The sequence below is a fragment of the Mesocricetus auratus genome, unplaced genomic scaffold (assembly GCF_017639785.1).
Source record: "Mesocricetus auratus isolate SY011 unplaced genomic scaffold, BCM_Maur_2.0 Super-Scaffold_100022, whole genome shotgun sequence".
Classification (NCBI taxonomy): domain Eukaryota; kingdom Metazoa; phylum Chordata; class Mammalia; order Rodentia; family Cricetidae; genus Mesocricetus; species Mesocricetus auratus.
The window spans coordinates 23520331-23644998 of NW_024429203.1; the positions used below are offsets into that span (position 1 = coordinate 23520331).

At 44.0% G+C, this 124668-nt stretch overlaps 6 protein-coding genes and 1 long non-coding RNA gene across 12 annotated transcripts; 2 read left to right on the top strand and 5 right to left on the bottom strand.

The window, feature by feature from the left end:
- Positions 1–612: 612 nt before the first annotated feature.
- On the bottom strand, positions 613–6007 carry Atp5mg (ATP synthase membrane subunit g). Its single transcript, XM_005069451.4, has 3 exons — positions 5852–6007; positions 2149–2309; positions 613–813 (listed from the first exon to the last, which is right to left on the bottom strand). Exons 1-3 carry the CDS (start codon positions 5901–5903, stop codon positions 715–717), a joined length of 312 nt encoding a protein of 103 aa, XP_005069508.2. The 5' UTR covers positions 5904–6007; the 3' UTR covers positions 613–714.
- LOC121133563 lies at positions 2385–5223 on the bottom strand. The gene is made up of 2 exons (XR_005870448.1): positions 5010–5223; positions 2385–2505 (listed from the first exon to the last, which is right to left on the bottom strand). It is a non-coding gene; the product is annotated as an uncharacterized LOC121133563 (long non-coding RNA).
- Positions 5913–41783, top strand: LOC101835839 (phosphatidylinositol N-acetylglucosaminyltransferase subunit A-like). Its single transcript, XM_040730267.1, has 2 exons — positions 5913–5993; positions 39159–41783. Exon 2 carries the CDS (start codon positions 39369–39371, stop codon positions 40812–40814), a length of 1446 nt encoding a protein of 481 aa, XP_040586201.1. The 5' UTR covers positions 5913–5993; positions 39159–39368; the 3' UTR covers positions 40815–41783.
- Positions 8435–49985, bottom strand: Ube4a (ubiquitination factor E4A). Of its 3 annotated transcripts, XM_021226748.2 has the most exons (22): positions 49858–49985; positions 47617–47708; positions 46927–47074; positions 43602–43763; positions 35767–35940; positions 34883–34995; positions 33238–33390; positions 32162–32321; positions 31376–31578; positions 30215–30406; positions 28300–28633; positions 27104–27224; positions 24606–24910; positions 23147–23279; positions 21871–22058; positions 20206–20306; positions 19999–20112; positions 17551–17725; positions 15237–15417; positions 14144–14291; positions 12491–12648; positions 8435–11295 (listed from the first exon to the last, which is right to left on the bottom strand). In XM_021226748.2, exons 4-22 carry the CDS (start codon positions 43720–43722, stop codon positions 11169–11171), a joined length of 3201 nt encoding a protein of 1066 aa, XP_021082407.1. In that variant the 5' UTR covers positions 43723–43763; positions 46927–47074; positions 47617–47708; positions 49858–49985; the 3' UTR covers positions 8435–11168. The 3 variants fall into 3 exon arrangements, with proteins under 3 accessions (XP_021082407.1, XP_012968383.1, XP_005069510.1); XM_013112929.3 differs by lacking the exon at positions 46927–47074; XM_005069453.4 differs by lacking the exons at positions 46927–47074; positions 47617–47708 and having other exon boundaries at positions 49858–49969.
- Positions 49986–58511: 8526 nt separating this feature from the next.
- On the bottom strand, positions 58512–68764 carry Cd3g (CD3g molecule). 2 transcript variants are annotated; one of them, XM_021226750.2, is made up of 6 exons: positions 68616–68764; positions 63089–63316; positions 62255–62386; positions 60122–60165; positions 59651–59733; positions 58512–58817 (listed from the first exon to the last, which is right to left on the bottom strand). In XM_021226750.2, exons 1-5 carry the CDS (start codon positions 68668–68670, stop codon positions 59668–59670), a joined length of 525 nt encoding a protein of 174 aa, XP_021082409.1. In that variant the 5' UTR covers positions 68671–68764; the 3' UTR covers positions 58512–58817; positions 59651–59667. The 2 variants fall into 2 exon arrangements, with proteins under 2 accessions (XP_021082409.1, XP_005069330.1); XM_005069273.4 differs by having other exon boundaries at positions 59647–59733.
- Positions 68765–70025: 1261 nt separating this feature from the next.
- Positions 70026–74859, top strand: Cd3d (CD3d molecule). Its single transcript, NM_001281420.1, is given in 5 exon segments — positions 70026–70095; positions 73480–73698; positions 74090–74221; positions 74512–74555; positions 74742–74859. Coding segments are annotated over 5 exon segments (516 nt in total). The 5' UTR covers positions 70026–70040; the 3' UTR covers positions 74808–74859.
- Positions 74860–84317: 9458 nt separating this feature from the next.
- Positions 84318–94645, bottom strand: Cd3e (CD3e molecule). 3 transcript variants are annotated; one of them, XM_021226752.2, is made up of 9 exons: positions 94485–94645; positions 94046–94148; positions 91968–91985; positions 90545–90559; positions 88483–88500; positions 87834–88049; positions 86686–86853; positions 85949–85995; positions 84318–84943 (listed from the first exon to the last, which is right to left on the bottom strand). In XM_021226752.2, the coding sequence occupies exons 2-9, from the start codon at positions 94092–94094 to the stop codon at positions 84887–84889; spliced, it is 588 nt and encodes a 195-aa protein (XP_021082411.1). In that variant the 5' UTR covers positions 94095–94148; positions 94485–94645; the 3' UTR covers positions 84318–84886. The 3 variants fall into 3 exon arrangements, with proteins under 3 accessions (XP_021082411.1, XP_021082413.1, XP_021082410.1); XM_021226754.2 differs by lacking the exon at positions 94485–94645 and adding an exon at positions 94261–94426 and having other exon boundaries at positions 94046–94145; XM_021226751.2 differs by lacking the exon at positions 94485–94645 and adding an exon at positions 94261–94424.
- Between the last annotated feature and the right edge of the window lie 30023 nt (positions 94646–124668).

The window sequence follows — 124668 nt, forward strand, 5'->3', positions numbered from 1 at the left end:
TTCCCCTACTACTCTTTCTTGAGGCAAATATTCACATTGAAAAGTACCCCAACATTTTTACAGAGTTGTTGAGAAAAATAATCCAATTTTCTTTTTTGTTATTACTGTTAGATGAGGTGTCATATGCCCAAGATGACCTTAAACTCTTGCCCCTCCTCTACATCTCCTTTTGAGACAAAGTCTCATTATATGTTCAGGCTGGCTTTAAACTCCTTAAGTGATTTTACAATAGCTTTTTCAGTTGCTGGGTGTATGCCACTATATCTGCTTAAATTTTTGGTGTCTCTCTTTTTAAAGAGAGTTTCATTGTATAATCATGGCTGTCTGGAACTATGCAGACAAACTTGTCTTCAAATCTGTTGTGATCTCCCAAATCTACCTCCCAACTGCTTGGCTTTAAAATGTGGGCTACTATGAGTGGCTAATAATGTTTTAAACCTTTGAATTAAATTTTTATCATCGTGTATTATATACCATGTGAATATATTCACACCCATTTTTTCTAATTTCAGGTTAAAACTGTACCAACGTAACAAAGGCCAAAGAAAACTCAGCTTACCATCAGGAAAAACTATGGCCATCCACCCAGTATTTGACAGAGAAAAACACTGCTACTCGACAGCTAGTATTTTATTCAGATAGCAGTCTCATTACATGTGGTTCAAGAACATTCAAATAAAAACTCAAATAAAATCAGACGTTAAAGATCAGCCTTCAAACATCATAGCCTATGATGCCACGTTTGCCTATGATCTCTCCGATATAAAACCACATCCACACCTCAGTGGCGACCAAACCATTCAGCATAGCTTCCTGGAAAACAAAGAGCACAAATGTTAAGGTTCTTCAAAAAACAAACAAAAGACCCACCACATATTTGAAACTATTCTCTCTCAGGATTGATAGAGAATATAAGGATGCTATTCCAAATTACGTAACAGTTTTAGCCAAAGTCAGGAATTACTGATGTTCAACTTCTAAGAACTTTCAATTTTGTAAGGTAAATGGGCCTGAGCTTATAAATTCTTTCAAAGGAATTTTTAAAGACCTGAACAGGCTTAACCCTTTCATTATTAGTTTATGAGACACTTTATGGGCCCTAAAACAACCCACATCCTGGAAGTGGCCCACACATTAGACAGGGCATTCATAGGAAGATTTGTCCATCAACAATGAAGAACTCTGGCTTCTTCCCATTTATATCCCATTTATTTCATTTTTATTTACTATGATTTGGTTAAATTCTTTCCAAGTATTCAATATTTATTTTATTTCTGACCCCCCCCAACCCCAAAGGGGGAAAAACCCAACCACACATGGTTCTAGAAAGCATGGTTTCATTCAAGCAAACTTGGATCTAGAAACTCTAGTTGGAAAAAACACCTTCCCACAAATGAACTGGTTGACTTAACTACTACTATTTTTTTTTTTTTTGGTTTTTACGAGACAGGGTTTCTCTGTATTGTTTTCGAGGCTGTCAGTCCAGCCCAGCCTCGAACTCACAGAGATCTGCCTGCCTCTGCCTCCCGAGTGCTGGGATTAAAGGCGGGCGCCACCACCGGGGGCGATTTTACTATTATTAACAAGAGGTCATTTCCTATTCAGCAACACCAGAGGTCACTATAAGTCTCCTGTCACCCACTCTCCAGGTGAGGGCTCTAGCCCCAGTAGTTACTAGAACTAGAACTTAAAAGTCAAGTTCCAATTCTTGTGGCCTTTAATCTACATGCAATTTGAAAACCCAGATTTTGGATTCTTTGTTCTGCCTAATAATTACAAAGGTCTTTGGCCAAAATGAGGATAATTCTAGAACGAAAACAAAATAAACAAACCAAAAAGGCAGCCATTAGATTATAATATATCAGCTAATATTAGGAAGGAAATCAAGGCTGCCAGTTATTCAAGATGATCACCCTTTTGCTCTAAGACCACAACTAGACCAAGACAAAGAATAGCTGAATTATTTCTATATAGACTACAAAATGAGAAAAGAAAATGTCTTTTCTTGGCAGCCAAAAAACAGATTATCTCTCATTATGTTGGATTCCGCCTCATTTGAAAATACATATATTAATCAAAAGAACTGAAAGAATCCCCAGGGAAGACATTTTTCTATCACAAACATACTTTTTCATAGCCCATAGTTACCTTAACTGTAAGCTGTTTGAAGCTACCAGTTTTAGCACTTTGAATTATTTTTTTTGCACTCTGAATAGCTGCAGGGAGTTCAGCAGGGGTTGGGGGAACCAGTTCAACCTTGGCGTAGTACCAAAATGTGGCCAAACGAGGCTTCGAGTAAGTCACGGCAGCTGGAAAATAAAACATAACAAAACAAAAAACCCAGGATGAACTCACTAGAGATAGAAAGAAGCAGATGTGTGGGCTGGACACAAATATTTATTCATGTATCACATACACTCACTGCTTGGACCGAATGCACAGCCAGTGTTGAGAAGTCAGAGCTGCTGCTCCTGGGTAACAAGAGGGTTTTAAAGATGCAGACACCTGTGTCACACAGAGACACTCAACTGAGCAGTCAATTACGCCAGGACTCACTAGTGGCCAGCTAGAGTACTTAGTCACCTCTGAATGGCAACTCTAACTGTAAAGTTACTAGTCCCTAATCTGAAAACAAAGATAAAGCAATTTATTCATTTTTCTTTATAGAAACACCAGATTTTGAAGAGGAGTCTAGAAAGGGAAGAAGCTATGTAGAATAGCATCCTTTTAACAATGAGATTGAGGCTCATCACAATATTGGTCACAAGTCCAGATGAAATTATACCAATTAGTATCCATTTTTGGTATCTTTAGCAATATATGCTGGATTAAATCTCTCACTAGCACACAGTTGCACCCCCTTTCAAACACTGTACTCATAATACAAATAAAACTTAGATGTATTGGTAAGAGCAATCGAAACTAGACCGCACTGGGTGGTGGTGGTGGTGTGTACCTTTGATCCTAGCACTTGGGGGTAGAGGCAGGCAGAGCTTTGAGTTCAAGGTCAGCCTGGTCTACAGAGCGAGTTCCTGGACAGCCAGGGCTACAACAGGAAAACCTTGCCTCGAAAAAACCACAACCATCCAACCAACCAAACCCCTAGAATCTGCTACTAATTTGAAATTTCTTGACATATTCACTATTTCAAATCAATGAATTCAGCAGGAGAAATAACGACAAAATCAGCACAGAGTCTGGAGATGTAGCTCAGTGGTAGAGCACATGCAAAGTCCAGGACTGAAGTTGTGGGACAGAGACAGAGAGACACAAACTGAGAGAAACACATATAGAAACCGTAAAAGTAGTCGTGTATGTTTGTGTGTGTGTGTGTGTTCATGCATGTGTACATGCTTTTAATCACAATACTTGGGAGTCAGAGACAGGTGGATCTCTGAGTTTGAGGCCAGCCTAGTCCACAGAGTGTGTTCCAGGACAGCCAGAGCTACACAGAGAAACCCATCTGGAAAAATACAAAAGACAAACAAACAAAAGAAACCGTAAGAGCAACAAGTGCTCTTAACTACTGAGCCATCTCTCCAGTCCCAGACCCAATTATTTACCTACACAGACTAACATGCAAATACGTAAGTATGTGTCTGAATATCTGTTGCGTTGGCTAGCTTTGTGTCAACTTGACACACCTAGAGTTGTTTCGTAAGAAAGAACCTTAATTGAGAAGATGCCCCTACTAGTTTGGCCTGTGGTGCATTTTCTTGATTGGTGATTGATCTGAGAGGGCTCAGCTCACCTAGTATGGTACCACCCCTGGGCTGGTGGTTCTGGGTGCTATAAAAGGAGACTGAATAAGCCATGGGGAGCAAGCCAATAAAACAGCATCCTTCCATAATCTCCACTTCAGTTCCTGGCTCCAGGTTCCTGCCCTGATTTCCCTAGATCAAGGATTTCACACTAAACATGAAATACTCACCCCCCCTTTGGTGTTTTATTACAGTAAATGAAATTGCTTACTGAGAGAACTTTAAAATGGACTCCAGCAGCAAAGAAAAAACCCAGTACCACGATGGCGATGTGTAAATTCCCATTATTTAATAAAAGGAACTAGGGTTTTTTTTTGAGAAATGGCCAATTCTAAGGCTGGGCGGAGAAAATGAAAAGATGATTCATCATGTAGAACTAAAAAGATAAGGAGACACGTTAAAGGGGGCAGTGGTACCACTTGAGAGATCTACAGATGGCCAAGGATGGTACAATCTCAGCAATAAATGACACAGAATTAGATATGAGATGCACGAAACAAATTTAAATGAGCCAGTACAATGTACAACTGAAAAAAAAAAGGGGGAACAAAATGAAAAAAAGAAATGGAGATGAGACAGATCTCCCCTCCAGACAGAGTTTCTCTGTGGCTTTGGAGGCTGTCCTGGAACTAGCCCTTGTAGACCAGGCTGGTCTCGAACTCACAGCAATTCACCTGCCTCTGCCTCTTAAGTGCTGGGATTAAAGGTGTGGGCCACCAACACCCAGTTGACAAGACAGATCTTTCTAACAGAATTCCACTTGGTCTATGTAGAAGATGGACCCACTCACCACTCTAACAGAAAACCCCCCTGCTCTGGTTACTTGTTTCTAAAGAATGGATGCAGACACAAAAGACGACATCAGGCTGGTCACCACCATTATGTCATTGTAAAATAACATTCTTGGGGGGTGGGGTGAAGGTAGGAGGTGGACTTGCTGACAAGAGGTCCAGGAAAGGAAGGGGAATGATATGCATGTGTGAAAAGACTAAAATTCATTATATAAATGTACGAAACTGTTAAAAAATAAAAACCCCAGCACTTGGGAGGAAGAGGCAGGCAGATCTGGGTTCGAGGCCAGCATGGTCTACAGAGACAGTTCCAGGACACTCAGGGCTATGCAGAGAAACCCTGTCTTGAAAAACAGAAACAAACAAAATTTTAGCAGTCTGCAACGGATAGTCTGATCTTAGTAAAGTTAAAGATGAGAACAAGAAATTCTTTGGGAAAATGTGGAAAACTGCTTACTAGCAGTTCTGTAGGAGGAACTCCAATATAGAGTCTGGCATTCTACGATCTTCAATAGCTCATTATTGTTCGGCTGGTGATGAAGGGGAGGAGAAAACGAATTACTAACCATCCAAACACAGCAAGACAAGCTCAAAAGCACTACATGATTTTTAAAGATCGCTATTTTCACCTCCCGCTTCAGAAACACAATGAATAATCCGTTACTCAGAAAAGAACTGCACCGACAGGATATACTATGCAGGTTTGTGACTATTCAGTGTTCATCTGAGATACAGCGGTCTACCAGTCTTTTCAAACAGCCTCACGAATGCCAAGCCACCACGATAAAGACGACTGTTAACAGGCTTCGCTTTCTCCGCGGACCGGGTTGGGAAGAGTCATCCCTACGTTCCAATTTCCCTTCGCCGGACGCAGACTTCTCTAGGATCTGACCGAGGCACGGTAAGCAATCACAACTTTCAAAGGTTATCCGTCTTCAAAATTTCCTGATGACTTCCAAATATTTTGCTGAGATCCAGACCACCTAGCGAGGCCGGACGCGCGACCTTTTCCTTGTTTCCGCCCTCCCCTTCCCAGTTCTCCAAGCACGGTAAGGGGAAGGGGGGCCTCATGGCGAACTCATGGCGTTCGCGGCGGAGTGAAGCGGGGCTTCTCCACCCGACCCTCCCTCCCTGTCGCGGTCAGGGCCCAACAGCTTGTGCGCCCTAAGAAGCCGGGTGCAGCTGGGCGAGGCTGAAGCCTTCCGGCGACCTCCCGGCGGCCCTCCCGACGCCCGCGGGCCCCTTGGTGCCCACAGCACACTCCTTCCCCTCGCGCGCCTGCCCAGGGCCGCCGCTCACCGCTTACTAGCGCCGGGGCCTTCTCCGCGAAGTTACGGACGAACTTGGCCATGGCCTAGGGTGGAAGGTCCGTCTCCTCGCACCGCCGGCTGAATGTCACCCTCGAAAGGACCCGTGGCAGGCCCCCTGCCCCACTTCCAAGGTCAGGCTGCCCCTCTCTATGCCTGTTCAAAATATATAGGTATCCCTTCCGTGTTTGTGGAACATAATTGGTCCGTTTATTTTGTGCATTACTAATTAAATGTAGATATGAAAAGATGAAGTAAGAGAGCATGTGGAGAATAGTACAATTCTTCGGGAAACAGGCATTGCTTGGGGCAGCCATTCATGGCGGCCCGGAAGATTGTTGAGGTAAGGAAATGCGCATGCGTCATTAATTTTCTTAGCTTCATCTCCACTTTGGCTTGCGGCAGTTTCGTAGATTTTCAGTGACCATGGAAAGCGAGGTCGCAGGGCGTCGTGAGATGCTCGTGGGCTGATATGTTTGTTTTAGAGGCATGGCAGGGCCAAGGCCAAATAAGAGCTTTAAGGGACCATGTAGGCGTCACATAATCCAAGTCAACAGACTGACTCACCGAATCAACTACTTCTTATAACTGACCTTTTATAATCTCATTTTATGCCGCAGCCAATATTAGAATTGGAATCCAATCCCGGTTTTCCAAACAAGCCACATGGAGTTATGCGGACAGGAGGAAGAAAGTCACATGTATTGAGGGTATACACTATGTCAGGCATTTTGGAATTCGGTGAACGCTTTGGGTATTGTCCCCTTAGAGACCCGAGATTCCTAAATGGTCATATAAGGAGTATCGGAGTTGTAAGATAAACACAGAGAGGAACATAAGATCAGGCAAAGTGCTGATCTGGGTAGACCTAGAGATTTTTTTTTTTTTTTTTTTTTTTTTTACGAGACAGGGTTTCTCTGTTTTGTTTTGGAGGCTGTCAGACCAGCCCGGCCTCGAACTCCGCCTGCCTCTGCCTCCCGAGTGTTGGGATTAAAGGCGTGCGCCACCACTGGCTGGCGACCTAGAGATCCTTGATGTGTAAAAAAACTCCAAAAATTCCAAAGGGTTGGAACTTGGACATGATAGGGAAAAAAACCAAAACCAAACCAAACAAACAAAAAAAAAACCAATGTAGCAAAGTGACATTTTATGAGAACAGAAGTTCTGGAGAGGCCTTCGTATTAGAAGTAAAACTAATGGGATGGTTAGGTAGAAAGAAAAATTAGAAGTGGGATTAAGGAGTCAAGAGCATTTCAATGAAGAAGAGACAAACTGCCTTAGATATTGATTTCAAATTAAGGCAGGAAAGATTATTTGTGTGGTGAAACCCATGAGATCCCAGCATACAAGAGCCTGAGGATTGGGAGTTTCAGGCCAGTCTGGACTACAGGGTAAGACTATATATTCTGGGGAAAAGATAGGCAAGCTAATTATCAATATGAACATCTGTGATATTAACTAGAAATAGTTCCAAAATCTTAGAAGCCAGATTGCATCGGTGAAGAAATATGGAAGTGAATGCAAGTCAGACAGCCCATGGGGAATGTGGAACTTAAGAGAAACTGAAGTTAGAGAAGGGGAATTGCCAGGAACTGCAAGACAGCAACAAAGATGGGAATGTTTGGGAATGGTGGGACCCTTTCCTTGAGTGGGGTGATGGGAGAAAAGTTTCAAAGTCAGGAAGCTGATGGATGCCACCTGAATGTGAAAGGTAAATGGAAGAAGAAAGAATTTCGGTGAGAGGCTAAATTTCAGAATATCTTATGGACACAGAGCAGAGTTGCTGGGCAGGTAGAACCAACCAGTGTGTGGTCCCAGTACTCTAAAGACTTGTTATTTTCATCCAGCAGTTGCCTGTAGTTTAGATATCAGAGCAGAGAGTAATTTTCAAATAACCTAGGCTGAGATTCTGCATCTTGGGCAGGCATATAAACGGGATGAGGACATGGCAGCAAATTATTAAAGGGCCTTGTGTTTAGGCTGGATAAAGTGAAGCCATAAGGGAGCAAATTAGAAAAAAACTATCCTTGAGACTCTTCTTCTTAGGATAGCCCCCGGGGCCCTGTAGAGAGGTCTGTGGTGAGGCAGATTAGGCCAGTCAGGTTACACACATTTGCTAGTACCTTGTTTAAAGAGTGGCAAAACCCTGTAGCTTTTCAGAGGGACTTTTGAAATGTCACTAGCTTTTCCCCCCTTTCTTTCCATGGTGATGGTACTGCGATTGAATTTAGCAATGTGTATTATGCTAGGCAAGCTCTCTACCATTGAGCTATATCCCCTTTAAATTTTAGTTTAAACCAGGCAGTAGTGGAGCACTGCAGGCAGATCTCTGTGAGTTTGAAGCCAGCCTGGACAACAGAGCAAGTTCCAGGACACCCAAGGTTACACAGAGAAACCCTGCCTTGAAAAAGAAAAAGAAAAAGAATTAAGTTGGGTGGCCTTGAATTCACTAGGTAGCCCCGGCAGGCCTTGCTCTCCATTCCTCCTACCAATCAGCAGCTGGGATTACAGGCATACACCACCACACCAGGCTGCCGCTGGCTTTTAATACTGTAATAAAGGGATAACAAAGGTGGTAAGTCAGGTGCTCATTTATTAAATACAGGTTTTGAACAAACACCCCCAGGCAAGTTTGACAAGAAGTAACCTTCCTGGAATGTTTCAAATATAGTTGATCGAGTTTGATATCTGTCAACCTTTTTGTTGTTTTGTTCTTTATTTTCTGTCACTAGGTTCCTTACCAGTTTAGCAGTTAGAACATGTACACTATTTCCTCACATGACAATGGTGCAGCATCAGCCTGGCTTGTAAAGGTACCCAGTAGTCTTAGGCTTTGCCCAATGGCTGCTCAGCAACCAGAATAAAAAAATGTAATGGAACTTTTGTAGAGTGTGGTACTGAACAGCACCTGGCACCTTCACCCACACCATTAGACTACTTCTTAAGTTTCCTCCAATTTTCACATACCCATGGATAGCCATATTCAACAAACAAACGCTGCTTGAACCCTAAATAATCTTCCAAGTTTAGTATTAGCCTCTTGGTCAGTTATGAGCAATACCAGAACTGGCCGAAGTCTTCACTTTCCTTTCATACTCCAGCAAAGTCATCACGTAGAACTACTTATGTCAGGGAGTCTTAACAGATCTACAGCTGCTGCTGAGTTCCAGACAAGACACCCCTTTACCTGTGCAAATGCATATATGTGGCATCTTGTTAGACAGGATGGGAGTCTCCAGAGGTTCCTTTTTCTGGACGTCTTTAAGTTAGCTCACAGAAAGAAAGAAGGCACAGAGGACATTTGGCTTCCTCACTAATAGTGGCCTGAAGCTACCCTACACACTTGCTTTGTGATAAAGGGACTCAGCAGCGTCAGTGCTGCAGTCATCCATAGAAAAGTACTGGGAGAGCTTAAAAACAAAACGGAACACAAACGCGCCAAAAAAAGCTTACAATCGGAAGGTTCAGTTCAGAAATACAATACAGATGGACACTAGAGGCAGCATATAGGTCATTCATTAGCTAGAAAGCTGCTGGAAACAGCTGTCTTTGGAGGTTTTGTACCCATTTTCCTTCAGTTTTCACCTGCAAAACTCTGGTTTTTCCTCTTTTTCAAATTAAAACACTCTACCACACTAGCTTTGGGAAAACAAATGCAGTAGGTACAAGCTTATTTCAAATGCAGTTCATCCCCAGAGAGGGAAAGGAGAATAATACATATAGAAATGAAGTTCATTTAAAGAAAAGCAATCCTGTCAACCAGGTGCATGGAGTCTATCTTAACAATTTGGCCTTTCCAAGTGTGTCCTAGGCTTCCCTGTTCACAGACAAGCACAGCAACAGCTAACGTTTATTTAACAGCAGAGTGGGAGGCCCTCTCTGATCAGAGGTTTTCCAGTTGACACCACCAGAAAATACATAAGGACTGCATATTGCAACCTGTGTTGGAATACTGAAACCTTGCTTCTGTGTATGACAGGCTGTGGCTAACATTAAACTTCTGTAAAGGAAGCCACAATCTCCTTTTCTTGTCCTTTACACCTCTGAGCTGAGACCGATACTGATATAAAAACATCCTGTAGAGGACTGAGCCTCTCATAGCATGTTAAGCAAAATGGTTGTAGAAATAGGGTTAAACCACTTATGAACTACCCCGAGCTAAAGGGATATTTAAAATGGCTTGTGGACAAGATTTTGCTTCAGTCTCTACTTTGGTAATTGATACACTAAGGCTGGATTAGAAGCAGCTAGCTCTTAGGAGCCATGTCACAGCCAAAATATTAGCTATATACATTTTAGTTTTACAATTTTACCCAATTAGAATGAATATGTGAGAAGACATTGCCACATACCACATACATTTTATCACAGAGGACACAATATAATGTGGTACTCAGTTCATGAGACCAATAAACGAAGGGTACAGTATCTGTGTGTATGACACATACACACTGAGATATATTGCATTAGTGGGGCCTAAATTAACACAGTCATAGATATACTATTTATTGCCTATTTTACCCAGGCCTAGTCCTTGGGGCACATAAGAGAAAAGGGCACCAAGAGCTCCTCACTTATTCTCTTACTGGAAGTTTCACCCTTTACTGTCCCTCACTAAAAGGCTGTGCAGCTAAGTTTTGGTGGTGACAACCTCATGGGAGTGTTTGTGATGGTATCTTTAAGTCACAAGATAATACAAAATTAAGAGATACCAACAGAAGTCGTGTAATGTTCCTCCCATCTTATCCATCAGCCCACACTAAGGTATTTGCATTTATCTGGAAAGTTGCTCTGTAACATTACAGAGCTATAGTAAGGACAGATGGGCCAGCAGATACACAGGATGACAGGGTTTTGGATACTATCAGCTATGACAGAAGTAGCTGACATAGACTTAAAAGCAGTGCTCACTAAAAAATATCTGAACAGTACTTGGGAAGGGAAAGAATAAAGTGGCATGACATTTTTGTAGTTGAACTTATTATAATTTAGGGTAGGAAAGGAAACAAGAGGAATAGGAAAACCAAGGCTGAAAATTAGTGATGATTTATGAAGATGTTGTGAAAAGAATTTCCTAGGAGACAAGGTCTTAACAATCTTAAGTACCATAATTTGCACAAGAACAGTTTTCTAATTTATAAAGGAAAAACAACAAAGAATAAAATAACCAAAACCAAAAACCAAAACAAAAGAAAGGAAGAAAGGAAGGAAGGAAGAAAGAAAGAAGAAAGGATCAGCGTCAGAAAGAGAGAACCCACAAACAACTGTTTCCACCCTGGGGCTGGTTTGCGTTGTTTAGTTCACAGTATTTATTCAAGTTGCTCCTTTTGTTGCTTCCTCTCTGCAAGCCACCGCTGAATTTTTTCTTTGAGTTCTGTGTTTGGCCGAATCTGGTCCATGGTAAGGGGACTACGGTTAAAAGGATCTGTTTGGTCACTAGAACAAGAGAAGAGTGGAAAGTGAGTTACTCTGGAAAGTTCTAATATAGAATACCTAAGCATCTCCTTGCCCTGAGTCTCGTGCCATGGTGCACTGTGACTTGGGAGTCAGATGCTAACGGGGTTAGAATGAAGGAAATGAGAAAGGTGTGATTCTCAAATCTTCAACTCCCCTGTCTCTCTGCCTAGTAATAAACTATATCTAACACTGCCACTCAGATATTGATTCTAGTGGGGGCCAGAGATGGCCTACTGGTAAGAGCATTGACTTCCAGAGGACCTGGATTCATTTACCAGTATCTATATGGAGTTTCACAACTATCTGTAATGCCAGTTTCAAGGGAGTCAATGTCTTTTTCTGACCTGGGCACCAGTCACACCCATGATACACCTACAAACATGCAAGCAAAATACTCATATACATAAGTAAAATATATAAATTTAAAAAATTTTAAAATGGGCCGGGCGTTGGTGGCGCATGCCTTTAATCCCAGCACTCGGGAGGCAGAGGCAGGCGGATCTCTGTGAGTTCGAGGCCAGCCTGGTCTACAAAGTGAGTTCCAGGACAGCCTCCAAAGCCACAGAGAAACCCTGTCTCGAAAAACCAAAAAAAAAAAAAAAAAAAAAAAATTTAAAATGGTATCTTTGTCATCAGCCTTTAGATTTCAAGTCAGAGATTCTAGTAACTGCGATATCCTAAGTCACCATTTGTAGTTTTGTTTGTTTTTTGCATTTGTTGTTGTTGTTCTTATTTTCCCTTTTTGGACATCTTTATAATTTAAAATCAGAATAATTTCAGGCCAGGATATACTTCATGTTCATATAGTTCATAAAATGGATTAAATTTATTTTTGTGTGTTTGTAGCTCTGGCTAGCCTATATGACTTGCTATGTAGACCATACTGGCTCCAAAGTTATGGCAATCCTCCTGCTTCTATCTCCCAAGTGCTGGAATTCCAGGCTCCTGCCACCATAGCTGGCTAAGATTACTTACGGAGAAAAGAGGTAAGGTAAGGTTCAGTACCTCTCAACAGAGTTATCTTGTAAATCTTCCAAGCCTTACAACAGATGATATCAAAGTGCTACACCAATGAATCTATACTAGGCACTGTACAAAATACGGTGTTAAGTGGCTGGGGGAGTACAAAGGAAGCTAATCCAGTTTCCCGAGGCAGTTCTGTGGATGGGCATACCTGAGTAAATGCCTGGCAATGGTGGACCTGTCCACAGTGACTCTGGAAGATGGAAGCACCACGGGGTCAGACATCAGTGTGCTCATGATGGGATCCAGGAACTCATCACAGGCATCTGCATATGTCTCCTCTTCCTGTTGCTGGAGGTCTGCAAGAGACTAAGGCGACAACAGCTGGTTTCTAAAGCTCAACTCACAGTGCAGCTCCCCGACTGCTCAGTAACTCCACCTTAATTTTGGTCATCAATAACCATCCACAGAGATGACAGATCTCCACTTTGTTGTTTTCAACATCAAGCCCAAAACACACATTTTGGAAGCAGAGATAGTTCTGCTGTAGGTTGGCTCAGCTGCTGGGAGTCATGGCTGGAAGTGGGTGCAAGTGTCAGCAGGAGAAAGAACTCATCTTTCTGTCAGCACTCTGCTGTGAATGCTGGGATTTGAAAGAGGAAGGGGCAGAGGCTGTTAGCTGCATAATTAATGAGCCACTCACACAGCCTGTGTCTGAAGAGCAGTTTCTGATAGAAATTTAAGAGTGCCTCCAGCATTTAATCCTGTAACTCACTTTCTTAGGGCTGTGTCTGGCTAAGCCCTAGGCCAACATCAAGCCCAGCTCAAAGAAAAAGAAAAAAAAAAAAAAGAAAGAAAGAAAGAAAAGAAAACTCACTAAGGAAAGGCACACATCAATAATGAAGGTTTTCTTTTTTGGTTTTTGGAGAATTCTACCTGCCTCTGCCTCCCAAGTGCTGGGTTAGTTAAAGATGTGAGCCACCATTGCATGTCCTGGAAGGTTTTCTATTAGATTTCTGTGCTATGTACTTTCCTTTCCCCCCCATTTCTAATGGAGCTCTACCACCGTCCAACTAGAAGAATTAGCTGAGCACAATGGAGTATTTTAATTTCTAAAATGCATTCAGTTTATACCAACAACCAGCAGAGATGTAGAGAACAGAGAAAAGCAATATAAACCAGTGTCTGTGAACTACTTATCTTCACTCAGTTTTTATTTTAAGTTAGGATCTCATTATGTTGCCCAAACTAGCCTTGAATTTGCAATATTCCTACTTCAGCTGGGTGAGTGCTGGGTTATAGCCATGTCTCAGCAAGTCTTGTCCTTCTTCCTCAATTTTATTCCAAAAAGTTATTTTGCATTAACATTGGGTTTTCAAAATTTTCCTAACACTGGGACATAAAAGTCTAAAGAAAGACTTCACAAAAACACTTTCTTGGCCGGGTGGTGGTGGCGCACGCCTTTAGCCCCAGCACTCGGGAGGCAGAGGCAGGTGGATCTCGGTGAGTTCAAGGCCGGGCTGGACCGACAGCCTCCAAAACAATACAGAGAAACCCTGTCTGGTAAAACCAAAAAAAAAAAAAAAAAAAAAAAAAAAAAAACCAAAAAAAAGAAACCACTTTCTTTTCATCTGGTAGTCACATCTTCAATTCCTTCAATTCTGTTCTTATTCCCCCTTGGAAGGGTACTATTTAGTAAGATGGCTGTTCCCAATTATTAACTGACTAGGAGGAAGTGCCTGTTTCCAATGCCTCTAGGCAGTACCTCTTTTCTCCTGGAAATAGGGCAAAAGCAGCAGAGCTGAGGTGACAGTATGGCATTTCTTACTGAACATATGAGAAAACAAACTGTCCTCATCCTTACCTTGATTCTCTCTGCCAAGTTACTGAAAGCCACGATCATATTCCCAGGCTTATTGATTTTCTTCAGGACTCGGACTGTCTGTGCAAAGAGAGTAGGAGAATAGGAACGTCCATCCTTGGGCACAGTGGCACAGAAATTCTCCTCATCCCTAGATGGTCAGCATTAGAAAGAGATGGCGCATCAGTGCATAGGCAGTGTGGAGGCAGCAGACGGGCTATAGAACAACCATTCCATCCCTTGTAAGTCATAAGTGCTTGTTCGGACTAGAAAGGCATTTTATTTATGTTGTGTATCTCTGTATGTGGTGTATGTATATGTATGTGCATGTATAAGTGTGTTTGTGTATGTATGGAGACCAGAGGTCAATGCTGGGTGTCTTAATTACTTTCCAGACTATTTTCTGAGACATGGTCTCTCACTGATCAGCTTGCCCAGGCTAGATAGATGGTCAGTGAGCTTCAGGGATTCTCCTGTTTTCGCTTCCCCAATATTGGGATTACAGAGATCTGCCCTGCCTCTCACATGTAGCTTTTTAAGTAGGTGCTGGGGATCTGAACTCAGATGATCATGTTTGTTTGGCAAGCATTTTACTGTCTAAGCTATCTCCCTGGCTTGACATCTAATTTTCTTTCTTTATTCTGCCTCTTCTTTTTCACTTTTTTTGAGACAGAGTTTCTCTGTGTAGGGCTGGCTGTCCTGGAACTTGTTCTGTAGATCTAGCTAGCATCAAACTCAGAGATCCACCTGCCTCTGGCTCCTGAGTGCTGGGAGTAAAGGTGTGTGTGCCACCACATCTAATTTTCTACAAGGATGTCTCTATGAAGTGCTCTATGGCCCTAAAAAAATGCTTTAACGAACAGTAGTATAACCAGGAAAGTTTATCTTTGCACAGATCAAGGTAGAACGTTGGAGATCCTGAACAATGTCCCATGGATCAAGTAAAATCTTCTCTCTACAACTTTGGAAGATTCCTTTATTAGCTAGGAGTGAGCCATCCTTCTCCCACTATTTTTACACAATAGCTAGCCAGCCATTCTGCTATCATAACATTAGCACCTCCCCCCATGGCTTCCTAAATGCCAATCTCAGATACCCAAGATTTAAGTAGATAGTGCAGATGTCTGATACAAGCTGCTGAGGTTTGAAGTCAAACTCGCTGAAGTCCTTGACTTTGAGAGCGCCCATCTTGGGGCCAACCAGGTGCTGCAGGAAGTAGTTCAGCATGGAGATAATGCGCTCAGCCAGGAAGGGGTGCACGAACAGTGACTTGATCTCTGGAAAAAAGCCAAAGTCACAAAACTCAACCCATCAGTAATTTTTTTCCCTTATATCTAATTTTACTGGAGACCTCTGAGGATTTAAAATTACATAATACATTTCTAGTGAAGAAAATATAGGCAAACAAAACCAAAATCAAGCAAACAGAAAGGAAACAAAAGCTACTACCCACACATAAACACTGTTAAAACATTAAAAATTTTTTTTGGTGTGCCTGTGTTACAGTGAGTGTGTGGAAGCCAGAGGACAGCTGTGAGAGTCAGTACTCTCCTGCCACAATGTGGGTCCCAGGGGTCCAACTCAGGTTGTCAGCCTTCGTAGCAGATGCCTTTATCCAGGAGCCCCACATTTTACATAATAAGTCCACCATTCTTTTTCTCATCCTTTCTCTCCTTATCTCTATCTCATTTTCTTATTTGCTCCATTTTAATGGGAGAGTTTTACCCTTTAATGGGTATTAGTTTTAGCCTTTTGCTGAATACTTAAAATTTATTTATTTATTTGGGTTTTTTGAGACAGGGTTTCTCTGTGTAACAGTCCTAGCTGTCCTGGAACTCGCTTTGTAGACCAGGCTGGTCTCGAACTCACATAGATCTGCCCTGCCTCTGCCTCCTGAGTGTACTACCACCATCTCGCTTGCTCTAGCATTGGCATTTTGCCTACATGTATATCTGTATGAGAGTGTCAGATCCCCTGGAATTGGAGTTACAGACAGTTGTGAGCTGTTATATGGGTGTTGGGAATTGAACTCAGGACCTCTGAAAGAGCAACCAGTGCTCTTAACTGCTGAGCCATCTCTCCAGCCCCTGTTTAAAGTGGCCACCTTATCTTCTCTTATTTCCCTGACCTGATAAAGCTTTAAAAAGAAGCTTTAAAAAATTTTTAAATTGCAATTGGGTGTGGTGGCGCACGCCTTTTATCCCAGTACTTGGGAGGCAGAGGCAGGTGGACCTGTGAGTTCAAGACCAGTCCATTCTACAGAGTGAGTTCCAGGACAGCCAGAGTTATACAGAGAAACCCTGTCTTGAAAAACGAACAAACAAAGACCAAACAACAACAACAAAGTTTTAAAAATCTATTTCTGTGTTTTTCATAGAGAGTTTCCTTTCACTACTTTCTGGCTGTCATATCACACTAAATTTAATCACTGAATGAAAATTATTTATCCTTCTCCCTCTCTCATTGTTATTTGCTATAGGCTGCCATTATGTAGCTTAGGCTGGCCTGGGACTCAGAGTCCTTGTGTCTCCATTTCCCAGGAGGATGCTACACCATGTATATTTTCATCTCTCTCTCTCTCTCTCTCTCTCTCTCTCTCTCTCTCTCTCTCTCTCTCTCTCTCTCTCTCTCTCTCTCTCTCTCTCTCTCACACACACACACACACACACACTCTTACAGTATGGATTTTACAAATATAGCATACTTTTAATTCTGACTACCCATATTGTAAATGTTTGATAGCTACATTTGGAAAGTGGTTACTGAACAGGGCAGTGTTGCTATAATGAGAGTGGAAATAAGTATCTTTTTGAAACCTACTTTAACCAGGATGGAGATATTTTCCAGAATATATATGAATAATATAATGTACAGTGTATATGACACACACGTTAATGGCTATCTCATCCTCACAAAGCTTTTTTTGGTAGTAGGGATTCAATTTAGTGTTTTTACACTCACTAAGCATGCATTCTACCACTAAGCTACACTCCCAGCTCCTTCAAGAAACCAACTGTGTTATCAACTTATATTTTCTGGCATGTCAGTAATGGGCACCATCATTCTTTTTGAAGTTTTTCCAATTTGTTTTACTCTCAGATGTGGAAGTTACTGTCACCAGAGTCCAGTTTTCCTCTGGACAGGGTCTTGTGTATCCCATAGTGTCCTGGAACTTATGTAGATGAGGGTGACCTGGAACTTCTGATCCTCCTGCCTCAACATCCAAAGTGCTGGGATTACAGGTGTGTGCCACCATGCAGGATTTCATGCAGGCCAGGCAAGCCCTCTTCTATCTGAGCTGCATTCCCAGTCCCAGATTCTAACTCTTTAATTTTTAGCTGGGCTGATCCCCTAAGTGAAATAGAGCTTGATTCCTACATTTCTTGGGGAAAGCAGACGTCAGTTCTCACCTGATGTCAGGAAGGAAAGGGTACCAATTGTTTCATTGGACATGATGTTATGGAAACGTGCCAGCTGTCCAAACATCTGCAGGCCAGCCTCTTTCTCTCGGCGGGCTTCTGGTGTCAGGCTCTCCCATTCTCCTCGGTCTTTCTCTATCTGCTGAATTTTTATCTTGCTCAAATACTATGGAAACCAGAAACATGATACATCAGATAAGAGAAATGTAATTGAAGGACCATGGTATTTAAGAGGGCTTAATTAAAATCCAGTCATCTGGGTTTAAAAAGGTGGCTCAATGGTTACAAATTCTTGCTGCTCTTGGAGAGAATCAGGGTTTGATTCCCAGCACTAACACTATGGCTTATAACCACCTGTAACTCCAGTTCCAGGGGATCTGTTGCCCACTTCTGGCCTTCATGGGCATTGTATGCATTTGCATACATTCAAGCAATACACTTTAAAATAAAAGTTGCAGAGCTGGAGAAGTGGCTCAGAGGTTAAGAGCACTTGTTCTTACACATGGCAGCTCACGTCCACCTGAAACTTCGCTCCAGGAGATGCAATGGCTTCTTCTAGCCTCCCCGGACACCTGCTGCATATAGTGCACTTACATACATGCAAACAAAACACACATACACAAAATCCTAAAACAAAACAAAGAGCAGTCAACTAAGCTGGGACAACCAGAGACTATGTAAAGGTCTTGAGCCTTTGTCAAGGTAGGCTAGAGCTTTTGTAGGGCCAGTGAGATGGGTTAGTGGGTTAAGGCACTTGTTACCAAGGCTGAATGATGACATGAGTTTGATCCCCAGAACTCTCTTGGTGAAAGGAGAAAAGAGCCTCCCACAAGTTGTCCTCTGACCTCCACGTGTATACTACAGCAAGTGTATACATATGTACACACATACACACATATGTATACACATATGTATACTACAGCAAGTGTATACATATGTACACACATACACACAAATGAAAAATTAAATTTTAAAAGAACTTTTGGAAAGAAAAAAATAGTAACTGCTTGGAACTAGGATAGCATCAGGAGGGAAAGGAGGACCAGTGGAGCATCACACAGAACCCAGGCTAAAACACCAGGCTCCTAAGAAAAAGGGATCCTTCCTAAAACAAAATGCCAACAACACCAAATGTTCAAAACTTGCTCACCAAAACCCAAATTTCTATAACTATGCCTGGTGTCTAGAATTACTTAAAAATGTCATAATTATTAAAGCCCTTGTCTCTCATCATCCTACTATTGCAGCAAACAATGAGTTATCCAATTTCAAGAATGCTGGGTGCTTCACTCCCTGAATCATACTGTCCCCACACAATATATTTGTTTATCATAGGAACTGCTCTCATCTCCTCAGAGTGCAGGATTATGAAAAGAGCAGGAGGCCAAATCTGTCTCACAAGCCAAACCCAAGTTCCTTAGTGGGTTATCAGTGAGAGCTCCCAGCTGTCCAGTAGGCTACCCTCAAACTATGCTGTATCCTCCTCCTGGAGGTTGCTGCCTAGTCATACTGACACTCCGGCCTCAACCAGGAGATCCTGTTTAACTGCATAGAGCACACAGCTAAGCTGAGACTAACACCTATGGGCAAAAGTAAATCCTTCTTTCTTTAGGTTGTTCTTCTTAGGTACTTTGTCATAGCAACGAAAATCTGACAGTCACTGACAAAAATTAAGATCCTGTGGTTTTTTTTTTTTTTTTTACATTGTTGGTCTGTTGGTACCTTAGTTTGGCTTTACCACACTTAAAAAAAACAACGATTTATGTATATGTATGTGTACCACATGTGTGCAGGAGCCTGTGGAGTTAGAAAATGGTGTTGGATCCCCTGGAATTGGAGTTACACGTAGTTGTGAACTGCCATGTGGGTGCTGGGAACTGAACTCAGGTTCTCTGCAAAAGTAGTAAGTGCTCTTAACCACTAAGCCATTCTCCAGCCCCAATACCTTCTTTAAACTCTCAACCAAAGAACCACCATGAAGCTTCAATAATGACCCTTGATTATGTCTCTAATGAAACTGGTAAACGTATAAAGCTGTGCAATGGCAAGTGTGGAGCATATTATTACACCTACACTCTTGGTGTGCAAGAATGTTCTACAGTAAGCCTGGCAGTGGTAGCACATACCTGTAATCCCAGCACTCAGGAGGCAGAGGCAGGTGGATCTCTGAGTTCAAGACCAGTCTGGTCTACAGAGTGAGTGCCAGGACTGGTTCCAAAGCTACACAGAGAAACCCTGCCTCAAAATGAGAGAGAGAGAGAGAGAGAGAGAGAGAGAGAGAGAGAGAGAGAGAGAGAGAGAGAGAGAGAGAGAGAGACACCAAACCAAACCAAACACTACCACCAGCACCCCACTAGCACCGATGTTGATGATCTGAAGGCTTTGTCATTGACACCACCACAGATGGTATAGGAATAAGTACAATTCTTTCTTTTTTACCTGTATGGCTTCATCCAAAAGGAAGATAGCATCATTCATTAACAGGTTAAGAAATCGGAGAAACAGTGGGGGATTCATAGCTTCTAAATTCTTAGAGGCGTAGTCAGCCAAATCCTGTAAGTCCAGCCCAAGAAGATATTTTAGTATCAAATCACAACTTTACTGAGGCTGACCTGAAGCAACTGGTTTCATGAAAACCTCTCTTACCTTAATGCTCTCTCGGTAGCTATCTGTCCCCCACATGTATCTTAGGATGGGATACATAGGGCGGCGGTAATTAAACTTCTGTTCGAATTGATGGGGGTCCCCTAGAGTAAGGCAAGAAGAAGAAATCAGCAAGGGTAGTCTAATAGAGAACCATCAGGAGCTTATGCATATGTGGTTTCTTTACTCTGAATACCAAGGCTGCTGCCAAAATCTTCCCCCAGGAGTTCCCCCAGCCCATAGCCCTTGTGGTACGGGTATAAAACCTAGGTTGTAGCTATAATTACCTGCACAAGATCACATCAACAACACTAGTCAGCATTCCAAAAGGCAGAACTAGCTGAATTCAGTGGGTTGTGGATAAAAAAGGTGCAGACATAAAAGGGGAAAGAAACAAGTAGGGAGTACCTGGAGGAAGTGGGAGGAGGGAACTGGGGGTGGGTATAACCAAGCATTCTTCACATGTATGAAACTGCTAAAGGATAAGATATTCTATTAAAACATACATACACAACACACAAACACAGGCCTTGCACACATTAGGCAAGTGCGCTATCCCTGAACTACATCCCCAGCCCTCTCTAGAACCCCCTCCCCAACCCATCCCCACACTGAGACAGAGTCTCTCTGTGTAGTCCTGGCTCCCTGGAACTCACTCTGTAGATCAGGCTGGCCTTGAATTTACAGAGGTCTGCCTGTCTCTGCCTCTTGAGTGCTGGGATTAAAGGTGTGCTCAATTTTGACTCATTTTACAGGTGAGGAAATCAAGACCCAGAGTAAATAAAGAGACAAAGGCAGAAAAAAATATGGAAAGTTAGCTAATAAAATGTTAAATGCCTATTTAAATGTTAACTGTATATGTCACCAGATAGCAGAGATCCCCTTTAAAAAGACTCTTATGCAACTGCTTAACCTATCTTGCCTACTAGTTCAGACGAAGTTCTTCTTAATCAAGCCAGGGGCTCAGGACTGAAGAGAAAGACAATGTTATCTACTGGCACTGTTTTCTTTATTTTAACTATTTTTTTTATGTGTACATACATGTCGTGGGTATGTGTTCATACATGTTTGTGCGTGTGTCCATACATGTGTGTGTGTGCATTTGCACATGCACATATGGAGGCTAAAGGTTGACACCAAGTGTCTTGTTCAATTGCTGTCCACCTTGTTTTTTGATATAGTCTCTCATTAAAATCTGAGCTCACTAGATCTGGCCCGGTTAGATGGTCAGCGAGCCCCAGGCATCCCCGTCTCTGCCCCCCTAGAACTAGCACTATGGGTACATGTTGCTACATCTGGCTGTTTTAAACCTGGGTCCTAAAGCTCAATCTCAGGTCTTCATGATCGCTGTGCTTGCCAACACTATGTAGGAGGGATTTTTTTTATTTTTCTGTTCTTGTTTGTTTTTTGTGAGACAGAGTTGGTTCTACCTCTTTTAGTTGTATGACTTTTTGAGCATCTATATTCTCACATATAAAATGAGAATAATACAGAAAAACTTTCAGATAGACACGTTAATGATGCAGGAAAAAAATAGAGCCCTCTGCATCAGACCTGGCACACAGTAAGTATTCAAGAGATGCTAGTTAACATTTCTGTGACAATCGAAAATGATCAAGCTGTGAAACTTAGTTCTCAGCTCTAGAGCTGGTCACATGACTCCTTTACCTGTAAATTCAATGTCCACAAAAACCTTGATTAGGGCTTCTGAAAGTTGGGCAGCATATGGAAAGTTGCAGAACACACGTTTCCGGTGAAACACACTGGACACCAACGGATTTGGGGTCTGATCCAAGTGAGGCATCACTGCTTCTAACACCTCTGCTAGTTTAGCTCTCAGGTGGGGATTCTTCATTCTGCAGAGGGCAGAAAGCAAGATGAGCAAGAAGAGTACTTAATTTCTTCAATATGATTCTATTCTACCCAAGGAGCCAGTACATCCTATACCACTAATAAATATATAAAAAATCCACACCTGTTTCAAGTTTGTCAATACTTGGTTGATGCCCGATATGCCATTTAACATGTTGTTTTGAGATGGCTCTACTATGTATGTAGTCCTAGCTGTGCTAGAACTCCCTATGCAGACCAGACTGGTCTTGAACTTGTGGCAATCCTCCTGTCTCTGCCTCCTGAGTGCTGGGATTATAAAAGTGCACTATTATGCCTGCCCATTTAGCTCTTGAGGTGGCAGCTTACCCTGTGTGAGGAAACACTTAAGTATGTATGAGGGAGCACTTCAGTTTCTATGTAAAGCTTTGACATTGTTTTCTTCTCTACAAATATACTATTCTTTGCCAGGTTCATTGTGAATACATTTGGCTTCCCAAGTTTTCTGAGGGCAAAGGTTAGGTACAAGTACCTGATAGCATCCATATTCCCTACCTGTGTGTCTAATCAATGATTGTTGGCTTCTGACTTCCCTTAGGGTCTGCTCAGCTCAGGGAAGGTTAGTGTCTATATATTTTTCACTGATGTGCCTTAGAGAATTGTGGACTCTTTTTATTTTGCAGCAAATGTGCACTTTTGTGCATAGAAATTGTTTCCATTGGCCTACATACATACCCCACTCGCCACCAAAAAAAAAAAAAAAGAAAAAGAAAAAGAAATCAGGGAAGCAATTCTAAAACCCATAGTACCCGTTTCAGAGAAGGCTAGAAGTAACATGAACCTAGGTTTACCACTTATACAACTCAAGGTGCAGGAGCAAGCTTTGATTCACATAATTAGTAGAAGAATTTAACTGCACTTGGATGCCACTGGTGTGGCCTCTGGTATTCTGGTTAACTATTTTAACCAGGGACCAGCAGTGGAATTCCCAGCAGACCCTTTATATTCAGATTCATATTCTCTGTGGGCAGAGTCCTCTGCTTGCGAAGTCTCAGCACAGCAGGAGGGATGTTTTGTAGCTCTAACAGTGATGGGCAAGCTTCCAGCACCTCACCTTTCTATGCTTCCAGTGAAAATGGTGATAAAGTGAAGGACATGTTCCAGGGAATCTGCTGACGTCTCCAAGATGTCCTCAGCAAATCGCCGGAGAAAAATGAGGAAATCACCCAGGTTATCTGCAAAAAATTCTGAAAAAGATTCGCTGGAATTAGCCAAATATCTGTTCATTGATCCCAAACAACATTCCAGTCTGTCTCTTCACATTAACTAATGAAGGTTAAAAAAGTTGAAGTTTTTTTTTTTAAGATTTATTTATTATGTATACAGTGTTCTGTCTACATGTTTGCCTACAGGTCAGAAGATGGTACCAGATCTCATTACAGATGGTTGTGAGCCACCCCTCAGCCCTCAAAAAGTCTTTTGTACCAAATTTTTATCACCACCTAAGTATCAGAGATGGTGTAGGTTACTAACTGATCTCTTACATGTGTATCAAGCTTTATTTTTACCTGAATATGTGCATGAATAGTAGTAACACAAAATATTGCTAACACAAGCATGCTGTGCCCTCAAAGGTCAGTCACAATTTAAGCCATGCGTTAGGTGTGGCTAGTTACACCAGGTGACTGCAGCAAGGAGTTCCAGCATGGTCCTTCAAGCATCCTTCCCTTCTGGCACTCATACCTTGGCAAAGTCCCTTTCTGCGTTATCCTAGGTTAGGAGATTTCAAGGTTAGCTATCAAAGTTTGCAGCTTTTATTTGGTCCCTTGTGCTGCCACATCACGAGTGGTACTAAGAGGTATGTGGGGTGATTGGCAAGCAGCTGAGGCCTGTTGACAACCACATGACTGGGCTTGTAAGTGGATCTTCCAGCTCTCGTTGAGTCCTTAGGGTACTATGGCTTTGACTGACAGCTGGCCATGATCTCATTAGTGCTCTAAGCTAGGATCACACAGTCAAGTGCTCTGGGATTTCTGACCCAGAGAGCTATGTGTGATAATGCTTGTTGGTTTAAACCGCTTATGTTTTTTTTTTGGGGGGGGTAACTTGTTATATAGCCATAGGAGACCATGTTCAAGAACATGTAATCTGATTAGTGAACAACATCTACTGGTCCTTCACTGACATACATACACACAATTTCCCTTCTGAGTTAACTAACAAGAGATGCTTCTCTTTTTTTTCTAAAAAATCCCAGAGAGAGTTAGACAGACAAATCATAGGTTGAAAGACAAACAATATTAATGACAGAAACTAAGAGTGTGAAAACCCTGATTACAGTTCATCTTTTGAAGGCTGTTTTCTGACTATCACAGCACTGGAGACACAGAGCTGGAGAAGCAACCATTAGTGCCTCCATGCTTTGGCCAGTAGACATTATTTGCAAGTTTGAGTACTTTTTCTAAAAACAATGGAATGATAACTAAGAGTCTTTTGAGGATTAAGCTTCCAAGGTGACCCAGTTAAACTTAGGTGGCTATTAATAGGATGTTCCCAAGGGACAGGCTGCTTACCTGGCACATAAGCCAAAGAGCTGTAGCCATCTGGCAAAGGAAAACTTAGCTCTAGTGGCTGTGAGCCCTCATTGCCTATGGCCAGTTGAACCAGCAGAACAGCCATGGACACCTGCAAATTTAGACAGTTTTGCAGCATCTGAGGCTCAGTCATAGCAGTCTTGGTAGAAAGATAGATGGTCATCAGACGTTCGAACTGCTCACGGAGATTGTCAGCAGCAGGGCTAGAACTCTGCTGAGCATCCCGCCAGGCAACCTGCAGCCGATGCAGATTTTGGTTGATTTTTACCATCTGATCATGCAACCTGCCCCCAAAAAAGAAGAAGAGACCAGGTCAGGGGGGCTCATGTGGGGCAGTGTAGTGTAGACTACACTGGAAAGGAAATCCTTGTTTGGTTATTCTAGTGTTCTAAGGTTGTAGAAAGTTATAGGTACAATGACACAGAAGGCACTCACAAAAGTCACTGATGGGACAGAAGCAAGGTGAACTGCTCTGGGAAAATGTTACCATGCACTCAACAAATATGAAGATAATTATGAAGAGTTAGCAGCTTCAGAATGAGCATGGTGCATAGTGAGAGGTTATTACTGAAGACAGTCATTTTAACGAGGCAGAGTATGAGCAGCCCAGCACAAACTTTAGAGAAAACCTGATTTCTGCACAGTTAGAAAATTTTTTGAGAAGACAAAAAAAAAAAAAAAAAAAAAAAAGGGCTTGATCATAACGACCACACATAAAGCAGCCATCACTTGGCACACAACCTTGGAGCAGCTTCCAGCCCTCTGTTGTTTAGCATAAAGTAATTATTCTTCACAGAAGTTCACCTGAACATTGAAAGGAAGACCTAGAACTAAAGCTACTGATAACTGCATCTCCAACTACAATCAGAAATCACTCTCTTTGTTTTTTTTTTCTTTTTTTGATGCTGTTCATTAGTTTTATCAAGACAAGGTTTCTCTGTGTATCCCTGGACATTCTGGAACTCACTCTGCAGACCAGGTGAGATCTGCCTGCTTCTGCCTCCCAAGTGCTGGGATTAAAGGTGTGCACCACTACCACCCCCCCTTTGTTCTTGTGGACAGTGACTAGGGTTACTAACTGGGAAACTAGATACCAGGCATCTAGTCTGAATTTAGACTGGCGAGCAGATCAAGCACATGCTGAACTTCTGTCACCACATTTAAAATGTCATCAACAGGTTAAAAAAACTTTATAGCTGGGCAGTGGTGGCACATGCCTTTAATCATAGCACTTGGGAGGCAGAGGCAGATGGGTTTCTGTGAGTTCGAGGTCAGTCTGGTCTACAGAGCTACACAGAGAAATCCTGTCTTGAAAAGTAAAAAACAAAACAAAACAAAAAAAACAACCAAACAAACAAACAAAACTGTCTAATAAAGACAAATTTTCATTTTTTCAGTAATTTGCTACTGGAGTTTTGAAAAAAATGCCTTTCATTAATTTAAATATACTGAGAAGGCATTTAAAAAATCAGTATTTCAGGCCAGACATGTGATGCATGCCTTTAGTCCCAGCACTCAGGAGGCAGAGGCAGGTGGATCTGATTTTGAGGTCAGCCTAGTCTACAGGGCAAGTTCCACGACACACCAAGAAACTCTGTCTTAAAACAAGCAAGCAAGCAAACAAACAAACAGCAATTAGTATTCCTGGATCTGAGGAGATGCTCAGTTGGTAAACTAGTGCAAGCATGGGGACCTGGGTTCAGATCCCCAGCACCCATGTAAAAGCTGAGTCTTGGTGGTGTGCTCCTGTCGTGCTTATGCTGGGGACACAGAGACAGGAGGATCCCCAGAATTTTGCTGAATCAGTGAGCTCCAAGTTCAGTCAAAGACAGTTCCTCAAAACAGGCGATGAGGACCGATTGAGAAAGCACCTAACACCAACTTCAGGCTTCTACATCACACAGGAGCATGTGTATCCTGTCCTCAAGTGAAAACAAAATCAGTATTCATAACACTCTTTCTAGATCAAAATTAGGAGTGACTTGTTATTCCTCCCCCTTAAACTGGCAAGCATTCTCAGCTAAATAGGAGGAGAAATTGTAGTGACATGTAGCTGGCTTGCTAGAAACGGACCCTTTTGGAACCTCTACACATAAGCTCTCAACCTTTCCATTTCTAGAACCCTTTCTCTTTTGTGGTCATATTGGTCTTACTGGAATCCCTTATCATCATTCTCTCATCTTTTTTTTTCAGTTTTGTCTCTTGGTTCTTTGGCATTAGAATAAGAACTCAAGAGTAGTGAGTGAAATGTAAAATGAAAATAATTCAATCTTCCTAGATAACAACACACTGTTAATTTTAAAAAATAGATAAAAACTGTAAGTAATCTGTACAAAGTGGCCTCACATAAATTTAAACAAATGCACACCCGTTCTTTCCTTACGACATCCTAACATGAGTCTTTAGACTCACTTTCAACCTCTGAGCTAACCAGCTCTTCACAAACAGTTCTTTTCCAATGACATCAAAAGAGTTACCTGTGAAATCCCAAGTACAGGGTATACTCTGTCAGGGCCAGGTTCTCCGTCACAAGGTTGTAGCTCGGGGGGAATATTGGTTCCTGCACAGCTGGGATCAAACAGGTCTCTTTGTCCAAACCTTGAAAGTGAAAGGGGCGGTCAAGGCTCAGCACAGACTGGCTGGGACTTCAGTCTCCCTTTACTTTGCTCTGCCCCCATTGCTACAATGGTGTCTTCCTCACAACACATCTCCAACTACTTCTGTGTCTAAAAACACTTTCTGGCTTCTTGCTGTCCACAGATATAGTTCAATCTCTTGCTGAACCAGTGAAATCAGCAAAAACTAAAATGAGTGATAATACTGTATTTTTCCTAAGTGATAGGAGTGGACCATTTCCATTTCTTCTAGGTTGTCCTGTGTTCCAGCTGAGTGACTTTTGTGAAGATATAAGTTTTATAGTTAGAAGAGGATTAAAAAAACCTAGAAGGAAACCCATCAAAACTGAGGAGAGACTAACCCTGAGTGACAGAATCAGGCCTGACTCATTTCTTCTTTTTCACTTCTCTGTGCTCTTCAAGTGTCTCCTCTCTTCCTTCCCACTTCTTACTCTTCAAACCCACTTTCTCTAACCACATGGAACTTCTTACAATTCCTCAATAAAGACCTTCCACAGATTTTTTTTCCTAGACAACCTCAAACTCAGAGATCTGCCTGCCTCTGCCTCTCAACTGCTGGGACCAAAGATGTGTGCCATCACTCCCCACTGTTCCTTCCACAGACTTTTACAAACTGTTCTTGTCTTGTCAGACACTCCTGCTCCTTTGTTTGCCTTTCAAGACTCAGCCATGAAGACCCCAGCTTCTACAGAGCTGGTCCCTCACTTCTTCCTGCACTGTTGTCACTTTGTCAACCTATCTGTCCTCTTCTGCCTTCTGAGTTCAAAAAACAATGGCAGCTGTGCCCTACTGAATTTCTATAAACGATGAGGGAATGAACGTCCAAGGTTGTCAAACCAGACAGAGGGTCTCACCGAGGCCTACTATTTAAGGGATAACAGTTGTTTTCAAGAATTCATGTCTAAAATCACTGAAATAGTTCTTCACTGTGCCTCATCTGTTTTGAACAAGAGGCACTTTCTTAAAGGCTAAGGGAGCAAATGCTTTAGAGGTGGCATACACATTCACTATTATGAAAAGCCCAGTTCCCAGCCTACCTCTCATGTGTACATTTTTAATTTTTCGTTCTTCATCATTCAAATCCTTCAGGACACAGTATGAGGGATTAAAAGTGAGGAGCCGGGAGGATCTGGGCTTGCAGAATGGCTGGCACAGTTTCAGGAGAGCGGCACCCAGATTCAGAAAGAAGGCATCTGAGGCATACATTTGGAAGAAGATTTCAGGCATCTGATTGGCCCAGATCTTGGTCCGTCCTGCATTTGCATGCAAGCAGTTTCCAAGCCAGAACAAGGTACAGTGCTTGGTTTCTGGAGAAAGCTGGAGCAAGTTCTTCAGCATCTGGTAGATCTTCTCATGGAACTGAGCCATGAGCTGTTTAATCAGAGAACATAACCACAGAACATTCCAATTTCACAATCCTGGCATTTTCTTTTTTTACTCCTAAACACGAGCAAATATGAGTTTCTAAAAACATGCTAATCTTAATCTTTCCCTTCACTCTTTTTGTACCTTATTTCCTGATTCTGATATTTAAAAATATATGTATTTCTGGGTACTTAATGGGACATTTTCTGGTCAGCTGCCAAGCTGCAGAGAGTTTAATAGGTTTTATGGTTGGGAATTTTCTGTAAAGTATTAATGATAATTTTTCTGGCTCTCTTTGTCATGGCTCTCATAGCAACTACTCAACTCTACCACTGCAGAATGAAACTGAGCCATAAACAATACAAATAGACATGGTTACAGTCAATAAACATTTTTAATATTATATTACAATTATTTAGTGTTAATGTATTTAGTATGGGGGAGCATGCTATCGAGCATTATGTGTGAGGATGTTTGGGGACAGGTTCTCTTTCTACTATGTTCCTGGGGACCGTACTCAAATCATCAGACTGAATGACATTACCAACTGAGCCATCTCACTGGCCCCAGTAAATCTTTCTTTACAAAAAACAAAATAAAGAAACATGGGCAATTGGATTTGGCTACTGCTGTAGTCTGCTAAACACCTACTTGACAGCATCGTGATGATTAAATAGTAATGGAACCCTTAAACTGTGCCCCAGTTAGCCATCTAATACCCCACAGTCAGACTTCTGCTAAGTTTTATGTTAAGAGGCCTGCACATAGAGAGAAGGACAAGGGACAAAGATTTATAAGATGGCATTTAGTCAGGAGGTTTAATGAGATAAGTGACAATAAGTATTCTGGAAAGAAGGAAAAGGACTGAAGGGGGTGTGACAGTGTCATCATACAGGCAGGTTCTATATAATCTAGAAGTTTATTCTCACCCAGCATCAAAGTCCATCCTCTCCTCATAGTGAAGGATATGAAGAGTGTGATTTCTTTTTCTTTTTTGAGACAGGGTTTCTCTGGGTAGCCCTGGCTGTCCTGGAACTATCTTTGTAGAACAAGCTGTTTCCAAACTCACAGAGACCTGTATGCCTCTATGCTAGGGTTAAAGGCATATGCCAAGGGTGATTTCTTTGCTTCCTTCATTTTGTTTTTGTTTTTAGAGACAGGGTTTCTCTGTATTGTTTTGGAGCCTGTCCTGGAACTCGCTCAGTAGACCAGGCTGGTCTCGAACTCACAGAGATCTGCTTGCCTCTGCCTCCCAAGTTCTGGGATTAAAGGTGTGTGCCACCAACGCCCGGCTGTTCCTTCATTTTTGAGATAGACTCTCCTATAGTGCAGGTTTGTGTAGTACTTACTATGTAGCTCAGGATGGTCCTGGGCTCCTGATCCCCCTACTCCATTTCCTATGTACTAGGGTTACAAGCTACTCCACCATTCCCAATAAGAGGGCAATTTCATTGTGTTATTATGACAAAAGCCAATTAGACCGATTTGCTTTCCCAAAGAGGTTAACACAGCCTTATCCCTACATGGTTCCTGAGGAAATGCTCGTCTCAAATCAGGGGGCTGTGACACCGTGGGAAACAGTTCCACCTGATGGATGTTGGCCTCCTGCACTTTGATCTCCTGAGGACTGGAACGAGATGGATTCAGAAAGTAGCCATGATTTTCTACCACACCCGGAGTCTTTAACAAGCATGAGATATTCAGAATTACTCCCAGCAAGGTCTTCTGATACATCTGCCCATTGCTAGGGTCCTTGGGCTGAATGTATTCTAAAAAAACCTGTAGGAAAGGACAAAACCTACTTATTCATCTGTACGGTGAGATAAAGGGGATGAGATGCCAGGGTCTCAATACAACCAACACACCCACCCACCCCCACGTTTTTCCTTAAAGATTTATTTATTTACGTATACGGCTGCTCTATTTGCATGTATGCCAGCATGACAGAAGAGGGCATTATAAAGAAGAGGCCATCAGATCTCATTATAGAAGGTCATGAGCTTCCATGTAGTTGCTGGGAATTGAACTCAGGACCGCTGGAAGAGCAGACAGTGGGTTTAACCACTGAGCCACCTCTCTAGCTCATTTTTTTTTCCCCAAGAAAGGGTTTCTCTATGTAGCCCTGGCTATCCTAGAACTTGCCTTGTAGACCAGGCTGGCCTCAAACTTGAGATCCACCTGTCTCTGTCTCCTGAGTGCTGGGATTAAAGGTGTGTGCTACCATCACCTGGCTCCTTTTTTTTCCTTTCCTTTTATTGTTCTTATCTTTTTTTCTTTTTAAAGGCCAGGTTTTATAAAATCCAGGCCAGCTTCAAATTACAAGAAAAAAATTTAAACATCTATTTAATTTTGTGTCTGTGTGTGTGTGTGTGTGTGTATATGTGTGTGTGTGTGCGCGCACATGCGTGCGTGTGTGCGTACCATGGGCACAGTGTGGAGGTCAGAGGACAACTTGTGTGTTGGAGGGGTTGGTTCTCGCCTTGTCTTCTTCACCCATGTGGGTCTTCAGCTTTGCAGCAAGAGACTTTACCCATTAAGCCATCTCACCAGCTCTGTCCTCAGGGCCTTAAGTTCACAGTGTAGCTGAGGATAAAGTTGATTCTCCTACTTCCACTCCTAAGTGCTAGGGTTCCAGACACATGACACCATACCTGGCTCTCTATAGGCAATGTAATAGTGCCATCAGGACAGGAAGCATCAAGTACTAAGTTATTAGCACCATGAGCATATGGTGCCTTTCAGACGTACCTTGGCCATATCCTTTTGCCTAGTGAAGTAGAGAAGAATATCCAGATATGCATACAGTAGGATCTGGCAGAGCTCCAGATCTTTTATTCGGCCTAGTAAAATATCAAACACTGGAATCATGACTTCAGGAAACGTTCGAACTTCCTCATCCAACAGCAAGGCTTCAATGACTTCTTCTAGAAACTCAGTTACATCTTCAAAATCTAATAGACAAATTAGAAAGGAAGGAGGTCATGTCAATTTTTGTCTTTATATACTGTTTCATGTTCTGTCTCTCTATCTCTGTTGTGGTATAGGAATTGAACCAAAGACCTGGTGAATGCTAGTCAACTGTTCACTAGTGCTTGACCAATGAGCTGTATACCCACTTGCAAACATTGGCTCCTTATGATTTATCTACTTTTATTTATTTGTGTGGGTGTTTGCCTGCATGTATGCCTGTGTATCAAGTGCATGCAGTGCCTCTGGAGGCCAGAAGAGGGCAGTGGATTTGCCTGGAACTGGAGCTACATAATAGTTGTAAGCTACCATTCAGGTGCTGAGAATTGAGCCACGGTCCCCTGGAAAAGCAGCTAGAAGTGCTCTTAACTTTTGAGCCATCGCTCTCACCCCTCTATGATATTTTTGAGAAGTCTGCTGGTATTGAGGCCTAAAGATCAAGGTGTAAGCTGTCTTCCTTAATTTCTATCAGAATCATAACGGCTCTAAGACTCTCTAAAACCATTAGTGGAGTTTTAAATTGGTATTCTAAATGTAGATGTTTAAAGACCTTGTTTCTATACTCACGGGCTCCCTGAATGGCTTCTAACATCAAATCTACCAGTTGCTCATGGATGTTTTGGTCAACATAGATCTCTGGGGTAAGGAGAACTGTTCGAGTGTTGGACACAGTGAGGTTCCTGCACTGCACTGCAAAGGGGAGCAGGTTTTCTGGAACTTTGGTAATCTACAACAAAGAGAGAAAAGCATAAAGTTTTCTATAACATGGAGCAAGGATGGGTACAGTAAATAGGATGAAAACATATCACTTCCTCAAACAGTATTGGATTTTTTTCTTTCTTCTTTCTCTTCTTCTTTTTTTTTAAGACAGGGTTTCTTTGTGTAGCTTTTGGAGCCTGTCCTGGCACTCACTCTGTAGACCAGGCTGGTCTCGAACTCAGATCTGCCTGCTTCTGCCTCCAGAGTGCTGGGATTAAAGGCGTGCACCACCACCTGGCTGTTTTTGAGATGGGGCTTCTCTGTATACTCCTGGCTGTCCTGGAACTCACTCTGTATACCAGGCTGGCCTCAAACTCAGAGAGACCCACTTTTCTCTGCCTGGGATCAAAGGTGTACACCACCACTGCTTGGCAATATTGATTTCTTGGGGACTAAAAATTCATGACAGTATTACTGGAAATATTGTTAGCAGATTTGGGTTTTGCTTGGTTTATGTTGTTTTACTTTGATCTCACTACCTGGTGTAGGCTGGCTGGAAGTCACTGTGTAGACATGGAGACCAGGCTGGCTCTGAACTTGTAGCAATCTTTGTGTCTGTGCCTCATGAGTGCTGGAATTACAGGCATGTACTACCACACCTGACTGATCTGGTGTTTAGTCTTTTTTTTTTAAAGGGTATGATTTTTAGAGAGGTATATACACAGAACAGGAGGCATTGGCTAACTAGCAAGAGAGATGAACCCCAAGCCACAGAAAGGAGACTAAAGCTTTATGGCAATGTTATAGTCCTACAAATACTCAGTTGCAGATATACCATGATATACATATTTATCATGACATGAAAGACACTGACCCAACTCTCACTCACATGCGAAAGTTACTCAAGAGGACAATCTAAGATTCCATGGAGTTTATTCCTTTACCTCTTCCTTGGCTCTTTGGAAGCAGGAGTAAAGGTAACAAAAGATGTGCCTCTCCCCGGCATCTCGATCAGCAGAGAGATTTAACGTTGTAGAAGAAGTCATGCTGATCAAATGGTTTCCTGGATCTTGAAGCAATAATCGAGCAAAGATGGCCTATTAACAAAAAGAAACAAACATAATAATCTATTGCAAAGTAAATCCTAGAACACTAAGATCTAAAAAGTTTGATACATGCTTTTCACAAATCAGATGTAGTTCAGAATAAATTTAGAAATGTAGGAACTAATTATATACTTAGTTATTGTAAAGTAAGTCTTAAATGTCTGTGACAGTCACAGTAAAAAGTCACTTGTTGAATGACGTTAAGAATCAGTGATGAAACATGTGAAATCTACTTTTCTGTATGATTACTGGGCTTAGAGATACTTTAAATGTGAAAGTTAAATGCCAAGTTATCAGCCTCTCTTCTCAATTTTTTTTTCTGAGACAGGATTTCTCTGTGTAGCCTCTCTGCAGACAGAATTGCTTTGCAGACCACTCACTTTTTAAAACACTATTATTTTTAGTTATGTATTGTGTGTCTGTGTAGGTATGTGCACATGACTGAAGGTGCTCATGGTAGTTAGAGGCATTGGTTCCCCTTGGAACTGGAGTTACAGGCAGCTGTGAGCCATATAGGTGCTAGGAATTGAACTTGGATCCTCTCTAAGAGCAGGATATGCTGTTAACAACTGAGCCATCTCTCTTGGTTCCTTTTTCCGTTTTTGTTTTTCTTGAAAGGGTTTCTCTGTGTAGCTCTGGAGCCTGTCCTGGATTGTTTTTTGAAACAGGATTTCTCCTGTAACCCTGGCTGTCTTGGAACTCATTATATAGATCAGTCTGGCCTTGAATTCACAGAGCTCTGCCTACCCCTGACTCCCAATGTTGGGATTAAAAAGTATCTGCCACCATGCCCAGCTGTAAATCAGTTTTAAAGGCATAGTACACTTACTGTGGGTTCTGACACCCTGGGAAACAGTTCTAGCTAATGGATTTCCCTACTCAATCTCCTGAGGTCTGCAATGAGGTCAGAGGACAGTGGTTGTCCTGCTGTCACTCTCCACCTCATTCCTCTGAGCTCTGATTAAACCTGGAGCTCGCCATTTTTCAGCTAGGCTGGATAGTTAACAAGTCCCCAGAAATCCTCTTCTCTCTACTCCCTCTCATTTGTGACACTGAAGGGATAGTCCCACCTACCCACAGTTAGCTTCATGTGGGTGTTGGGGAGTCAAAAAGTTGTGAACTATCTCCTCAGCCTGATTTTGATTTTTTGAAAGTATGTAAGGAAGAGATGGGCCTTGTCCTAGGAACTTAAAGAGTCTAATAAGAGTGATAAAGACAGGTTGAATAAAAAGCCACAAGAGACAGTGATAGTTCCCATAAGAAATGGATAGGATAAAGAACTCAGAGGAGGAATGTCAACTCTTTTCTGGCAACTTCGATGGCATTTTAACTGGTTCTTAAACAATGGGTGGATTTGGATGTATGGCCAGGGAGGAACACCATATACAATGGAAGAGGTGGACACAATAGTGGTGTCTGGAGAATGAACAGGACTCAGCTGCATGGCTGCAGGTTGCTGAGAGCACATAATCAGGAACGGTACCTGCTCGACATTGCTCATATCAAGCCAGTCTTGATCTTCCAGCTCTACTGCCATTTCTTCCAAGTACACACAGCGGCTGGGAATGCCATTCCCGCTTTTTAAGTTTGGATCACCTGTGAAACAGTTTTAATTTGATAGGTTAAGGATAATGTTCCTGTCCTCATGACACTGTTTTTGTTTTGTTTTGTTTTGTTTTGCTTTTTTGAGACAGAGTCTTGCTATATTGCCTATATTGGTCCTTAACACCTTGGCTCAAGTGGTCCCTACTGCCTCAGCCTCCCCAATATTGGAGACTAAAAGCATGTACTACTGTGCTCAGCTTCCAACAACTGATCTTGATAGCAAATCTCTTGAATTCAGGAATACTAATGATCTTGATACACAGAGTAGTTACAGAGCATGAACTGTTATGGAACCTCAGATACCAGCATTAACCTTAGGGTTGAAGATAGGGCATAGAGGTAAAATACCTCTGAACTGCTCAGCATCCATAGAAGAAGGAAATGGGTTAGCTACTCTTTCTACTTCCTTTTAAAGGTAGTACAGAAAAGTAGTCATACAGCCCAGTCTGCACTAAAATGGCGACAGAAAATTAGATCTGTAGAAGTAGTTTGTTTTTTGAGACAGGGTTTTCCCGAACCCTGGTTGTCCTGGAATTCACTCTGTGGACCAAGCTGGCCTTGAACTCAGAGATCCTCCTGTGTGCCACCACCTCCTGGCTAAAATACTGTTTTTAGGTAATTAAAAAGCTTACTAAGATAGACCTGCACTCCAGGGAGTAGTTTTAAGCCTTAGACATAGCAGTTTTTTAAGAGTCAAAGTAGCCCCCAGCCCAAGCCAAGAGGGAAGAGCAATCAACTGGTGGGTGCAAGTCTGAAACTCACTGTTGTCCAGAGTGATGAGGAAGATCCTTTGGATCATGTGATTGATGTTGAGTTGCTCACATATTTCTTGCTGTGACCGGAAGGAGCGACTAATCTCAGACACGGAGTAGTCAAATTCATCCAGGCTCTCTGACACACTATTATCTGAGTCATCTGGACTTGCTGGGAGCTCATCTGCAGGAACATGTAAGCCATTACACAGTATGCTCCTCCCTTAGAACAAAACACACTACCTAGAATGTATGAATGCAACCACTAGGAGGACAATCGCAGGTATGAAACAAATAATTCATCTCATTAGTGAGCAGCTCAAGCCAGGCAAGTGAAGTGTAGGACTCTGAAATCCCGGCTATAAACCTTGCCTTCTATACAGCAAGCTTTATTACTTCTACCCATAACTACCCACCCTACCAAAATTAGCAACATTAGCTAACTTGCTTAGAGAAAAAAAAATAATTAGCAAATAGATCAAATGACAGTATGGCCTTTCCCTGGTGAATGCATTTGTTTTAGTAATTTAACACTCAGGAATATGTCCTGTAGAAGGGCTCCTAAAGCTAGTTCTTTATAGATAGCTGTTTAATTCTGCAGTGCTCCAGACTCCTGTGCTAATGTTCACTATCATTGTTTTTATTTTAAAATTGGTGTGCTTCCCTTGTTTCTTGGACATTTACTTTTGTCTGTGGGGAATGTACGTCAGTGTGCACCTGGAGGTCAGAGGATAACCTGTGGCAACCCATTTTCTCCTCCTCCTATATGGGTCTTGGGGACTGAACTTGGGTCATCAGACTAGGTGGCAGGCACCTTTACCTGCTGAGTCATCTCACCAGGATTATTTTCTAAAAAGATGCATTTAAAAATTTTGAAGCTGGGCGTTGGTGGCGCATGCCTGTAAATGAAGCACTCGGGAGGCAGAGACAGGCAGATCTCTGTGAGTTCAAGGCCAGCCTGGTCTACAGAGCAAGTTCCAGGACAGCCTCCAAAACAATACAGAGAAACCCTGTCTCTAAAAACAAAACAAAACAAAAAAAACAAAAAAATTTTTTTTTTATTTGCATGTATGTCTGTGTGAGAGTTGGAGTTACAGTTGTTAGCTGTCATGTAGGTGCTAGGAATTGAACCCAGGTCCTCTGGAAGAGCAGTCAGTGCTCTTGACCACTGAGCCATCTCTCCAGCCCTTAAGATGCATTTTTAATGATGTGTACATATGCATTCTGTGTGGGAATGTGCATGCTGGGCCATCTAACTTTTTTGTTGTTGTTTAATTACAGATCTGTACCATACTTTAAAACATTTTTTTACCATTTACTTATTTTTGTATGTGCATGTTTATGTTTCATGACACAAATTTGGAGATCACAAAGCAACTTGCAGGAGTCCTTTTTCTCCTTCCACCATGTGGGTTCCAAGGATCGAATTTAGGTCATCAGAACTGGAAGCAAGTGTCTTTACCCTATCTTACCAGCCTTAAGCCTGAAGAGGTCAGAAGAGGGCTTTGAAGCTCTTGGAGTGGAGTTACTGATGGTTATAAGCCACCATGTGGATACTGCAATCCAAACCCAGGTCCTTTCACATGCTCTTTAACTGCTAGGCCACCTCTCCAGCCCTTCAATAGGCCTTTTGGCTTATCAACACCAGCATTCTTTCCTATAAGTCATTCAGAGACCTTCTTCATTCCACTTACTCTTTGTGTTTTTTGAAACAGGGCCTCCTGTTGTCCTCCCACTCCCTATAAGGGTGATCTTGAACTTCTAACCCTCTTGTCTCCACTGCCAGATTACTAGCATCAAAGGGATGCACACCACACCTGCTTTTATGGGGTACGAGGCATTAAACCTAGTGTTTTGTGCTTTCTAGGCAAGCACTCTACCATCTGAACTATCCCCAGCTCCAGCTCCATTTTTTTGTTTTTGGAGGTTTTTTTGTTTTTGACAGTGTCTTATGTTGCCCGGGCCAGCCTTAAACTGGGTAGGGAGGATGGCCTAAACTCCTGATCCTCCTGCCTTAGCCTCCTGAGTAGCTGGGATTATAAACCTGCACTAACAGGCCCAGCCCATCTCATTCCTTTTAACAGCTGCATTGTAATGTGTTTTTTGCCTTTACTACAACTTATGTAGTCACTTAAACTCCATGTCTATTTATCAGATAAACTGTTCCAGGGTTTCATGATCTTAAGTAATGCAGCACTGAACGTAATGATTGTTTTTGTTCATGTGGGTTTTTTTTTTGTCGTTGTTTTGTTTTGTTCTCCTGAGACATGGTTTCTCTGTCTAGTTTTGGAGCCTATCCTGGCACTCGCTCTGTACACAAGGCTGGCCTCGAACTCACAGAGATCTGTCTGCCTCTGCCTCCCAAGTGCTGAGATTAAAGGCATGCACCACCAACGCCCAGGCATGTGCGTATTTTTTTTTTTTTTTGGTTTTTTTCGAGACAGGGTTTCTCTGTGGCTTTGGAGGCTGTCCTGGAACTATGTGCGTATTTTTATAAGACAAAAATCTCAGAAGTAGCCGGGCGTTGGTGGCGCACGCCTTTAATCCCAGCACTCGGGAGGCAGAGGCAGGCGGATCTCTATGAGTTCGAGACCAGCCTGGTCTACAAAGTGAGTTCCAGGACAGCCTCCAAAGCCACAGAGAAACCCTGTCTCGAAAAACCAAAAAAAAAAAAAAAAAAAAAAATCTCAGAAGTGAACTGGGAGGTGGTGGCACACACCTTTAATTCCAGAACTCGGGAGTCAGAGGCAGGCAGATCTCTGTGAGTTCAAGGCCAGCCTGGTCTACAAAGCTACACAGAGAAATCCTGTCTCAAAAAACAAAAACCAGGCCGGTCGGTGGAGGTGCACGCCTTTAATCCCAGCACTCGGGATTAAACCAAACCAAACCAATCCAAACCAAAAAAAACAAAAACAAAAACAAAACCCGAGAAGTAGAATTGCTGACTCAAAGAGCATTAGGGTGGGTGAGGTTGCTCAGCAGATAAAGGCACTTGCTGCCAAGCCTAGTACTGAGTTCAGTCCTTGGAAGCCACATGGTAGAAGTAGAGGACTGAACATAGCAAGTCATCCTCTGACAAACACATACACACACATTAAATGACTGTAATACAGGATTTTTTAAAAAGAGCTTAAGTATTTTAAAAGTTAACAGAAGTTATTTTCAAAGAGGCTGCTTTTATCTGTACAACTAGCTAGGAATAAGAGAAAATGTCTCTTAATTTTATTTATTTATTTATTTTTGTTTTTACGAGACCTGTATTGTTTTGGAGGCTGTCGGTCCAGCCCAGCCTCCAACTCACAGAGATCCGCCTGCCTCTGCCTCCCGAGTGCTGGGATTAAAGGCGTGCGCCACCACCGCCCGGCTGTTTCTTAATTTTAATCAAATTTGATTTAATTACAGAGGCAGCATGGAAATAGAGGAATCTACATCAAAAAGAAGGCACTCATGGAGGAAAGACCTACATAACAGCAAGAAAAAAAGTGAAGGGAACTGTTTGAGCATTACTACCCTTCAATAATGAGAACAATGATTGCAGCACAAACTTCAGGGGACAGAAGACACACTTCTTAACTGGCATGCACTGAGAATTGATTCCTGAACCATCTCAGCATGGCCTACAGAGGAGGAAGTGGGCAAGGCCAGACCTGCTCAGTGATGCCTTCCCGGTTCAGCCCTCCAAGTCTTTCCACCAACAGCACCCTCACACATAAAATATGTATGGTGTCTGACTTTTTCTACCCAAACACCGGAGGTGTGGAAAGCCACATTTACCAGCTTTCTCAGTGCCTCATTGAGAGGGGGCACAAGGTCATAGTTGTCACCCATGCTTATGGAAATCGAAAGGGCATCCGTTACCTCACCAATGGCCTCAAAGTTTATTATTTGCCTCTCAGAGTCATGTACAACCAATCTACAGCCACAACTCTCTTTCACAGTCTGCCACTGTTCAGGTACATATTTGTTCGGGAGAGAGTTACCATAATTCATTCCCACAGTTCTTTCTCTGCCATGGCCCACGATGCTCTCTTCCATGCCAAGACAATGGGGCTTCAGACAGTTTTCACGGACCATTCCCTTTTTGGATTTGCTGATGTCAGCTCTGTGCTTACAAACAAGCTTCTAACTGTGTCTCTCTGTGACACAAACCACGTAATTTGTGTCTCTCATACAAGTAAGGAAAACACTGTACTACGAGCAGCACTGAATCCTGAAAGAGTATCAGTCATTCCTAATGCTGTAGACCCTTCTGACTTCACCCCAGGATCATTGAGGAGGCATGACAGTGTAATAACTATTGTTGTTGTGAGCAGACTTGTTTACAGAAAAGGGATCGATTTGCTCAGTGGTATAATACCTGAACTCTGTCAGAAATATCCCGAGTTGAACTTCCTAATTGGAGGAGAGGGACCAAAGAGTATTGTTTTGGAAGAAGTACGGGAAAAATACCAACTACATGACAGGGTGCATCTTTTGGGAGCTTTAGAACACAAGGATGTCAGAAATGTCTTAATTCAAGGACATGTTTTTCTTAATACCTCCCTGACTGAAGCCTTCTGCATGGCAATCCTGGAAGCTGCCAGCTGTGGTCTGCAGGTCGTCAGCACCAGGGTTGGTGGGATTCCCGAAGTCCTCCCAGAGAATCTTATTATTTTATGTGAACCTTCAGTAAAATCTCTGTGTGAAGGGCTGGAAAAAGCTATTTTCCAAGTGAAGTCAGGGATGTTACCGGATGCAGAAAAGATCCACAATGCAGTGAAGGCTTTCTATACCTGGCGGAATGTGGCCGAGAGAACTGAGATGGTGTATGAGAGGGTGGCGAAGGAGACGGTGCTGCCGATGCGTGAGAGGCTGAACAGGCTCACCTCTCACTGTGGACCACTCACAGGCCACAGTTTTGCTTTGCTGGCTGTGTTCAGCTACCTCTTTCTCACGCTCCTGAGATGGATGACTCCTGATTCTGTCATTGATGTGGCAATAGATGCCACTGGGCCACGAAGAGCATGGACTCACGATATAAAAGGAGATGCGATTGACGAGGTATCCAAGAGCAGGTAGAAGCAAGTGTCAACTGTAAACCTTAGACAGCTCTATTAACAGTTGAAAGGAACCTTGTTCTTTTGCTTCTGGGCTTTGAAGTTAATGTCATAGATCATGCTACCTCTGTAGCATTCACTGTTTCATTTGAGGAAAGCTAAATGCTCACACAATTCCTGAGCTTGGAAGCTCCTTGTATTTCTTTAACTTTAGAGAGACCAGTTTGACCACTCAGGAAATCCCTCAAGTGGAGACGTTTTAACATTGCATTTTGGGAAGCCTTGGGTGCTGGGTCTTTTTTGGGACAATTTTTAACATTATGCCATCATTCAACATCTACCAGAAACAGACAAGCTTCCTTTAGGGAGACGGTTATGTGAACTATTTCAAGTCAAACTGATGTTTCTTTACTGGACCCTGAGAACACATGGGTCCACTCAGCAAGTGTACCATACCATCTGAGCAACTTGCCAACACGTTTTGAGCACCTGCTGCCTGCTCTGTAGAAAATGTTCTGCCATGGAGGACTAGCTAATGTGGGGTGGTAAATCAGTTACAGGCCCCAAATGCTCAAGTTACTAACTTTGAGGGAAATGCTACCATCACATACTCTAAGCACTTCTCTAACCCTGCTGTATGCATTCTCCTACTTCATTGCATATGTAAGAAGAGATTTTGTTTTTCAAGTCCTAGGTGCTGGTACCACTGTTGTAGGCTTTAACAAAATTACTTATTATTGTCGTGTGTGTATGGCATGTTTGTAGGGTAGAACAATGCGTTTCTGTATACACACCTTGATTATAACTGTCAGTGCATGTGGAAACACACTGTTCCAATCAGCTACTTACAATTATTTAACGTGAAATGAACACTGAGGAATTTTCTATAAAGATTGTATTTTTTTTATTGTATTGCTTTTGATGTTACAGTTCCTCACATAAACCAAGGCTGTTAAAATATGTTCATGACCAAAAATAAAGATGAAAATGAATTTTAGACAAACAAACAAAATATAACTTTAATTTTTTATTACATTTCTTTAGTGTGTGTGTGTGTGTGTGTGTGTGTGTGTGTGTGTGTGTGTGTGTGTGTATGGCTGTATGGCTGGCTGGCTGGCTACCTGCTTGCTACAGAGCACATGCAAAGTCAGAGGACAACTTGTTGGAGTCTTCTTTTTTCCCAGTGACTGAACTCAGGACACCAGGCTTAGAAACAGGTGCCTTTAGTCACTGAATCATCTCAACAGCCCCTAATTGTAGTTTTAATGGGCATTTTCCTATAGATTAGTGAGGCTGGAATTTTCATCATGTGATATTTAAATTGCTGTCACATCTTGTCTTCTAGCTTTTCCTACCTTTCCCACCTTAATCAACTAAAGGGGGGAACTCAAAGATTGCCTCTCAGAAGGGCACTCACAGGAAGCCCTTATAAAAGTGGTGCTAGGCACTAGAAACCAGAAGGGCAAACTTCTTTTCTTTTTGTGGTTTTTTTCTAAGACAGGGTTTCTCTGTGTAGCCCTGGCTGTCCTGGAACTTGCTCTGTAGATCAGGCTGGCTTCGAACTTACAGAGATCTGTCTGCCTCTGCCTCCCGAGTGCTTGGATCAAAGGTGTGCACCCATAGGACTTCTTTTCTTTCTTGACAAAGTGGTATTCTGAAAACCAGGACCAAACTCTCAGAAGTAAGAGATGTTTCTATGTATGAGTTCAGCAGACCTAAAGCTCAGCATAGGAGGTCAAAGATTCTGGCAGAATACTAATTGCTGGTAACAAACAGGTTGGACCTGGTGGCATGAGGGACTCAGTGTAGACAACTAAGGTGATGAGGTACCACGATAGTAACAGTAGGGCATGTTCTTGCTCATTCCCAGAGCTGGCTGCTTACAAGCTCTCAGCTCCAGCCTGGAGTCTATTTACAGCCAGTTAAAAAGCCTTGCACTTACTCCTCTTCATCTACAACCTCTTCCCTTGTCTGTTGCTTTTCCCTCCAGTCTATTCAACCCTAACAGTAAAGCAAGGTCAAACTCAGCAGTTCACCAGTACTATATACATTTTAAATCGACAAGGGAAAATGTAAACCATTTCTCTTTTTATCAAAAGAAAAAAACCCACTATTTTTGGGAAGGGGGATGTCATTTCTAGTTTGAAAGATTGTGACTCCCCCAGGGGACAATGTGTTTTAGAAATATATTCTAATCCCTCTGGACTGTCTCTAGATAGAAAGAAGCTGTCCTCAATCTTAAATTCAGTTCCAAATGAGGAAAGCCATTTTCTGGCTATCAAGAGATTATACTGAGCTCTGTTTTTCTTTTTTCGTATTAAAGCTAGGAATTAAGATTCTTAGCAGTCTGAGAGCTAACAGCAGTGAGTTACAGAGGGGGCCACTCAGCAAAAATACACTTCACCTGAGAGGTCCTACAACTCTTTTTTTTTTTTGGTCAAAAGATCAGAAAGCTTTTGTGATTCTCCTGTATCTGATTTGTACAACTGCTTGCAGCTTGCTAGCCACCACACCCCAGTTTCCTATATTAAAAAGATGGGGTTGCAGCTGTCATCTGTGCCTGTGGATCCACCTGTTAGTCAATCTCTTTTCACATGAGTGAGAGGACAGCATAGCGGAAGGCCCCTCAAACAAAACAAGTCAAATTTGTCTTCAAACCAACAGACAGACAGACAGACAGTCAGTAAAAGCAAAACAACTTCTGCCCCAAACTTAAGTTCTAATTGCAGTTAATTTCCTAAAGAATCCTTCCTCTGGGAAGACCCGGTTCTAGGTCGTGGCATCTGCTGCTATTGGCTCCTTTACTTACCAGATTGCTGCTTCAGCTGCTCTTTTTGGATTGCTGCAAACTGCTTGGCATCAGCCAGGGAACCAAAAAGAGCAGCAAAGGGGTTACTTGAGATGTTGTTGTTATTCTCCTGGTCTGTCATTTCACTTTAAGGTATCCTCCATCCAGCCCTAGGGGGAGGGGCTATGCAAAGGACAGGAATTAGATTTAGAAGGGCAGATAAACAGTATACCCACCACTGTTTCATTTCCCATTTTTTGAACACTATGCATTTGAAAATGCTTTGGAGTAAGACATACAAATTCCTGTTCCCAACCTCAAGATGTATTTGGCAAGATAGTTACAAACCTACCAACTGGACACAGCTAAAACTCAAAAGGTTTGACAGTCAGTGACTGCAATTCCCCATTAACTGTAACCATAGACACACCACAAGAGTTATGGATTCCTCATACATTTTTAAGTTTTCATTCACATGCAGAGGACAAGGTGGTACCTGCCCAGACCGCTACAACTCAGGACTGAAGTTGGCAATTCCTTAGCTACACAGGAACTCAGATTTCTTCGTCTTTTTACTAAAAGGCAAGTTTTTCATATCACACGTGGTATGTGTCTGTGTGTGAGCATATGCCTGTGCGCGAGCGTGGCGTGTGTGTGTGTGTGTGTGTGTGTGTGTGTGTGTGTGTGTGTGTGTGTGTGTGTGTGAAATTCACTGTGCAGCTGGGGAGGACCTTGAACTCCTAATCCTTCTGTATATATCTAAGTGCTCGGATTACAAGCACACACCACCATGCCTGACTTGACATTCAGATTTGGAATGCTGAATCAAGGCTAGAATCAGGTTAGTTGTATGTTTGTAGGTCTCTCATGTATATTAAGTAACCTAATTCTTCTCACAGATCTGGAGCTGGAGAGATGGCTCATCAATTAAGAGCACCAGCAGCTCTTCTAGAAGATTTAGGTTCAATTCCAGACACCTGGCAGCTCACCACTGTCTGTAACTCTAACCCCAGGGCATCTGAAAGCCTCTTCTGGCCTCCAGAGTCACCAGGCATGCATATAGTACACAGACATATGTGCAGGCAAAATATCACCCACACATTAAATAAATAACAAAACTACAGATCCTTTTCAACTATAATCTTAACATTCCTGACTGATGCCTTTCTTCTTTTCTGTTAAAATGAGATAGGACCTCATATATAGCCTAGGTTGGTCTTGAACACATGATCCTCCTGCCTCAGGCTTCACAGTGCTAGGGTTACTGGCATCATGCCTGGCTAGTCTTTTTTGATTCTATACTAATTTTTACTGCTTATCTACTTTTTTAATTTCCAAAATACTAATTCAACTGTCAGGTAGACTGTCTAACATAAAACAGAAATAACACTTCTAAGATGAGAGGACAGGATAGGGAGGAGGAAGAACACTGATCTACCTTTAATTAATTAGTCTTTTTTGAGACAGGGCCTCATTATGAAGGCGAAGCTTCCCTGGAACTTGATGGATAGCTTCAAACTTATGCCTCTCCTGCCTCTGCCTGCTGAGTGCTAGAGTTACAGGATGCATCACCACAGATGGTCTTGCCAAGGCTGGCCTCAACTTCTGTCCTCTGGTTTCAGTAGTGTGTCGTCGCCACCCCCACCCCCCAGTGTTGTGATTACAGGAACAAATCACCATGCTTAGCTTAACCTTCATTTCACCGAAGTAAGGCTCCTTACAAAATCATATTAACAAAAGCTAATACAAACTGGGGAAGTTAGCCTTAAATGCTAGAGGAAGAGTTTATATCACTTCTTGGCACTTCTGAGATATTTCATGGTGTTTGCTATTTTCCTGCATCAGAGCTGAAAGCTAATTAGACATAAAAACACCCAGCAAGTCTCCACCTCTTCTCAGGGTGGTGTAGAGCTTTTCTACTCCAAGAAAATGACCTCTTAGATGCTGCTTTACCCCGGCCCCCCTGTGTGTGTGTGTGTGTGTGTGTGTGTATTTTTAGTTGAACTTACTAAAAATATCATATTTTATGTTGTAATTAACAGGCCTTGAGAGGACTTTCTCCTCTGTAACCACTGGATGAGCTTAGTTCATCTCTAATTCACATGATGCCATTCTGAACTGTCTTACTGTTGGCTCACTACCACTGTCCCCCTACCCCAAGGTATCCTGAACTCTAAAAGATGGCAAAAAGCATAGTGAACTCTTGTTACTTTGTCTCCAGAATATTACCATCTTTTTTCTCAACATGACAGTTTTGGATTTTCCCTTGAATACCAATTCCATTCAAGACATATGTCCAGATGCACTGATCTCATCTACCAGCTCGAAGAAGGGGCACAGAGGACAAAGTGACTGATCCAAGAATGGGCAAAAGACCTGTCAAGGCTTATAAAAATCAGTGAACATTGTCTTTGGACTTTTGGCTGAACTCATTGAGAAGGGAGCTCCTTCTTCTTGGATTACTAGGCTAGTAAAACACAAACCTATAGTTGCCATCTTTTAACCATCTAAAAAATGCCTACCCCCAAATTAAGCTACCATACAGGAAAACAGAACTTTCCAGACTTTTCAGTTATAGAAGCCAACCAATTGCATAAGCCAGTTTGAAGCGTGTGTGTGTGTGTGTGTGTGTGTGTGTGTGTGTGTGTGTGTGTGTGTGTGTAGGAGATAACAACCTGTATCACATGTGTAAAAAGGAAGTTGAAAGCCAACAATACAGAACATAGGACACAGGTTCAAGACTATCAAGAAAGGGAGTTTAGCACCACAAATCCACATACTTCTTTCTTAATTCTATACTCTTCCCTTATACAAAGAAGCTAACTTTCTATCCTATCCTATCCCTGTTTATATTGGGATTTAAAAGCTTCTACATTGCACTCTTATGCAGATCTGATTTACTAGGCTCTAAGACCTTTTTGTTGTTGTTTTGCTTTTTGTTTTGGTTTTTCGAGGTTTTGTATTGTTTTGGAGGCTGTCCTAAAACTCGCTCTTTTAGACAGGCTGGCCTCAAACTCACAGAGATCCACCTGCCTCTGACTCCTAAGTGCTGGGATTAAAAGCCTGGACCACCAACACCCGGCCAAGGCTCTAAGACCTTTGGGTACAAGTTGATATCAGATTATTCTTTTTTTTTTTTTTTTTTTGGTTTTTACGAGACAGGGTTTCTCTGTATTGTTTTGGAGGCTGTCGGTCCAGCCCAGCCTCCAACTCACAGAGATCCGCCTGCCTCTGCCTCCCGAGTGCTGGGATTAAAGGCATGCACCACCACCGCCTGGCCCAGATTATTCTTTCTTCTGTGGCTGACATTATCCTTTAAAACCACAAAGTCTAAGCAAATATTCACCAGATGGCCCAATCTTCCAAGTAGCTACTCCTGAGTCCTGAAATCACAGCATTACTCAAAATCTACTTCAAGGTAGAGACTTTCCTACTTGTCTTGAGGTGCAGCAGGAGGTCAAGCTGCCAGTCCAGATGCTGTGGCTCTTTAGTACCTAAGCATGTGTAGAATAGAGAATGAAAACAAGTCTGTTGTCACCTCAAATGTTGTCCTAGTTAGTTTTAACTGTCGACTTGACACAGTCTAGAGTCATCTGATAGGAAAGCCTTGACTGAGGGACTGCCCAGATCAGATAGGCCTGTGAACATTTCTTTGGGGGATTGCTTGACTGTTAATTGATACAGGAGGGCATCATTTCCTGGGCAGGCAGTCGTGGGATGTATCTGAAAGCTAGCTAAGCATCAGCTGGCAAGCAGCATTCCTCCATGGTTTCTGTATCAAGGCCTTACCTGAGTTCTCACCCTGACTTCCCTCAATGGACTGTGACTACAAGGGTACAAATAATCCTTTTTCTCCTTTCAGCTGCTTTTGGTCAGAGTGTTTTATAATAACAACAGAAAGAAGATTAGAACAAATGTTAAAACAACAACAAAAGGTTTTGCCTACCCTACTAAACTCATTTTTTTCATATTTACTTAAAATTGGTGCAGCAAATTTCTTTCTCTAGAAACAAGGCTAAATGGTGTAACGACTTACAGGAAAAAGGAGGACTGAGTGCTTGGTGAGAACCTCTGTGGAGATTCCAGTGTAGATTTAGTCACTGAGCTTACACATGTAAATAAAAGTACCTAGAAAGAAAAGAAAGGTCTCATAAAATGGAGCCTTGACATTTTGTTTGCTTTAATACTCACTTTATTTTAAATGTCTTAGTTTGAGTATAGTGGTGCACACCTGTAACCCTTGCACTGGGGAAGTAGAAGCAAGAAGATCTTGACATCAAGGCCAGTCTAGGCTACACAGTGAGACCTTGACTCAGAAATAAATAAGGGGATGAAGGGATGACTCACTCAGGAGAGTTTCCTGCTCTATCAGAGGACCAGGGTCTGGGCCTTAGTACCTCTAAACAGGGCAGCTCATAGACGCCTGTAACTCCAACTCCAAGGGATCTAACAACCCCTTCTACTCTCTGTAGATATCCACACACTTTTTTTTTTTTTTTTTTGGTTTTTCGAGACAGGGTTTCTCTATGGCTTTGGAGGCTGTCCTGGAACTCACTTTGTAGACCAGGCTGGCCTCGAACTCACAGAGATCCGCCTGCCTCTGCCTCCCGAGTGCTGGGATTAAAGGCGTGTGCCACCAACGCCCGACTGATATCCACACACTCTTACAGATACACATCCATTACAAAAACAAAACAAAACAAGAAAACAAAACAACAACAAAACCCAAACCAAATCAAACCAAAAAAACCACACAAAAATCTTTCCAAGGAAGAAAGAAACAAAAGTCCAGAGAAATGGCTCAGCAGTTAGGAGCACTTGCTGCTCTTCTACAGGACCAGAGTTCAGTTTTCAGAACCATTTTGGGCAGCTCACAACGTCCTGTAATCCCAGTTCTTTGGGATCCAATACACTCTACTTCTGGGGGCATCTGCACACATGTGCCATACACATATACAGAAACACACATGTATACATCAGTGAAATATTATTTTTAAAAAGAATAACAATAATAAGAATAGAAGTCTCTTGTTTTCACCTCCATACAGAAACACACATGCACTCTGTTGTTAGCTTTTGGGATGGTACAGCTACCACCAGTCCTTCAGAGCCTTTGGATTATTTGTTTTTAATGTCTTCCTTGATAACAAATTTCACTCTGTATACCTACTGCGAAAGTTCCATAAAATTCTCCCATCCTCTCCTGATTTAAACTTTTACTTATGTAGAGTACTGTTAATCCTTTAAGGCCACTATTGGCTCCTGTAAGCATACAGACATCATGTCTGATGCAGTTTTAAAGTAGGACTACTACCCACAGCACTGAAAAGAACGGAGACTGTTTAAACAAAGCCCTATGGGTAGGGTTGGGTGGGGTACAGTTCAGTGCTAGAGCATTTAGTATGTACACCCTTTCCCCAGCCCAAATTAAGCTGTATTAAATTGTACTCCATAAAGTGTCTATTTTGGAATAAAAAAATGTTTCCAGGTTAATACCTTCAGTGTTACATGCGGTATCACAATAAAAATCTGCAACATTTATCTGCAAGTTAGAAGGACTGCATCAAGTGAAACACATACAAGCCCCAAACAAAACAAAAAGGTCAGACACACAAAGCTCCACCAATCCCTAGCATTCTGTCTTGGGTCCCATTTTATCGTCTTCTTTCTGGGACCAAAAATCAATGACAGCGAGACAAAACCCTTTCTTTCTCTAGGGACAAAAGCGGATCCTGAAGGGAACACCACTAATACAAAGCTTTTGAGTTGTGGTCACTCAATCTGAGAAATGTTTTCTCAACCCAAGAAAAACTCGGGCAGAATCCCAGAAGAGTTATAGTGACGAGCCCATTACTCGTCTTAAACATCAACATCTTGCTACATGCACTCAACTGGCTTGACTGCCAAGACTCGAGCTTCATCTCGTCCTTACGCATTTGGCTTTCTGTCGTCCACTCTTTACGTTTCATCGGGGTTTGGCAGGAGATTCGTGAGGAGGGAGACCCACCCACCCTGCGCAGGTCCTGGGTAAAAGAAGTCAAAAGACAGTCACAGCCAACACTCGGGCCTTTTCTAGCACAGGCTTGGCAAAGAAGGAAGACATGTGCAGAGACACCTGACGTAAGGCTTTCCAGATTAGACAGGGTCGAAGTTCAAGAAGAGGGAGCCGGGTCAGGCAAGCACTGGAGAACAGCAAGTGTACAGAGGCCTGCACTGGCAATTGCTTGGTTGAAAACCTCGCTCGCAGTCTCAACACTCTCCTCCCCTTCTGTCTTACCAGAGCCTAAAAGGGCAGCAACCACGACAGCTCACAGGCACAGCGACCAAAAGCTTCCCACTTCCGACTCAGCAATACAACCGGAGCTGACATCATCGCTGAGCGCCACGCCTGTCTGCTCTCTACCCCGCGCCGGAAGTAGGGCGTTGTCGGTCCTCGCCCACTAATGGCAGGCAAAACACCGGCAAGGCGCACGCGCACGCTAGCTGGCGGCTAGCAGGGGGCGGGCCGGAAGTGTCTTTGGGATTGGTCTAGGCTGCGGGGCGGGGCGGGGCGGGGCGGGACGGGGCTGACGATGCCGTGTGGTTTGGAGTCTAGTGGAATATATCTCTTGAGGGCATATACACTATTGTGATCTCTGGTTCTGCTCACAGACTGGATTTCTGTTTTTCTTTTTTTACGCTCCCACTTTTCCTGGAGCCGTTTCACTTGCTCGCTCTTCGTAGCTTAGAAGTAGTAACAATACCAACAAAGACAATGTCTAAGAAAGTTTGAACAGGTATTAGGTGCCAAGCAGTGTGCTATTTTGGGTAGGACTTAGTTTTATATATACAGTGGTAACAGTGCACATCCTACTAGTCCGTTTTGAGGTACACAAAAATAGTGAAAGCCCCAAGAGCTAAAAAGCACTGTTGAGAAAATGAGAAAAAATTTTCATGCCATAGCAATCAAGGATTAATATTAAGAATATGTAAATATAAGCCGGGCGTTGGTGACACACGCCTTTAATCCCAGCACTAGGGAGGCAGAGGCAGGTGGATCTTTGTGAGTTCGAGGCCAGCCTGATCTACAGAGTGAGTGACAGGACATGTTTCAAAGCAATACAGAGAAACCCTGACTCGAAAAACCAAAAAACAAACAAAGAAATAAGAAACATACTAATATAATATCTAATAGCATAATATGGTAACATTAATATATTATATGTTTATATACTATGCAATGTGTTCTATATATAACATAACATATTAATATATAATAATACATTAGTATATAATATGCTAATATTAAGAATACATATAAAGTTACAACTCACTGAGTGTGGTAGCCCATATCTGAAATCCAAGCCCTGGGGAGGGAGGTTAGGGAGGAAGATGAGAAGTTCAGGTGAGCATGGGCTTTTTAAATGCTTCTCAACCTTTCTAACACTGTGACTCTTTAAGACAGTTCCTCATGTTGTGTGATCCCCCAACCATACAACTATTTTTGTTGCTACTTTGTAGCTCTAATTTTGCTACTGTTATGAAATGTAAATGTCTGATATACACCAATCCCCCTCCATGAAAGAGTTGTTTGACCACCAAAGGGGTCACAACCCACAGGTTGAGAACTTCTGGGCTACATAGATTCCAGACTTTCCTAGGTTATATGGAAAAGCTATTTTTCAAGAAGAAGAGAGGGGGGAGCTAGGCAGTGGTGGCATATTCCTTTAGTACCAGTGCTCGGGAGGCAGAAACAGTTGTCTCTATCACTGTGAGTTCCAGGCCAGCCTGGTCTACAGAGCAAGTTTCAGGACAGCCTCCAAAGCCACAGAGAAACCCTGTCTTGAAAAACCAAAAGAAGAAGAAGAAAAAGAAGAAGAAGAAGAAGAAGAAGAAGAAGAAGAAGAAGAAGAAGAAGAGGGATGAATAGGAAGAAGGGAGAGAAAGATTTCACGATGGGAATTTAAAATAGTGCAGCCTCTTTAGAAACAGTTTGGTGATTTCTGAAAATGTTAAACACAGCATTATTATATGAATCACATTATCCAGTAACCTAAATTTGATGATTTCCTTTATGAACTGAAAGCAGGGTTTAAATAGGTACTTGTCCACCAGTCCAGCAGTATTCATAGTAGTCAAAAGGCAGAAACAACCCCAAATGTCCATTAACAGAAGAATAGATATTAAAATAGGTTGCATAAGTCTAACAGTGTTAAAAAGCAATAGAGCTCTAATGCATGCTAAAACTGGATAGACTTTGGAAACATGCTACATGAAATAGACCAGACACAAAGGACACTTGTTGTGTGACTCCACTTATATGTAGTACCTAGATTAGGCAAATTTATAGCAATGAATAGGAAAATGTTGCTTAGGGATGGGGTTCAGAGTCTCTGTTCACGGTGATGAAGAAGTTCTGGGAATAAATAGTGGCAACTGCACAGCTGTTGGAAGGCACTTAATGCCACGGAATGGCACACTTAAGTGTAAGTGTAGTTTCATTGTTGTGATAAAAAATATCTGAGGAAACAATGCCAAGAGGCAAGGGTTCACTTTGGCTCCCAGTTTCAGACCTTTCCATTTAAGGTCAGCCAAGGCAAAGAAAAATATCATTCAGCAAAAGCTCATGGCAGAGGCTGCTTTCCCATGATAGCTAAGAGGCAGAGAAAGCCTCTAACAGTGGGCTTCTTCCTCCCTGCTTTGTTACATTTGAGCTCTGGGGCTAATGACAGTACACCCAGAGTAAGCCACACAATCAGAAGCATGTTTTAATAATCACCAGGATTGTGCAGATGGTAACTTTAGCCAGGCATGTGTGCTGTGCCTACAATCCTAGCACTTGGGAGATTGAACCAGGAGGATTCTGAACGAGTTCAAGACCTGCCCGAGCTACACAGCAAGACCTTACCCCTAAAACACTAACACAAACCAAAACAAAGTAACAAAAGACTGTAAAATAACACATTTTGTATCATGTGTATTTTATCACGTGCATAAAAATACTGTGCAATGGTTGAGTATTTACTGGTGTTCTATCTCCTAAAGACATCTTGCAGGGAAAATTTCAGGTATGTGTATGCATGTGTATTTGTGTTGTGTGCATGTGAGTGCAGGTGTGCAAATGTGTGGAGATCAAAGACAATCATTGTGGGTTGAAATTTAGTTTTAAAAATTCAGTGTTTCAGGGCAAGAGAAATGGATGGTCAGCAGTTAAAGGTACTTGCTGAACAAAGCTGGTGCCTTGAGTTCAATCCCTGGAACCCAAGTAAAGGCAGCAGGAGAACATCTACTCCACAAAGTTATCTTCTGACCTCCACATGTGTGCCATGTCACACGAGTGCACACACCTACGTCATGCACACATAAATTAAAAGTTGGTGTTAGAAGCCTGGCATGGTAGTGCACACCTTTAATCCTAGTACTTCAGAAAGCAGAGACAGGTGGATCTCTTGAGTTCAAGGCTATCCTGGTCTACAGAGTGAGTTCCAGGACAACCCGGCCTACACAGAGAAATCCTGTATCAAAAAACCTAAGAAAACTATGAATTGGAGGCTAGGTGAACAACACAGGAAAATTCAAGGGTGGTTTGAATTGTCTCAACAAAAATTTCAATTGTTAGAAATTTTAAATACAAATCTTGCTGTGTGTGGTGGCACATGCCATTAGTGTCAGCACTGAGAAGGCAGAGACAGGTCTATCTCTGTGAGTTCAAGGTCAGCCTGGTCTATAAATAGAGTTTCAGGTCAGTGAAATACACACACACACACACACACACACACACCTTAATATTTACAAAAAATAGAATCTAAAAGTCACAAGAGGCAATGAAATCTATTACATGTGGATATTTGAAAATGAATATAAAACTTAATGAAAATAAAAAATATTTATAAATTTCACAAAAGATAGTTTTTCCAGGTTTGTATAAGGCTGATAAAAGTCAATAAGGAAAAAAATCCTCTAAAATATGTGATCCTGTATTTTATATAAAAGAAAAACAAATGTTGATTCTTAGTCTTAGTAAGTAAAATGAAAATTAAAACTATACTGAGTGGAGCATGCTGTAATTCCAGCGCTTGGGACATGGAGGCAGGAAGACTGAACATTCAAGGTCATCCTCTGCTATACAGTGAGTTTGAGGCTAACCTAGGCTGCCTGAACTCAACCAAACAAACAGCCATATACCAAGATACCCCCTTAAAATTATACTGGCTGTTGTGTAATATTAGTTTAAAATATGTTATATTTGTTTACACTGTGGAATATTTGTTTAATGATGTAAAGATGTGTTGCATTTTTTACGGTGTGTTTGTTTACTCTGTAAAGCTGTGTTACTTTGCTCGTCTAAAACACCCAATTGGCCTAATAAAGAGTAGGATGATCAATAGCTAGATAGGAGAAAGGATAGGTGGGGCTGCCAGGCAGAGAGAACAAATGGGAGGAGAAATCTAGGTTCAAAATAAGAGTGAGGCACAAGAGCAGGAGAAGGAGAGGAGGACACCAGGGGCCAGCCTCCCAGCCAGCCACGGAGCAAGGAGGCAAAGGAGATACACAGAATAAAGAAAGGTAAAAAACTCAGAGGCAAATTTTAGAAAAGAAACAGGGTAATTTAAATTAGTAAGGCTGGCTAGAAACAAGCCAAGCTAAGACTGGGCATTCATAAGTAAGGATATGTCTCCATGTATTTATTTGGGAGCTGGGTAGCAGGCCCCCAATGATTTAAAAAAAAACCAAGCAACTGCAACTGGCACATCTCAAGCCTCAACAAAACACTGATAACACAGAAGCATAGGAGGAACAGGCACGTGCTTGCTGTCATTGGTAGTGTGCATTGATACAGTGACTGTGCTGTGAATTTTACTTTAATAAAAGTACAGGTACTGATATTTTCCAACTATACCCTTTATTCCTATGTATTACTAATATTTTACACATGTTCAAAATGACATTTTCTGTTAAGGCTAAAACAGCAAAGCCCTAAAAACTGAAAAAAAAAGGACATAGGCAACGATCTCATGATTGGATTGCGTTGTACTCCAGTGGCTCTCCCTTATGCCTTTTTGATCCTTTTAAATAACTTTTCTGCATTTTTGTGCTATTCCTGACTGATTAATATTAAAAACGAAACTTCTCATCTAAAACCAAGTAAATATCTTAATTTTTAAGTGGCAATCAAGTCTAATATTCTAGGATTTTGGAGAACTGTTGCTGTCCATGAATCTATTTAATTGTGATGAGTGATTATATTTTTCTGAACAATAAATAGGTAAGTGTTTCTTGGTCTGAGTAGAGAGTTGGCTATGTTGAACTTGTTGGCTACCTATTGTAGTGGCAGTCGTGGGCATGGACCCAGTCAGGACCATTTCTAGCAGGACTAGTAAAAGTACAGGAATTCTCTTATATCTTGAGTCTAAGGTGTGTAAGCATTGCTGGACCTTGCTTCCTGGGAGCATATCTAAGGACAGTCTGCAACTGTCTTCTGGCAACAGGAGTAAATACCATTGGGGCAGGTGAGTCTTTGCTGTTAGGACTACTATTTTTTTTTTTGAGGCAGGGTTTGTCTGTGTAGCTCTGGCTGCCCTGGAACTCACTTTGTAGACTGGGTTGGCCTCAAACTCACAGAGATCCACCTGCCTCTTCGTGTGCCTCCCAAAAGCTGGGATGCCTCACCGTTGGGCAAAACTACTGTTCTTTTAACTGGTCTGGTACAGCCCTTTTCATTTCCCACACACTGAGCTTTTCTTATGGCCTGATCAAGTGGCCCAGTTAAACACATTCCTTTTGTGTTGTTAGTTGGGCTTTGGTTAATCATTCCTACGCCAGTCTAAGTGACCTGGCTTGCATGTAAACATATCCAGCAGTCATGACTTAGGCAAAGGAGCTCATGGCTGGCATTTACTAAAGGCAGCATTTAAGACATGTCTTCCCCAGATGAAGGGTTTTTCTATGATCAGTTTCCACATATTCTTCTCTGGTTCCCTCCAAACAAAGACCTGTTGACTCCTTGTCCTCTGTGGGAGCTGTCTTGCAGAGAGAGAAAAGATTCATGGCAAAGATTATGCATGATTGTTATGACCAGTATTTAAGATAAGACCAATAGGTCCCCCTCCACAACAATCCACAAGTGTTCCTTTGGCCTCTGGTCACTCATCCATAGGCTGTCACAAGGAATCACAGTCTGTGTTACTGGTGTGGGCAGTTCTGTCACAGCATGATGAGGTTAGAGAGATAATACCTGGCTTGTCTATTCCTAGTAGGGGCATACCCTAAGGCACTAATGGTTGCTCTCCAGACTAATCTATGTGACAAGGTTAGCTGAATTGGGGCTGGTTCGGATGTGTGTCCATGTGAATAGGCAGAGTAGGAGCTGAGTTGTTGTCTCCATTCTGAGATTCTTTGAGCTAGCTGATCAACTTCAGAGGGCAGTCTGGGTCAGCTAGTCTGAGTAAACTTTCACAGCACATTCTGGCTTGATGTATCCACAGCTTGACACCTGCAACTTCAAGAGCTGTAGCATGGACAATTTTTGTGCAGTGTCAGCCAAATCTTTTAAGAGACGCTGGAGGCAGGTGTGTGTGTTCATACTCTTTTAAAAAGATTTATTATTTATTATGTATACAGTGTTCTGCCTGCATGTCTGCCTGCAGGCCAGAAGAGGGCACCAGACCTCATTATAGAGGGTTGTGAGTCAGTGTAGTTGCTGGGAATTAAACTTAGGACCTTTGGAAGAGCAGCCGATGCTCTTAACCGCTGAGCCATCTCTCCAGCCCGGATCCATACTCTTGGAGGTTCTTTGAGTCCTTTGGAAGCAGTAGAGGAAGGTAGCCAAACATAATTTCTGCTCTTAATTTATATATATATATATATATGTATATATATATATATATATATATATTCTATGTGTAGTCCTAGCTATCCTGGAACTTGCTCTGTAGACCAGGCTGGCCTGGAATTCAGAGATCTTCTTTCCTCTGTCTCTTGAACACAGAGGTCCAGAGTCTGAGAGAGCTGCCACCAGATGAGGTTGGTGAGCATTGCATCGGGGAAGATGCCACTGCAGGAGCAGGAACAGATGGTCGTGCTTCAATGCTGGTAGGTAGGCAGCAACATGGGCAAAATTTCATTTTGCTAATGGGGGTGCTTCCTTTGTTCTTCATGCTTAACTGTTTTCTCAAGACTGTGGGGTCTCACAGAGGGACTGTGCAAACCTCATGGTGAGAAGAGTTCCCTACCCATGGGCTGGAGGAGTTTATATGCATCTAGTCCTCTGCCGGTCTTGTGACAACTTAAGGTTTTACCTAGGGGCTACACGTATATCCCTGTCACCTCTTATTATTGGAGATGAGTGCCTGTTCAGGTGAAACCTTAAGTTGGGGCTCAATCAGACCCTGTAGCCACAGAGCTGTAGGACCATTACAAGCATTCACCATTCGTTCAGAGATTATACATTCTCATTCTAGATTCTCAGTCTGTCTGTTTCCCTGGAGACCTATCTAACTTTTTTTATCGACCAGTGCCACCTCAGTATCCCATCAAGGCTATGAATGCAAAACCTGTGGGGGATTAACCCCATGCCGGCTTTCCTGCCCATTTCCCCCGGGTCTGGCCATCCTGCCTAATCCCACCTTCTTCCACTCGGAGACTCCAGCTCTGGGTCTCACAGTCCTCTTGGCCACTAGAAAGGGCTCCTGGAATCTTGCATGCTTCCCAGTCCCAGAGACCTTTGGCAGCCTGAGAGATCCAAGAGCGACAGCTTTCAGGACCAACTGGGGACAAGGTGAAGGAGATCTCACTGGGTGGGGGCAATCCAGAAATGCTGATATCTTTGTGGGATAAGCACCACAACAGCAATGAGAGCAGAGTGGAAGAGAGGACGTCTCTTCAAAGGCCTTGATCCTGGGTCCCCGCTTGTATTCTCATTTTATATTTAAGACTACAAAGTGGGATGAGCACGCAAGCATCCTTTTACAGAAGCGTACGTGGCAGCCAGCAGGTTCAGGGCAACCACTCATTATTTGGTTATTTCTCCATGCCGTTCTATCCCATGCTTGGCAAATAGGCAGTGCAAGTAGCACTGTAAGCAAGTCACTAAACAAATCAATAGTCAATAATTGTCTGTTTCTGCCTTATTCTGCTTCATAATCTTTAGGTTGGATTGGGAGAAAATGTAAGATATATAGTAGTTGTCACTGTTGTGAAGAACAGGGAAGGGAGAATGAAGTGTACCTAAGAACTGTTCTTACATGCTTAGAGTATACCTGAGAACATGTGCAAAACCTCACTTGCTGCCGGGCGGTGGTGGCGCACACCTTTAATCCCAGCACTCGGGAGGCAGAGGCAGGCGGGTCTCTGTGAGTTCGAGGCCGGGCTGGACCGACAGCCTTCAAAACAACACAGAGAAACCCTGTCTCGTAAAACAAAACAAAAAACAAAATAAACAAACAAAAACTCACTTGCCTGTGGCTGGGGATCCAGGTGGGAGGAGACCTTCCACTTCATACTACATGTGTAATTCAGAGTTAGGATGATTATTATGTTTTTGTTTATTGTTAATATAGAGTGTGTGATATGTATGGATAGGGATGTGTATGGTCCGCATGAGAACAACATGGTGGAGTAGGCTCTCTTTTTTGACTTTTTTTTTTCTTTTCTTTTTTTTTTATGAGACAGGGTTTCTCTGCATTGTTTTGGAGGCTGTCGGTCCAGCCTGGCTTCAAACTCACAGAGATCATCCTGCCTCTGCCTCCCGAGTGCTGGGATTAAAGGCGTGTGCCACCACCGCCCGGCTTCTTTTTTGACTTTTTGGAAGGTCCAGTTCAGGTCTACAGGCTTGTGTGGCAAACACTTTTACCTGATGAGCCACTCCACTGCCATATTGATCTACTGAATTATGAACAGTATAAGAACCTGATGAATGTTGAAAAGAAGAAAACGTCTGTTTGGACAGAGAGGTGGGTTATACTTGCTCTTTTAATTTTGTCTTTTACAATTTTCCCCAATAGATGGCGCTCTGCAAACACTACACTGTGCTTGTACTTCCTTCACTGTTTTTTGGGGGTCTGGGGAGAGGGTGCTGGGAATCTAACACAGAGACTTAAGCAAACTCGACAAGTGCTCTATTACTGAGTTACGCTGCCAGCTTCCCCAAGCTTGGACTTTTATTTTATTTTGAGAAAACCCCACGCTTTCTCTGACGGTTCTCCCTCCCTGCCACAACACATTGCTCTGATCCTGGATACTGGATGCAAGGGACAACACCTGGAATGAGAAAGAAAATTTGCACTTGGTCAGAAAACCAGTTGGTGTTTTCCTGATTGACACTTGTGAAGGGTTGATTGAATCAGAACTTCTGATTGGCTGTGAGGTTGATTAAAAAAGTTAATAAAAGTTTTCAGGTGTTTCTTTTTTCCTCTCCCTCCATCCCCTTCTCCTGATTTTTTATTTTTCTCCTCTCTCTCTCTCTCTCTCTCTCTCTCTCTCTCTCTCTCTCTCTCTCTCTCTCTCTCTCTCTCTCTCTCTCTCTGTCTCTCTCCTCCCCCACTCCCCCAAGCAAGATAGCCAGGAACTCACAGAACCGCCTCTGGACTGGGGATTAAAGGCATGCTCCGTTATGCTCAGTTTGGTCTTTAGGTCTTGATGGTAGTTTTGACTTAGAGGGGTCACTGGTTAGTGTCTAACACATTTTTGCTCATCACATGGAGGGTGTGTGTGTGTGTGTGTGTGTGTGTGTGTGTGTGTGTGTGTTGTGAGTGAGTGCCACCAGGCACATAGAGACCAAGGATGTTGCTGTAATGGCCAGGAAGTCCCTTATCACAAAGAACAACTGTGGATGTTCAAAGAACTTAATGAGGTTAAGATTAATGTTCAGCATCTCTGTGGCTTGAGGTTCTGTTCTCAGGATTTACAGATGCTCATAGCATCCATGTATTCAATCGGTCCTGGTACCAGTGACTTTAGAAAAGAGACTCCGCAGTCAACTCTCTGCACCCCACTTCTCATCCTTATTGGAAAAAGAGATTGGGCAGCAGCTAGGAAGCATGCAGATCATGCAGAGGCACAGCCCCGGGATGAATGGTGAAGAACTCACCTACTTTGAGTCGTGTTGAGCTCACTTCCTCCTCAGTGGAATTCCTTGGAGATGGCTATATTGGTCGTCATCCCGATCCTTGAGGGGCTGAATAGGACAGCAGCAGCATCAACTCATGTTTCTATACTTTGTTAACTAATGTGAAGCGCATTCATCACATATTTTTGTGAACAAAACTTTGGTTGCTTCACAGCCCTGGGAGCCAAAAGAGAAGGAGGAGAGGGAGGGTCCCTCTGGAGTTTCTGTGTGTCTTTCTCAGTCAGTGTGTTCAGCTTTTTCTCACCAGATCCTACCTCGGTCTCTCTTAGTCTTTTCCTTTATGTTTACTGTGCTATCCAATGCAGCAACCATTCCATTATGGGGCATGCCATAAGTGACTCTTTATCCCTACAGTAACTTCCAGAGAACTTGCCAGAGCACTGAAGGTCCACCCCAACCAACTGTAGCACTGTTTTTCTCATCCCTGGTTCTTTACCTGGTAGAGCTGTTCATTAGGCAACAGAGTCTGCTTGTCTGAGGCTGCACAAAAAATAGACAAAATACACATTCAAAGACAGAATGATAATATATTGAATTATGCACACAGTGGAATTCTAAGTAGTGTAAGAATTGTCTGCACGTAAGAATAGGAATCGTTCTCAAAAGCACATAGTTGAGCAAAAGAGGCTACACACAGGGGTGTGTACCGCACAGGTTCATTTCCACAAAAAACTAGAGAAAAGCAAAACATCTCTGTGGTTGGAGGTCAGAGGTCAGGATAGTGTTCATGCTTAGGGACAGGTAGTGGCTGGAAGTGACCTTCAGTGGGTTTTTATGGAGGTAATACTGTTTCTCAAACTGGGTGCCAGATGCACCCATATGTTTGTTTTGTTAGTTTTATTTTAGCAGTATTCTTGTGATTCATTTTTTGTGTATATCCAGTTTTACTTCAATAAAACTCTTCTTGGGGGCTTGGGAATGCAGATCAGTTGGTTGAGTGCTTAGCATGTATGAGGTCATGAGTTTGTTTCCAACACTGCATGTACAGGGTGTTGCAGCATTTACTTGTGATCCCAACACTTGGAAGGCAGAAGCAGGTGAATCAGAAGCACAAGGTACAGTTACATAAGATTTTTTTAAAAGAATGTTTTCTTTCCTTTCTTCTTTCTTTCTTCAGAGCAGGATCTCACAATGTAACTCTGACTGGCCTGGGACTCTCTATGTAGACCAGGATAGCCTCAAGCTTGAGGTGATACTCCTGTCTCAGCTTCCTCAGTGCTAGGATTACAGATGTGAGACACTACACTTGGCTTCAAAAAATAATTTTGTTTTTTGAGACAGGGACTCACTATGTAACCCTTAGCTGGCCTGGAACTTGATATATAGACGCTGGCCTTAAATCCACAGAGATCCACATGCCTCTGCCTCTGGAGTGCTGGGGTTAAAGGCATATATGCCATTATGCCTGTCTTCGGTAAAGTATTAAAACACAGAGAGAGATCAAGCATGGCAACTTGTGCCTGTAATCTCACTCCTTGGGAAAAACAGCAGGGATTTGAGTTACATAATGAGTTCCAGTTAGGGCTACCTTATAAAACCCTGTCTCAATAAAACAACAACAACAATAGGAGGAGGAGAAGGAGGAGGAGGAGGAGGAAAGGGAGGAGGAAGATATTTAAGAAAGGAAGAAAGGAAGGAAGGAAGAGAGAAAGGAAGGAAAGAAAGAAGGAAGGAAGGAAAGAAAGAAGGAAGGAAGGAAAAGAAAAAGAGGTCAGATTAGGCTAGTCAAATATTCAGATATGCTGGGATAATAAGAAATGTCTTTTTTTCCTGCCTCACAGAAACATAGGGTCATCAATTATGAACATTAGTAATATACATCAACTCAGTCTCCCTGATGGGTCTGTTTTGATAAGAAGGAAGCCAAGGTTCTTTAGTTGGTCCCGTTTTTCAACTCAAGACAGTCTTTTACTTCTTTCTAGGAATGATCTCAGGCATCACACAAGCCACATAAGTGTTTTACACAAAGCTACAGCCCCCCATTATTTATTTATGTGGATTTTTTTTAGATAGGGTCTCAGGTAGCCTAGACTGTCCTATGTAGCTTTGAATGACCTTGACCTTCGGATTCTCTTATCTGTACCTTCTAAATACTGGTATTACGGGCTTGGGTCACCATACTCAGTTTTATTCCATGCTAGGGACTGAATCAATTCAGAGCTTGAAGCAAGCTAAGCAGGTGCTCTAGTAGCTGAGCCACATCTCCAGTTGCCTCTTCATTTTGAGACAGGGTCTTATGTAGACAAGGTTGGTTTCACACTCTCTATGTAGCTGAAAATGACCTTGAACTTCTGATTTTCTAGCCTCCATCTCCTGAGTGGTGGGATTATAGGCATATGCTACCACATCTGGTTTGTGTGTTCTGGGGATTGAACCTTAGGCATTGTGCAAACCAGGTAAGCAGTCTACTAACTGAAGTATATCTCCAGCCCTTTACAAATTTTATTTTAAGACAAGGCATTTCTCTGTTGCCTTGGCAGGCCTTGAACTCAGGGCCCTCCAGCCTCAGCTTCTGAAGTATCTAGGATTACAAGCATGTACCTCCACATCTAGCTTTTTTTTTATTTACCTCTTGACTGTCGAACTCCATCCTGCCCAGCAATTAAGTATACACCAACAGCAAGGAAGAAAATGCTGATGATTTCCGCGAAGATAAAACCGCATATGGTGCCTATATTTATCTCAATGCAGTTCTCACACACTGTGGGGAACAAGATACAGGAAGTGATAGACAGCTTTAGGATGTAAGGCATTCTTGCATTTTCCCTTCCTTTCTCCCACTCATCAGCACCACTGCCGTTGCCCTGGGCAGCAGGCTTCTCCCTCTATGTGTGGTATGGCAACAGAGGATCCTTGCCCCAAGAACTGTTGCTTCCCAATGTTCCTCTGTGAGAAGTCCCAGGGAAGCCTAAACAGTCCTATAATCAAGAACTAGGTGGGCCGGGCGGTGGTGGCGCACACCTTTAATCCCAGCACTCGGGAGGCAGAGGCAGGCGGGTCTCTGTGAGTTCGAGGCCGGGCTGGACCGACAGCCTCCAAAACAATACAGAGAAACCCTGTCTCGTAAAAACCAAAAAAAAAAAAACTAGGTGAAGAAGAGGAAAGATCTAGTCTCGAGTCTCAACAACCCTGCTCTCCAATCCCGGATCCCCTCCTAACTGATTTATTTGATGAACTGCTCAGTCCACGATGAGCACCCAAAGGTTGAGCAGTTTGTACAGGGCTATACTTTCTCAGGAAGTGTTGCTATAAAGAGTAGTAACCCCACGCAAAGAGAACTAGCTATGATTATTACCATAAATCACTGTTTAGCAACTGTTAACCACCACATCCTAGATGGTAAGCCCACTAGAACAGTAAGCACTGCTGAATTCCCAACAACCATTGTGAAAGTGTTACATACTTCTGTAATACAGTTGGAGTGTCTTTGATTTGTCCTTTGCTCCTTGACACCAATAAGTGCCTCGAGGGTCTTTGGCAATACTTCCGAGATTCCACGTGTTTTTAGTTGTGTTGTAGGGACTGATTGTGCTCCCGTCTTTAGACCACATGATAGCCATGTCTTTCAAGTCACATGTCAGAAGTACGGGACCATCTCCTCGATTGTCATCCAATTTTATCAAGTGGCTTTCTGGGAAGGCAAAAGTGGTGGCTCTGTTAAGGGTCTTTATGATTGCACCAGAAGACATTAGAGCACTCTCCATGGTTATGGTGCATGCAAATCACATACAGATCATGTTAGAATTCAGGTCTCATTTAGAAGTTATGGGGAGGTGAGATCCATTACTAACATGCTCCTAGATGATGCTAATGCTGCTGGTTCAGTCATATTTTAAGGCATTCGTCGTTACTAGGATCCTGTTTCTACTGCAAGAACAAGACAATTCATTACTTAGGTCTAAGAAAGTTGCCCAGGATGGGTCCTGGTGGGACATTGATTGATAATGAAAATGCCAGCTCTCTGACTCTTACCACCTCATCTTTTCAAAATAGTTCCCTTTCTTTCTCTCTCTCTCTCTCTTTTTTCGAGACAGGGTTTCTCTGTATTGTTTTGGAGGCTGTCCTGGAACTTGCTTGGTAGACCAGGCTGGTCTCAAATTCACAGAGATCTGCCTGCCTCTGCCTCCCTAGTGCTGGGATTAAAGGCATGAGCCACCAATGCCCGGTTCAAAATAGTTCCCTTTCTAAATTATGATACTATTTGTTTTAAAAAAATGTGTGTGTGTGTGTGTGTGTGTGTGTGTGTGTGTGTGTGTGTGTACTCACAGAGGCCAGGAGAGGGTGTTGTGTATCTTGAAGTTACAGACAGTTATGAGACATCCCATGTGAGTACTAGAAACTGAATTTAGGTTCCCTGGAAGAGTAGGACGTGCTTTTGAATGCTGAGCTATTTCCTTAGCCATTGAGACTACTGTTGTAGGAAGCCATATTTCTATGCAGTTCCTCAGGATTTGAGAATAGAGAGAAGCCATTTCTCTTACCTTTTTTTGACTGGGCCACAGTACCCAGAAAGATAAAAGGAAGATAAAGAATCAGTTGGGCATGGGCTTGTTATGATGGGCCAAAATATTTGCATGATCATTTGAGGGTAAGATCAAAAGAGATACTAGTCCATAGCAATGGATGTATCTGTGTTTTCTTTCCTGGATATAGCCTAAATCACCAAACTGAATTAAACATTACTGTGTTTTGTCTTGACCCTACCTTTCTGGGTAGAACTTGCTTTCTTCCTCTAATATTTTACCTTATTTTTAGTTATGTGTATCTGTGTATGGACATCAGAACAAATTCATGTGTCCATAAGAGCTCAGCTGTTTGCAGAGGCCACAGGCATCAGATCCCTGGAGCTGGAGTTATAGCTGTGAGCTGCCTGGTGTAGATACTGTGAACCAAACTCTGGTCCTCTGCAAGAGTAACATGCTCTTAACTGCTTAGCCATCTCTCCAGCCCCTCTTGGTGGGAGTTTCTAAATCTTTGGGATTTCTTGAGTGATGAGTGTGCCTTTGTTGTTCATGGTAGACTCATGGTAGACTTTATGCTAAGGAGATGATTTGAGATGGGGCTGATTATATTTTACCATCTAGAAAATGAGGGTTTTGAAGCTGCAACTAACCCCAGTGCTTATACAAATGTATATGAAAGATAATAGGAGATTCCACAATGCAGTTTCTATGAGTTTGGTGTCTGCAATGGGGCTGAACTTTACAGTGATGCAGCTGTTTTGAGGCTACCCATAATCCTTCAATGAATCCCCAGCCCTTCCTCTGTAAATAAGCCGATTAAACTTATTTACTAAGTGGGACATCAGTGGAATTATTATTTTGTTCTGCATCAGTGTCCTACCTGAAGTGAATAGATTATTCATGTCTCTCCAGGAAAAAGTTAGCACAACAAATTGGTGCTCAAACATGGGCATGGTAGAACTAAAGGGCTTGAGAGGAATAATTTCCTGGTTCTTGCTATGAGTAGTAAGGTATGCAATGGAGCCGTCTGAAGCGGAACATCATGGGAGCAGTTCCAACATGGCTATCCCTTCCCCATGTAGAATGTAGTGATGTGCCTTTTTGCTATGGCGGCAGTCACGTGGGCCTTACTACAGGTAATAAGACATAATAACTAAGGCTGGACCATCAGAAAGTAGCCTGTCCATTGGGGATATCCTAGGGTGGCTGTCTCAAGAATTTAATAAAACTCAGCCAGGTGGCGGTGGTGGCTCACACCTGTAATCCTGACACTCTGTAGAGGCAGGTGGATCTCTGTGAGTTTGAAACCATCCAGGTCTACAGAGCAAGTTCCAAAACAATCAAGGCTACACAAAGAAATCCTGTCTCAAAAAACCCAAAAGAGTATCATAAAAATATGAGAAAGGTGTGGTGGTGCACACCTTTAATCTCAGTCTTTGGGAGGCAAGGTGAACAGATCTTTGAAGTCTACACATTAGTTAGTTCCAGGGTAGCCAGGATACATAGTGATACCCTGTCTCAAAATAGTGAGGGGGAAGGAGGCAAAAGGAGAGCAGAGAAGTGGAGAGGAGAGGAGAAGAAAAGAGAAATAATTGATTCTGCTAAAAAAAAGCTTAGTAGAGGAAATGACATTTGGCTTACACTGAAGAACAAGTAAAAGATCACCAGATAGGGAAGGGCATTTTAGGTAGGAAAACAGTCAATTAAAGATACAGATAGGGAAGAGGATAGGGAAGTGATGGGGGAGCCAGTCATTAGTCCAAGCATACCAGAAGCTGTTGGAAGTATCAGTCGCCTTATAACTTCTGCAGACTGACGCTGTGTATGAATGACACCAGCACACCGCCTTCATGGGAGGAGCTTAATTTGCCAGATCCATGGTTATGGGGGTGAGTGGGATAAATGGACACAACAGTTAAATATATGATTATTATAAAGGTGTATTTTATATGCATGAGTGGTTTTCTTGATGTGTATATGTGTGCTGTGTGCATGACTGGCGCTGGTGGAAGCCAGAAGAGAACATCCCAATCTGGAGTTGCAGACAGTTGTGAGTCATCTTGTGGGTGCTGGAAATTGAACCCCAGTCCTCTGCAAGAGTAGTAAGTGTGCTCTTAAGCACTGAGCCATCTCTATGGCACCTAAAAAATATTTTCACTAGCCTAATCACCTGGCTATCGTAGGAGAGCAAGGAGACTCTTCCTTCTACTCAGAGTCAACAGGAAAGGAGATGGCAGTGACTGCTGACATTGTTGACATCTGCCTATCTGAGTGTGGTCTCTTGAGACTCAAGAGCCCACGTAGCCAAATATCCAGTTGGCTGGTGTGAGACTTGAGTTCAGAAGACTTACTGGCGGCTGAGCTGGACTCGGGGCTTAGCTTTTCTGTTGCTCAATCTGGTATTCTTTCCAGAAGCCTCCCCATGCCTTACAGGATCGCCCTTTAGCCTGTGTGGTCTGCGGCTTACTCCATCTTCTCCCAGAAAGGCTCCCCAACTCTCACCATCTTCTCCAAGTCTCCCACTCTGCTGTCATCTGCATAGTGTCACCACAGTGACACTGCCTCCCCTCCCTGTTTGAAAGCAGCGGGGCTGGTGTGGCCTTGTCTGGCTTCCTGTCTGGCCAAGGCAAGCCTTCTGCACCTGCTTTCTGTTACTCTCGCTCAAACTGTTGCCTCTTCTGTGTGCCCTTGACTCTGCCCTCCAGTCCATCTCTCTGACATCTATTCTAGATACGCATCACCATCTCCTTTAACTAAAAAAATGTGTTCACCCATTTAATTCCTTTTTTTTTTCTGGAGACAGGATTTCTCTGTGTAGCCTGGCTGCCCTGGAACTCACTCTGTAGATCAGGCTGGCCTCGAACTCACAGAGATCTACCTGCCTCTGCCTCCGGAGTGTTGGGATTAAAGGTGTGCGCCACCAACGCCTGGCTACCTTGCCACTTTTTATCACCCACCCTCCACATTTTTTCCTAACCAGTCTGGCATCCACTAACACCACTCTGCTGAACCGGTTCTAATCAGCCATGATCTTCATTTCACCAAATTCCACAAGTTTACAATTTAAATAAATTCTTATATTAGTGGATTATGTTCAACATTTTATGCTGTTTGTTGTTTTGATGCAGGGCTCATACAGTCTAGGCTGACCTAGAGTTTGCTATGTAGCCCAGGTTGTCCTGGAACTTCTGACTTTCCTACCTCTACCTCCAGAGCATTGAGTTTAGATGCTGCTACATCCAACAAATATTTTATACTCTTGGCTCCTCATAGCTCCATCCTCCATTCTGTGTTCTTGGCACACTACAAAAAAGTGTTATAGTTTTAACAATTATCAGGCCTTTAGCCGGATACGGTAGCTTATGCCTATAACACCAGCACTCAGGAGGCTGAGGTAAAAGGATTGCATATGAGTGGCAGGCTAACCTGAGCTACATAGTAAGACCCTGTTAAAAAGGAAGGGAGGGAGGAACACTGTGACGGATCAGTAGGTAAAAGTGCTCACTGCTGAGCCTGGTGACCTGAGTTTGATTCTCGCTCCACGTACTGAAAAGAGAGAGCCATTTCCTTCAGGGTGTCTTCTGACCTCCATATATGTACCATGGCATGCGTACAGCCTCACACACAAACACATAACAAACAACCACATGGACAAATCGGATAATTTTCATGACTTTAGCTTCCCCTAGGGTATGAAGGTATCAGCCTAATTCATCTACTTCCTGTTGGATATTTCACACAGGTAATCCCATGCTGCCCCTTGTACTCAGTGTGTCAGCAGTGAAAGCCCCCTCCATCGACACTCTTAACTCTTGAGAACAGAAGGTTTTTGTTCATCTTTTTATTCTCTGGCGTCTCACATGTCTGGATCTCGCCGTGCTTGCTGATCAGTTAAATAGCTTTGTGGACAAATGTTCCATAGGTCACTGAACATACCTTTTTTCTCCCAGTTTCCTTGTCTGGGCTGTGGTGTGTGTGTGTGTGTGTGTGTGTGTGTGTGTGTGTGTGTGTGTGTGTGTAATTTAATTGAGGCTGGCTGACCTGCTAGGAAGTCTTGGGATCCATCAGTCTCTGCCTTCCCAGCACTATGATGACAAGAGTGTGCTACCACCCCCTCATTGTTAGTGGGTCCTGGGGACTGAATTCACATTCCCATGCTTGCATGGTAAGCAAGCACCTTACTGGTCGAGTCATTACCCCAGCTGCACGGCCATTCTGAACTACATTCAAGCCTAAGATGGCGGCAGTGCAATCCTCTCTCTAACCAGTTTTAGCCCTCTGGTTCCCATGCATCTCTCCAGCAGAGAACAGCTGAAGGCTTCGGTTTTGCCTCTCCTTCTTTGAACTCTAAGATGACAGATGAAGTTGGCTAAGGTTAATCAGGATTCCAATAACCTTGCCTCCCTGGTCATGGCCTCGTCTCATGAGCCTTCCCCAGGCTGTCAGACCCTCAGAGTAAACTCTTACCTTGAAGAAGAAAGATCACCAGGATGAGGCTGATCAGTCCCTTCTTCTGCTCCATGTCAGTCTCTTTCCTCTCTAGTAGAAGTGTGGAAGTCCCTCAGCAGTCAGCTAGCCGGCCTGTGTAGCAGCTAGCCTGGCTCCGCCCAGCATCCTCTGAGCTGGGGCTCTGAGCAGAGCAGTGTCCCCACCCTCTACTTAAAATGTGGGCAGCAGGGGCCCCAGAAGGGATGCTGTTGCACAGGCATATTGCTTTTGTTGTTGTTAAGGCTTTCAGGATGGCAGGTAGCAGGGAGTAAGAGCGAGAGTTCTAGATTCCCATTGGAAACCCTTATACTTAGAACCTCTTTGCTTAATGGGTTGAGGACTGTCTGTAGCTATTACTAGGACTAGATTTGTTTGTCACTTGATCCCAGAACTCATGGATTTAGGTAGGATTTTAGGTGTGTAGGGCTGGAGTTTAGAATGGAAAAACATCTTAGTGTAGACCTTCATGAGCAATTTGAGAGCATCAAAGTGGTACCTACCTGAAAATAGGTAGGCCCATCCCACCAGGACAGCTAGCTTATTTTTTGGTGTACAGCCCTGGGCTATTTCCAGGCTTTAAGTCCATTGTCTCATTCGGCCAGTCAGTGGGTAATAAAAATTCACAGAACTTCTATATGACACCAGGCATGAAACAGTCCTGTCCCCCAGGAAGAGGACCTTCCGACTGTGGTAGTATGGAAAGTCTCAGATCCCCACAGTCTGTAGTAGAAAAAGTCTATTGTCTGCTGGGGAGACTCAATTCTTCAAGTGAGTGGGTTTATTGTTAAGGAGAATCTCACACTGAGAAGGCTTGGTGTGGCAGGAACCACGGAAACACCCCTCCTCTAATCCTTATAGTGACACCAAGGGGGACAAGCTCTGAAATACTCTGTGCTTGGTGCCGTGGGTACTACATGCTGGATCTAGGATTTGGATGTCTGGCTTAGGGGTTCTGAAGTCCATCTGGCTAGAAGCAGCTTAATGTGTTTCCTCAGACTGTCCGGTGAAGGGTCCTGAGACTGGCCGGAAATGAGTGGGAGGAACTGCTGATGCAGCTCATGTCATGGGGCTCATAGCTTCTCTCAATGGATCTGAAGAGGTAAACTTTCTTGTTTGTAAGTAAATGTAGTGGTGTTGTCGACAGGAAGCCTAAGCTTTCTTCCCTTACTCCCAAACTCTGCTCCAGAAAGAGCAGTTTGCACCTGTTTCCTTCTTACCATCCCCCCAGTCTACTCTTGCCTTGACAGCCTCCTATCATCAAAGGCAGAGAGGCAGATTTCTTCTAGTCCCTCCCCCACTCTTCCTGTTTCTTAATACCCATGAGTCCATTGGTGGAGGGTAGTGCTCACCCTGGGTGATCGTTCTGTGGCTTACCTCTATTTGGTGGATGAATTCTTCTGGAAGATGGAACATAGCGGGATTCTGGCTGGTCTGATACTGGCTGCTTTTCTCCCTCGAGGTAAGTGAGGCATCTTCAGCTGTGTGGAGGAAGGGACTTGAGAGGGACGTTACCACTGGAAGAAGTTCACTGGAAAGTGCATCTCAATGCTGGCTTTAGTTTACCAGGCAGGGGAAGGTCAGAAGGGCAGGGTTGGACTATAGGTGACAAGCATTTAGCTTTGACCTACTCCAGGCAAGGCTCACATTGGTCTTAATGGTATCTCCAAGGGCCTGAGACCAGACATCTGTAGGAAAAAGTTTCACATTGCATATGCCTGGGCCTAAGGCTGGTAATGGAAGAAGTTACACCCATTGCATCTTCTAAGGCAAATGGCCTCCTGGAATAGGATTCTTGGTCATTGGCCATCATTATGTGACCACTTGGAGCCCCAGATCAGAATTAAGAAGCAATCTTAGAAAAAAGTTAGCTTTATCTCAGTGCGAAGGACGGACAGGAAATATATTAAAATCAGCTCTTCTCAGTTTGTTCACTTTTAAAACAGAAAATTGGGCTGGGTAGATAGCTCATGGGTATATCTCTAATAGTTCAAGAGTACTAGCCAAACCACCCCCAAAGTAACCCTGGAAAGCTCACATCTCAAGAACTCAGCCGTCCCCAGGAAACTGGGTCAAAGGGTCACTCTAAAAGCTGTCCTGGCCACCAAAGCTTTCTCTGGAAATAACTCCAAAGAAGTTGTAAGAGGAGAAGGACTGTGTGCACTTATGTTTTCTCTAGCATGCTCATACCCATTCCTGCTTCAGAGACCGGAGGGGCAGCCATTTTGGAGCTCTGGAGGACGCTCTTGCATTCATACTGGCTGCTAAGCATGAAGCTCAAAGACACAAAAGCTCCATCTTTGCTGCTGCTGGCAGAAGACATGGCAGTGCCCTGTGGTTGTGAGATGTTCTTGGCTGTCTGGGAAGGGCCACTCTGCTCATCTCTGGCTCCTACACAACCCCAACAAGACTTGACCTATATGGAACCTCAGAAACTGACTTGATATGCTTCTTTTTTTTGTGTGTGGCCCTTTCTCCTTAAGCAAGTGTGGCACCGAGGTAGGCTAGAAAGACAGGGAAAATTATAGGGACACAGAAGGGAAAGGCACTTTCCTCCTAGAAACTAGTTGAAGCCTCTCACTTGCTGAGACTTGAGAATTGCAGCACAATGAACATTTGCTGTGAAGGTTGCCCATGTGCTATTCTTTTCCTATATAGGTATTTGGTACTAAAATAGCAACAAGAGTGTCTTAGTGCCTGGGTGTGTGTGACCTTGGGTAGGGCCTCACAAAAAAGACTACTTACTTTGTTTACAGTGAATATCTCCTGTCTTCTGGCATCCTCAGTTCTAGACTTTTATTCAATCAATTGTAGTCCTATCAGATGCCCATACCAACCACCCTGTGAATTCAATTAGGCTTCTTAACAACTCTGGATAAGAACTTCAAAATCCACCAAAACAGTGTATACGGTTGTTGTAAAGACATATGGTGCATCTCTCCTTGGGAAGCCTTCTGGAAAGCCTCTTTCTTTAACACTCATGTTTAAGATATACATATTTGGTAAATTACATTAGATAAACCCCAGTTTGTCTCATCCTAAAATTTTCTGTTGAAGGAGAAGATCGGGTTTTACTTGAGTTAAATTTCCTCAAAGACTAAAGGAACGCCTCAGGTTGCTGCAGGTGACAGTGCCTGTGCCTCTGTCCCAGTTGCCGCTGACAGTACTACTTTTTATTTATTTATTTGTTTGTTTATTTATTATTTATTTATTTAATTTTTTATGGGATCTCACTTAGCCCAGGTTGCCTTGGAACTCATTATATAGCCCAGGTTGGCCTTTGCTGTCTCAGGGGGCCTTCTCCTGTCTCAGTTTTTCAAGTGCTGAGATTACAGATGCAAGTCACCATGTCAATATATATATAAACATACACATATATATGTGTATATATATAGTACTGGAGATCTAATCTAGGATGTTATGCATGCCTCTGCATTGAGTTATGTTCTCAGCGAATCTTCTTACATAGGCTTTGCCCTGGGAAATCTGGATCACTGGGCTGGTAGTTCATATAGGTCCTCTCTGTCCCAGAGGTCAATGGCCCTGGAAAAGACTTTCATAGTGAGCATCTCATTACCCTGGCAGATCTCAGAGTGGAGAGGATGAGAAGTTGAAGTGAGAGAGTTGTTGGCTAGGAAGAGGAATTAGACGTCTTTAGTATAAAAGGCACAATCTCCGGGCTAAGAACTTCTGCTGCCTTCCCAGGTCTCTTGGGGAACCTGAACAGTCTAATTGGTGGTCTGAACCTATTTTCAGGAGGGTTCTTGGATCAACCCAGCTTCATGGTTTTCTCTTTTGCCCCCAAGTCACACAGGATATGTGTCCCAGTTTGAATTCTGCTGTAATAAAATACTTTGACCAAAGCCGGGCGTTGGTGGCGCACACCTTTAATCCCAGCACTCCGGAGGCAGAGGCAGGTGGAGCTCTGTGAGTTCGAGTCCAGGCGGATCTCTGTGAGTTCGAGTCCAGCCTGGTCTACAAAGCGAGTTCCAGGACAGCCTCCAAGACAATACAGAGAAACCCTGTCTCAAAAAACCAAAAAAAAAAAAAAAAACTGTGACCAAAAGCAATTTAAGGGAGGAAAGGATTTATTTGGCTTACAAGTTCAGGTCAGTCTATCTTTAAGGGCAGTCAGGGTAGACAGTCAAGTAGGAGCTTAAGGTAGAAGCCGTGGAAGAATGCTCTTTCTGGCTGCTTTGCTGACTTATGATTGTATGGCTAGCTTGCTTCTCTCCCTCCCTCCCTCCTACCCTCCCCTCTTCTCTCTTTCCTTCATTTTTTGAGACAGGGTTTCCCTGTGTAGCTTTGGAGCCTGTCCTGGAACTCGATCTGTAGACCAGGCTAGCCTCACACTAACAGAGATCTGCCTGCCTCTGTCTCCTGAAAGCTTGGATTAAAGACATGTGCCACCACCGCCCAGCTACAGCTAGCTTCCTTATACAGCCCAGACCCACCTGCCCAAGGAATTGTGCCACCCACAGTGGTCTGGACTCCCCTGCATCAGTAAGATAATCACGGCAATCCCTTATACTAGACATGTCCACAGGGCCAATCTGATGTAGGCAATCCTTCAATTAGAGACTCTTTTCAGGTGACTTTAGGCTGAGGTAAGCTGACAGTTACAGATAATTTGGACAATCTCTTCTGTTTAGATTACGACCTCATGTCCTCCATGGCCATACAGTTCCTGGAGAACTTCCTGAAGTCTTCCTTTGGTCCCTTCTGCCCCTTTCACTAGGAGTCATGTCCCTTACTACACAAATGGTCCATAAGTATGCACTGCAGCAGGATGGTGGATCAGCTGCGCACCAGAGAGCTGCTCTGATTGTGGTGTTTTCCCTCTTAGGGAGCTCCTACAAGATACCGGTGATTGAATATGAGGACCAAGTATTTGTGAGTTGCAATACCAGCATTGTGTATCTAGAGGGAACGGCGAAAGTATGGTTTACCAAAAATAAAACACTGAACTTGGGAAAAGGCATCCTGGACCCACGAGGGTTGTATAAGTGCACTGAGACAGAGGATTCAGCAAAGAAAGAGTCGACTGTACAAGTATATTACCGAAGTATGTGCTTCCTTGACCCACTGGGATGAAATTATGGGTCCACTAGATGTGAGAGCATTCTGGCTGAAAGTAGACTGTGGTGAACTCATTTATTCTCTAAACAAACCCAGGGACACTCGTGGTGGTCTGCATGAGATTTGTCAGGGGGAATTTGAATAAGACAGGCAGGAGGCAGGGGCTGGCTTGGAGAGGGGCTTAGTCTACTCCTCAGTTAAAGCCCCATGATGTTGGAGTTATGTCATGTTTCTCTTCAGCAATTCCTTGGGATGAGGGTGGGGATGGAAGCAGCAAGGTCATCACCATCTCACTGAATGTGAGTCTTGGAATGGGGAACCTAGGAGCGGAGACAGTTCCCTGACCTTGAAAACTTTCTTCCTCTTCTCCCCCACAGTGTGCCAGAACTGTGTGGAGCTGGACTCAGCCACCGTGGCTGGTGTCATCATCACTGACCTCATTGCCACTCTGCTCCTGGCTTTAGGAGTCTACTGCTTTGCAGGACATGAGACTGGGAGGCTCTCTGGGGGTCAGTAAAAGGGCTCTCTCTCTCTCTCTCTTTCTCTCTCTGTGTGTGTGTGTGTTTGTGCTCATGCACGATGCTATAAGCTCATGAACTGGTTGAAAGATGGGGCTGGTGGTAGGGTTGGCTTTATCTAGTCCCTAGGATTCACACCACAGGGTGCTGAAAGAGCATGTATGCCCATGATGCTCATGCAGACTTCTGAGTGCCTGGCTTCCGAGTCCCCTCTGCAGTGTTCACAGGTCTCGTTGTCTCCTCTTCCCCGGCTCCCAATGACCCTCTTCCCTTTCTTCTAGCTTCTAACATTCAAGCTCTGTTGAAGAACGAGCAGCTGTATCAGGTAAGCCCTGAGGGAGGAGTAAAGAATAGGGGAGGGGAGTGAGGATTAAGGGACCGGAAAGGAAGGGTATGAGATGTATGGAGAGTCCTGGGGGGCCAGTGGCTCATCCTTGTTTGTCTGGAGAAGTCAGGTGCGGGTGCTGGGAAGAGCTCAGATGCTGACTCGGTGTTGTGCTTCTCATCTCAGCCTCTCCGAGATCGTGACGATGCCCAGTACAGCCGTCTTGGAGGGAACTGGCCCCGGAGCAAATGATCCCAAGACCGGGACTTCTCGGAGTATCATTATCAAGTGTGCCTTCCCTCTGTGCTCAACCAATAAAGGTGTGTCCTAGCTTGGCTGGGATCTTGCCCACCTGTGGTCTCCATTCAACACTTTCCTCAGTCCCATGCAGGCAGTGCGACGGACAGCTTCTGATCTATCCTGTCCCACTGGTGTTTCTAACCCTGTGGGTTTCCTGTGGGGAGGGTCAGCCTAGCCACTCTCCTTCAGCTGCATGTTGGTTCCAGCCCCTATCATAACAACTCTTTGGGGTTTTGCTGCCTTACCACAGCTGAGGGCAGGCTGTCGTGTTTAGAAGCTGAGCCACAAAAGTTTCCATGACATCGTGAATGGGGATGGCAGAGCACCAAAGAGTATTGGAACTCAGAGGGTGGTGGTGGGGGAGGAGAGAGAGACAGGGAGACAGAGAAAGAGATGTCAGGCTTATAGAACAACCATCTTTAACAGCTGAGCCATCTTGCCAGACCTACAATCCCAGATTAATTAAAAATAAAGAATATAATGAATCCAAGTTATTTCTGGTGGTGTTTACCTGTCTTGCACTGTGCAAATGCACAGTTTTGGTCCTGAACACACAGCATTTGCACTAGAATTGGTCCCCTGTCAGGCTACTTGGCACCAATAAACATTTTCTGAAACACCTTGGCTCAAGTTTCAGACTCCCGTATGTTATGAATTGCACCGCTCTTACTGGACATTCAGTTTCCTGTTATTGTAGAAACACAGTGGTTTCAGATGGAAACAAAGACTTCTAATATTTTCCCACCGTCAACCCTCCCTCACAATGTAAGTACCAAATGAGTACATATCAGTACTGTGTTTGACCTGCTGGTTGGGTTTCAAAAACAAAAGTTAAATGAATTTTGGCTTGAGATTGGGACAGAATTTTCAACAAATTTTGAAATGACCCTAAGTATACTTTGCTATTTTATAGTACATATTTATGTAAAGTGGTGTTCACAGCATTGACGATAATACACTTTTTTAAAATTGGAGATTGAGTCTCATGTAGCCCAGGGTAACCTCAAACATATTATATATCTAAGAGTGACTTGCAGTTTTTACTTTTAGAGTGTTGCCATGATAGGCACATGCCACATCTGCTTTTTGCAATGGTGTGGATCAAACACAGGACTTCATGAATACTCTACCAACTAAACTACATTTCTAGCCCTAAAAAATAAAAATGCTGATAAACCCTAAAAAACATTGATGATGCTATATGCAGCCAAGATTTAATTCCTTATTTGGAAATAAACAAGCATATTCATTTTCATCTTAAAATAAAGTCATCTTTATTTTTAACTAAGCGTGCCTGCGTGTGGGTTTGTGCATGTGAATGCAGTACCAGTAGGGGCCAGAGGAGGGCATCTGATCTCCCAGACTGGAGTTTCGGGTGTTTGTGGACGGCTTGAAAAGGGTGCTGAAAGACACACTCAGTTCCTCTCTAAGAGCAATAAGTATTCCTAATCACTAACCCATCTCTCCAGACCCCATCTCTCACCTCTAATAAATGGTAGCACACACGTATACCAAAGGATTGTTTTAATTTTTGTAAGTAAAAGAATATTTACACATGCTGTGCACACATGTAGAGGTCAGAGAACAACTCTCAGGAGTTGGTTCTTTCCTTGCAACATGTGGGCTCTCAGGGAATCTGTCTTCAGACTTGGCAGTGCACTACTTTATAAGCTGAGTCATCCTGCTGGCTCCCAAAACTCATTTTAAAATAAAAATGCTTATGATTTATTGTTGGTAAATATTTAATTTGTATACCTATTTTATATACCTATTTACCCAGGGTCTTGTAAAAAATTCTTAAGCAAAAGGGGGCCTTGAGTAGAAAAAAATGTAAGAATACCTGAAATACTCTTTATTACATCATATTCTCAAGGAATGCATCTGTTTAACTTAGGCTGTGAAATTTATTGACCTTAAAGTTGTCATACTGTTATGGACTTGCATATTTGTGTCCCTCCCATTAGTTTTTTTTTTTTTTTGAGACAAGCACTCTTCATATGTCCGTGGCTGGTTTGGAACTTGCCCATGAGTATTTAGGAATGTATGCTTGCCCTTGATTGGATGAAGGTGGGAAGTCTGTATCCTTGTGGGTTTTGCCTTTATAAATCCCTGACTAATGTAATTCGGGGTCACACTCTAGGAACCCTAAGTATGGACCTAGCCAGTATTTAATAAAAATTGCTTCAAACTTATCTCAAAAATTGTGGTAGTGGTTTTCTTGACCAGTGGGATTAATATTTTCTTGAGGCACCAGTGAGATCAGATCACCCATCCGAATTCCAATTCTGGACCCTTACTCTGGGACTCCAGGGCTGAAGGGCCACCTCAGGAGGTGAGCACCTTGAGACATTCCAAGACTCCGAGGGGTGCCTTCGGTTGGCAGACTATCCGTGTGAAGTGCCATACTGAGAAAAGCAGCAAGGATCTACAGAGGCCTACCCTGGTAGGCCATAGCAATGTTCTGTGACATCTGGTTCCGTTGGGATCCTGACTTGGGATGAAGAGGAGTTATATGGGACCAAGACACTCTCCCATTCCTGTCACGCCTCCCCATCTGAGGTTCTTGATCTGGCTCCCTGACTTGTCTGCCTGGTCTTTGTGGAAGTTTTGCTGCAAACATGGGAGTTGAGAGGGAAATGGGTCAGGCTCAGTTGAATGTGTGAATGATGGTGGTCACTGCATGTTCTGTTTCTGACTTGTCTGCTTTGAGTAGGTGAGTTTTCTGTGTTCTGTGTTTATTGGTTGTTTACTGTGTTTATTGGTTGTATTACTGTTCCTGACATCAACAACCACTGGTCTCCATTGCTACTGCTTGCCATGGCTGCTTCGATGACCAGGGCTCAGAATTCCTTATCTCCGAGCCTTCTGGTCACTGGATTCAGTTTAGCAGGGATTCAAAAGTCTTTTGATGTGGATAATATTAAAGTTGTTTTATGTTTTTCTACTATATTGAAAAGTTGGCTCTGGAATTGGGTGATGGCTTTCCCTTCTCTAAACCCAAGTATGCTTATTTAAAAGACACCTGATTCTATTACAGAGAAAAGAGAAAAAAGCAAAACAGCCAAAAGAAATTTAGACTATTTGTTTAATTTAACTGCTTAAAACTTTTTCTAAGATATAAATCTTATCTCAAGATTTTAAAGACTATTGCCAGGCAGAGGTGGTGCATGCCTTTAATTTCAGCACTTGGAAGCAGAGGCAGGCAGATTTGAATTTGAGGTCAGCCTGGTCTATAGAGTCAGATCCAAGACAGCCAGCTGCCTTAGTTAAAGTTTCTACTGCTGTGAAGAGACACCATGACCACAGCAACACTTTTAATGGAAGAGATTTAATTGGGGCTGGCTTACAGTTCAGAGGTTCATTCCATTGTCTCCATGGTGGGAAGCATGGTGGCATGCAGGCAGACATGGTGCTGGAGAAGGAGCTGAGAGCCCTCCCTCTGGCAGGACACCAGGCATGACTGGAGCATATTTGAGACATCAAAGCCAGCCTCCACAGTGACACACTTCCTCCAGGAAGACCACACCGCCTCCAACAAGGCCACACCTCCTAGTAGAGCCACTCCCTTTGGGAGCCATTTTCTTTCAAACCACTACAACAGAGAAACCCTGAGTTGAAAAACCAAACCAAACCAAACCAAACCAAACCAACCAACGAACCAAACAAACAAACAAAAAACTCAAACCTCATAATAAAAAGGATTGATAGTTAAAAATCTATACATAGGTAATCTTTTTGGGGGTTGTGGTTTTGTTTTTGTTTTCTTATTTTGAGACAGGATTGCACTGGCTGTCCTGGAACTCGCTATGTAGACCAGGCTGGCCTTGAATTCACAGAAATCTGCCACCTCTGACTTTCAAGTGTTTGTATTAAAGGCGTGCCCCACCACCACCTGGCTACATAGGCAATCTTAAAGGAACCATGTTGCACAATGCCATCTTGGGATACAAGCAACATGTGGCTTGCTGCCATCTTAGCTACTGTCCCCTACTGGGACAGAGGCAGCCACATTGCTGGCAGCCATCTTTGCTAGGATTGGAGAGGGTGGTTGACATGTGACTTCACTACTATCTTGATTAAAGGTGACCACATGGTATAAACCAACTGAGGAGACAACAACAGGTCTCCAAGATGTTTTGGATTAGGATGGAGTTTTGTATGATAATTCTTGTCCTGAAAACAAAGTCATAAAAACAAGGTTTATGAAGGATGGGATTTAAAAAACAACACCTGTTTAATAAGGTATTAAAGCTGCACCTCCATGTGTTCAGACATAACAATGCACCTTGTGCTGGCCGTCAACCTTTGCAATGTAAGAGTCACCCAAGTGGAATTGGTTTTAAAGTCATGAGAGGGTATTGGAGAGAAGCTGAGGCCTGGCACTGTGTGGCAGGGCTGGAGTTCCTAAGGAGAGCCCTGGAGATGCTGTTGGGGAAAACACAACCCGGCCGCAATGGGGAACCCAGCAGTTTTGGAGACACCTGTGCCATGTGATGGCCACTAGAAACAACATCCGAAATGAAATGGAGCTAGCCTGAGCCGAGAAGGCATGCTAAATGTGCTGCCAAGGGCAGAGCCAGAGAGGTGAATGCAGCCCCTCGGGATAGCCAGAGCCTGTGAGTGAATCCCAGGTGTTATAGCCAGAGCCTGTGAGTGAATCCCAGGTGTTATAGCCAGAGCCTGTGAGTGAATCCCAGGTGTTAAGCATTGAGTCGTTAGCACTGTTGGAGTTTGGTTTTTGCTTTGGACTGTGATTGTGCCCTATTTCTTCCCTCTTGAAATAAAGAAGATACTTAACTTATTTTTTGATATTGTAGGAGCCTGCAGTTGAGAGATTTTGAACTTTAAAAAAATTTTAAGAGCGTTATAAAAATTTAAATAAAAAACTGGATATTTACTTTAAATATTTAAATGTATAAGGTTATGGGACATTTTAAGTTGATAAAATGTTATATTATGAGGTATTTATTAATATGTAATCTTAAAAAGTAAATAAAAGGATAAAGAGTTAGGGCTAAAGAGTTTGTGGGCACCCAGCAATAAGCATCAGAAGCTGGGGAATTCCCATCTTATGATGCAGCCAGAAACACCTAGGAAGTCTGGCAAAGAGCCTATGGAGTGTCTCTCCTTATCTAAAGTCTTTTCAGGCTAACAGAGACTGACTTAAGAAAGTGTGTCTGGCCTCCTTGTTTTTGTTAATCTTGTTAAGCTTTAGAATCTTTGATAAACTGAATCATACAAGAAACTGTGATATTCTGTGATGGTACACCATGAAACAACCAGGAAAGCAAAGTTGCCAGTCTCCCTATGGGCTATATTTATGATTTAAGGTTTTATTTTGATACTAAAAGAGTTTCAATTCAAAAATTGTTTTTTTTTAAGGCTAAACCTGGCAGGGGTAAACATGCAAATCTAATCTTACAAAAGCTATTAACTTATTGTAAACTATTAAAGATGATTAAGGCATGAAAGTTAATACTTAGTCATGTTAAAAAAATGATCAAATTCAGCTGGGCTTTGGTGGCGAATGCCTTTAATCCCAGCACTGGGGGGGGAGGGGGGGAGGCAGGTGGATCTCTGTGAGTTGGAAGCCAGACTGGCCTACTGATCGATTTCCAGGATAGGCTCCAAAACAATACAGAGAAACCCTGCCTTGAATAAAAAACCAAAAAAAAATTCATAATTTTTAGTGTGTTCAGAACTATACTTGTAGTTGTGCTAAGTACTAATGTAATTAGTTACATTAGCATCCTAAAGCAAACAACTAAAAGCAAGTAAAGTTTGTTTAAAATCAGGTATACTTAATGGTCCTCACACTCTTCAGATATCTGCTGAATATGGCATCTAAAATGTTTAGTGGGAAAAGCTTCCTGTGGTAGACAGAAAAGCCAGCTCCTAGCGGCAGCTCTAAGATCTCCAAGGAAGACAGATGGGCACAGACCTGGATTGTGGCGATGCTAACCACTGGGGAAAATTGCCCCAATGACTCACCTGCTTCCAGGGCCCTGCACTAACTGTGGATAGTGTTGGGCTGACTGTCCTATTCTGCCTAAGGCAAGGTAGGCTAATTTCCCCAAGTTCCTTATCCACAGGAAAATCCATAGCGTTTGCTATGACTTGTGGGCATTAGTCTACTCCAGCTGTTTTACAGACAACTCTTAGCTGTTTTTTCTTCAATGTGGATTTTAGTACAGATTACAAACAGGGGAAAACTTCTGTTCCTAGTCTGTATCTGTCCCAGCAGATTTCCACTCGGCTGACAGACACTATCCAGGAATCAGCCATGAACTACAAACTACTCCAAATGGCTGTGAGCCCTGGACTTGCTGAAAGCTAATGTGAGCCAGTACAGCCCATGTGATTGCTCCCTGTCTCTTCAGCTGGGTCAGGGAGCCAGATGCTTCTGATGATGAATGCTCCATTGCTTGAGTGCCTGCCCAGCCTTTGACTAGCATTCCAGCCTTCCAGGGTCCTGACAATGATGTCCTAATCAGCAGGAAGAGTGTATGTCACCCCTTATCCTCTATAAAGGGCTGGAGTCAAAAGAAAACTCCCTGGCAAATGACTACCTATAGTGCCTAATAGCAAACCAGAAAAGGTACCTGCTAAAGCCAAATAGGTCCAGATCTATCAGCAGAAGGACTAATTAGCTGAAATAGTTCCACAATATGATAGAACACTCTACCTGCTGTATGTAAAATAAGGTTATTGAATGTCTTTAAGAAAAAAATTGTTTCTACACAAACCATTTGGGAATCATTAGCGATAATCTGGTTGTACTAAAACAAAATTTCAGAAAAAAAATGACCGGAGATGAGATAAATGACTAGTTCCCATTCTCATTTTTGGGCTTCTCCTAGATAGTATCTCTGATGTCAGCCATCGCAGAAGAGGTTCTGGTAATTGCTAATAACCTTGCATCATTAATGCCTTAACTGGTGTGGTGATTTGAAAGACAATGGCCCCCAAAGACAGTGGCACTATTGGAGGTATGGCCTTGTTGGAGTACGTGTGGCCTTGTTGGAGGAAGTGTGTCAATGTGGGGGTGGGCTTTGAGGTCTCCTTTGCTCAAGCTATGCTCAGTGTGGTATATAGTTCACTTCCTGTTGCCTGTAGGTCACAGTGCAGAACCCTCAGGTCCTTCTCCAGCACCATGTCTGCCTGCATGCCATCATGATTCCCACGATGATGATAATGAACTAAACTTCTGAAACTGTAAACAAGCCCCCAATTAAATGTTTTCTTTAGTAAGAGTTGCCATGGTCATGGTGTCTCTTTGTAGTAAAGGAACCCTAACTAAGACAACTAGATACATAAATGCCCATCTGGGTGCCATTAAAGTTGATGGTTAAAGATCCTAATATGTACAGGTACCTAACACAGAGTCAAGGATTTGACTCAGGATACAACTCAAGCAGGGAATGTGAGAGCTAATGCTATGTTTTAAGTTTAAATTTCTATCCTTAAAAGATCTATAAAAACAAAAAATGCCTCTAACCTGTAAGTACCACTTGCCCAATTTTCAGATAACTTCCTAGAATGCTGGGGGATGTTGTTCAGGTAAGATAACAAGCCCTGTGCTTTTGCTTCTGTAAACAAGCTTGATTGCCCAACTGCATGGGATATGCTTGACCACATGCAAGTGGGAGGTACACAGGCAGGAATTGTGTCAGGATTATGCTTGCCCTTGATTAGATGAAGGTGGGAAATCTGTATCCTTGTGGGTTTTGCCTTTATAAGTCTCTGACTAATGCAATGTGGGGTTGTATAATTCTGGGTATAGATCATCCATGGACCTGGTCAATATTTCATAAAACTTGCTTCAGATTTGTCTCAAAATTTATGGTAGTGATCTTTTCCTATCCAGTAGGATTAACAGTCAGTGGACAATTTATGTGAGCTGGGCTTCTCCTTCTATCACCTATGTTCTGGGGATCAAACTCAGGTCTTCAGGCTTGGTGGCAAGCACCTTTATCTGATGAGCTATCTTGCAAGCTCTAGAATAAACTGTTGTTCTATTTGGAGCAAGATCTGCGTTTTATACTGTGTGCTCTCTTCCTTGACACAGCATCTGCCTTTGTCCTGTAATACTTGATCTCCATCCCAGGGAGAAAAAGGACTCAGGATCTCAGCTCCATCTCCAACTCCTCTGTCTTTCCAGAGACAAATAGGAAGAGAAAGAGCATCGCTTATGGTCACAGTCACGGTGAGTGTGTGTCAGGATGCTGGAGTTAGAAGTAGGGCACAGCAGTGCACACTTTTGTTTTTGTTTTTCAAGACCGGTTTCTCTGTGTAGCCCTGGCTGTCCTGGAACTCACTTTGTAGACCATGCTGGCCTCAAACTCAGAGATCCACTGCCTCTGCCTCCTGAGTGCTGGCACTAAAGGTGTACACCACCACCTCCCAGCTGGCAGTGCACATTTTTAATCCCAGCACAGGGGAGACAGTGAATTTGAAATGACTTAACCTCTCTGAGCCTGCTATAGATGGAATATGAAAGCATCTCTCTTATGGAGTCTTTATGAGGATTAAGTGACAACACATACAGGGCTAGTAACAATTTCTGGGTCATAGTAAATACTCAGTAAACACCAACTGTTAATGCTTTTGCTATGTTGAGCTACAAATGGCCATGACCGAACACTACCTGCCACCCCTGGGCCAGCCTACTTATTAGCTGTTGGTGATGGGCAAAATCACCAAGGCTCCTTTTAGCATAAACTTGATGCCTAGAGAGAAAAAGTGGCGCATCGGTGGAGACCAACAAATAGTAGCTGCAGCTACAAGCCTGAGGCTGAATGAGAACAGAATGTGGAGGGCTGCTAGCCACAGAGGCCAGACATCATAAAATGAATGGCCCTGAAGTCGCAGGCAAGCGTCTGAGGGCAGAAAAGAGTCTGCTGCTTTCAGCTGGCTTAGGACAGCTTGCTTGGGCTCTGGATTCCTCTCTCCTGCAAGCAGAGTGTGTGGGAGACTGAGACCCAAACCCTCTCACCGCTGGCCTCCGATGTCTGGTTTCTGACTGCCACTGAACCTCTCTCGCCCTCACTCTCAGCGCAGCCCACATCCTGCTGCATAACCACCACTCTGGGGCTTCAGGCAGCTGCCTCCAGGGCTGGAGTGAGCTGAGCTGCACTGTGAGGCTCTTCTCCACTTCCCGCGGCTCTGGCAGCTGGTGGAAGCCCTTGTCTCAGCCCCAACTCTCTCTGCACCCTCCCTTCTTTTCTGGTATCTCCACCTGCCTTCCAGGTCCCATCTGTCTTACTCATTTTATGGAATGACCACTACTCCATCACGGGCCACCCGTCACTCTCGGCACCTTTGATGATTTGACACATGAGAGGGCTGCTAGTGCCCACCCCCTCCAATAGGCAAGTGTTGCATTGAGTCCCCAGGGAGAGTTTGAATTGCCCTAGGACATGGGCTACTTCTGCGGACCTTCCAGAAAAAAAGGAACAGTAATTTTTCTAGTCAATACACTTTATTGCTTTTCCATTACAGAGAGGAGTCGGGTATGTTTGTGGAGATGCAGATGACTATCCAAGGACTTAAGATGGAACCTGGAGAGGAGCTCATGGCAGGTGCTGGACCAGGACCTCTGCCAATGATCACTGAGCCTATCCCCAGAGAAGGGTGTAAATCACATAGTTGGAAAAACAGAAAGCTATAGGAGAGGGTTGGGGAAGAGGGCCAATTTATATGCAGGGAAAGGAAGGGAAGTGATGGCAAAGATAACATCGGTGCAGAAGGAAGGAGCTGGCAGGGATGAGTGGCTGGATTAAGCATCCTAACAAGATGGCTGGCTGAGGATCTGACCATCCATGTTTCAGAGGATATCGAGGCAGCAATGTCCTAATACTGGATACTAGCAGAGGCAGCAGGAGAGGAAGCAGAGGCAAGGTTCCAGATATGTTCACCAGGTGGCTAAAGAACAATCCTGTGGGGTCCACAGTTTGTCCAGAGAACAAGGAACAGCAGGGTGCGCAGAGGGCTGGATTTGGGTCCATGGAAGGCAGTGTCCCTCTTATCTGTCAGACTGCTCTCTGATTCAGGCCAGAATACAGGTCCCGCTGACCTTTGCGGATGGGCTAAGGATGGAACAAGAATGGGGGTTAGAAGGGTGGGAGGAAGGACGGAGGAAGGAGGAAAGGCATTGGGATGTTGGCTGTAGTGCAGGTAAGACCTCTGGGCTTGGAGTCAGGGGGAGTCCAGTAGTAACTTAGCACAGATTTGAGCCAGCCACTTCCTTCTGGAGTAAGGGAGGATGTAAAGACTTGCCTCTAGCACTTCTGTCAAGGTTAACTGGAGCTACTGAGGGAACACTAAACACCCCGTTCTTGGTGCTCAATTTTATTCAATTCGTCCAGTATGATAGAGAAAATCGCTGTTTTTTTGTTTTGTTTTGTTTTTGAGACAGGGTTTCTCTGTATTGTTTTGGAGGCTGTCCTAAAACTCGCTCTTGTAGACAGGCTGGCCTGGAACTCACAGAGATCCACCTGCCTCTGCCTCCCGAGTGCTCAGAGTGCTCGGATTAAAGGCCAACGCCCGACTGAGAAAATCTTTAAGCATTGTTAGTGGCAGTCACAAAAAAGGCAGTCCTGGTATTAACTCTTCAGTTTCTAAATCAAATGGCAGCCTGGTGGGGAGGAGTTTGACTGTGCGTACATGTGTGGGGGGGTGTTGTGTACGTGTGTGTGGTGTGTCTATGTGCATGTGCAGAGTGCACACTAGGGCTATTTACTAATCAAGCACTGCCCTATTTTAATGATTGGCTGACTGCACGGGCATCTGCTGGGACAAGTTAGCATATGTATCGGTGGTATCCTCCATGGTCGAATCTCAGTTTACCAAGTGAGAGAAAGAGGCCGGTCTCCCTTCCTCTAGCCCCCTGCCTCTACGTTGTAGAAGCTAAACACCTTTGAAATAGTCCTATGAAGAAGGCAGAGAAGGCACGGGGGTAGCCTACACTGGGAGCCCCGGGTAAGCAGTTTTAAGTGTCTGGTGGATCAGATGGACAGTCCCACCCAGTCTCCTCTCTAGGAGCCCTCTCAAATCCCCACCCCCTGCTGCCGCCGCCCACTGTATCCCGTTACCTCATAGTCCGGGTTGGGAACAGGTGGTGGCCGCTCCTTGTTTTGCCCTGCAGATGAAGGAGGGGAGAAACATTGTTTCCATTTTGAACACCAGTCTTGCGTGAAGATGGCTGCTAGGGTATTCAACCCAAGGGAGGGGCAGTCCTTTCCATCCTTTCTGTTAACTCCGTTTTCCATCCTTCCTCTTTTCTTTCCTTCCCCCCATCCCTAAGGCCTCCCACACTGTTCCCATCATCTGCGACTTTGCTCCTGCTCAGGTCTTCCCATTCTCTCTGCAGGGGGAACAAAGGGTATTCAACCCAAGGGAGGGGCAGTCCTTTCCGTCCTGTTAACTCCGTTTTCCATCCTTCCTCTTTTCTTTCCTTCCCCCCATCCCTAAGGCCTCCCACACTGCTCCCATCATCTGTGATGCTCAGGTCCTCCCATTCTCTCTGCAGGGGGAACAAAGGGGAAGAGTGCGAACTAACTTCCTGCCATCTCTGCCCATAGCTTGGGCTCGAATCTGCTTCCTGCAGAGTACTGCCAGGCATCTGAGGAAGCCTGCTGCGTTGTTGGTTGGTGTTGGTTTTCAGAGTTTTTTAGGGTGGAAGGAGAGGCATTTTCTTGAATGGGAAAGCCCTCTGCAGCGATCTTAGTATCACAGAGAATGTTCTAGAGAAGCTGTTTGGACTCCGCTGTAGACCTGCTTCCCATCCTGACCCCGGTCAAATCTCCCCAACCCTGCTCTATGGTTTTACCTCTGGGTCTGCCACCAGCACCGGTTCCTCGGCTCACAGGTTTGGCCTTGGCCTTCCTACTCTTGCTCCAGTAATAAACGACCATCAGCAAGCCAAGAGTGATGCAGATGTCAACGATGATGATTATGGCTACTGCTGTCAGGTCCACCTCCACACAATTCTCACACACTGCAGGGGGGAGGGGTGCAGGGAGGGAGAGAAATGACCCAAAAGGGAAAACACCAGGAACTGGGAGAAGAGGAACAAATGAAGACAAGTCCCCCCTAACACCTGCATGCCTGCTAGCACCAGATCCCTGCCCTGAAATAGTGTCCAGTGATTATGGTCAGAGGCTCTGGATTCAGTCTCAGCTCCATCACTCATTAGTTGTGGAGATTTTCAGCCCACTCTGTTTCTCATCACCAAATGGGAATAAAAAATGTGCTTGGCCTATATGGCTGATATGGGGAATGGTAGGAAAGGATTCCAGGGTGTGAACCTTGGGGGGTGGAGTTCAGTGGTATAGGGATTGCCTAGTGTGCCCTAGGCTCTTGGATAATTGAGGCATGTGTAAGGATTCCAAATGCACTACTTAGCTGAGTAGTGGCAGCACGTGCCTTTAATCCTAGCACTTGGGAGGCAGAGGCAGGCAGATCTCTGAAAGTTCGAGGTTAACCTGGTCTACAGAGTGAGTTCCAGGAGAGCCAGGGCAACACAAAGAAACCCTGTCCTGGAAAAACGAAAATAAAAACAAAAAGAAACAAGCAAAAACAAAAATAAACAACAACAAAATCCCCCCCAAACCAAATAGTCAACAAATCAGCTCTTGCTATTGTCTATTGTGATGCCTTGGCTTACGACTTTTAGGTAGTGGCATTGAGTCTCTCTGCAAGTCCTCCTAATGAAACATGTCTCTGATGCTGGTAAACCTTGATTTTGAGTATGTCACAAGGCAAGTATGACCCAAGCCTGCCTCTGGGGAAACTTGCTATTTTATACCTGGCACCAACTGAAGTGACCAAGACACTATTTAATCTGTTTTTCAGAAAATGCTGATACTGTGTGGTCTCCAAGAGCCAGGGACAGAGTGCAGGGGGGACTTTGAGATGACAGGGACCGGCTGGCTTGGGAACTCTTGAGAACACTGTTTGGGAAGGAGCCCAAGTTACCTCTTGCTTTCAGGTAGAGGTATGCGTTCTTCTCTGAGGACTCTAGGTAGCAGGCATAGTAGCCACTGTCCCCAACTTCCGAAAAATCCTGTAGCACCAGAGTTTTCTCATTCTCTTCAGGCAATACTTTGTCATTTTTTTCCCAATGTATGAAATCACTCTCTAGAGGGCATGTCAGTTCTATCCTGGTTCCTGAGATGGAGACTTTATAATAATCTGAGGAAAAGGAGAAAGGGGATGGAGGTCAGAGGGGAAATCCAGGAAAGTTTCACAAATGGCAGATCGGTACTGTGAGAGGTGCCAGGTACAGGAGATCTTGCATCACTGGGGTTGAGGTTTGCTTGGTGGGCAGAGGTGTCCTGACTAGAGAAACTGGGAGAGGGGTAAGGATGTGTGTAAGGATGGAAGGGCAGAGAACTTTCTGGAAGGTGACTCTAGAGTGTGGACACTGCATAAGGAGTTGGAAAAGGGGAAGGTGGAAGTAAAGAGAAGCCCACAAAACTCCTTATTTGATATCTTTCTAAAATAGATGTTGGGAATGTAGCAGGAAGCTCTCAGTTCTTGGGGCTGATCTCCCTCAATCCGTCTTCTCCCTTCCACCCATGGTCTGTATCTTCTGACGGGCGTAAATAAAGCTCTGTACACTCACGTTTCTGTGCCTCATTATCTGCAAATGAAAAAAGGGAGAGACAGTAAGAAAATAAGCCTGCTTTATGCTTCCACTTGAGGCAAAAACTTTCTAGCAGGAGTGGGTACCAACAACCCAAGAACTATAAATTCCAGAGATAAGGTCTGGATTAAGCCCCCCAAATATGCTCATGCATAATCCAGACACTTCACATTCAAAATACAGGGGCATGTGCTCCCAAGCCATAACTATGGCAACTAGAGTGTTAGAGTCACAAGACGGAAAACTCTTGGTCTGTTCTCCTTCAGCCAGAATCATCTTCCAGGTAGCTGTCACAGTGCCTTCAAGATAAAGACCTCCAAGCCTTTGAGTCACTGATCATCTATTTCCCATGATTTTTCTTTTTGAGACAAGTCTCATGGGGTAAAGGCGGGTCTCTCATATTTGGTATGAAGCTGAAGGTGACCTTCAACTTTTGATCTGCCTGGGATTCTAGGTACATGCCACATGGCCTGTAAATGCGGTGCTGGGGATTGAACACAGGGCTTTGTGCATGCCTGGCAGGCACTCTGCCCGCTGAGTCACATCCTCAGCCTCCAATGTCTGTCCTTAAAGCAGCTAATGAAGCTGCTTGTAATCAGCTCGAATGTCTTACTCAACATGCTTTCCTCCATATTGGCCCTGAATGACCCAACACACTCTGCAGATTAAGAGAATGGCTTTTCCTGTAAGGAGTGACCTGACTTTACATTGTCTCTGCGTATAATGAACTCTTCATTATTTGGTTGGAGGGAGGAGTCACAGCTGTGGGCAGCAGAAATCCACTCTTAAAAACCACACTCCCTATAGCAGGTATCGTTGCCCTGAGAGGTGGGCCAGCCAGCGGTCCTTCTGGAAAACTTGTGGTTGGATCCTGGACACTACTGGGATATGCCATAGCCCTTATATGACAGAATTTGAGCTGGAAGAGAGACAATGGTGGTGGCTAGAGCTCAGACACAGCTTGTTCCTGGGGGAAGACACAGGTGACTAGGCTGTGTGAGCAGGAACAAGTCACTTAACCTCTCTGAGCCTCAGGTTTTTTTCCTTTTTAAAAGTCTTTATTATTTAAGACATAGTCTTGCTCTGTCACCTTGTCTGGCTGGGACTTCACATGGCCCACTCAGCCAGCTGGCAGCTGGGAGCTGGGTACAATCATAACTGAGGATTACTTTGACTTAGTAAGCTTTGCCATTGATGTTTCCTAGAAAGTTTATGTGAGTCAGAAATCATAAATAAGATAAACTAAAAGTAAATAGACATTATACTATGTTTAGGAGGCTTGTCTGAAAACATGTAAAAAATATGCTTACAATCTTATTGGCCCAAGTTCAACACCAGAGTGTTGATTCACAAGGGTTGGGATGTCCATGTTTAGAAACAGGTAGGTTCACAAAGAATTTGTACGCATACATTTCTTACCCACATCCATGGCATTTCACACTGGGCAGGAAATTTAGTTTCCTATAAACTGTTTATCCCTCATTGATTGGACTATTTATTTCTAAGCCTTTCCCCCGTTACTCAGGGCAACAGCTAGAACATATATGGTCAACAAACTTTAACATTTCTTCTTCTATTCAAGTACCAGCCAGCTCTGTCTGTACTTCCAAGATTTATGTCTCCCCAACCCCTCTCTCCCTGGAACAGGGTCTCACTATGTATGTAGTCTTGGCTGACCTAGAACTTGCTATGTAGACCAGGCTGACTTCCAACTTACAGAGATCCGCCTGCCTCTTCCTCCGGAGTGCTGGGATTAAAGGTGTGTGCCACCAACACTCATTTAATTTCTTTAAGAAATATTTAAAAGAAACTTTGTATGTATGGGTAGGCTTGCTTGTTAGTATGCACACATACAGGGAAGCATGTATGCATAGCTCTAACCAGACATGGAAGCTAGTGGCCAAACCAGGCACATCTCAGACAGGTAACCCTAGTGTCCCTCTAGTAGCTCTGGTTCCCATTGTTACTACTACCCCCATGGTGGTCGCCTGATGAGTTTGTTCCACATCTGAGAAGAGGCTGCATAGAGTGACTCTCTTACCAGGGTTCTCGGTATCTGAAAGGGAAGCAGGAAGAGCTGTTAGTTATATTGTTAGCAGCCACTGAGACCCACCTGGCTCCTGTGCGTTAGGACCCTCCCCTCAGTCTTGAAGTTTCTTTGGCTGTATATGACAAGCTGTTTGGAGTCTTACATTCTACCTTCTGTATCTCGTGGCTGTGCACAGCATGGATGTAGTGGACACCGGTTACACACTTTAGGGGAAGGAGCCTGGCACAGTTGTTGCTACTGAATGCAATACTGCTTCTCTCGGTTTGGAGGCGCTGACTAAACAGAGAGGCTCCCAGGGTTGGGACCGTCTTGACTCTACTGCTCTGACTGAGAAAGTAAAGCTCAGACTGTGCACACATAGACACCCACATTCAGACTACTCAAGCACATGGTTGTGAATGCTACCCTAAAACTTGACCAGGGCCACCCTGTACACGCATTCTGAACAACCTCTTATCAAACAGGAAAAGAACGAAAACCATTGGTACTTTTAACTTTCTGTGTATATATGTATGTTAGTGTTCCTGTGCATGTAAGTGTGTGTGTGTGTGTGTGTGTGTGTGTGTGTGTGTGTGTGTAGGCAGGCATCAGATGCCTTCTGCAATACCTCTCCATCTCATTGCTTTTGAGACAAGGTGTCTCACTGAACCTGGAGCTTGATGGCTTGGCGACACTGGCTGGCCAGTGAGCCCCAGGGATATTTCTGTCTCTGCCTCCCCATTGCCTGGATTGTGCTTGCTTTTTTTTATGTGTGTGTTTTGGGAATTTAACTCAGGTCCTCATTCTTGTCAGTCAAAGACTTTTCCAACTGAGTCACCTTCCCAGCTCTACTGTAAACTTTTTAACAATTTTAAGTTGTTCATCATTTTCTGCAGTCCCTTTGTTCCAGAAACTAGGGTACATCTATGAGGCAAAGGAGAAGAAAAAATCTCTTTCATTGTTGCCCATGGAATCTCCGTGGGAAGCCTTGACAAAACTGTATTCTAAATACAGTTGGTTCTAGGAAATGCATTCGTTAGCAACTTGGTCATTGAATGAACACCATAGCACCCATGTACACAGACCTAGATAGCAGAGCCCACTGTTCACCTAGACTATGCAGTGCAGTGTCATGTCTACTGTTTATCTAGACTATACAGTATAGAGTGATGTATCCAGCCTAAAACCCTCTGCAGCATGTAATTATACCCAACAGGCCATCACAACATGACAGTAAGTATCTGTATATGTACACACAGAAAAGACACAGTGAAATACCAGGTGATGGAAACTTCCTAGTTCCATTATAATCATATGGGTCTACTGTTGTCTATATCATCCATCAGTTATAGACTGGAACATTGTTATTTAGTTGTGATGGCTGAATCAAGAATACTGGCATGACTTCATAGTAAAGAAAGAAATCATATCTTACCGTCTTGCCAAGTGCCAACTGGAAAACAAACAATTAAAAAAACGAGTTAGTAAATGCTGTGAATGCCTGAAATTATAAACAAAGTGTTGTGTTCCTGTCTTACTCTCACTGGCACCTAAAGTCCTTTTCACCCCATCAGTCATTTCTATACACCAGCAAAGGGTGTTGGACAGGGGTTCCCAGGCAATTCAGGAGGAAGCTGAACAGGAAAACAACTAACATTAAACACAAGTGCACGGCGCTTCACAAGCAGAAGTTAAACAAGTTGAGGCTCCTTTCTGGGTGGCTCAAGAAAGGGCAAACGAGCAGGGCAGCGTACTCTCCATTCTGAAAACCGCTCTCTGACTCAGAAGACAAGCAAGCCCCTGGTGGGTACAGCCATTAGGGTTCTCCGTCTCTGGCCCCTGAAAGCCTGACAGCTTAAATTTTCCATCTATTTTCTGCTTGAGACAGAGGTGGGGACATGTGAAACCCCGACTACTCGGCAACTAGAGCCTGTGCATCCGGGCTTTCCTGGACCCCCTCACTCAACACTGACTTGGCTCTCTCCTAGTGACGGTTTCCTCGGCGCTGCCTGAGCGTTTTGTTTACAGTCTCTGTATAGAGCAAGGAGTCCTTCTGTCCCCTGAGTACAAGGCACACCACTAGGGTGCTTACGTCTCTAATATTCCCCTTTCCTTCCCCCTTCCCTCTTTATTCTTGCCTTTATCACCTTTGTTTGCATTTGCTTATTTTGTGAGTAGGTGTTTGGGCACATGCATGTTACAGCACATGTGTGGAGGTCAAAGGGCAGCTTATAAGAATCAGCTCTCTCCTTTCACATGTGGGACCTAGGGATGAAACCCAGGTTGTCAGCCTTGGTGGGGGGCACCTTCACCCACTGAACCATTTCAGAGGCTCTCCTCTTTTAATTTATGTTTTCATCCACCTATCTATCTATCTATCTATCATCTATCTATCTATCGTTTAATTAAAGGGAGAGTATAATTTATACCATAGACCTCTAAGAAAATGCCTGGCTGTTCCATGCAGGAGTCATATTCCACCCCCAGAGACTTAGAGTGTGTTCCTTGGACCAGTCACAGATTACTAAACATGAAAGCTTTTTAGAAATATGGAATGTTGAAGGAGGTGATGGCACAAGTTTGTAATCCCAGAATTCTTGAGGCTGAGGCAGAAGGATGTTGAGTTTAAGACCGGGCAATCGAGAATGCATCATGAGGCTCTGTCTCACAGGCAGCCGGTCACCTCACCCAGCACCCCCAGTGAAGATGTGTGTATACTCATGCTTGAGAAGCCCAAGGTGAAGCCGGAAATGGAGGCGCAATGGCTGTGGCTCTGAGCGAGGAGCCCAGCTGTGGCAGCACGGTATTTTCTAGGTCATTGACGTAGAATGCTCATGAGCCATTTTGACTCACAAAGTGCAGTCCTTCTGAGCACAGGCCTTGTAGACAGGTACCCCTGGTTTCCCAGATAACTGCTGGGCTTGCTGACTGCTTAACATTGAATAGTTATTCAGTCCTTCAGTGACAACTTCATCTGTAAGTCAGGGGCTGGACCACCTTCTCCCAGGGAAGAAGTAAGAATCAAACTGGTTAACCCATGTAAAGTCTTTTCTTCATGCAGTGCACACAAAAAGACTTTTGTGTGTGTGTGCACGCATTATTTAATCTCACACGTGCTCTCAGCTATTTATCAAATTATACCTCACATCGCTTCAGAAAAATGACAAAACTAATTAGAATCTCTCGGTCACTTTTCAAAGACTGGAAATTACAAAGGGTTTGTCTCAAGGACACTAAGCTGAGCAGGGCCGAGGTCTACCTATCACCTCTCCCCTAAACCAAGACGAGCTAACCCTGCTCATTCGATTAAGCAGTGCTGAGTCTACAGACAGATGGTTCTCCATGACAGACAGGCATCTTCCCTGTGGTTTCCTGTGTCTGTCTCCGGCACCTGGGCCACATTTCTTTTTTGCTTCCAGCCCTTGTCTCCCCTCCCTAATGGCATCACCAACAGTTCCTGAGCCTTGCAATGTCCTGGAAGAGCACCACCGGACTTCATTCCCGCCTACTCACCTACTAGGAGGCTGAGGCCCAGAACTCTCCAGAAGGCGTTCCACCGCATCCTCCTCAGAAGGCTCGCTCTACTAAGATGGCGGACACAGCCAGCTCATTACTTCTGAAAAGGAAACCAGAGGAAGTTTTCAAAGTACTGGCTGCATGTAAAGACCCCGGATCACCGTTTGCAGCAATAGGATGAAAAGCGGGGCGCTTTACCAGGAGAGACTTACCATTTCTGAAGAAGCACGAGCAGAAGGCAGGGGAGGTGAACCCCACACAGGAAGTGTGGAGGGGCCTCTGGGTCTGCCTGCTCCACGTCACTTGGAAATGTTTGAGATGTTCGAAGCAGAAGCTTTCACCTCGGTTGACTGAGGAAATCTGGGCCTCACAGTCCTCCCATAAGGATGAGCAAGGGGCCCTGGCAAGCCCTGAGAGTTCTGTGAGAAATACCTACCTGAGCCCTGTGCAAAGCGTCTCCACACTGGCGGCACCTTCCTGACGCAAAACCCCACCAGCTGGGAAGGAAGGCATTGAAACACTCAGTATCTGTCTTCTTTATGGTGCCCTTCGCTTTGAGCTGCAGGGTGGAGCCATGGCAGTAACAAGATCTGTGAGGGGCTTTGTTTTTCTCTCTTTCTTTGAGACAGGATTTTGCTATACAGCTCTTCCGGGCCTTGCATTGCACCGACAAAGCAGGCATCAAACAGTGAGCTACTGACACAGCTGCCTCTCTGTGTCCTGACATCATGTTAAGGGCTTTACTCATATACCCACTAAGGGAGCAGCCATTAATGTTATTTAAAATCTAGCAAAAGCACTTTGCGAGTTACAAGAAGGATCTCTTTCTTTGAAAAAAAAGCTTTTATTGAGTCTATTCTTTGATAATTTCATACATGTATAACGTGCCTTCGGATTATTAATTTACCTTTCTGAGCAAGTCTTTTCCAACATTTGTTTTTTTTTTTTACATTATTTACTTATTGTATGTGTATGTGTGTGGACATATGCATTCCATAATGTGTATGGAAGTCAGAGGGCAACTTGAAGGACACAGTTCTCTTTCCACTATGTGAGTCCCAGGTTTCAATTCGGGACTTCTGTTTTTTAGCCACAAAAATGTTTATCAGTTGAGGTATCTCTCTGGCCTTTTAAAAAAAACCGGTATCTACTGGGTTTAACCAAGATTATCTGTGTGACAGTGGGTTTGGAACAATCCGCTGGAGCCCGATGAGTTCCTCTGTCAGTACAGGACTGAAGAAAATGACTGCCCTCTTCCAGAACCCATCAGCAATCCATAGTTCATCGGAAGGCTTAGGGCTCCATAAGTACCTCCCCAGTCCATGACTGTTGTTAGGCCCAGCCAAATGTAGATCAATTGCTTGCAGCTATGGCTCCTATAAGACCATGACTGCATGGGCTGCACCGGGCCAGAAGACAGCATTTCACAGCCTTCCTCCTATCTTCCTATGTTTGTATTCTTTTTGCCCACCCCACATAAGCGATAGCACCAGATTCTTTAAAGATTCTTTGTGTGTGTGTGTGTGTGTGTGTGTGTGTGTGTGTGTGTGTGGAGTTTCAGGGTGTGAGCACGTGTGGAGGTGCTTGTGGAGGCCAGAGGTTGATGCTGAGGTCTCTTTCTCAGTCTCTCTCCACCTTATTTTCCCGTCAGGACCCCCCCCCCACACACACACACCTTGCTATCTCACTCTCTGGCTCTTGCTCCTTTTTGCAAAAAGATGACCTTTTATTTATTTTTTGACAATTTCATACATGTATACATTGTATCTTGATCATGTTCACCTCCATTTCTCCCTTTACTCCCTCCAGACACTCTCAGTCCAACCCTCCCCCATGCCCCTGCAACTCACTGAGTCTAAATTAATGCTACCTGTCGCCATGCCGCCTGACTTTGTTGGCTTTGTCTTGAATAGGTGACCATTGCTCCAGTGGGTTCACGAGTGTTATGGCCATGCTACACCCAGAAAACAGCCTTTCACAGCATGCCTCACTGTCTGTGTGCTCTTACATTCTTTCTGACCTCTCTGGGTCCCAAGGGATTGAATTTAACGTCGTGAGGCTTGGTGGCAGGTTCCTTTCTCCACTGAGTCATCTCATCAACCAGATTCTTTAAGATTTTTTATATGAAACAGCTTAGTTATGGGAGTAATACACGTGCATATTAAAAAGTACGGAGTGCAGGAGGTCTATAAAGCAAGAGCATCATACCCCACCCCCTCCCACCCCATGCCTTTCCCCGGGGCGGAACCGCGTTAACGGACCCCTTCCCTCTGGGCTTATCTTCACATCTCTAAACGTGCACTGTCCCCCTTTAAGTTCTCTGGGAAACGAACCCTGAGGTGGAGAGTTGTGTGCAGGTGGCTCATGGGAACACAGGACACCTGCTAGACAGGGAGGGAAGCCACATGAAGGAGAGAGAAGGTCAGCTTCAGAGAGGCAGCAACACAGAGGCCTCAGTCAACGCCGTGGCAAAGGGCACATCACCCAGTGGGAACATACGCTGTTCCAAGGAGGGGGCGTGGACTTGGGTGAGGCAGCACTGTGGCTGGGCTGTTTGTGACCCTCAGGGGACATCAGTCCTATCAGCTTGTGTGAAGAGTGCGAGATGTCCTGAAGAGGCCTCTTAGCTGGTGCCACGAAGGCCCACGCAGGCTGCGCTGTTCCATCCATCTGCTCCCCCTCATCCTCAAGTAGCCTTTTCAGGGTCTTGATTGATCTTTCTTTTGAAAAAAGATTTTATGTGTGTGTGTGTGTGTGTGTGTGTTTTGCCAGCATGCATGTAAGTGCCCCATGTGTGTGCAGTACCCGAGGGAGCCAGAGCAGGACATCAGATCCTCAAAACTGGAGTTACAGACTGTTGTTAGCTGCCAAGTGGGTGCTAAGAACTGAACTCTGCATGAGCAGCAAGTGCTCTTAACCTTTGAGTTAATCTCTCCAACAAGATGTTTTGTCTTAGGGTTTCTATTGCTGTGAAGAGACACCGTGACCATGGCAACTCTTATAAAGAAAACATTTAATTGGAGGGCTCACTTACAGTTTCAGAGGCTCAGTCTATTGTCATCATGGCAGACAGACATGGTGCTGGCTACATCTTGATCAGAATGCAACAGGAAATGAACTGTGATCCTGGGTGATACCTTGAGCATAAGAGACTGTCACGACTGCTGCGCGGCCTGTGTCCGAGAACATGCGGAGGGTGTCGGGTATTGATAACACAGAGACTCGTTCAATGATATAAAGAGAACTTTAAACAGGCTCCAAAAAGGTTCAAGAAAAACTTCCTAAGAAAGGCTCCCACCAGAGAAGCCTCTGCTCTCTCCTCTCCCCTGGCTGGTTCTGCTCTGACACCAGAGGTGGATGTGTGTGGGTTTTTGAAGGTGCGGTTAGTCTCTGGACAAGGTCGAGGTCAGGGCGGTTTCTGTGGGAAGGCCTTTCCCAGGAACTTATTGTATCATTTTTAGTAAACATGTTTTTACTAAACATTGTCTTACAGCTGCCTACTCCCAGGCAGAAGGGGAAGTGGCCAGGAACTTATTGTATCGTTTTTAGTAAACATGTTTTTACTAAACATTGTCTTACAGCTGCCTACTCCCAGGCAGAAGGGGAAGTGGGTCTCTGCTCAAGGTCTGGTGTTCCCACAATTCACCCCTTTTTATTTTCAAATGAGGCACTCCTGGCTTAGGTCAAGTAGGGTCACCCTCCCTTTCCCGTCTTTGGGGGACCTTGAACCCCTGTTTTAGGTGGGAGGGGTCTTCCCCACAGGTTGCCCGTCATCGGAGATACCCCAACCTTAAATCATCTGTAACCAACCTTCATGGCTATTGGGATTGCCATGGGCTAAGCTAAGCAATACTTGGTTACGGATCTCTTGTCTCTGGAACAAGGCACGTTTGAGCTTGGCATAAAGCCAGAATGCCTACCGCCACTGCCACCATTTCCAGGACCCCCATTGACATAGCGCCTCTCCATCACCATACCCATCACCAGATCTGGGCCATAACATTCTACCAGCCTTCATCTGTTACAAGGGTAACCCACATGTGATTTACATTTACAATTTGATAAAGTTTCCAATCGTTTTAAGATCTGCTCAGGAAAGCATTTAGAAAGTGCACTTGCACAGATACATTAGGTACAATCATTGATGTTACACATGTAGCATTACGAAAAATATGAACAATAGTTGTCGCATTAGAACAAGTTGCATTTCTCCAGAAAAATACACTGGCCTAGTCGTGATTCCAGAAACAGGAACCATCAAGTGACCATGTCCTGTTCAAATACTGAAAAGAGGCTTTTGCCACTCATCATAGTCCATACCAATGTCCAAATGCTTTAAATGGGTCCTTTTTTCTCTGTTAGCTTCATGATGAAAACTCATGGGTCCGGAAGGTTGATGCAGCAGGTCTGTTGAAAAATTGGAAATCTCGAACCGACTGTTTTCTCTCTTTCTTGGGCTCTAGATTCGATGACATCAAGAATCAGGAACACTGATTTAGGAGATCTCACTCAAACTGGCTTAGGTAGGCTCCCATGGTCTCAGGTCCAGTTTTTCTCTGCTCCATGCATCTCACTAAATGGTCTGACAGTTGCTGAAGCTCTATTCCTTTCCTGCAAGAAAACACAAACATGCCCTCGACCCCAAATTAGGGTCTTCTCCACTGTCTAGTGTATGGATGTCTCCATTTGATCTGAGCAATGGTTGCTCAAGTTCCATCATGCCAGAATCTGTCTGAAGCTCACTGGCATTCACATTATAAAATTTTTAAATGAGGAGTGTATTATTTGATGAGTCATGTGGGGACTGGGGACATTATTCCCCCTTTTTTATTTTCTAAAAAAGTTTTCTTTTTTGAACTGTTGAAGCTGGACCATAACAGTAGAAGGATTTGTCTACCCTCCTTGGTTAACTATCTAGGTAAATTGGGCTTACTAAATAACTTTTGAAAATTATTTGAAATCTGTGAGCAGTCTTTCCCAATCTAACCTGTAGAGCTCTCACTAGCTGACAAGGCCTCATTTGCATCTTAAATTTTCTGTTAAAACATTAACAGACTGGCTGGATGTTCCTTTTGGCTATATTTAAAGCAATATAGGTAGCTTCTTAACTATTTTTGAAGGGATTTAAGTATCCTTTTAATCATATAAGCAGTTCACACTCACGCATTCACAATCACATTTCATACATACCGGTGTGGCCACACCATACATTCAGAACATACATGCATCTTTTAGTCATCCTTTTTCCCTAGGTCATGATTAGTCTGTTGCAATGAAATTCCCTTAATTGAAATCTATGTAAAAGAACAACTCCAGCCAATCCTTGAACTAAAAGGTTAAAAAGTCCTATATGTTTTTATCATTCCTCCATTTGGGCTACAGTCATGGGGTACAGCCGTACCTACTCCTTGTAACTCTGTAGATGCAAGGTAGAGAGGCCAGGCTTTTGGCCAAAAGTTTTTAGAGATGACTCACAAAATAGAACTTAAATGTAAACAAAATTTTCCATTCCATATACCTTTGTCTTTTTCTTTTCTTTACTTAATACCAGTACCTCTTTTACTGTTACCAAAAAAAAAATTTTTTTTTTGAGTCAGGGTTTCTCTGTATTGTTTGGAGGCTGTCCTGGAACTTGCATAAAGGTGTGTTGGGATTAAAGGCGTATGCCGCTGGGAATCTCTTGGATTCCCCTACTTCCTGACCCTGGTATCAGGCTTAGGAGGGGGAAACTCAGAATGTCTAGTTTCTGACTTTTTAATCTCATTGGCAGCAGCCGCTTCCAATGTATTATTGGTGTTATAAAAATTGATGAACAGGGAGCTGGAATGACTAACTGGCATCAACATGGGGGGGAATCCTCACCAACGCCCATATTTCCCTTACCTGAGTGTTCAGCAATGGTTGGATCATCTTTAGCATGGTGAGCATTACTAGTATCCGGAGTAGTATTGGGGTCGACATGCCTGATGCACCGTTCGGGGACCCAAATGGGCTTCTCACTTCCTGGAGGGAAAACACAAACAGCCCCTCGGACCCTAGCTAGTAGGGGAGTGGGTGGCTGCCATTTTCCTGTAATCAAATCCTTCCATCTGACCCATCCCAAGGACTGGGAGGGTTTGTTCCAATGTCTCTCCATAGCAGACAAATTATTATGATCTATGGTCAAAAAATTTAAAATGTAAAGTATGGTGGATAACTGAATATTGGGGGAGGTAACATACTCCCCATTTTTATTTTCTTAAAATACTGTTTGAGAGTGGCATGGGTGCGCTCCACAATAGCCTGTCCCGTGGGGTTGTGAGGAATACCAAATGAATGGACAATGTGATGTTCCCTGCAAAAGGCAGCAAAGCGATTGCTGGCATAGGCAGGGCCATTGTCCGTTTTTAGGGCATCGGGTACGCCCATGTAGGCAAAGGCCTGTAGGCAATGAGAAATAACATCTTTAATCTTCTCTCCTGAGTGGAGAGAGGCAAAAATCAGTTTAGAATACGTATCCACAGAGACATGCATATATTTTAATTTCCCTGCCTGCGGCAGGTGAGTGACATCCATTTGCCAGAGATGGTTGGCCCTGAGGCCCCGGGGATTTACCCCCTCATTGGGAGAATTATGATAAGGGGCACAATCAGGGCACTGAGAGGTAATCTGTGTAGCTATGGATAAGGGGCACCCAGTGTGAAATTTAATGGAGCGGGCATTTAGATGATACCTCTCATGGAGCTGGTGGGCCAGCTGCTCCTGAGTAAATAAGACCCTAGGGCGGGTCAAGGAGTCAGCAATTTCATTGCCCTGGGCAAGGGGTCCTGGAAGGTTAGTATGTGCACGAATAAATCCCACATAAGCAGGGTGGATGCGCTGCCAAATAAGATGTTGGAGCTGAACTAATAAGGAACGAACCTGGGAGGTTGGAAGAACATATGGAGAAGTTTCTAAAGGTCTAACAATGTTGGCAACATAAACACTATCCGTATATAAATTAAAGGGCTCTCCCTCAAACATTTGGAAAGCCATCAAGCAAGCAAACAACTCGGCGGCTTGTGCTGACATCTGCCCTATGGGTACCCTCTTCCGTACCTGAGAAGAAACCACCACCGCGAAACCCTTGGAGGAGCCGTCTGTAAAGACTGAGCGAGCTCCAACTAGAGGGTTCTCCTTTAAAATCTTGGGAAAGATCACAGGGTGTTGTTTAAAAAAAGACATCAAGGGGCTGTTGGGATATTGGTTATCAAACTGTGCGCCTGTAGATGTAATAAACAGGGTCCACCCATCATGGAAGATCTGTAGATGTTCCACCTCCTCCTTACCATAAGGAAGGATAATTTTATCAGGACTCTTTCCAAAGGTTTGAATGCTAAACTTGTGTGCCTTCCACAACAATTGTAAAATGAGATCATAGTAAGGGGTCACTACCTTCTTAGGGGAGGCTGACAAATGTACCCAATAAATAGGACCAGTCTGCCAAAACACGGCAGTGGGCGAAAAGCTAGATGAAAGTACAACCAGAACAAGGGGCTGCCCATAATCTATACGCCGAAGGTGGGCTTGCTCTATACTTCTTAACAACAATTGTAGGGCTTCCCTGGCCTCTGGGGTAATCTGTCTAGGGAAGTTGGAGCAGGGTCCCCAGGAAGAATATCATAAAGCGCTTTAAGAGCCCCTGTTTTAATAGAAAGAGAAGGGCGAAACCATTGCACCTCTCCCAAGAATCTCTGCCAATCATGAAGTGTTTTTAAATTTGAACAATCGATTTGGAGTCTTTGTGGCCGGAGGCCAGTTTGTTGAATTTGATGACCCAAATAAGTATAAGGGGGTCTCTTTTGGATCTTTTCAGGAGCCAAAATAAATCCATGAGCCTCCAGAAGTTCCTGTAGCTCTGCAAAGGCTATGTAACATTGTCTTTCTTCGGCCGCGGCCAAAAGAATATCATCCATGTAGTGGATAATGTAAAGATCAGGGAACTTACGTCTGAGGGAATCTAAACAGGCAGCTACATAAATCTGGCATATAGTTGGACTATTAGCCATCCCTTGGGGAGCACCACCCATTGGAAGCGAAGGGCAGGCTCCCTAAAGTTAATCGCAGGAAGGCTAAATGCAAACCGAGGACTATCTTGAGAATGCAAGGGAATAGAAAAGAAGCAATCCTTCAAGTCAATGACAATCAAATGCCAGTCTTTAGGAATGGCCACAGGCACGGGCAAGCCAGGCTGCAGAGCCCCCATAGGCTGCATGGTCGCATTCACGGCCCTCAAGTCTTGTAGTAACCTCCATTTCCCTGAAGATTTTTTTATTACAAATATAGGGGTATTCCAAGGGGACGTGGAAGGAACCAAATGACCTGCCTCCAATTGTTCTTGAACTAGCTGGTGAGCCGCCCTTAGTTTCTCCGCTGGTAAGGGCCACTGTTCCACCCATACCGGATCATCTGATAGCCATGTGATGGGTATGGGGGCTGGCGGCGCAACAGTGACCCTCATCAAAAATGGCCAAAACCCTTCCTATCCCCTGGGGCCCTGGTCTCCAAAGGGAGGGATGCCACAGGGCAAACCTCTCCCTGTTCTAGTTTACCTAGTTCCCTCCCCGGGCTCCAGCCCCTCCCTTGCATCATCTGGGGGCCCCTGCTTTTGGACTTGGGTGCCTGAGTGGTGAGGACCACTCCCATTTCTTGCATGAGGTCCCGTCCCCAGAGGTTAATAGGGAGGCCAGGCAAAACATATGGCTGGAAAAGCCCTGTGTGGCCTTCAGAGTCTTGCCACTTTAAGATTCTGAGGCTTTTTGGGGCACAGCCTGTCCTATTCCCTGGAGGGTCACTGTCCCTTCCTCTTTCGGCCAGGTGGGGGGCCAGAATTTATCTGAGAGGACAGAGAAATCTGCCCCAGAATCTAAGACGCCCCTAAAGGACTTGCCTTCTATCTTTAATGTAAGCTGGGGGCAGTTCTCCATAGTGGCTACCCAAAATGCTGCCGGGCCGGTACTTCCAAAACCTTGGTTGCCCCTTTTCTCTTTAATTTTTCTAGCCTCACAAGGAGCTGTAGGGAGAAGGAGTATCTGAGCAATCCGTTCTCCTGCAGGGATGGCAACAACCCCACTGCCCACTGATGTCATTATTTTAATCTCCCCTCACTATCCTGGTCTATAACACCGGGGTGTACCTGGATGCCTCGAAGAATAGTACTGGACCGTCCCAAAAGTAGTCCGACCGTGCCTGGGGGCAATGGCCCATGCACCCCAGTAGGGAGGGCCTGGATCCCCATTTCTGGTGTTAGGATTGCCCGGGCAGAGGGAGCGAGGTCCAATCCTGCACTCCCCGAGGTGGCTCTAAGGAGGTCTGAGATATGAAGGGGTTGCTCTGGGGGAGAAAATGAGTCCTGCCACTGCCCAGAGCAGGGGTCATTGCCCCGTACACATTGGTTTTGGGGCCCTGGGGCGGGGCCCTCCTCCCGTTTCCCTGATTATTATTAGCAGAAAGGAAATTTCCCTCCCAGTCAGTTTTAGAGTAGCAGTCTTTGGCCCAATGATATCCCCTTCGACAACGGGGGCATAAACCAGGTCTCTTGAGACCCGTAGTATTATTTTGAGGGCACTCTCTACGGAAGTGTCCCTCCCTACCGCAGCTAAAACATGTTTTTCTCCTTCCCAGAGTAGGTCTTTCTTTCCCCACTTGGGGCCGAATAGCAGCAGCTAACACTTGGCCCTGGATGAAGTTCCCATCAATGTCCCTACAGATCCGGATATAGTCATTTAGACTTTTATTGCGATAGGGGCGAAGGGCTTCCTTACAATATTTATTTGCATTTTCAAATGCCATCTGCTTTATGACTGGCATCGCAGGCCCAATGCCCCCAAATATTCTTTCTGCTACCTGACTGAGACGGTCTACGAAGTCTTGAAAAGGTTCGGAAGGTCCTTGAAGGACTTTGGACAGATGATCCCCTCCTTCCTTGGAAGGCAATGCTTTCCAAGCCCCTTGGGCTGCTGCTGCCACTTGGGCATAGACTGCGATGTCATATTGCATTTGTTGCTGAATGGTGGCATATTGACCACTTCCTGTAAGCATCTCCACATTTCTCTGGGGCTGTCCGGCCTGTGCATTTCTTTGGGCTGTCTGGCTGCATCTTTCCTGAAACTCACCTCTCCAAATCAAATAATCTCCCCCCGACAGAGCTGCTCTGCAAAGCTGCTGCCAATCGCCAGGTGTCAAATTAAGAGACGCAAAAGATTCCATTAAGGAAAGTGTAAAGGGAGCCTGTGCTCCATAATTTAAAGTTGCCTCTTTCAGTTGTTTTATATCTTTGAAACTTAAAGGGTCATGGCGCCGAATGACCTGTCGAGAATTGTTCGGGTCTGGAACTTCCATTACCGGGGCCACCACCGGGCAGCATTGGACCCCTCCTCTGGGTCTTCCCTCCAGGTCCAAGAAGGACTGGGTTATCTCATAGGAGGAGTCCCTTTTTTCAGAGTATGGGGAAGGGTTTCTCTCCCTGTCCTGTCTTTCCTTAGTTAGAATCTTTTTAGTTCTTTTTTAAGGGCCGCGATCTCAGCAAGTAACCGTTCCTTTTCAGACTGTGACGAGTCTGAGTCTGAGCTACTTCCATTTTCTAGGTCTGATAGAGAAGGATATAACTGATTCTGACCGGAGTCCTTCTTTTGGGTCGCGCCCGGAGATGTCTACCCGTTTTTTTGTTGTTACTAAGAGACTCCTCCTCATCCTCACTAACAATGGAGCCTCTAGTTTCAATCACGGTCTCTTCATCATCACTCTCTGCCCCTGAACTCAAGGAGGCTTGAGTCTCAGTCTCTTGTAACTCTAAAAAGCCTCTTTTGTGTCCTGAACTACCTGGCGGTGACGAACCTTATCTGTCAAAAGTGCTCCCCTCACTAATCTCCATAAGGAGAATGTCGTAGGGGGCAAGGACTCAGATCCCTCTTTTCGTAAAAGTCTATGAAGATCACGGCGAACCTCCTCCCAATCTGGAATATTTAAGCTTCCCCCAGTAATGAACCATGGACTGGCTCGTTCGATCGATTTTAGAAAGCCTTCTAGGGTTTTAGACTTGACTGCAGTCCCATGTTCTTTAAGTAACTTTTTTAGTTGATACTGCAATGATTCTAGCTTCCCGGAACTATTCCCCATAGTTTCTTAACCCCGTCCACTTACCTCGCTTTCACGATCTCAGTGGGACCTCCAATTGTCTCGTCTGCTGCGCGGCCTGTGTCCGAGAACGTGCGGAGGGTGTCGGGTATTGATAACACAGAGACTCGTTCAATGATATAAAGAGAACTTTAAACAGGCTCCAAAAAGGTTCAAGAAAAACTTCCTAAGAAAGGCTCCCACCAGAGAAGCCTCTGCTCTCTCCTCTCCCTGGCTGGTTCTGCTCTGACACCAGAGGTGGATGTGTGTGGGTTTTTGAAGGTGCGGTTAGTCTCTGGACAAGGTCGAGGTCAGGGCGGTTTCTGTGGGAAGGCCTTTCCCAGGAACTTATTGTATCATTTTTAGTAAACATGTTTTTACTAAACATTGTCTTACAGCTGCCTACTCCCAGGCAGAAGGGGAAGTGGCCAGGAACTTATTGTATCGTTTTTAGTAAACATGTTTTTACTAAACATTGTCTTACAGCTGCCTACTCCCAGGCAGAAGGGGAAGTGGGTCTCTGCTCAAGGTCTGGTGTTCCCACAAGAGACCTCAAAGCCCACCCCACAGTGTCAGACTTCCTCCAATAAGGTCACACCTACTTCAACAGGGCCACACTTCCTAATAGTGTTACTCCCTATGAGATTATGGGGGCCAGTCACAGTCAAACTACCATACATCTCTCCAACAAGATGTTTTCTTTTAAAAAAGTTATTTTGTCTTTGAAAATTTCAAACCTGTATTCAATGTGTTTTGATTTTTATCCACCCCTTTTGCCTCCCTAAGTCCCCCTGGCCCACCAATCTGCTTAGAACTTCATGTCCTATTACTATTATTATTATTCCTCTAAGCCCAGTAAGTCCTAATCATGTGTGAGCCAGTGTAAGTATGAGTGAGTATAGGGCCAACCCCTGGGGCAAGGCCAACCTACCAGCAGCCACACCCCAAAGAAAAGTGAGTCTTCCTTTCTTAGCTGTCATTAACTGTCAATAGCTCCTTAACTAGGAGTGGAGTCTCTGGAATCCCACCCCCATGCATGTTGGGATTTTAGCTGACCTGATCTTGTGCAGCAATCCTGTAGGTAACCACAGCTGCTTCGAACTGATGTGTGCATCAGTCACGACATTCCAGAGGATGGCGTTTCACACACTCCTTCCCATCTTCCAGCTCTTACACGCTTCCTGCCCACTCTTCTGCTATGTTCCCTGAACCTTGGATAGGGTTTTGGAGGTGAGCAGCGGAGGATGTTTGCTTAATCCATCAGGCTGGCAGCTCCAGAATGATCTGGCATGTGATAGGACCAGTGGGATCCATATTCACCCATCCCTTGACATGCCCTTTTTGGTAAAGTGTATCTGGTTGTTGTAGGGTGAAAAGGGCCAAGGAAAAACACCCTGATCCTGAGTTGGCCCCAGGACCAGGGCTCGAAATCACACCAATTTCTGAGCTTGGCACAGAGTCAAGATGCAGAATCCCACAAATCCCTGAGGTCCCTGAGCTCAAAATGCCACTAATCCCTAAGCCTACCCCAGAATCAAGACCACAAAAGTCAACCAATCCCAAGCCACCCTGGAAAGCTTCACCCCTCCAAGAAATCCTATATAAGGTCTGTACCCTGTTCTGTTTGCTGTGGTTTCTTACTGAAAACATTCACCCTCCTGGATTCTTCCCTCCCAATAAATCTCTTGTGTAAGGTTTGTTGTGCAGTGTGACATTTTCACCAGAGCAGAGTTGTCGGAGCAGGATCAGAGCAGAGCGGAGCAGGATCACAGCAGAGTGGAGCAGAATCAGAGCAGAGCAGAGCAGAACTGTAACACTTTCACTGCGGAAGCCTTCACCCAGCAGAGCAGAGTTGTTACACTCTGGGGGCATGAGCACAGCTGTAACAACTTTTCTGGGGAAACCCTCCCTGTTGGAGCAGAGCTGTTACATTGGAGAAACCTTTCCCTGGAGCAGAACTGTAAGCTGCAACAGCTTACAGTGATCTGTGGTGTTCCTTGGCTACCGACTGCTGGGGTGCTTTTCCATCTGAGCTGCAATGCTTACAGTTTTGATGCTATGTAAGGTGCAATGGCAAGGGATCAGATAATATAGGAATTCTTAGATTATAGAACTAGCAGGTACAACATGCAGGAAAGTCAAACCTTAACCAGGATATGTCAAAAAATTATTTAGCAAATGAGCCCATTTGGGTGTGGTGGCTGACAGTCACAGTTTCAGCACGTGTAGGACTGGGTCAGGAGGAGTGCCACAAGTTTGAAATGAGTCCAAGCTATGTAGTAAGTTTTGTTCCAGTCTGGAATACAGAGTGAGACCTGTCTCAAACCAACGACAATAACAACAACAATGACAAGTCTTTTCCAGGCTTGACCTGGAAAGATGTGTGGTGATATTTTGTTTATGACCTAACAAATAAAGCTTGCTTGAAGATCAGAGTGCAAAGCTAGCCACACTAGTTAGCCAGAGAGGCCAGGCAGTGGTGGCACACACCTTTAATCCCAGCACTTGGGAGACTGAGGCAGATGGATGTCTGTGAGTTCAAGGCCACCCTGGGCTACCCAAGACTGAATCTGTCTAAAAGAGAAACAGAGCTCACATAACGGTATCACATGCCTTTAATCCCAGCGTGAGGGAGGTGGAGACGGGTGTCGCCTGGACAGAGAGAGGAATATGAGACAGGAGGAGACAAGAGAGATATGCAGTCTGAGGCAGCTGTCTAGGCAGTCAGTCTGAGCATTCAGTCTGAGGATTCGTGGAGACAGGATGGATTCTTTGGTCTGAGGTAACCAGACAGTGGCTGGCTGCTTTGCTTCTCTGACCTTTCAGCTCCTCCCTCACACCACCACTAATATTTGACTCTGGGTTTTTATTATTAATATCTATTAGAATTCACGTTACAAAGATGTTCCACTTGCTGGGGAGAGACTGGCTTCCTCCAAGATGACACCGACTCAGGGGCTCAGCACTGGGACTCTTTCAGTGCCGGCAGGAGCTATGATGGACCTGATGAGTAAGAGGTTACACTACTGTCCACCATTGCCAGCACAGCTCCTACACAAGTCTCGTTGTTCCTGTACTGAGATGGCCACAGGCAGAGCTAGTTAACATTAACTGACTAAGTCATTTTTTTCTACTTTGTGCTGTGTGCTTTGTCATACATGTACCCCAGACTTCTCTGTCCCCAATCTTTGGTTGTCACTTGTCCTAGGCCTTTGACCAACACCTCAGGTCATTTACCACTGCCCACAAACCTCTGCCTATTCTGACCTTAGGCCACTTCTCTTTGCATATAAAGTGGATGTCCTGTTCGCTGCCAGCAGGAGGGTTTCCCCCTCACTGGTGCCTTCAAGGCTACGCACTAGTGGGGCTGCACAGTTGTAGCTTTTCAGTTTTGACTCTCACATACTCAGATGGCATTTGACACCAGAGTTCAGGTTTCATTCTTCTCAGTCAGCCATCGCTCAAGGCGTAGCCCATCATTAGCCAGCCACAGGCTGAGCAGAGGGTGGAGACGTGATAGATGACTTGAAAGTCTGGGCTATGAACTCCAGTAGCTGCAGCTTTTATTTAAATCATACCCCCCCATCTAGATCTCATTCATTCTGTCTCACAATGGACTGTTGCTGCACCCCTCCAACCTTGTGACTGTGGGTCTGACGGCATATCATTTGTATTAATTGATGCCCTGTAGTAAGACACTAATTCTGTAATAAGCAACTTTCCAGGCTCAGAATTTACTGGCTGTCTTGATCGCTTTTCTATCACTGTGATAAAACACCATAACCATGGCAACTTATAAAAGAAAGCACTTCATTTGGGGCTCACAGTTTCAGGGAGAGTCCCTGATGGTGGAGCAAAGGCATCGGGAACGCTGAGAGCTCCCTCCTTGATGTAAAAGTAAGGAGCAGAGAAAGAGCACACTGGGGATGGCAAGAAGTCTTCTGAAACCTCACAACCTGCCCCCAGGGACACACCTGGTGCCCGGTGACACACCTGCTCCAACAAGGCACCTCCCGATGCTTTCCAAATGATCCCGACATTCAAACATATGAGCTCATGGGGGCCATTCTTATCTAAAACAGCACACAATCCTCTGAAATTATTATCTTGGCACTGAGGGTAGGACAGGGTGTCACCTCGCAGCTCTGGCTGGCCTAGAAGTCATTCCCCAGACCAGGTTGGCCTTGAACTTGAGCCTTCTGAGTCTTACAAACAGATATCACCAAGCCTGATTTCTCTGAAATTCAACTTGCACGTTAAGACCCATGATTGAACTCAGTCTGCCCTCTGCAAAAGAGGAGGGCTGCCATATCTGAGTCTCACGCTTTCTGTTAACTGGTGACAAATTAGCCTGAACTTGTCATTGTCACCTCTTCATCTCATTTTCCTTCCTCTCTCTTTCTTCTCCTCTTCCTCCTCTGAAGTTTTTAGCCCTCTGTATTTCCACTTAAGTTTCGAATTATCAAATTCTACTAATTAAAAAAACACTGAAATTTATTATTTGAAATTTTTATTAGTATACTATTACAGTGAGTTTAGCAATCAACTTGGTAAAAATAGACAAGTTCCCAATACTACATCTTCCATTCCATGAACATACTATTTAGAACCCCCGTTTATTTAGAATTTCTTTCATGTGTAGATATTTTCCATTTCTTTAGTTATAATCAGATCAGATTGTGTATTTTATTAAACCTATACCCATCCATCCATGGCTTGTCTGCCTGTCCGTCTCTCTGTGTTTGCTTATGTGTGTCATGCATGCATGCCACTGCAAATGTATAGGGGTCAGTAGACAACGTCCGAAGTCACTTCTCTTTTTCTGCCACATAGGTTCCCAGTATTGAACTTAGGTTGTCTAGCTTAGCAGCACGCTCCTTTATCTTTAAGTGATACTCAAAATGTTTATTTAAAAATTTCCTGCTTGATACAAGCATGTAGAAAGAAGCTGAAATTGGGTGCACTGAGTGTGATGGCCTCTGAATAGGGTTAACCATGGGAGAAAACATGTGGTTAAGGCCCAGATGTGGAAGACCCAGATGTGGAAGGACCAGATGTGGAAGGACCAGATGTGGAAGGACCAGATGTGGAAGGACCAGATGTGGAAGGACCAGATGTGGAAGGACCAGAAAGCAAAGCAATTGATGTTTTCCTCAAAGGCAGATGCAGGTCAGGCCTTTTCAAAACAGCTCATCAAATGAGGGTTTTGCAGACCTATGGCGGGACTTGTGAATCTGGGCAGAGGTAGACTTACAGCTCCCTGGGTCCTGGTGGTGCCTTTACCTTTGCCCAGCGTAGTTCTGTGTTTCATGGAGGTGAAGCTGGAGCCTGGAGACTGGATCAGGACAATGTGAACTCTAGGGGCTGAGAGAAAAGATGTCAGACTGATCTCTAAGGGTCTCAGCTCTCCCTTCTCTTCCCCTCTTGGTGGTCATCTTTCCTTCCTTGCCACCTGCCCTGTGTATACCTGCAGGAGGAACAGCCAAGTTGACACTAGTTTACAACTATGTAGCGTCAAACTTCCAAAACGGACCCTTTGTTTTATATAATTTCTGTGGTCTGGTCTTTGAACAACCTCTCTCTGGTCTACTGACCTCACATCAATAACTTTGGTAAACACCCACCCGTCCCCCACTCTCTGGGGGAGGAGTGACTATCTCACCGAGGACCTCAGGCTAACTTAGAACTGTCATGATGCCTGACCCTGGGATTTCTTCATGTGACGGTTCTTTTCCAATGATCTTGGTAATGTGAAAGGGGTTGGAAGGAAACTGCAGCTGAGTCTTGGTAGCCATGTCTCCTGATAGTTTCTCTGTATTGTTTTGGAGGCTGTCCTGAAACTCACTCTGTAGACCAGGCTGACCTCGAACTCACAGAGATACGCCTGACTCTGCCTTGCGAGTGCTGGGACTAAGGCGTGGGCCACCAACGCCCGGCTATGGTTAAACATTCTTGACGCTGCAGTTAGGTCCTTCCGACTATGTCAGAAACGGAAGTGCCAGGGAACTTTACATTTGTCACACATGCATGTGAACGGAACTCTACATCCTCAAAAGACCCTAGCTTCATTTTAAAATTGATTTCTTTTATCTTTTCAATTATGTGTCTACGGGGCGGGGTGTGAGAGTGTATATGCGTGCAGGGCTTTCCATATCCAGTCAGTTTTAGAGTAGCAGTCTTTGGCCCAATGATATCCCCTTCGACAACGGGGGCATAAACCAGGTCTCTTGAGACCCGTAGTATTATTTTGAGGGCACTCTCTACGGAAGTGTCCCTCCCTACCGCAGCTAAAACATGTTTTTCTCCTTCCCAGAGTAGGTCTTTCTTTCCCCACTTGGGGCCGAATAGCAGCAGCTAACACTTGGCCCTGGATGAAGTTCCCATCAATGTCCCTACAGATCCGGATATAGTCATTTAGACTTTTATTGCGATAGGGGCGAAGGGCTTCCTTACAATATTTATTTGCATTTTCAAATGCCATCTGCTTTATGACTGGCATCGCAGGCCCAATGCCCCCAAATATTCTTTCTGCTACCTGACTGAGACGGTCTACGAAGTCTTGAAAAGGTTCGGAAGGTCCTTGAAGGACTTTGGACAGATGATCCCCTCCTTCCTTGGAAGGCAATGCTTTCCAAGCCCCTTGGGCTGCTGCTGCCACTTGGGCATAGACTGCGATGTCATATTGCATTTGTTGCTGAATGGTGGCATATTGACCACTTCCTGTAAGCATCTCCACATTTCTCTGGGGCTGTCCGGCCTGTGCATTTCTTTGGGCTGTCTGGCTGCATCTTTCCTGAAACTCACCTCTCCAAATCAAATAATCTCCCCCCGACAGAGCTGCTCTGCAAAGCTGCTGCCAATCGCCAGGTGTCAAATTAAGAGACGCAAAAGATTCCATTAAGGAAAGTGTAAAGGGAGCCTGTGCTCCATAATTTAAAGTTGCCTCTTTCAGTTGTTTTATATCTTTGAAACTTAAAGGGTCATGGCGCCGAATGACCTGTCGAGAATTGTTCGGGTCTGGAACTTCCATTACCGGGGCCACCACCGGGCAGCATTGGACCCCTCCTCTGGGTCTTCCCTCCAGGTCCAAGAAGGACTGGGTTATCTCATAGGAGGAGTCCCTTTTTTCAGAGTATGGGGAAGGGTTTCTCTCCCTGTCCTGTCTTTCCTTAGTTAGAATCTTTTTTAGTTCTTTTTTAAGGGCCGCGATCTCAGCAAGTAACCGTTCCTTTTCAGACTGTGACGAGTCTGAGTCTGAGCTACTTCCATTTTCTAGGTCTGATAGAGAAGGATATAACTGATTCTGACCGGAGTCCTTCTTTTTGGGTCGCGCCCGGAGATGTCTACCCGTTTTTTTGTTGTTACTAAGAGACTCCTCCTCATCCTCACTAACAATGGAGCCTCTAGTTTCAATCACGGTCTCTTCATCATCACTCTCTGCCCCTGAACTCAAGGAGGCTTGAGTCTCAGTCTCTTGTAACTCTAAAAAGCCTCTTTTGTGTCCTGAACTACCTGGCGGTGACGAACCTTATCTGTCAAAAGTGCTCCCTCACTAATCTCCATAAGGAGAATGTCGTAGGGGGCAAGGACTCAGATCCCTCTTTTCGTAAAAGTCTATGAAGATCACGGTGAACCTCCTCCCAATCTGGAATATTTAAGCTTCCCCCAGTAATGAACCATGGACTGGCTCGTTCGATCGATTTTAGAAAGCCTTCTAGGGTTTTAGACTTGACTGCAGTCCCATGTTCTTTAAGTAACTTTTTTAGTTGATACTGCAATGATTCTAGCTTCCCGGAACTATTCCCCATAGTTTCTTAACCCCGTCCACTTACCTCGCTTTCACGATCTCAGTGGGACCTCCAATTGTCTCGTCTGCTGCGCGGCCTGTGTCCGAGAACGTGCGGAGGGTGTCGGGTATTGATAACACAGAGACTCGTTCAATGATATAAAGAGAACTTTAAACAGGCTCCAAAAAGGTTCAAGAAAAACTTCCTAAGAAAGGCTCCCACCAGAGAAGCCTCTGCTCTCTCCTCTCCCCTGGCTGGTTCTGCTCTGACACCAGAGGTGGATGTGTGTGGGTTTTTGAAGGTGCGGTTAGTCTCTGGACAAGGTCGAGGTCAGGGCGGTTTCTGTGGGAAGGCCTTTCCCAGGAACTTATTGTATCATTTTTAGTAAACATGTTTTTACTAAACATTGTCTTACAGCTGCCTACTCCCAGGCAGAAGGGGAAGTGGCCAGGAACTTATTGTATCGTTTTTAGTAAACATGTTTTTACTAAACATTGTCTTACAGCTGCCTACTCCCAGGCAGAAGGGGAAGTGGGTCTCTGCTCAAGGTCTGGTGTTCCCACAAGAGACCTCAAAGCCCACCCCCACAGTGTCAGACTTCCTCCAATAAGGTCACACCTACTTCAACAGGGCCACACTTCCTAATAGTGTTACTCCCTATGAGATTATGGGGGCCAGTCACAGTCAAACTACCATACATCTCTCCAACAAGATGTTTTCTTTTAAAAAAGTTATTTTGTCTTTGAAAATTTCAAACCTGTATTCAATGTGTTTTGATTTTTATCCACCCCTTTTGCCTCCCTAAGTCCCCCTGGCCCACCAATCTGCTTAGAACTTCATGTCCTATTACTATTATTATTATTCCTCTAAGCCCAGTAAGTCCTAATCATGTGTGAGCCAGTGTAAGTATGAGTGAGTATAGGGCCAACCCCTGGGGCAAGGCCAACCTACCAGCAGCCACACCCCAAAGAAAAGTGAGTCTTCCTTTCTTAGCTGTCATTAACTGTCAATAGCTCCTTAACTAGGAGTGGAGTCTCTGGAATCCCACCCCCATGCATGTTGGGATTTTAGCTGACCTGATCTTGTGCAGCAATCCTGTAGGTAACCACAGCTGCTTCGAACTGATGTGTGCATCAGTCACGACATTCCAGAGGATGGCGTTTCACACACTCCTTCCCATCTTCCAGCTCTTACACGCTTCCTGCCCACTCTTCTGCTATGTTCCCTGAACCTTGGATAGGGTTTTGGAGGTGAGCAGCGGAGGATGTTTGCTTAATCCATCAGGCTGGCAGCTCCAGAATGATCTGGCATGTGATAGGACCAGTGGGATCCATATTCACCCATCCCTTGACATGCCCTTTTTGGTAAAGTGTATCTGGTTGTTGTAGGGTGAAAAGGGCCAAGGAAAAACACCCTGATCCTGAGTTGGCCCCAGGACCAGGGCTCGAAATCACACCAATTTCTGAGCTTGGCACAGAGTCAAGATGCAGAATCCCACAAATCCCTGAGGTCCCTGAGCTCAAAATGCCACTAATCCCTAAGCCTACCCCAGAATCAAGACCACAAAAGTCAACCAATCCCAAGCCACCCTGGAAAGCTTCACCCCTCCAAGAAATCCTATATAAGGTCTGTACCCTGTTCTGTTTGCTGTGGTTTCTCACTGAAAACATTCACCCTCCTGGATTCTTCCCTCCCAATAAATCTCTTGTGTAAGGTTTGTTGTGCAGTGTGACATTTTCACCAGAGCAGAGTTGTCGGAGCAGGATCAGAGCAGAGCGGAGCAGGATCACAGCAGAGTGGAGCAGAATCAGAGCAGAGCAGAGCAGAACTGTAACACTTTCACTGCGGAAGCCTTCACCCAGCAGAGCAGAGTTGTTACACTCTGGGGGCATGAGCACAGCTGTAACAACTTTTCTGGGGAAACCCTCCCTGTTGGAGCAGAGCTGTTACATTGGAGAAACCTTTCCCTGGAGCAGAACTGTAAGCTGCAACAGCTTACAGTGATCTGTGGTGTTCCTTGGCTACCGACTGCTGGGGTGCTTTTCCATCTGAGCTGCAATGCTTACAGTTTTGATGCTATGTAAGGTGCAATGGCAAGGGATCAGATAATATAGGAATTCTTAGATTATAGAACTAGCAGGTACAACATGCAGGAAAGTCAAACCTTAACCAGGATATGTCAAAAAATTATTTAGCAAATGAGCCCATTTGGGTGTGGTGGCTGACAGTCACAGTTTCAGCACGTGTAGGACTGGGTCAGGAGGAGTGCCACAAGTTTGAAATGAGTCCAAGCTATGTAGTAAGTTTTGTTCCAGTCTGGAATACAGAGTGAGACCTGTCTCAAACCAACGACAATAACAACAACAATGACAAGTCTTTTCCAGGCTTGACCTGGAAAGATGTGTGGTGATATTTTGTTTATGACCTAACAAATAAAGCTTGCTTGAAGATCAGAGTGCAAAGCTAGCCACACTAGTTAGCCAGAGAGGCCAGGCAGTGGTGGCACACACCTTTAATCCCAGCACTTGGGAGACTGAGGCAGATGGATGTCTGTGAGTTCAAGGCCACCCTGGGCTACCCAAGACTGAATCTGTCTAAAAGAGAAACAGAGCTCACATAACGGTATCACATGCCTTTAATCCCAGCGTGAGGGAGGTGGAGACGGGTGTCGCCTGGACAGAGAGAGGAATATGAGACAGGAGGAGACAAGAGAGATATGCAGTCTGAGGCAGCTGTCTAGGCAGTCAGTCTGAGCATTCAGTCTGAGGATTCGTGGAGACAGGATGGATTCTTTGGTCTGAGGTAACCAGACAGTGGCTGGCTGCTTTGCTTCTCTGACCTTTCAGCTCCTCCCTCACACCACCACTAATATTTGACTCTGGGTTTTTATTATTAATATCTATTAGAATTCACGTTACAAAGATGTTCCACTTGCTGGGGAGAGACTGGCTTCCTCCAAGATGACACCGACTCAGGGGCTCAGCACTGGGACTCTTTCAGTGCCGGCAGGAGCTATGATGGACCTGATGAGTAAGAGGTTACACTACTGTCCACCATTGCCAGCACAGCTCCTACACAAGTCTCGTTGTTCCTGTACTGAGATGGCCACAGGCAGAGCTAGTTAACATTAACTGACTAAGTCATTTTTTTCTACTTTGTGCTGTGTGCTTTGTCATACATGTACCCCAGACTTCTCTGTCCCCAATCTTTGGTTGTCACTTGTCCTAGGCCTTTGACCAACACCTCAGGTCATTTACCACTGCCCACAAACCTCTGCCTATTCTGACCTTAGGCCACTTCTCTTTGCATATAAAGTGGATGTCCTGTTCGCTGCCAGCAGGAGGGTTTCCCCTCACTGGTGCCTTCAAGGCTACGCACTAGTGGGGCTGCACAGTTGTAGCTTTTCAGTTTTGACTCTCACATACTCAGATGGCATTTGACACCAGAGTTCAGGTTTCATTCTTCTCAGTCAGCCATCGCTCAAGGCGTAGCCCATCATTAGCCAGCCACAGGCTGAGCAGAGGGTGGAGACGTGATAGATGACTTGAAAGTCTGGGCTATGAACTCCAGTAGCTGCAGCTTTTATTTAAATCATACCCCCCCATCTAGATCTCATTCATTCTGTCTCACAATGGACTGTTGCTGCACCCCTCCAACCTTGTGACTGTGGGTCTGACGGCATATCATTTGTATTAATTGATGCCCTGTAGTAAGACACTAATTCTGTAATAAGCAACTTTCCAGGCTCAGAATTTACTGGCTGTCTTGATCGCTTTTCTATCACTGTGATAAAACACCATAACCATGGCAACTTATAAAAGAAAGCACTTCATTTGGGGCTCACAGTTTCAGGGAGAGTCCCTGATGGTGGAGCAAAGGCATCGGGAACGCTGAGAGCTCCCTCCTTGATGTAAAAGTAAGGAGCAGAGAAAGAGCACACTGGGGATGGCAAGAAGTCTTCTGAAACCTCACAACCTGCCCCCAGGGACACACCTGGTGCCCGGTGACACACCTGCTCCAACAAGGCACCTCCCGATGCTTTCCAAATGATCCCGACATTCAAACATATGAGCTCATGGGGGCCATTCTTATCTAAAACAGCACACAATCCTCTGAAATTATTATCTTGGCACTGAGGGTAGGACAGGGTGTCACCTCGCAGCTCTGGCTGGCCTAGAAGTCATTCCCCAGACCAGGTTGGCCTTGAACTTGAGCCTTCTGAGTCTTACAAACAGATATCACCAAGCCTGATTTCTCTGAAATTCAACTTGCACGTTAAGACCCATGATTGAACTCAGTCTGCCCTCTGCAAAAGAGGAGGGCTGCCATATCTGAGTCTCACGCTTTCTGTTAACTGGTGACAAATTAGCCTGAACTTGTCATTGTCACCTCTTCATCTCATTTTCCTTCCTCTCTCTTTCTTCTCCTCTTCCTCCTCTGAAGTTTTTAGCCCTCTGTATTTCCACTTAAGTTTCGAATTATCAAATTCTACTAATTAAAAAAACACTGAAATTTATTATTTGAAATTTTTATTAGTATACTATTACAGTGAGTTTAGCAATCAACTTGGTAAAAATAGACAAGTTCCCAATACTACATCTTCCATTCCATGAACATACTATTTAGAACCCCCGTTTATTTAGAATTTCTTTCATGTGTAGATATTTTCCATTTCTTTAGTTATAATCAGATCAGATTGTGTATTTTATTAAACCTATACCCATCCATCCATGGCTTGTCTGCCTGTCCGTCTCTCTGTGTTTGCTTATGTGTGTCATGCATGCATGCCACTGCAAATGTATAGGGGTCAGTAGACAACGTCCGAAGTCACTTCTCTTTTTCTGCCACATAGGTTCCCAGTATTGAACTTAGGTTGTCTAGCTTAGCAGCACGCTCCTTTATCTTTAAGTGATACTCAAAATGTTTATTTAAAAATTTCCTGCTTGATACAAGCATGTAGAAAGAAGCTGAAATTGGGTGCACTGAGTGTGATGGCCTCTGAATAGGGTTAACCATGGGAGAAAACATGTGGTTAAGGCCCAGATGTGGAAGACCCAGATGTGGAAGGACCAGATGTGGAAGGACCAGATGTGGAAGGACCAGATGTGGAAGGACCAGATGTGGAAGGACCAGATGTGGAAGGACCAGAAAGCAAAGCAATTGATGTTTTCCTCAAAGGCAGATGCAGGTCAGGCCTTTTCAAAACAGCTCATCAAATGAGGGTTTTGCAGACCTATGGCGGGACTTGTGAATCTGGGCAGAGGTAGACTTACAGCTCCCTGGGTCCTGGTGGTGCCTTTACCTTTGCCCAGCGTAGTTCTGTGTTTCATGGAGGTGAAGCTGGAGCCTGGAGACTGGATCAGGACAATGTGAACTCTAGGGGCTGAGAGAAAAGATGTCAGACTGATCTCTAAGGGTCTCAGCTCTCCCTTCTCTTCCCCTCTTGGTGGTCATCTTTCCTTCCTTGCCACCTGCCCTGTGTATACCTGCAGGAGGAACAGCCAAGTTGACACTAGTTTACAACTATGTAGCGTCAAACTTCCAAAACGGACCCTTTGTTTTATATAATTTCTGTGGTCTGGTCTTTGAACAACCTCTCTCTGGTCTACTGACCTCACATCAATAACTTTGGTAAACACCCACCCGTCCCCCACTCTCTGGGGGAGGAGTGACTATCTCACCGAGGACCTCAGGCTAACTTAGAACTGTCATGATGCCTGACCCTGGGATTTCTTCATGTGACGGTTCTTTTCCAATGATCTTGGTAATGTGAAAGGGGTTGGAAGGAAACTGCAGCTGAGTCTTGGTAGCCATGTCTCCTGATAGTTTCTCTGTATTGTTTTGGAGGCTGTCCTGAAACTCACTCTGTAGACCAGGCTGACCTCGAACTCACAGAGATACGCCTGACTCTGCCTTGCGAGTGCTGGGACTAAGGCGTGGGCCACCAACGCCCGGCTATGGTTAAACATTCTTGACGCTGCAGTTAGGTCCTTCCGACTATGTCAGAAACGGAAGTGCCAGGGAACTTTACATTTGTCACACATGCATGTGAACGGAACTCTACATCCTCAAAAGACCCTAGCTTCATTTTAAAATTGATTTCTTTTATCTTTTCAATTATGTGTCTACGGGGCGGGGTGTGAGAGTGTATATGCGTGCAGGGCTTTCCATATCCAGAAGAGGGCAGCAGGCCACTGGAGCTGGAGCTACTGGCGGGTAAGCTGCCTGAAGTGGGTGACGGAAACCGAACTCTAGACCTTTGCAAGGATGTCGGGTGCTCTGTGTTGCTGAGCCCTCTCTCCAGCCTCCTCCACTGTTCCATTACAGTATTGTTGTTCTGAAACCCCTCCACCCTCAGGCCTCATGGGGCTTCAAGAGGCTCATAGAAAGAAACACTCTGAAAGGGTCATCTTGTGCACCGTGGTTTGGGAAGGGAGAAGGATTCCCTTTTCCCCTTGCCCCGCCTCATTCATATTTATTGAAATTTACTGAAAGTACAGAACTTCCCCACACCCCCTTTGATCAGCATGCTTCAGTTACTCTCCGGAATTTTCTACTCCCTTGCTTTGATTTGTCATGCTAAATAAACTTCTGCTTAATCTTTCCATTGGGAAGAGAATCGCCATGATGAAATCTTCTGGTGACAAGAGTCATACATATTTAGGAGAAACCATAGTTTAGTTCTCAGTTTTGATGTTTTCCTGAGCGAGCAGTGGGCGGTGCCAGCTCCATGATAATGAAGTAAAGAACTGATAGTCTATGGGAGACTGGACTGTCCGTGTTTTCAGAGACTGGCTTGTTGTCACATCCCATTATGCGTGCATACAAGATATCCAACACAGCATTTTAGCAGAGACTTTGCATTAAATGGTTATGACCAACGTATACAGGTGGGTTGCAAGTGCTTTGAACACATTTAAGGTAAGTGAGGACAAGCTGGTACATTCGGTGGCTCAGATATTTTAAACGTGTGCTTAATGAATAGTATTTTAAATTAGAGTGAGCTTATGGGGACATAAGTTGAGAGGCATCTGTATGTGCATTTGCACCTATAAATAAATACTCCTTTGACTGTATTCCATGCATTTTAACGCACCATATTTTACCTACTCAGTTACAGTATATTGTCATTGGGATATCTCAAAATGTATTGCTGCTGGAGTTAGCATGAGAAAAGATGTTTAACTCAGTAGAACAGAACGCAGGGTTCAGAAATACACCCCCAACATAGTCAGTTGATTCTCAGTGAAGGGGTCAGGACAGAAGGACAGCCATTCTGACAAATGGCCTCAGAGACACTAAGCAGAAGCTGGGCACAGTGGTGCACCCTTTTAATGCCAGCACTTGCCGTTTGCAGAGGACCAGGTTCAGTTCCCAGCACTGCACAGCAGCTCACAACCCTCTTAACTTCAGTTCAGAGATCCATGCCATCTTCTGGCCTCTGAAGGCTCCTGACAGCAGGTAATGCACAGACATACGTGTAGGGAAAACACTCATAGACACAAAGCAAAAAAATCTTTTTTATTAATTTATTTTTACATTCCAATCCCAGCTCCCCCTCCTACCCATCTGCTCCTGGGAGAAGGTAAGGCCTCCCCTAGGAAGTCTACTAAGTCTGTCCCATCATCTTGTTGAGGTAGGACCAAGGCACCTCTCCACCCCCACACTCGTGAGTCTAGTCTGGGCAAGGTATCTCTCCATATAGAATGGGCTCCACTAAGTCAGTTTGTGCATTAGAGTTACATCTTGGACCCACTGCTGGTGGCCTCATATATTGTCCCAGTCTCACCATTGTCACCTATATTAAGGGAGTCTAGTTCATTCTTATGCAGGTTCCCCATTTGTCAGACCTGAGTCAGGGATCGCTTACTAGGTCGGGTCAGCTGATTCTGTGGATTTCCACATCCTGGTCTTGACTCCTTTGTTCATATTATCACTCCTCCCTCACTTCAATTGTACTCCAGGAGCTTGACTGAATAAATCTTTCTAAAAGCACTAAATACATGTCTCAAGACATATGTAAAAATTAACTTGAGATGAGTCGAACATAAATGTGGAAGCTGAAGTCATGAAGATTTCAGAACAAAAACATAAGAGAACATCTCAACAGAATGGGAGAAAGGATTTATAACACACAAAAGTGACAAAGGACTTGTAGCCTAAATATAAAACTCTTAACACTTAATTTAAAAAGGGCTGGTGTGGTGGTTTGAACAGTTTTGGCCCCATAGACTCATGTATTTCAATGCTTGGCCTATAGGGAGTGGCACTATTGGAAGGAGTGACCTTGTTGGAACAAGCGTGTCTCTGTGGAGGTGGGCTTTGAGGTCTCATATATGTTCAAGCCACACCCAGTGTGACAGTCTCTCCTTGCTGCCTGTGGACCAAGATGTAGGATTCTCAGCTCTTTCTCCAGCACTATGTCTGCCTGCATCCCAGCTGCCATGGAAATAAGGGACTAAACCTCTGAAACTGTAAGCCAGGCTCCAGTGAAATGTTTTCCTTTATGAGAGTTGCCATGGTCATGATGTCTTGTCACAGCAATAGAAACCTTAAGACAGCTGGGAAGTTGGTTCAGCATTTATTATAATTTCCTAAACCTGAAAAAAAACCAGCAGTCCAGGAAATAGACTAAGGAGTAAATAAATTATAGCAGACTCATACAAAAAACACCAAGAAGCAATACAATACAAGGAACTATGGGTACGTGCAACAAGAGTCTCAAAGACTGCTTTAGGCAAAAGAAGCCAGACACAAGAGTATGTGCTACGTAGTTTCTTGTAGGTGGAATTTATAGCAGCAGGCAGGCAGATCATTAGTCACTTGGGGCTGGAGTGAGGTGGGAGACTGGTCACAAAAGTTCTTGCAGGATCTTTACAGGTAATGGAAATGTCTAACATCTTAGTTGTGGTTATGTACATATTTTCCAAAATTCTAGAAACAATATAGTTGAAATGGGTGCATTTTCTTCTATGTAAAATATACCTCATGAAAGAAATGTACAAACATAGACAAATATATGCACAGGAAGATGACTATAAAACTATCCAACAACATTGAAGTAAAAGAGGGAACAAAAGAGGAGCAGGCTTTCCATCTGTTTTGTGTTTTTCATATTGAGCTTTCACCAATTGGTTTTTTAAAAGCTGTCCTTGTACTGGAGACATGGCTTAGCAGTTAAGAGCACTCACTGCTCCTAAGAAAGACCTAGATTAAGTTCCCATCTCCTATATGACATAGCTTATAACTATAACTCCAGTTCTGAGGTATCTGACATTCACTACCGTTTTCCTTGGGCACCTGCATAAGGCTCACATACATACACTCAGGCGCACACACACACATTAAAAAAAAAGCCAGGTGTGCTGGCACACGCCTTTAATCCCAGGATTTGGGAGGCGGAGGTAGTCAGATCTCTGTGAGTTCAAGGCCAGCCTGGTCGGTCTACACAGTGAATTCCCATCCTGCCAGGGTGGACACATGTGCACTCATAAGACACACCCCCTACTGACACTCCCCCACAGACACACCCACACACACCCCAGATACCCCCCACCCCCCCACCTCCCCACAGACACACACACACAGACACACCCCCCACTTCCCCCCCCACAGAATGGATTTTAGGGGCTGGAAGGAAAAGCCCTTAAGGGCACTTGCTGCTTTTGCGGACAATCTGGGTTTGGTTCTCAGCTCCCCAAACAGGTAACTACTGAATGTTAATTCTTTTCCAGGGGATCTAATACCTTCTTCTTGCATGTGGCTTACATAATGCAGGTAAATACTCACACATGTAAGATAAAAATAAATAAATTTAAAGACAGCATTGTCTTTCTTCTTTACTAAAGACTAGCAGGCATTAATGAAAGAGAAAGAGGAAAGAGTTGGGAGGCAAGCCACTCTTGTGAGGAGTTTTGGCAGAAAGGAGAGCAGAGGTCAGCTCTGGAAGGGATGACACATCATGGGAATTCTTTTTAAAATGGTAAACACATAAAACCAGGCATGAGTTTATTGTGCTTATCTTTTTATATGATTACAAAACCAAAGGGAATTTACAAGCTAAATCTAGACAAAATGCCCAAACCAGTTCAGTTTGATAATGAGAGAGAGAGCTTGCGGACAACTGGGTCGTTCCAACTGGTATTCACTTTTCAGAACCTAGATGCTGATTTTTTTTGAAAGATCATATATGTAAGGACTGATTCTTTGAAAATGTGATCCTGCAAAAAATATTACCTAAAGGAAAACAAGATACAGACATGCCTTATAAGTTAAAAACTAAATATATAAAGGCTGAATTTCACAGAATAATCTTTACCATGTGAAATATGAATCCATATTTAGGAAAAATGATTGGATGAAAACCAGCAAAATGCCTACAAAGATGGTCCCTGGATATAAATAGAGCAATCTGAATTTCATCCTATATTTTTCTACACATTTAAAAATGTCCACAATGAATATGTATTACTTATATAAATAAGGGCAAGTATTTTCAAAGAAAAGGATAACTGATGCTAATTTTTAAGTAAGTATGAACCAATTCCCATGTATTGTAGCATGTACACATAGACACACTTCTCTTGCTTTTTCTATCTTTCAAATTTCTATTCCCAGGCCTCCGGTAGCTTGAGTCCTTGTCCTTGAAGAACAAAGCTGTCCCAGCCAGTGGATGACATAGCCTAGAGTAATAATCACATATACTGTATGTATAATAAATATATGTTTATGTTGCCTCCACAAAGCTCAGGAACCAATGCAGAGAGACTGTTCAGAGTCAGCGGTCAGGGAGGACCCGAGTGTGTTTTCTTTCTGTGTATGTTCATAATTTTCCATAGCAAAAAGCTAAAAATGAGTTGTCTTTCAGTTTGTGGGGCCTGTGTGAATTCGTGCAGAGAGTTTTGGGTTTAGAAGCAGAATGGGGGGGGGTTGGGCAGGAATGAGCCCAGTCACCCATGTCCGCAAGACAGTGAGAATTAAAAGATACCATGTGTTTGGATTCTTTCCAGTTAGAAGGTTCTGACATTCAGACTTGAGTTCCTTGAAATCAAATAGATAAAAAATAACAGTAAATAAATAAATAAAGATTGGCATAGCATTGAGCATGTAAAGGTGTTCTTTAAGTGTTTAGCCACAGTTTTCTGATCTAATTGAAACAGTATTTATTAAATATATTAATTGGTATGTTCCAAATTCGAGGCTTGTTGATCATTCATTCAATAGTTAAAATTCACAATAAATGAATGAAAGAGATGTATGCTATTATATAATTAATAATATACACTATCATTAAAATATCAATTATTAAAGATATTAAAATAATTTATTAGATATATGTAATCATAGATTCTACTAAGCCTTACTTTAGTGGTTGCTCTTAGGCAGAAATCAGTGGGACATGGGACGCTCTTGTCCAACGTGGATCATCTCCGCCTTTGAGACAAGGTGAGAAAATCGTTAAGGTCTTCACCCTGTAGCTCCTCTAAGGTCCACTAGAGGGAGCTCTATACTGTGAGTGGTGGGGTACAGAACCTACACCTTCACTGCGCAAATACCTACTCCGTGGCAGACAATTTTTTATGCTGGGAGTACAGAACTGGATAAAACACGGTCTCTGTCCTTAACGAATTCAGTTTAGCTTGCAGGCCAACTTATAAACGATAATGATTGTGTAGTGGCAGCAAAGGCTGTAATAAAGTG

Excerpts from the sequence above, each read along its gene's own strand:
- Cd3e (XM_021226752.2), bottom strand. The coding sequence starts at position 94,094 with ATGCGGTGGAACGCCTTCTGGAGAGTTCTGGGCCTCAGCCTCCTAGTA. Across the intron at positions 85,996-86,685 it reads TGCTGGTGGCAGACCCAGAG|GGCAAAACAAGGAGCGGCCA; the intron begins GTAAAACCATAG and ends CTTCATCTGCAG. Across the intron at positions 84,944-85,948 it reads TTCCCAACCCGGACTATGAG|CCCATCCGCAAAGGTCAGCG; the intron begins GTAACGGGATAC and ends TTCCATCCTTAG.
- Cd3g (XM_021226750.2), bottom strand. The coding sequence starts at position 68,670 with ATGGAGCAGAAGAAGGGACTGATCAGCCTCATCCTGGTGATCTTTCTT. Across the intron at positions 60,166-62,254 it reads TGGAGTTCGACAGTCAAGAG|CCTCAGACAAGCAGACTCTG; the intron begins GTAAATAAAAAA and ends TTTTTTGTGCAG. Across the intron at positions 59,734-60,121 it reads CTAATGAACAGCTCTACCAG|CCCCTCAAGGATCGGGATGA; the intron begins GTAAAGAACCAG and ends TGTCCTATTCAG.
- Ube4a (XM_013112929.3), bottom strand. The coding sequence starts at position 43,722 with ATGACAGACCAGGAGAATAACAACAACATCTCAAGTAACCCCTTTGCT. Across the intron at positions 20,307-21,870 it reads TGTGGACATTGAATTTACAG|GGGACCCCCATCAATTCGAA; the intron begins GTAAAGGAGTCA and ends GCCTTACTCTAG. Across the intron at positions 17,726-19,998 it reads TTTTGGATGAAGCCATACAG|TATTTGAGCAAGATAAAAAT; the intron begins GTAAAAAAGAAA and ends TGGTTTCCATAG.
- Atp5mg (XM_005069451.4), bottom strand. The coding sequence starts at position 5,903 with ATGGCCAAGTTCGTCCGTAACTTCGCGGAGAAGGCCCCGGCGCTAGTA. Across the intron at positions 2,310-5,851 it reads GGCCCCGGCGCTAGTAAGCG|CTGCCGTGACTTACTCGAAG; the intron begins GTGAGCGGCGGC and ends TTTATTTTCCAG. Across the intron at positions 814-2,148 it reads TCAAACAGCTTACAGTTAAG|GAAGCTATGCTGAATGGTTT; the intron begins GTAACTATGGGC and ends TTTGTTTTCCAG.
- LOC101835839 (XM_040730267.1), top strand. The coding sequence starts at position 39,369 with ATGGCCTACAGAGGAGGAAGTGGGCAAGGCCAGACCTGCTCAGTGATG.